This window comes from Ornithodoros turicata, chromosome 2, assembly GCF_037126465.1.
Source record: "Ornithodoros turicata isolate Travis chromosome 2, ASM3712646v1, whole genome shotgun sequence".
In the NCBI taxonomy this organism is placed as follows: Eukaryota; Metazoa; Arthropoda; class Arachnida; order Ixodida; family Argasidae; genus Ornithodoros; species Ornithodoros turicata.
This window is the reverse complement of record NC_088202.1, coordinates 1,128,686-1,272,864: the sequence shown is the minus strand read 5'-3', so window position 1 is coordinate 1,272,864 and position 144,179 is coordinate 1,128,686. Positions and strand designations below refer to the sequence as shown.

The window sequence follows — 144,179 nt, the reverse complement described above, 5'->3', positions numbered from 1 at the left end:
GTTTTTATTGCTTTTAAAGTATTAAATAACGAATAGCCCAATTTTTAACCATTTACAAGACTTGGAACGCCATACGGTACCACAGTTCGACGGAGAAACGCCACGACTACAATGACGGTAATAGTTGTTACAAATTTACTGTGCTATTTAAACGTGGAGACAGCTGCATACAGCACAATCACAATGCACAGATTGCTAAACTCGAGAGCAAGCCATAACACCTATTCTATGCAGCTATAACAAAGTTAATGTAATTTCTTAATGTAATTAATTAATGTAATTAATCTTAATTAATTAATTAATGAAATTTCACGTGTTCCTTGAGGGATTTGAATTGTAGGTAAGTGGCCACATGTTTATCGCTACAAACTATGCACGGCCGAATAGCAGACCTTGCTTGCAAACTTTGAAGCATGAGAGTGACTAGTAGTGTGATGTTGTTCAGTACCGCGCCTGTGGAAAACCTACTCTGATGGTGTTCCACCAGATCAGATTTCGAACGTCTTGTGCGAGTGCTAGCTACAGGTGGAGGCACAGGTACAGGTGGCCTGCTGTGTTGCGTTTCGCACAGCTCCAAAGTGCACGCAATCAACTTCTCGATGTAGCCTATACACATGAGAGAAATAAAACTGAATGAACAGTCATTATCGTTTAGACAATAGTGTTTCACAACATTCATTAGCTATGTCTGCAATTAGTTAATGCTCAGGAGTTTGCCATTTTTTTATGTTGTTGTGATGCCTTCTCATGCAATTAGATGGAAGTGGGAAAAGCTACTACTATCAGCTTACCAAACGTTGCAGCTCCTTTAAATGGGGTCACCACAACGTCACGTTTTTTTCCCTTCGGATACTTCAGTTTCCACATCAGGACACCGCTCTTTGTCTTTACTTGTACCCTTCCAGCGTTTCCATTAAAATGGAGAGCAGCAAGTGTAGATACGTAATTGAAGAGAAATAAAAAAATGTGGTAAATGGAAACCGGCAATGTTTTAACTGCTAGTGCGCTGAAATGTAATACTTATCTATCCCAGTGATGAGATGCACACTGAAACACAGTACGTCAGTGTAAGTGTATTAGTCATCAGTCAGTAAGTATGTCAGTCATCAGTAAGCTAACAATCAGACTACAAGTTGCAGCTGTCAGTCCTAAACTATGAGTTATGTCATGCAATACACAGGTCCAACATGAACCCCTTGACCAAACTGTTTTAAGCATGCATCGTGAGCATGAAAGCCACACGGCAAACCAATGAGGAGAAAACTGTGCCTCAGGAAGGATAACCATTGATCTCTGATGCGGTATCGCAAGCACAGCATGCACCTGTCTTTCCCGTGATGAGGTGAGATGAAGGACAGGGTAAGTATACAAGAGAAATGGAGGTTAACAAAATGAAGGCCTATGTGGTGCCACAGCAGAGGTAACAGCAGGACAATTATTTTCTTGTACAGCCTTAGATTTGGAGCCATATGTGGGGAGTAACGCGTTACATTTTTAATCGGTAACGTATTACATTCTCGATGAAGTAATTTAGTAATAAGTAGCAGTAAAGAATTACTTTTCGCGCTGTAGTAACAGTAATTGTAATCACTTTTTTCGAGTAACGTGTACAACTCTGAGGAGCACTCACTGGTCATTAGGCACCCTCTCAGCCCAATGGGCGAAGCTCACAGATGGAAATTTTGAACATCAACTACTTCTGCTTTGCAATAAATCGTCCATGTAAGTTGTATTCATGCGTGACCCTTGTTTGTGCCCAACATTGCTTATATTGATTTGCGGAATGCACTTATAGAACTCAGCCAAAAATGGTACATATTATAAGGACAACTGGTGAAGTAATGCAAAAGTAACAGCATTACTTACCAGAAGTAACAGCGTTAGTAACGAGTTACCTGCTACCGCAACAGTAACGAATAACGTAACGTGTTACTTTTTGAAAAGGTATAGTGAGTAACGGTAGTGGACTACAAAATAAAAGTAACTTCCTCGCCTATGTTTGGAACTCACTGCGAATGGCATTTGCAGCAAGAATCTCAAGGTTCAGGAAAGAAGTACGTGACAGCCAGGGGCAGATTTGGGGGATAGGAGGGGTCTGGATGTCATCAATTCATGAATAACATGGGGGGGGGGTATGTTTATTAAGAAAAAAGAACAGAAGAAAGAAAAATAACAATGGGTTGAATGGGGTACAGCATGCACCTGGCACTTCTCTGTAGTGCACCCCTCCTAGGAAAATCCTGGATCTGCTCCTGGTTACTATACATTGCTGTACGTTTAACAATCTGCTGCGACGTGCCTTCAATGTTTACCTGGCTTTCATCCCAAGGTAGGAGTAGTGCGTATTCTTTCTGCGTATTCTGCAAAGTGGATGATGCAGGAATGAAATGCCTCGACCATGTATGTCTGATCTTGCGGAGACACCTGCTGCAGGTCCTTCAGAAGCCGTTTTGATTTGATGGTACTACACAACTTCTGATGTGCGTGGGTATCTAGGCAGTTGTGGAGAAAAAAATACTGTATATGTACATCTGCATGTTTTACAGTGCATTGCTCTGCATAGAAAGAGGCACATAGCACAATATGACAAGATGTGACAACCTGTTATGCAAGACGTCAGATGCTATTACCTTCCTCGATCCACTTGCGTGGTGCAAGCTCGTCATGTTCACATGACGGGTACCTGTTATGATGGCCATGGTGTCTGTCAGCAATGTGATTCAGCATTGACGTCTACTTTATTGTGACAAGCTCACTGTCTCCACCGCATGTTGTAGCACTGAAGTACATGTGGTTGATAATGGACCTGATCCACGGTTCTATAGGCTTGTTGCCTTTTGTTTTAGCAACAGCCACAAGCTTCTTTTCTAGACCTGCAGTAGAAAAGATTCATATACCAGAATATAAGTTTTTTTTTCTTTTCACCACCACCAACAACAAAGGTTTGGGCAGAGGGCATCCCCCTGTAATTCTGGCCAGGGTGGGGTGCCTTCTAGGTTTGTTGCCAGATGAAGATATATAAATGGGGTAACCTATGTTGCATAACAAATCACAAAACAACTCTCTTTCTGCATGGAGTCAAGATACAAAGCTTATTTGCAATAATGTTACCAACCTTTAGGTATGTGCCAGCAGTCGAACAAGTGTTGCACGGTGGGGTAATGTTCGTTCAGGAACTTCCTGATTTGACTGTGCCTGTCTGATATTAATGTTGTGATGTTTAGGCCATCCAGCCGCTCCAGCCCCCTCTTCAAGGCTTCAAGCTCCATGTGGGTGCTGCCTTTGACCTCATTGCACTGAAAGCACAATGATAGGGTAGTGCTGTATATGGGTAGCCTATCCGACATTACATTTTTATTGCAAGGGCACAGTTATAAAACCGAACCGCATAATATATATATATATATATATATATATTATGCAGGAGAAAAAGCCATTAAAGGAACAAATAAATGATACTAGACGTGTTTGTAATTCAAACTTACAGATTAACAAATTAACAGTTTGAATTACAAACACGTCTAGTATCATTTATTTGTTCCTTTAATGGCTTTTTCTCCTGCATTATAATTCACTGGCTTGCACTGTGGCATTGAGGAGTGCTCAGTCACCCTCCCAGGTGTAGATCGCTCGTTGAGTGACCCCTGGTTTGGCAATTCGGAACGATGCGCAGCTACCCAGGGCCGACGAGCCGCAAACACGGCGAAACACGTGTCCTCTGGTGCTGCTGCATCGTTCCGTGAGTATATATATATATATGTTTGTAACTCAAACGTCGCCATGCCAGTCCTGGACAGCTGTTTCGGCCTTGTTGGGCCTCATCAACAGGACGCAGGCAGGCAACGTTTGAGTGGATGGCGTCAGAAGGTCACGTAACACGTGATTCCTCCCGTCAGGGTGAGATAACTCACTCACTGAAAGCCCAGTGCAAAGCCAGTGAAGTATAAAATGAAAAAAAAAAAAATAGCCGGATCCCTTTGGCTGCACATATAGCATATGTTTGTAACTCGAACGTCGCCATGCCAGTCCTGGACAGCTGTTTCGGCCTTGTTGCACACATATATATATATATATATGTGCAGCTTACATGCAAAAATACCTTTAGACATGCAAAACTAAAATTACATAGGGCCCAGGAATGTAGACAACTCGTTTCTCCCTTTCAACATGAGATTCAATGAACCAATCACGGGGTGCACCCGACACTTTGCCATAGGCCCCCGCTCCTGGACCAGCCCTGGATGCGCTTGGCATCCATTTGTATTGAAAGGCGCATACATTGTCATGTTATGCACATGAGGGGGAGCCCCACAGTATCATACGAAGTTCTAATTTCACTGCAGCTACATGAGGTGTGCTGACCTGGACAGTTTCAAGATGAATCACCAGTTTGATGTTGGTCTCGTAGAAGGTGTAGTTTCCCATATTTTGCACAGAACCCGGGGGAGTCTGCGCGTCCATCACCAGCCAAGCAAACCTCCTTTCCTCTGACTTCCTCTATGAGTAGGGACTGTTCTTCCTCCCACACCTGTGAAAAGCATTTGCATGTGAAATCATTTGCAAATAATGACAAGATACCTTCATGAGGCCACAAACGTTGGCTCACCTTGTCAATAGCTGGAATTAGGAATTTGGTTTCCATTCTGTGATATGACCGTGTGCTGAAGCAGCAAACTCCGACAGCCTGCATGAGCCGGATGACTTTGATGGGGCTGCTTCCGGTGTACAGGATCCCAGCAGCCAGAAGAATGTCACCTAATGCACGTTTGCCAATTCTGGGCTGGCTGTCCCAGACATAAACGTGGCCCGACTTGCACATTGTTGTCACCTTGACCCTGGTGCCAATTACATTCACAACAGGCTGTGTTTCACAAAGGCACTCCTGGCAGACCACGAAAAGCTGGAGTAAATTCTCCTCAAAAACTACAAACTTCCTTTGTTTCTCTGCCTGTGGAAGACTGAGGTTTAAGCTGAAAAGAAAAAAAAAAGAAGGAAAATGAATGACAAGGCTGTAATGCACGGACCACAATCCTGATATGTACAACACTACGTATTATTGTCATGGAGCGATTATTAATTTAGCTTGCAACATGCATTGTTATAGAAGCTTTCAGCGTAGCACTTCCATACACTATAATCTTTGTGGTTAGTTTTGCAGTCAGGAATTTTCCAGCCTCTGGCACGTGTTGACCCACATATATATGATTATGAGGTAAACATTTCAATTATAGGACATCTGCTTTTTGCACTTACTCGTCGTCATCAAGGGTAGGCTCATAAGTCTTGTCACCTGGGTCATCAACAAAAGGCAACGATATGTCACATGCAGATGACTCTGGCAAGGGGGTTGACTGCCGTGCATACAATGGGTCGAAGGGTATGGAAAGTGACTCATCATCAGTCTGTGTTCCTGAGGGCAAAAACAATATAGCTCACTACTTCAGCCTGTTTCGCTCTATGTCCTGTTTCGGCACTTGATGCAACGTAAAAACACTGTCAATAGTGAACAGAATGTTGAAGGGCTGTACAGGACCTTTTTTTTTTGTAAGTGGGCAGGTCTAACTCGTTATTCCAATGCACAAACGAAACACACAAACAAAACCATCCGGTCCGTTGCGGTATGTAAAACATTACCAAATTCTAACTCGGGATGCGGTAGTTCGAGGCTGCTGGATGTCAGCAAGGGCCTAAATGAATAAAAGTCAGCAAGACAAAAGAAGGCAGGTACACTTCTTGCCCTCACTGCACCTTCAGCGCAACTTTGTTCCAACAATAAGGTGGGCACGGCCAAAGCAGCAATTTTACCAATATCTGGTGAAACCACAAATACTGAGCTAAAAATGGTGTTTTGTTAGCAATGCATAACCTCAGCGTAACATTCAATTGCGTGCACCTATTTCATCGCTTGTGTTAGCCATAAGTGCCAACGCATCGATGAGCTTTGCCAGTAAATCTCGGTAAAGGGGGAGGGAGACGCCTCCTTGGCAGAGTTCATGAGGGCGGCTGTGCCCATCTTCCAACGCCCTAGCATATGTGCTTTTCCTCCTGTGCTAGATGTGCTTCTCACAGATTTGGGGGCATGAAAGGCTGCTATAGACTGCGAAGCATTTGCTGAGTTGCTGCAGTAGTGGAAAATTAACAAGTAGCAAAATTAGGTTGTGCTTAATTTGCACCCAGACTGCATAAAACTGTGCCAAATGTTGTTCTGCGCCTCTCCATTCAGTCATGCACACTTTTTTACGTAAACATACTTCAAAACTGCACGGCCATACCGATTGATCGCACGGTGACGACGGACGACCTGGTGATGGTTGTCCAGGGAGTTTCGTCGCTGCGTTCAATTTCAAGCATTTCATGAACCACTTCCATTTCTGCAACATCAAACTCTTCGACCATGCAGTCTTGCTCTAGGTCGAGCAGCAACATTTCTGGGGGTTGTGTCGTGGCCGGCACCATGTACTCTTCTAAATGCTCCACATCGCGCACTTGCAGTTCCGGGGGCTGTATCGTGGCCGGCGCTACGTTTGCTTCGTCCCTAGGGGTGGGCTGACTTGGTTCTCCGAAGGCCAGCGTCAGCACCTGTCACCAACGTGAAATAACACATAAGGGTGGGAACGGACACTCGAACATGGCAAAGGACAGTCGAAGAATATATACGTACCTCCTCCCGTGCCCGCTTGAAGAAATGTTCGTCAAGTTGCAACAAAGAAGACAACTCCATCGGAACCGCGTCGGGCTTCAGCCTTCGCCTTTGTCGAGGAAGGTCGCGTTGTGCTATGTCGTGAAAGCGGGTGTAGGCATCTCGTGGAAAGTGTAGGGAACAAACTAGAGAGCTGTTTGTAGGGACAAATCCTGGCTCGCAAACAGCGTCGATCCAAACCTTCCGCATTACGGGATCTTTTGGAAACTGGTGCATGGAGTGTCCAGTCCCGTCCATAGTACTGCATCCCTCGGCAACGCACTTCTTTCGAGGCATTGTCGGGGGTAAAATTCTCCAGTTTGGCAGTAACTGAATGAATGAACGTTGGCTATGCGGCAAACCAAAACCACGACGCGCCGAACTGCGTAGCTTAGAGCCGAGCGCTTTCGCGGCACAAGACATCACGTGCGAGTGGGAACCAATTAGGAACGTGCCTGGTGTGCCGTCACCGCTCCATTGTTTCCTGGTAAATTTTGAATGCTGGCGGGCAGGTTCAAAAGTTCAAAATTCAGTTTCTCGATAATTATGCAGAACTGAAGCGAAATATTTTGCGTGTGTTACTATGCCAACGTAAGCTGTCGATACACAATGCGTAACCACCGCCCCAGCGATGTGTCTCAACACCTCTAATAACTGTGGCGTGTTTTGTCGGGTAAATTAGCAGTATTCCATTTTCAACAAAGGGCAATCAAATGGTGCACTTCATGAAAGGGGCAGGGGGTACGAGACCGTCCCTTTAACCAAAGGTTAGGCCAGCATAAAAACAGCCTGGATTCAAATTTGTCGGATCATCTAAGAATCTGTAATAATTGTCAACTCCTATGGTCCTAGACGGCGGTGCTGGCGTGGGAACCAGACAGGCGAAAACGTCTTTTGAGAGAAGCGTTGGCCATACAGAGTGTAGGCAATCGTATTAGTGTGCCGTCTGTATGTATCCACCCGGCCTTCAAGCGCCTGCGTTGACCTCCTTCAACTCATTTTGTCCTCAATTCCCTATTCCCCTCTCTCTGTCTTCCCTCGCACCCAGGGATTTGCCTACACCCCCATCAGGGGTGGTGTACACCCTCTCTGCATTTTTGCAACCCCCCCCCCCCTGAAATTTCTCAGGTGACCCCAACCAATTCGGCCACCAGCACGTTCTAGCTGGTAGTGAGTCCGGCGCAGCGAATTACATCATGTACTGTCAAACTTGGGCTGTAGGACCACAGCCATGCAGATGATCGTAGCATGCATTTCTCTAGAAACATTTGAAAGTGACTGTTCAATATGCATATATTGCGCGCATATACGAGCAAAAATGCGTGCGGGCACGCAAACTCAATGTGGATCATTAAGAACCATTTGCGCCCAACTCAATCAAGCGAGGTATTCTGATTTTTTCGTCTAAGGTTTTCACCGTTGGTTGCTAGGTATTCATTGAGCTTCGTGAGTCAAGGTGCTAGTCTTTTTTCTTTGTCGGTCGTGTCATTATGCACCTTAATGTTGAAATGCCGTTCATAATGAATCTGTATTCTAGTGTGCCGTGTTCTAACATGTACAAATAAAACGGGAAAGCTGTGCAGATATGTCACCATTGTGCAACGATTCTTTCCGTGTCTAAGAAAAATTCCGTAAGCGGAACCTTCACCAAGCATACCCCCCCCCCCCTTGAAAGCTCCCCCCCCCCCCCCAGCAATGAATTTCTGGGGAAATCACTGCTCGCACCGTCTACATGTTCATGAAGTTTGTTGTTATCAATTAAACGTCTTGCTGGTTTTGAGCCTTCGTGTTTGTGTTTGTTTACGTGTTCTTGCCCATCCCTCAGGCTTGCCTATCATGGAATTTATCCACCAGCTAGCCTGCATTTACGCCATTCTGTCAATTACCTATATGCCTTTCTTGGCGTTGCAAGCGAATGTCTTCTGCTCTTGGCCTCGGCAGCTATGCAGCTGTGCGCATGTGCGGCAGCTTGCGCACCGTCAGGTGGCGATCAGGCGAGGGGGCCTGGAAAGCGAACATTATCTGGACGCCGCCTTCGCATGGCGAGGCAAGAGAGTGTCATCATCTCTTAACTTTATCTTACACCGTGATGACTTGACATGACAGTTTGATTAAAATGCATGAGAAGCCTTGTGAGTGCGAACGAGAGCACATTGTTAAGGATGAACAAATAAAATTTAAAAAGAGAAACAAGAATTCCGACCCCCAGTTGCTATTACCCTGCCTTGCTATTGTAACGATGGCGGTTAAAGATGCTCTGTCTGCTGTTGTTCTGCAATGTTAACACCTTGGCATTCTGCAAAGAGAGGGGGGATATAAGTTTATTTCGGAAAGGTCAGCCTGACCGAAGGTCAGCTTGCTATTCCTAAAACAAAAATATAGCACGAAGATGTTGCAAAACCGAACATAAGATAACGAGGGTGGGGTGAAGTGTAGATCACATGAAAGGTCAACTCATAATTTGTTCATGAGGGGACTTCCTATTACGATGCAGTAGGTTCGGATGCAATGAAAAGTGGTCTACCTTTCACATACAAGTCATGTTATATCATAGTGCCTAATAATAGGCCATCCAGGATGAAAATTGTGATGCTGGTGCCTTGCCGTAATCTTAAAGCTCTCTTCATAAAAAAGAAGAACGGCCATGACCCTCAGATCGAACCAGGGAACATGGAAGCTAGAATCGACATCAGCATCACTGAACCACCAGCCCAGAATGTTGCCATCGTGAGAGACCAAGACGCAACCGCTTTGGAACGCACACTCAGCAGCCGTTACTTCTTTCGTCGTGTAAAAAAAGCCCTCTGAAAAAAAATTCCTGAAAACAAGTTGAACGCGCAATTCCAGATCTGTAGAGCACAACCCTGAGAAGTCTAGTCAGCAAGAATCGAAACAGTAGTACTTTTCTGTGCCTTTAAAGAATATGCGAAAATGCCCTATCGTCGAGCGTGGGGCGAGTTCGGCGGCCGCTTTTTCCTGTCGTTCTCTCACTGTCAACCTTTGACAACACTGACATCACGCCGTTCCTCAAAACATGGGGCACCCTTCTTCCTAGCGTCCTGGTCGATATCGTCGTTTTTCTTTTCTGGTAGAACGTACACACTTATCGAGCAGCAGAATCGGTGATTTTATTTTTGTGATCTCCGAGGTAATACATTGGTAGTTTTATTGCGTGACAGTTGTCACATCAAATCGCGAACTGCCTTGGAAGGTATTGAGCAGATCAAACGAGATAATGACGGAAAGAAGATAAAAGAAGGCATGTTTTATGATAACGTTGACTGAGAAACGGCATCACTAATTCCCCTTGCTTACTTCTGGGGACAAAGCGGGCTGTTCCATGATTACAGGAACAACCTGGGGTGCTAGACTCGTCAAAGCAGAACTAAGTTCAAAAGATGACGTCGCGCGGGGAGGAGTTTCGAACTTCTGAACTTAAAGGAAAATGCTTCCCTTTCCTGGCAACTGAAGTTGGGTCTACGTCAGTGCCGATCAAAATCAGTGTGTGCGCGTCCCGCCCACTATGAGAAAGCGCACCGCTTCTGTCCGCTCCGGTGAAGAGTGAAATGCAGAGCAATAATACATCATTGAAGGACTCAAAGTCAAAGCGTAGATTGTCAAATATATTTGGGCTGCGCGAACATTAAAATATTTCAGATCTCGAGGCGCATAACTGTGTTCCAAATCGAATGCGGAACTATATGTTTGATTTTGAATCGAATCAATATTTCCTCCAAACTGAATACGTACAGAAACAGCATGGCTCGAGGCCTGATCCTATGGCATCACAAAACACCCGCGCTACTCGTAATGGTAAAAAGGAAACGGAAAACTGTTGTACGATTTACGGACATTGCCGGCCGTGCAGTCCTCCGTCAAGTTATGCAAACAAACAAACAAACAAAACATCATAAAAGGTCGAAAAGACGAAGCTACCCGGTGACACGGCTTTTCTTGTAACCTCCTCACAATTGCTCCAGATAGCTGCGTCGTTTCAACCTTGCTGCCGCTATCAGCAGAAGCATGGAAGAGGGAACTGAAGGGGAGACTCATCTTTTCTTTCCAGAGTATTCTACATTAAGTGACGGAGTAATTAACGCCGTTGAGCTTTTGCGCAAAGAAAATTCTCCCCAGCTATTTTTATTGCTGAAGGGTAATGTGTTTTGTGTTGAAATTGGTTGAGAAAACGAAATGCCCTTTCTGTTACGGACAAGGAAAAACACAAAGAAAGACAAAAAACAAACGACATTAAAAAGTTGCGCTGACTTGGCACATTTCAGAGATCTATTCAGAATATTTCTCGCGGCTGAAAATCGAAAAGTGCGCGCAAGTCACACCAAAAGTTAGTCGATGACAAGCACCAGTGACACACCGAACTAGAATTTTAAGCCTCTGTTTCGTGCCACATTATATGACACACCCGCTGTATCGTCATGTGTGCTATACGTGTATTTGGTATCAGTGAACACAACAACGCTTCGGTTGAAAACTATTTGTTTCCTATTTTCTTTCTCTATGTATCTGCTGGCTTCTTTTTCAGAATGACCCTGTGTAAATTTGAGCACATATAAACAGGCTAGTGCCCGCACTGCGACGACACAACCACTTCATCGTAAATGGGGCGGAAAAGTCGCGTGTCCGAAAAATGCTTGGTCCGTGCACTTGCAAGCGCTCATTTCGAGATGCTGCTCCGCTGCATAGAACAGCACCGACGCTTTCCAACGCCCTGCACATGCAGTGTTCATGTCTCTGTTATGTCCATTTTATATTTAGGATGCATCTGTTAATCAGAAGGAAAGCCGTTGTCCTCCTCCGCGTCTCAATGGAAAATCCCATTTTTGTGCAACAAGGAAACAACGTTAAAACAATGACATCATGGAACCTGCGGCCAAGGGAAGTACAATGTCATACGTGAAGAACACAACAATCTTGTGCGCAGTGATATCATTATCCATGACGACCCAAGCAGCACAATGTACTGAAAGTCGAGTGCAATAGGGGTGGACGGTATGTGTCTTATCGATGTTCCTTAGTTTCACGAGCCTGTTCAAGGCCTTCCACCTACCCGTCCACCCCTATTGCACCCGACTTTCAGTACATTTTGCTGCTTGGGGAGAAGCGCACCTTGCGTGGATCCTACAATCTCAGAACAGAACTTCACCGCAAAGCACGTCATCCATAAACCATAGAGACGAATTACCCCGACGATTACGACGGTGACGAGAATTACCCCTTCTGATTCAAAGAGCGAGGGAGCGTATAGCAATTTGGATATGCGATAACTGCTATAAAAATGCCAGTGTCCCCTCTCTCTTCAAATCGGAAGCGATAAGTATATCGTTCGTGTCTGTAGTCGGCGCACAACATGCTATGCAGTGAAGTTCTGTTATGAGAGTGTAGGCTCTGCGCAGATGGCCACACAGCGAACGAACAGCGTTCTTCGACAGTCGGTAAAACTGGCAAAAACCATCGTTTGGCATTTCAAACGATACTCATGATAAGTGTGGACTCAGAGGCGCAGTAGTAAGGCACGGCAATAAAAGCGGCCGCAACTCTTTCTAACAAACTTCGAAGTTCGCCACTATCTTTCCTTGAACTTTTCTCGGTAGAAAAAAATGTTGCGCAACGTCATTTTGACGTCACGGAACTTCTGCCAAAAGCTGCATTTTCCCTTTCCTTGTACTTTGGTTTGATTGACAACACGGGCCGTCACGTGGGCCAGAGAAACTGTCCAACGGCTGTCTTCCCTCATATCTCCCGAATTGTTTACATTGGTAAAATCTGCAAAGACACCATCCTCCCGGGCAGCCAAAACGTCATTTTGACGTCATGAAAATATTTCAAAGTGCGCGCGTCTCGGTAGCCTTGACCTGAGGTTTGATTGACAGTCAGGAGTGCTCACGTGAGCCACGGAAAGCATCCAATGGTTGCGCTCCCTCCCATTTCTTGAACTTTCTTCGTGTTTGAAGAAATGACGAGTCTAGCACCCCTGATGTCAGTTGAAAAGGGGTGACACCGGGACAGGGAGACGATTGGCCGCAAAACCCGTACAGTGCTCAATTATTTTGTATTTTCGCACATTTTTTAATGGAGCGCAAAAAGGCGCTGTCGTGTCGGTTCCCTGTGGGGTAGACCCTCCAGGGTTGTACTCTACATCTTTGCAATTACGCAGTCAATGTATTTTCATTAATTACAAAGATTAATTACGAAAGCTAATTAACGGCTGCGCTATTTACTGATACACCACCACCATTGAGTAGATCCCGTCGGGAATAGATATATTCACAACTTTGGCAAAAAAAAGAAAAAAAAAAAGTCAATCGCGGATTTAATAAAATTTAGTCGGTCTTACGACATGTACCCTGTATATATGACAATAACCACGCGTGTATTTTTAACATATTCATTATTTTGGTACCTAGAACGAGTTAACCCGTAAGGAATTTACGGCCTTGCACAATGCTGAGAACGAAAGTTTTGGCGAGTTGGGGAATAAAGCAAGTTTAAGCCACATGTCCGAAATTTATGCTAACTGATTGACATGTATTTACACTGCAAGAAACACGCCTTGTAGTTTGTTCATCTTAATTCTATTTACCATTAGAGCGCGTCAAAGTTGACCCGCATAATTGGTTCCGTCGTCACATCGATCTCGAATGAAACTTTGATGAGTTGCGCGTTCACAGAGAACGAAGGACGTTGAAGCCAGAAGTTCGAAATTCATGTTATAGGATTGACAATCATCTACATTATAACAAACACGCGCGGCACCGTGCAAAACGGAGAGTCCTGTAACTGTGAAGTAAGTCGGAGTGCAATGGAAAGTCATCTGCTATTCACATATTAACAGCATGCAGTATGACATAGAGCCAGTACGGCATTATTAAGCCAAAACTCTGACGCTCTCGCCCTGCCGTTACTCTCACAACTCCCTCTACAAAAAAATAAAAAATAGAAAATACATCAATATAATGATAATAATAATAAAAACACCAAGCAGGCCGCGGATCGAACCACGGCCCTCGAAAGCTATAACCAAAATCGTCACCAGTGGGCCAACACCGCCCGTTGCTGTCACCTTCAGGAATGAAATACAGACGCTTCGCAGACCACACTGAGCTTGTCAACACTTCTTTTGTCGTGGGAACAACATTGGAGCGGCCCACAATGGACCATTTCCGACAACGCGTATGCGCATGCCCAGCCCTTGAGTCCGCCATTTTTGAGCGGAAAACCGTGCCATCGCCATGAACCCACCTGCGTGCGACTGTCATGTTCATTGTGGGGAGATAATCGGTTTCAAGGTTACGCGGACGTTTGAGGTCTGGTAATGAGTACAATGCGCTTTCATTCTTTCCGCATTCTTCTTCCAATTTTCTCTTGCTACTTTCCCACGCAACGTACGTGCCTGTTTGTAAAGCGTCATCATTATTGGGGGGAAAGACACGACGTTCGACATTCCTCCGCCAGGGGCGACGCGAATATGGAAAAGGTCCATTGCGCACAAAGTTGCAAAGCGTAAGAGTCAACTTCATCTTTCATGTCTGACATGGGCATTTTCTGCAGAACCCATTGTTTGGCCAAGTACGAGAAAAATAGCACAACAATGCGTTCTGCCACGAAGCCAACACGGCGAAAATAAGTCCTCCAGGAACAAAACTGTGACGTTCTTGAGCTTCCATCCCACTTGTACGCCATCAAAGGGCCTCTCACAACAACACCCATGTGTGGGCATTTCTTTCTAAAGCTCAGGCTCAACAGATATTCTAACAAAACCAGATGGGATGCACTGCTTCAGTGGAGGGCAGCGAGTACGCCGGTCAAGCCAACTTTAAGAAGCTGTGTCCCGACCACTGATCTCTATGTATAAAGGCTGGATCGCGCATAGGAGAGGGGCTCGTTGGAGAGAGGTGCGGCAACCGGCCGCCATGTTGGAGGGCCCACTGGCGCCGGCTGCTCGCATAGGAAACAATGGGAAGCGATTTGATTTGGAGTACTGTATAAGTGGTTAAATTCGCGGGCTCAATAATTCGCGAATTTGTGAGGAGCCAGGATCAGGCAATTATTCGCGGAACCTTAAATTCGCGGTACCGCTGTGCGTCGACCGTGCATCAGGCGTCTTATAGGAGCCCTCCACCTTGAACTTCTAGGGAAAAGTCAAGAAAAGGTATCACAACTGTGGAATAACCCTTGCATGTGTCTTCCTTTTGAGCCCTTCTGACTGAGAGGGTGGCGATTAGGGGGCCCTTACTCGGTTGGTATCTGGGTCATTGCAGAATTGCACTGTCTGCCGTCATTCTTGTCATCGTATAGAGCAGGTACGACTTGTACTCGATAGTGACGGGGCAGCTTCTACAAAGGCCGACCCGCGTGGCAGCGTTCTAAAACCCATACACGCCATGCTGGATGATCGAGGCCTATACAAGGAACTGCAATCACGGGACGCCGACACCCGCGCGAGAGTCATGAAGGCTGGACTACTGTATCCACTTGCAACGGAGAACTGACCACTTTGTGAGGCAATACAGTGAAATAGCGTGAAAAACCGCGTACGTATGTTGCCTCAGCATCCTCCGTCAAATTTCTTACATACTGCGTTCGCGTATTTGCTGTCATTGGGTCAAATAATTCGCGGAACTTTAAATTCGCGAAAAAAAAAGAGCGCTCGCGAATTGCGCGAAAATTAGTTCCTCGCGAAAATTACTACTTACACAGTATTTATTGCGCTTTAAACGCTCCTCATTGCTGATTAGCACGCATCTTTCTTAGGAATCAGTGTGCTGATGAATTCCAAACGTGCTTCAGCCGTGTTCCTCTAGTTTTTAATGGTAATTGCCTTCTTTTGCTTCTCCGGTGCATGTATTCCGAATAGGGGGTCGTAACTGTCGTGCACAGGGCGCGTACGCATGAAGGTGAATTTGGTGAATGTCAACCTTTAAAGTTAATTACTCAGAAAGGTTTCACACTGTCTGTTACTGTAATGTACCTCCGTTTTTATATTTTTTGTTTGTTTTCGTTTGTTGTTCGGTTTTCGTGTGGTGTTCCGTGGTTCTTGTTCGTTATTATGTGATTTGGTATTGTACAGTTCTCGTTTGACTTTTTCCATTATCGTATTATGTTCTACGAGTAGTAGTGCTTGTTCCTAAGTAGTAGTGTAGTGTGGTAGTAGTGTAGTAGTGTAGTGTAGTGTGAACCTGTAGTAGTGCCTTTTGTAGTGCTTGTTATTAATTTTCGTAGTTTTATGTCTGTTCAAGACTCAGTTTATGAGGTAACAGAAATGTGTAATGCCAGCGTTATCCTAGGCACCGAAACATGGCTTACAAGTGATATAGATGATTGTCATCTTTCCATGTGTTCAACTTTTACTGTTCATAGGAAAGATAGACTGGGGAGACGGGGTGGTGGTGTAATGATCGCTGTTCACAAACGGCTAAATTCATATTCTATTGATATCGAGACTGACCTTGAAGTACTGTTTGTAAAAATTGACGGTGGTTCGTTCAGTGTTATTGCCGGAGTATGTTATCGGCCACCAGATGCTGCATCAGATTTTAATGACAAGCTCCATGCCTGTATTTCTACAATCTGTGCAAAATATCCAAATAAAATGTTGATGTTAGGCGGTGACTTCAATTACCCTGGTATAAACTGGAGTTTAGTTGAGGTAGCCCATGACAGTCGGAATAGAGCAGAGTTAGTCGGATTTCTTGATATTTGCAGCGAATTTCTGTTACAGCAGGTAGTCATTTGTCCCACGCGTGGAAGTGCTGTCTTAGATCTGTTGTTAAGAGGGGATATCACCCGCGGCGTTTCGTCGTTTCTGGGCACGAGATGGCGCCGGGATCTACCCAGCCACGAGGTGGCGCTAGGGGCGCCGAGTGCTGTAACTAGCGCCGTTGTTCAAGAAGCGCGCGATACAGCGCGGTGACATGTAGTCCCCACAGCATGCGTGACCCTGTTGTTTTTGTTCGCCCCGACTTCGCTCGGGATGCGCGGTTAATCTCCTAAGAAAGGAGGGGTTCTTGAGGAGAACGCAGCTTTGAGGAACAAACGCATCTATTCATGTGTCTGTCGGCTGCTTCCTTGGTTTGCACTCTGTTCGACTTGTGTATCGTTTTGCTGCTTCACCAAAATCTCCCGGCTGGAAGAGTAGAAAACGGTTCACGATGGCGAAATAATTTATTCTGTGTTGGCATCAGTGGGGCTGTACTTATGCTATGCAATGTTCGTTTGTAATACCCTCACCAATTAAACAAAAAATACTAACTTGTGAATTTCGCATGTGATGGTACCAACCGTCTACCCCATGAAGGTGCACCTTCAGCAACTTCATTTTTGCGACAATTCCCGAAATCGGCACCTAGTGGCTAGCACGTGGTCCGCCAATTTGACCGAATGCTGCTCAGTTGAATGCGGTTTTGTTCAAGACGTTTGACTGAACGCCACTTTTGACTGAACACCTCCTTTTGTGTACAAATTTTACACGAGAGTATGACTTATGTATTTATTCTCGCTCGGTACTGAATAAGAAAAAAAAAAGCACACACATACACATCGTATACATGTTTTCTTTCCCTTTTGTATCTTCGCGCAGAAAAAGTATCAGGTTGGAATGTCCGAATACGATCATTTGGGCTGGAGTTGAACATGTGACAGGGATGGGCAGTATTTAAATACATTGTATTTAAAATATAAATACATGTATTTAAAATACGTATTTAAATACAGGCAAGAAAAATGTATTTATATTTATATTTAAATACCGTTTTAGGCGTCTTTATATTTAAAATACACTTAAATACACATATCTCATCCTCCTGTATTTGTGGGCTTCTCTCGAGTTCCACATCGTTAGCCTCCAGCGATGAAGGATAGCTTGGTTAGAGGCTACAGGTCACTCATCCCGTGTGTTCGGGGATTTCCGTCCTTCTAGAAAACACCACAATGCGCGAATGAGGGCATCGCCGCCCCCGTTGCAGCGGGAGGAACTGGACAGGGCAGACAAACGGGACAAGAACTTACAACGACGACTCAAAACCGGCAAATAAACACAACATACATACACATGTCAACATACACAATTCAACATACAGAAAGTGGATGAAGCGATAACGGGTTCATTAGCTGGTTTTGAGTCGTCGTCGGTTCTTCTCCCGTTACCGTCCTAACACTCCCTTCGCTGCTCCTGAGACTCAAGGTGACGTTTCCGTTCAATGGAAAGTCGGTCCACGCAAGATGCTAAAATCATCACACTGCATCACGGAAAAATAAAGAAATATGTGGGCATTGTGTGCAGCAGAGATGCATCCATAGGTGGCTCCATTTATACACTAATTTAAAAGAATAATGTGCCTAGACGGCTCAAAGTATTTACGGAAGTAGTTACAGTATTTAAATACTGTCTTATTGTATTTATATTTTGTATTTAATTACTTTCAACATAAAGTATTTATAAGCAGTATTTAAATACATGAAAACATGTAGTATTTTGTATTTATATTTAAATACCCGAAAAGTGTATTTATGCCCATCCCTGACATGTGATATTACCATTATCTTATACGTTATGCACGGACGCAGGGATGCAACCGCCCCCTGTTGCGCGTGCACGTCTTGAAGTATAAATTAATGCCAGAACAAACGTTTAGCAAATAATCTGAATGCTAGCAAACAAAAATACGAAAATAATGGTAACTACTTGTAATAAATAAAGCTAAACAATTACGACCAGTAATGGCAGGAAAAGGGTGCTCGGTGTTGCTCGTGCATGCCCCGTAAGCGGCGGAAAGAAAGACTGTCTCATTGAGAACTCAGCCCTTAAACCGGTAAATGATACTTAATGAATTAATTAAGTAGTTTTGTCAGAATCCTTCAATGTCCATAAAAACATTTTGGGTGCTCAACAGAACCGCGCTGTACGTACACTTAAGTGCACTATAGCAAACGATTGAGTATCTGACATATGTGCTATTATATACTAAAACTCTGCCACAAAATTTTGTTTTCCTTTGTTTTCCTTGCTGAGATAAGATGACATTGTTGAAAACTAAGCAACATACTGCAAAGATACAGCAAAGACAGAGAGAGAGAGAGAGAGAGAGAGAAAAAAAGTCAACTGGATCATTTTTCTTTTCTCTCTCGCTGGCCGGTATCATTTTTTCCGGGGCCATTCCTACGGGACTATTCTTTCTGGGACCATTTCTTCCTACACCCGAGACCGACATCGCAAGAAACTGTTCACATGTGCGCACCTCAACGTGAGAAGAAAATCATTCAACGCAGCCGGCGCTGGGCTTGAACTCGTTAGCACGGGAAGCCAAGTACAACGACATGTCCATTCACCAAGTCGGATCAACTGGAAAATATGTAGTGCTTGACAGGCTCTTCGCAGAGCTCCCGCAATCATAGCCGCTCAACCTGCTTGTTTCCGTTCCTCACTCTTCTTTCCGTTTCTGTTTGCTTTTTCGTACTGCATGACGGCATGTAGCTGAGAGGTCCACTACCTACTACACTACCACTTCCACTACCACTTCATAACATATGAAGCTGACCTATCACACCCCCAGTGATAGCATTGAAAGTGGTATTTGCTTTAGAAATACCTGGAGAACTTCCACCTGCATATTATGGGAAAGAGAATGGATTGGGTTTCAGATAGCCAGATAACTGACTTTAATAAATAGGGCTATAACTATACTGTACATGGAGCACATTACAACAAAATTACACTAAGAACATAGAGCTTCGCTTGTCAATTGCAGACGCAGAACACAGAATACGCAACCATCGCAACTGGGCGATTCCACGCGAAATGATCCAGCGGACCTGCTCGGCCCCCACAAAACGATCCCAAATTTTTACGAAATTTTTTTAGCAGTCCCTAATAGTGCAAAACAACACACCACGAAACATTTCTTCCCAAATCTCATTGTGGCGGGTGCTACACACGAGCAAAGTTCGCAGCGCTGGCGAAAACCGTGCCTAGCGTGAACGGCTACTGCGGCTCATAGAAAGCACCTAGAACTGTGCGGTTTCTTTTGCGTATAGAGGAAACTATGCTCTACACAGCGTCCAAATCCCGGTTGTCGTGCTGCAATCGGTGCAGGTATACAAAGGCCGGAAGTTTAGCAATGTTCCTCCTACTTCGCGATTTTTTTGGGGAAAATCAAACCATTAAATTTTAATGAATATTTTTTCCTGCCAAGGCCCCAAGGAATACTTCAACAGGAAAAATCGCCAGACACGTAACTTTCATAGATATTGCAGAAAAAAAAAAGAGGAAGTATGCGATTTTTCCAAAATTCGCTACAATCGAGCGCAAAACACGCAATCAAGAGGTCGGAAGAGACGCCTGAAACCAACGCAGTTTTATAGAACGAGCCTTCCTCTACAACATATTAAAAAATCTCGAGGGTGTTTTTTCGTATACAGGAGAAAATATTTTGGCTGGTGCCGAATTTTCAGTTGCTCAGCTCATCATCGCCGCTCGTCCCTGCGCCAAACATATCTTTCGACGCTTCCAGATGTTCGGAACTAACACGCGCACAGGACCAAGCGAATCGACGGGACAGTCCGAACTGCAAGGACGAGCCCAAGGTTAGGCCTCATATCCTCCAAATGCCCATTTCCACCGACGTCCCAAATCAACCAAAAGCTCATTTCATCCGAAAAAATGTTCGGAGGTTCTGGGCTTTCGGTTGATCTGGGCACGCGGGTGGCAGTGACCCATATCCCCCAAAAGCTCTTTTCATCCGAGCGCCCAGAACCACCGAAAGCGTGATACTTGAAAGGGCACGATTCCTCTGTTTGTCAAGGAGAGGAGGAAGGCTGAGCTGTTTTTGGGTGTGCGGGAATCCAATCCTGCAACTGAGTCAGAAGTGAAGTTTGCAAAGGAAAGGTATTATTGATGTCGATCGCATTCAAAAAATGATCCGATCCGAACAGAGAGATATTTTCCATGTGAGTGACCGGGCTCCAGGCACTGTGTAGGTCATCATAGTGGAAAGCAAATATAGTAACAAAGCGCCCACTTCACAGGTCTCGAAGAAGGTTACAAAAAGGACCTCCTCCTTTACTTTTTTTTATGCGTTCTGTTAATACAGTCCAGACGTCCAGAAAACACTCTATTAACCGGCTGAAACAACCCCTAGAAAAAGCTTGCAAACAGTACGAATGCATGAAACCAACATATCGTCTGAACTGTCGATCTCCTCTGAAGGCGCTTGAGGTTTGTTTGTTTTCCGCCGTCCCGCTAAATGTTCCAGCCACAGAACATACCACTCCCACCATGTTCTTTTTGAATTCCTTGAATTTCCTTTTGAATCATGACGCGGACTTCCATGACCTTCCGAAGATAGTGCTTCTCCCGTCAGCAACGTGCATACCAATAAAATTCATTTTCGGGATACCTCTCTGTTCAGATCACTTCTTGAACGCGATCTCATTTGTACACACCGAGTGTCGTGTCATTTCTATCCAACTACGATCAAGCTTCTTTATTATAGATCTCGTGCATCAGCTCTCATATTTATATTATTCATATATGTTACATCTCTAAGGAGAATTATTAGTAAGCAGGGGAACAAAGGAAGCTGTGCAAATCAACGGACCGCATACCTCATGCTACAGAACATTTTGAGCACCGGATGAGCAGCAGTCAGGAACCCACGTGACCCTCTCTGGCGAGTTGAAGGAAGTACAGCTCGAAGCAGAGTTAACTGGAACGCCACTTCGATCGCTGAATCGGGAAGAGAATCACCCTAGCGGCGCTTAGGAGAAATAAAGGGAAATAATGTTTCCACTGTCCTACTTATGGCGAATTGTGGTGGTCATTTAATTACAACACTGCCTGGCGCTCAAAAATTGCTAGGTCGGCTCCGGAGCTGGATCATGTGACAGTAGCCACCCGCGAACATGAGTGGAAGGGATCTGGCGGTTTTAGGATCAGGCTCAGGCTCGCCTCATCCTTTTTGAATCAGGGCAGAATTCGTACACTTGGATCACGCTAGGGCCATCGCGGTCGCCTGTCTTCGGGTTCTGTCGTCTGCTAAATAACGTGAACTTCGACGTGCGGTCCAATGAGATCCACCGTTGCAGTGCGGATTTGACGACACCGGATATAGTTGGGCGACCTGCTGCTCGATCGTTTCGAGACCGGACGAAATAAGTAATAGCTGGGAAATTCCGGGCGCACGGAAAGTGCCACGCGAACATGCAATATTGCTTGACTGCTCGGGATCTGGAAAAAAAAAAAAAGTTGCCATCAAATGACCACCACTCGCCATGATGCTGCGAGGGTGTCCGCCTTGGCATGAGTTGTTGACTCGGCATTACTCTCAACGGTGGTTATCATCGCGATGTTTGTTTGGGTTTGAGACGATTATGTAAAGGTGTATGCTGGCCGATATCACGCTGATACGATGCTGTTATCTCATTAATACGCGCAAAGGTGGACAGCAACTCCAATAAATTTTCCACTAGACCCCGTGCATTATTTGTTTTATCACAAATCTGAAAATGCCCCACTGAGCGAACGCGACCACTTTCGCGTGTATCAATGAGATAAAGGCATCGTATCCGTGCGATATCAGCCGGCATACACCTTCACATAATCGCCGCAAACACAAACAAACATCGCGATGATAACCACAGCTAAGGCCAATGCCGAGTCAATAGCTCATGGCAAGGCTTACACCTCCACAGCAACACAGCAACAGTGGGACAGTCGGAACACTATTTGCCTTTATTTCTCGTAAGAGCCGCTAGGGTTGCTCTCTCCCCGAGTTTAGCTCCGACAGTCGAAGTGGCGTTCCAGTTAACTCTGTCTCGAGCTGTACATCGGATTCCCGCATACTTGGGAACCGCTCACCCTTCCTCCTCTCCCTATTAAACGGTGGACGCGTGTCCTTTGAAGTATCCCGCTTTCGGTGGTTCTGGGCGCTTGGATGACAAGATCATTTGGGGGATATGGGTCACTGCCACCCGCATGCTCAGATCAACCGAAAGCCCAGAACCTCCGAATATTTTTTTGGAGAAAATGAGCTTTTGATTGAATTGGGATGTCGGTGGAAATGGGCGTTTGGAGGATATGATGTGCTACCCGAGCCCAATACCGAGAATAGCAAGCTGAGTCATTACATGCCCACTTGTGCCCGCTTCTCAAAGGCCGGCAGGAAAAAGAATAGCCCCGCTGTAGTGGAGCTTAGCGCCCTTCCCCCTTTTTTCCTGGGAAAGGGAAGCTCAGATAGTATGCTGAAATAAGGGTCACACTTGGCGGATAAATACCTTCTGGACGTAAAGCCCGCGTCGTGGCAGCACCGGGCGGCAAAAAAAAGTTGTCCCGAGGAAGCGCTGTACCTACACTCAGATATTTTCATTTATCTCAAGAACGGTTGACTTTACACGCGAGATAGTGGTACCAAAACGTGCAGGACACATTTTAGAAGAAAATGGATTGAGCAAATGTCGCCTAGGGATTATTTCTTTTTCTGCTATTCGCTTCAGAAGTCCAAGGTCAATTTTTGGCTATTTTCCACACGTTCTACAACGTCTCAACGAAAAATCCAAGCGAAAATTGAAAATTTGATGAATCCATTTTCTCATAATTGTTAAAAGCTATCAAAAGAGACCGATATCGTGAAGATCGGACGGGTATTTATCGAGAAAAACAAAAAAGTTTGCCCCATAGAAAATACATGGGGCCGCGACGGGTGGTATCCCCTCTTAACTAATAGATCTGAACGTGTCCTGCAGGTTGATTATCTTGACGAGATCAGTGATCATAAGGCGGTTTCGATTTCAATGGACATTAATTATGTGCCACAGAGTAAAACGGCTAAACGTATTTTTGATTATAAAAATGCGGACTTGTCTGGCATTCAGTCGTTTATGCAAAACTATGCTTCAGAGTTTGCATCTTCATGGCGTATCCGATCTGTAAATTCAAATTGGTTGTCGTTTAAAAATGCGATCTTATGCTGCGCGGACATGTATGTCCCTTGTATCACAATCAATGATCGTTATAATTGTCCTTGGTACAGTTGCGAGCTGAGACGCTTGTCAAGAAAAAAGAAAAGACTTTACCGGCAGGCCCGAACGCACATGATGCGTGGGAACGTTATCATTTTCTTGCTTCAAAGTATAAACAGAAATTAAAAATTTCAAAAAAGAAATTCTACAGGGATGACCTGTCGGAAATGCTACGAAACAACCCTAAAAGATTTTGGAACACAGTTAGGTGCCAAGCTGGGCAAAATGCAAATAGACCCTTGCTTCACGATAATGGGGAAGTTATGTCCGACGAGGAGCGCTCTGTTGCCTTGAATAATTATTTTTCCTCTGTGTTTGTTCAAGAATCGGACATTCTCCCACGTGTACTGATGTTGAATGATGAAAATGTTACACATGTGAATGACTACGGACCAATTGTCTTTACAGCTGAGGGCATCTCTAAAGTAATAGATTCCTTGCCTCTATCTAGTTCTCCTGGTTGTGACCACATTTCTTCTAAACTATTAAAAATTACTAAAAACTCGTCGTCAAAGATACTCCAGATAATATTTCAACAATCACTGGACTATGTAGAATTGCCCTCAGACTGGAAAATTGCAATTGTTACTCCTATTCCGAAAACTGAGAAACCCACTGACATCTCTCAATATAGGCCCATTTCGTTAACGTGTATTTGTTGCAAAGTTATGGAGCATATTATATGCTCACATGTCAGAAAGTTCTTAGACATAAATGAAATTCTGTTTAGAAATCAACACGGGTTTAGAAAATATCGTTCATGTGAATCACAGTTGTTCGAGTTCGTCACTGATGTCTTTGAATGTATGAATAACGGGAAACAAGTTGACGCAGTTTTTATCGATTTTAAAAAAGCGTTTGACAGAGTCCCGCATAAACGACTTTTAAGTAAGATAAGACATCAGGGCATCGACAAAAATATCACAGAGTGGTTTTCATGTTTTCTAACTGATAGAGCACAATGTGTTAAATGGAATGGCACACTATCCCCCGTCTCGAAGGTTTTGTCAGGTGTCCCACAGGGATCTGTCGTGGGCCCTCTTTTGTTTCTCATTTATGTCAATGACATTCATTTAAACATTCATAGTACTGTGCGGCTTTATGCTGACGACATGGTATTGTATCGGCAAATCACTTGTTTAGACGATTCTGTTATTCTTCAAAATGACTTGCTTTCTTTGTGCGATTGGTGCAACAGATGGCAAATGGAGATAAATGTATCTAAAACTAAATGTATGAGCCTTACAAGGTCGAAAAGAATCATAGCAAGTGATTATACCGTTGACGGTATACAGCTAGATCGGGTTACTGTGTATAAATACTTAGGTGTGCATATATGTAATGATCTTTCTTGGAAATATCATATTGAACAGACTTGTTGTGCCGCCTTGAGGACGCTTGGTTTTTTGCGTTCCACACCATATCTTGCATCTTCCGAAGTCAAATTTTTGGCATATACCTCATTTGTACGATCAAAATTAGAGTATGCCTCGTCGATTTGGAGCCCATGGCAAAATTATCTTGTTCAAAAGTTGGAATCTGTGCATTCTAAGTCGGTCCGCTTTATATTTAATAAATACGATCGCGAATCCAGTATAACAGAGTTTAAACGACAAAAAGAAATTCCCTTGCTAGCAAATAGGAGAAAGATTCATCGTCTACAAATAATTTACAATCTTTACGATACAAATTCTGATTATCTTTCTGCGGCACCGCCCTATTCTGAACGTACACGCCATCCCCATACATTGTTTGTTCCCCTATCACTGACGGAGTATCACAAAAACTCGCCCCTGTTGTCAGGTGTACGGGATTGGAACATGCTTCCGTCAGACGTTTTCCAAGGCGGCGGACAAGCACGATTTGTTAACATGTGCGAGGAGCTGTATCTCTTTTAATGTATTTACGCATGTGCGTACAAATAATTAAGTATGCTGTGTTGTTTCTCGAAATAGGTTGTAAGTATGAAATAATGTTCGTTTTTTGTTCTCTTAGTGACCTTTGTTACTGTGCAATTGCCCTCTTTTGGTGTAACCCTCCCCCCTTATTTAATGCCTTACGGCCCTTAAGGTAATAAAACGAAACGAAACGAAAGAGTGTCTGTGTGTGTGTGCTACAATAGGACCTCGATCCTTATTCTGAAGGGGCTCGTTATTTTATTCACCACATCGCCACCAGCAATGAGGTGGAGTATAGACCCTGGCGATGGAACTCCCTATTCCTCATCTTAAAATAACGTTATTATCACGAGTGCTTTGCAGTTGTTCAGCTGTCAGCGTATTTCATAACAGAAGTTCGAAGCGCTGTGCACGAAGAGAATGCACATGCATGACTTATCACACACGCTGTAGGAGCGACTGCACATACGAGGTTAACACAGCTGTTTATTTGCTTCCACCGTACCTCACAGATTAAAAGAACAGTGGAGCAAATTGGCATATTGGCGTAGGTTCTGCATCCGATTCTTCGGCACAGCTGAGTGACTGTGAGGGGAACCTGCAAGCACAAGCGCATTGTGTATAGAAAATACATGGTCTTGAGATCTGTAGGAGCAGTACTTTCTTAGTACGCAATGGCACCAGCGAAGTGCAAACAAGTCCGAGTTGTCAGGTGCACGCGATACGAATAAACAGATTTTTCTTCAAGATAAAGAGCTTACCTGCGAAAAATTATCCCTCTTTCTCTGTCCGCGTGAAGTGTACTCAAAGCTGCAACAAACTGGCATAACATGCCCTTTAATTTAAAAGAAATTTTAAAAAATACGGTCAGCACCGCTTGAACTAAATGCAGACGACAGGATGCGATGGGCCCACCAATACTACCCTACGGATATCAAAACTGGCGTCCCCCAGGGTAGTATCCTTGGGCCACTGTTATTTAACTTGTATTTAAATGACATAGTTCATACTTGTAAATATGCTAAACTGGTTATTTATGCAGATGACACCACTCTGTTGTTCTCTGGCCAAAATGCTGACTCCCTTATAACTATGGCAAACGAGGATCTGCATAATCTTTACCAATGGACGACAAACAATTCACTTAAGATTAACGCAGGTAAAACCAAGGCAATTCTATTTAGGCCAAAAAATAAGCAGGTCTCCTTAACTATGTCGCTAAAAATTGGTGGTGATAAAATTGAATTTGTTAATAGTTAAAAGTTACTCGGTGTTTATTTTCAGAGCAACGTCACCTGGGACGATCACGTTGAGCACATAAAACGTAAAATATCTAAATCTGTAGGAGTCCTCTGCCGAAATCGCTACATATTACCTACTAGAATAAAGTTAATGATCTATAATGCTTTAATTCATTCGTACTTAAATTACTGCACTCTAATTTGGGGGACAACGACACATGGTAATTTACACTCTATATTAAGGTTACAGAAAAAGAGCCTGAGGAGTATAGCTCAATTATCGTCTCTAGACCCTGTAGACTGTCTCTTCACCAAGTTTGATATCATACCTGCTCCGAAGTTATACTATTATCGACTACTTACAATATATAAAAATGCTGTGAAAACTCATAATAGCACTTTTCTTAACTTATTAAAGCTCACAGCCCCCTCCTCCAGTGCTAACACACGTCACAAAGACACGTGGAAAATTCCGTTCTCAAGAACGAACTATGGTAATCAAAAATTATCCTTTCAAGCGCCTGTAATTTTAAATAAATTTCAAATCTATGCAAAAACTTCCAACAAACAGATTCGTCAAATGTTACTTGTCTAAGTGTGTCTGATTATGTTCCACTTGCCTTGGTCATTAGTATTGATAGAATGATTTGATATGTGACACAGTGAACATTGCCTTGTGTGTGTTTATCGTTGACAACTGTCACGGTCAGAGTGGGAACCCAGAGCCTTGTCAAGCTGCTTCTTGCAGCTTTTTGCACTGGGCCTCCCACATTGTACATGCTACAATGTAAAATAAAGTTTCAATTCAATTCAATTCAATTCAATATGGCGGCCGGTGACCACGCTGTGGAGCACCCAATGCACGATCCAGACTATACTACAGAGATCAGTGGTCCCGACTTTCGGGGAATGCTTTTGGAAGTTATTATCAGTGTGTGTAATGTAATTACGTGAACATTCACTGTTGTGTTGTCAGATATGCTTAAAACCGAACGGCAATTGGCGATAAACAAAAATTATACTGCTAAAATTTTCTCAAATACGTTAACACAAACGAATTCATCGAACAGCGACATCTTAATAATTTATATGACAAGAGATAACGCTTCAAAATTCGTGTTCCACCCGCGGGCGCATAATGTACCAACCATGCTCTCAAAATGTTATCAAACTCAAGAAATGAGGTCAAAAGCAGTTACTAAACCTAAATAAGCAGAGAAAAGTTCAACTGACCCGTAAAGGTAACTTCCCTGCTGCACACCGCTGCAACGCGGAGAAGTCACTTTGACTGTTTCCGAATTTTGGCATCTGTGCCAAGTTTGCCGTACAAGGGAACCGCAGACGATTGACTGACTCTGGCACTTCTTCTAAATGTTGAATCTAGAGGTACCCTACAACGCATATCCACGGGAATATTACAGTGCATCATACATTACCAGAGATATTAAGCGATGGAATCGTTTCGTGCGTGAAAATCCCCATACCTCCCATGTAGTATTCACGTTCCGAAAAGCGGGATGTCTGGGGAACCAAAGGTATTTCATGTATAACGATATTTTTCGTTTGTATAAGCTTAGAATAGATGTCTGAACGTGTATCCTCGGGAATATTGCGATACCTTGAATAGAACAGCTGCTACAGCACTTTTCTATTGTCTTGGCGGCAAGTTTCACTCAATAGTCGCGAGAGGGCGCAAGGCGTCGCTGCCCACGAAAGCTGGGAACGGGTGCTCTTCGACACTGGTAGCCATCGTTCCTATGTCCGTCAAGACGTCGCCACACAGCTCCAATGCCCAGTTCTTGGCACGGAGAGCATAACCGTATACACCTTTGGGCGTAGCTAGACTCCAACAACGTACCATTCTCGGAGGGTGGCAATAAATTCGCAGTGCAACGTTTTTCTAGTGAGCTTGAACAGTCATTAGTCATTTTAGCAATAAAATCGTGAATTCACCGTTCTTACTTGAGGGAATACGGCATTGAAACAAATAATATTTTACCATTCTTTCTTGAAGGAATACGTTTGCCTGGTGCAGATCGAACAGAAGGCTTCACAACAAGAGCGTCAAGTGAGGTTCAGTGTGACAAGGCCGCTCGAATTTCAACAACACAGCCACAACACGAACAGCGTTAGTTGCGTATATTGGACATCATAATGTAAGATTCGGCTAAGTCTCTTAGTCATTTTAGGAATAAAATTTAAGTTTATTAATCATTTTAGCAATAAAATCGTGAATACACCATTCATACTTGAGAGAATACGGCATTAAACAAAGTATTTATTACCCTTCCTTCTTGAAGGAATACGTTCGCCAGGTGCAGATCGAACAGAAGGCTTCACAACAAGTGCGTGAAGTGAGGTTTAGTGTGAAGATCCTGCTCGAATTTGAACACAGCCACAACATGAACAGCGTTAGTTGCCTATCTTGGACATCATAATGGGAAATTCGGCTAACTTTATTGGTAATTTTAGCAATAAAATCGTGAATTCGCCATTCTTACTCCTGGGAATACGTTCGCAGGTGCACATCGAACGCAAGTCTGCGCAAGAGCTGCGAACTCCGTAATTCAGTTCATAAACGACTCTGGTTTAGTGGAATGAGCCCGCTCGGGTCTCAACGATACAGCCAAAAGAAAAGCATTAATTCCGCATTTAAATACAATAAATCTTGGCATTCAAACAGATAATTTATTACTCCTCATTGTTTAAGGGATACGTGCACTAGGTGCGCATCGAACAGAAGGCTTCATAATAAGTGCGTCAAGTGAGGTTCAGTGTGACGAGCCCGCTCGAATTCCAACAGCACTGCCACAGCATGATCAGCGATAGTTGCGTATCTTGGACATCATAATGGAAAATTCGGCTAACTTTATTAGTGATTTTAGCAATAAAATTGAATTTTTTATTATAACTTGAGGGAGTACGTTCGCAGGGGCACATCGAACGCAAGTCTTCGCAAGGGGTGCGGACTCCGTGATTCAGTTCAGATGGTGCGGCCTGATCTCCAAAACGACGAACCAAACTACGCAGTCTCGCCTGAGCTACAAGTGCTGAATGCCCTGAGGTTCTTTGCAAAGGGACGATACCTCTGACATACACGGGTTCAGCGAGCCGACCCAGTCACGTATCGTCCGCAGAGTATCAGCGGCCCTAGCAAGTAGGCGAGATGACTTCATTAGGTTTCCTGAGACTTCTGCCGAGCAAGACATGGGAAAAGCAGACTTTAGAAGAAGATTCGGCTTTCCACTTGTCGCTGGAATCATAGACGGCACCCACATTCGCATCATAAGTCCTGGTGGCCCAGTTGCACAACTTTACATAAACAGAAAGGGATACTACTCCTTGAACGTGCTGGTATACGGGGTGTTTCACTTAAGAGAGACCCGTAATTATAAAAAAAAATATATGCATGAGACAAAAATTAGAAACCTTCTGCGTCATATTTGGGAAGGTTTTTGCCGCCCAAATAGGTGGTTTCCATCAGTGTACCTCATTAATTTGTCTAATTAGCTTAATTGAACTAAAATAATTCGCAAGGAAAGGCAACTTTTTTTCGCTAATTAGGAAGCCCTTGACCACAACACCCCATTTCAGTCACAATTACAGGATCTTTCACGATCTTTCCACAAAAATTAGAGACCCGAAAACTTCCCATCTCTGCAAGCATGTTCTTGGATTTCATCAGTGGCGGCGCTATCGGCAAGTCCCGAAGACACTCCCAGTGCGCATGGAAACGACATGAGAAAAACAGAAAAAAGGAGGACGGGAACCGATCCAATCACACATTTTGTCTTCGCAAGGTTATGTGTTTTCAGTCATCAGTTACCGATAATCACCGACATCAGATGTTCTGTCTCATTTCCTGTGTTGTCCTTTCCTCCTCTCAGTTGTCTCGCGACGTAACCCCCAATATTATTATTATTATTATTGTCCTTTCCTCCTCCCCATACTTTAGGCGGGGAAACTTGAACGAGGCGCCTTGATGAGTGACGGCTCTTCGGGTAGTTTTTACGTGTTTTCGGGTGTCAAATTTTTGTGGAAAGATCGTGAAAGATCCTGGAATTGTGACTGAAGTGGGGTGTTGTGGCCATGGGCTTTCTAATTAGCGCAAAAAGTTACCTTTCCTTGGGATTTTTTTGAGTTCAGTTAAGCTAATTAGACAAATTAATGAGGCACACTAATGGAAACTACCTGTTTGGGTGCAAAAACCTTCACATGTATGTGAGGATGCCCACCTCTGGCGTGGCATGTCAGTTGCTGTATTTGGCTAGACATATACAACATGTATAAGTGCACTGCATGTTAGGGAAAATGGCTGGAACCATGACTGTGAGCGGAAGCGTTAAAGGGCATTAAGCGACTGGTTTAGGAAGTCGCCGACGACTTGACTATAAGGTTTGTAAACAGGAAACCTCTGCCGGATCACGGACAATTGCTCAATGGATAACTGCTCTTCGGACATTTGCTTATTCCCCAAAGGATAATGGCGGACAAATGCTCACCAACCGTACTATTCAGCTGTTATTTCGTTACTTTATTTGTCATGTTTCGTGGCACATACAACAACACTGTTATTTTCATAAATTCGCAGTTGCTTCGCGGCGCCAACACGGAATTAATAATAATTATTTTCATAAATAAAGGAATGAATGACACAAATTGCATAACATAACTGCACAAGTGAATCTGACGAGGAGCTTGCTGCTTGAAGCTCGTTTCCATTCGTTTCTGTATCGCTCTCGTTCCAGCCAGCTGCACAATCACGTTACTCACCGCCGTTGCGGAGCCGGCTGGCATTCTAGGAACTGTATTATAGTTCACACGCCGCAAATTGGGTTTAGATGTCAGCAACAATGCTATCTGTAACAGTCAGTTCATTTGTGCACTTGTTCCTTTTTAAAATAGTGGTTTTCGCTTCAACTTCAAAAAGGTTAAACCCAAGAGCGCAGGTGTTCAGTCGACATGCATTTGGTTGTTGCACGTACAGTGTATTCGAAGAAACACGCAGCTCTGTGCCGAAAGTGATGATGACTGCTGTTCCGGGATTGCTGCTTTTTTGCCTTTTTGGATATTGTAAGTCATTTTACAATCTTCAAAACAGCATTGCTGCGGATTATTATGGGTATAAATGCGACTTGTTAGGAAGCGACATATCTGCGGTCTTCCTTTTCCTTAGAGCAGTATAGGGCAGAGTATAAACGTTTTTGATTTCATTAGGTATGCTTCTGAGCCACTTTCCTTGCGCACGGTTTTGTGACGGTATAATGTTGACAAACGAACCAACTAATGCACACTTGTCTGTATTAACATTCGCCAGGACGATTGAGAGTACTATGGTATGGCAATGCATACGCACACTTGATACAATGAATACTGCACATTAGGTACGTCCTTTGCTATTTGGGGCGCTTTCCAGAGGAGGTGGTGAGCAATTGTCCGGCTTCAGCGGTTCTGTGGTGAGCAGTTGTCCCGGATCCAAATTTCATATCTCATTTTGATTGATTGATTTTTAAAAGAAAAAAATGGAGATGTTATATCTCATTTTCTTTACCTCAGCCGGCTTGCTTCTTCGCCTACCTTATCCAAGATACTCTATGTTCTCAATGGGGCAGTTCCACTTGAAAGCGGAGTCCGTTATCATTTCTTCTTTAATGCGTTTTTTTCTTCTTTGTTTCATCTTAGTACTCCACCGCGTACAATATTCATTATCAATAGAGAGCTAACGAAATGACTGCCTTTTGCAGTCGTCATGCCTCGTCATGTTGCACCCATGTTTATTTGCCATGTCAACGTATATAATTTCATGTAACATAGGTTTCATACATAACACCGGGCAGATGGTCACGAAGGGATTCCAGTGGCCTTTGCAGAAAATTGGCCGCCTGACCTGGAACACAGTTTCACTTGGCGTGCACGCTGATTCCCGCTCACAGGAAGGAACAAAGGGATTACGGGGAGGCCAAAACAAAAAGCTGCTCTTAGAAGATGTAGCAGCTCCTATCCTCCAAACGCCCATTTCCACCGACGTCCCAAATCAACCAAAAGCTCATTTCCTCCGAAAAAATATTCGCAGCTTCTGGGCTTTCGGTTGATCTGGGCACGCGGGTGGCAGTGACCCATATCCCCCAAATGCTCGTTTCATCCTAGCGCCCAGAACCACCGAAAGCGGGATACTCAGAAAGGACACGCTTCCCCCGTTTAACAGGGAAAGGAGGAAGGGTGAGCGGATACTAACTGTGCGGGTATCCAATGTACAGCTCGAAACAGAGTTACTCGCCACTTCGACTGGCGGAGCTAATGCCGTGGGGAGAGCAACCCTAGCGGCTCTTACGAGAAATAAAGGCAAACAGTGTTTCGATTGTCCCACTGTTGCTGCTGGAGCGTCCGCCTTGCCATGAGCTGTAGACTCAGCATTACCCTCAGCTGTGGTTATCAGCGCGACGTTTGTTTGTGTTTGTGGCGATTATGTAAAGATGTATGTCGGCTGATATCGCGCGGATGCGATGACTTTGTCTCATTGATACACGCGAAGGTAGTCGTGTTCGCTCAGTTGGGCATTTTCAGATTTGTGATGAAACAAATGAGGATGCACGGAGTCTAGTGGCAAATTTATTGGATTTGGTGTCCACATTTGTGTGTTAATGAGATAACAGCATTGCATCCGCGTGATATCGGTCAGTATGCACCTTTATATAATCGCCTCAAACCCAAACAAACGTCGCGATGATAACCACAGTTGAGGGTAATGCCGAGCCCACATCTCATGCCAAGGCGGACACCCTCGCAGCATAATGGCGAGTTGGGGTGATCATTTCGTGGCAACGTTTTTTCCAGATCGCATGTTCGCGTGGCGCTTTCCGAACGCCCAGAATTTGCCAGCTAGCACTTTTTTCGCGCGGTCTCGAAACTATCGAGCAGCGGGTTGCCCAACTACGAGAGGTGTTCAAGTCAAACCGGGACTTCCTGTCTTCTGAGTATACAAATGCTGGACAAGATGGCCGACAAAGAGGTGAGCGAGCACATCGAACAGCGAATTGTCATTAAGTTTCTCGTGAATGAAAGTGTAAAGTCATCTGAAATTCACAGAAGGCTTCAGGCTCAGTATGGCCACGATACACTTAGCCGCAGCAAAGCGTTTGAGTGGTGCAAACAGTTCCGAGACGCCGTACATCAGTGCCTAAGCGCCGCTAGGGTGGCTTCCCGATTTGGCGGTCGAAGTCGCGTTCCAGTTAACTCTGCCTCGAGCTGTGCTTCCTGCAGCTCACCAGAGAGGGTGATGTGACCCTAGCCATCACGTGAGTCCCTGGGTGCTGCTCATCCGGTGCTCGAAATGTTCTGTAACGTGGTGTACGCAGTCCGCTGACTTCTACAGCTTCTTTTGTTTCCGTGCTTAATAATTCTCCTTAGAGATCTAGCATCTGGATCTCCGCGAGATGTAACAGATATGACTGATATAAAAATGAGAGCTGATGCACGGAATCTATATTAAAGAAGCCTCAGCTTGGGTGGGTAGAAATGACACGACCCTCTCGGTGTGTACAAATGAGATCGCGTTCAAGAAGTCATCTGAACATAGAGATATTTCGAAAATGAATTTTATACGTATGCACGTTGCTCACGGGAGAATCACTATTTTCGGAAGCTCATGGAGGTCCGCGTCATGAGGCACGGAAAAAGAACATGATGGGAATGGTATGTCTTGTGTCTGGAACATATAGCGGGACGGCGGAAAACACACAAACCTCAAGCGCCTTTTGAGGAGATTGACAGTTCAGACGATATGTTGGCTTCATTGCATTCATACTGCTTACAAGGTTTTACTAGGGGGTTGTTTCAGCCGGGTAATAGAGTGTTTTCTGAACGTCGAAACCAGTGATGGCCACTAACTACTTCTACAGTAGTTTAACTATAACTACTAACTATTTCGCGATGGAGTAGTTCAACTAGTAGTTCAACTACTGTTCAGGGGACGTAGTTAAAACTACTTCTTTAACTACTGCAATGTATTTTAACTACATTTATAACTACTTAACGTTGTCCATCAACACCAATCCCATTCTATAGTGTTCTTGGACACCTAAATATGAATCATAAGCAGTGATAAAAGTGAAGGTTTAGTACACATGCACGGCACAATTGCTCTGCACCTCCGTTCTCATCAAACAAGTAGCCCAAGGTAAAAGTCGGTAGCGCAATCGTGCCGTAAAGCTTGCGGCAAAATCGGAAGTAGTTGGCGCCTGCAGTAACCTAACTACTGCAGTTAACTACTCGAAATAGTAGTTTAAGTAGTAGTTGCCACTACATTTCTGCAAGTAGTTTATAAATACTTTTTAACTACAATGAGGTAGTTTAACTAGTAGTTTAACTACTGGCCATCACTGGTCTAAACTGTATTAACAGAACGCATTAAAGAACACAAAGGAGGAGGCCCTTTTTGTAACCTTTTTCGGGACCTGTGCCGTGGGCGCTTTGTTACTATTCGTTTTCCATTTTCATGACCTACACAGTGCCTGGACTTCAGTCACTTATATGGAAAATATCTCTCTATTCGGATCGGATCACTTCTTGAACGCGTTCAATAATACCTTTCCTTGGCAAACTTCACTTGTGAGTCAGTTGCAGGAAGTACATTGAATTCCCGCACACCCAAGAACCGCTCACCCTTCCTCCTCTCCCTGACAAACGGGGAAGCGTGCTCTTTCAAGTATCCCGCTTTCGGTGGTTCTGGGCGCTCGGATGAAAAGAGCATTTGCGGGATATGCGTCACTGCCACCCCCGTGCCCTGATCAACCGAAAGCCCGGAACCTCCAAACATTTCTTCGGATGAAATGAGCTTTTTGTTGATTTGGGACGTCGGTGGAAATGGACATTTGGATGATATGGGGCCTAACCCTTAGAAAAAGGCATGTCGTCAAACCTCTTCGCCCCGAGGGAGGTCATTTACGAGAAGCGGGACGTCCCGCAACGACGTTGAGCAGCGACGTATTCTGTGAAGCACAGTATTAGCGTACAGCTTGGTTCCATAGTTATTCGATGTCCGTCCATTACATCGGCGCCGTTTTATCGAACAGCGTTTCGTTGAACGACATTGCATCAACGCCAATTCATTAAACCGCATTTCATCGAATGACTCATGATCTCTTTCATGATGAATCTGTTTCATGATCATTAGAAATTACATTTTTTTAAAAAATCGAAGTATCATATTTATCGTTAGGGAACGAAAAATGTTCATGTTTTGGCATGATAACTTCGATTTTGCTGGTGATGCTGATGATGATGGTAAAAGAAGAAATATGTCGTTTGTCGACTTATTGGAACGGTGTCATAGTGGCGTTCCCTACGATTGCTAGGATCAACTGTGGGGTAGTCGACAAAGTAGCGACTGTGTATTTGCTTCCATACGAATCGGTTTCTAACAAAAATGAAAAATGAAATAAAATAGAAGTAGGCTCTATAGTATAACCAGGTTGTGCCTAGAATCACTAATTAGACCTGACAAAACTATATTTGCGTCGGGTGTGTTCGACACTTCTGGCAAAATGATAGGGTGTGAAATCATCGAAGTATAACATTCAATCGTAATCACACCAGGCAAATGCGGTAGGGGTAGTGTACGATGTACTAGAACTATCTATTTGCGGCAAAAAAGGAGGCACACAGAATAGAACGAAATGTTTTTTTGTTTAGAATCCGTCTGCGTTTCTCTCATTTCTATTTGCTTTTATTCTTTTTTTTTGGGTGGGGGTGTATAGACTGTACAGATTAAAAGGAACTGACAGCAATATCATGCAAAAATGGGAGGCGAGAGATTATTGACCGTGTGTCACAAACGCTAGGATACACTGCCCTCTGTGTGGTGCGGTTGTAAGATAAACTCCCTGAGGTAAGCCTGAGCGATGGACCCCAGTAAACCACCGATGTCACCGATAATGTTGCACTCAGGACGACGAAAAAATCTTGACGACATCCTGGAACATATTTTTGACATACTTGGGATGTAATCAGAAATGCCAAAATAACATCCACGCACGTCCCAAAGGAGTCCGTCGTACGTCAGAGACGACCTTTGACGGACGTCAAGTGGACCTTTAACCCGTGGCTTAGTCAGTCTTACTGGCTTTCTCTAAACGTTACATCAACGCTGCACAACAGTGCATGAGTGGGACGAACAAGCAACGTGAGATCAAACACTGTATCTCCTATGAAACTGAGCTTCATAGCATCGTATCACCTCATCAGGTATTATATCACAGCGTAACATGACAGTCATTTTTCCGCAACTGGTTATTGAGCACTGGTCTTTGAAAGCATGAAGTACACAAACACACACAGCACCGGTACACAAGGCATGTACCCGCAATGTCCGGAATGCGACGACGAAAATATGTTGAAGCACTGAGATAATCGACGATCATGCTGCACTGCGTTTCGTATACCTGGTGATTTGCGATGTCCCGTCCGGCTTGCCTTTCGTGCGCAAAGATTCACGCCATCCAACTTCGGCGAGATTCTGTTTTCACCATAGCATCACAAATACGGACTCCCCTGCCTGCCGCCTCATGTGAGCTTAGCCTGCAAGAAATGTACTTTTAAAAACACTGCTACAGCACCATGTCACCGTGAAGTACGCATCGATGTGTATGCATACCCTTACATAGAACGCCGATGGTAGCGGTCTGACTGCGTTCTCCCTCCAGCAATCCCATTGCCTGCGAATACGGGTAAGAGCATGGATACCCGTGTAGTAACGTGGATGTCTCCAACACTGACTACATACCTTGAAAACGGGTAAAATCTTGAAAATGACGCCCGGATAACGCCACTTGTTGGGGATCTACAATTCACATGCACCCGCTACGACGTTTCGACACACATCTAGAAGAGACTGTAAGCTGCGACACATTCTACTTCCCTGCAAATTATTTATTAAAATCATTCGGCAGTTTTTACATTCAAGAGCATAGCTGTAAAGGCTTGTACTGCGGTGGAGCAGATGACGAAGTTGCATGGGTGAAGCATATGCCCACATGCTTCGCAGTACTCATAAAAGCTCTGCAACGGACTTTAGCGTAACTTAGCTGATGTCTTTCAACTAGGGATGTGCCAACCGAATCCACGAATCTTCGAATCCTAGGCAGAGATTCCAGATTCGCGAATCCTAATCCTAGTGCCCGAAACGGCGAATCGAATCTCCCCGAACCACGTTTTTTTTTTGTTTGTTTTTCAAAATGGCGGCTCCGGAGCCCGTCGAAAGCCTCATTGACCGACAGGTGTTTTCTTGTTTGTTTGTTTACATTGCTCTAGACTGAAAGAGTTTAGGCAGGAACTGTTACATTACAAGTTTAAAAGTAACTTTTTTTGCTTGAGACGCGAGGATTTATGCATTTCTTGTTGTCGATGAACAACGTGTTGAATAATTACGTAAAACAAGAACTATATATGGGTATATTTTCTCCTGAAACTGAAGCATTATTTAATTTGTTTTTCTTGGAACAAAGGCATCATACTCTGCTTCAAAACACTTTCCACTAGAAGCGTCTTTTTCCTGGCTTTTGAAACTCTTTTTTAAAGAAAAGATTGAAAAGATTCGAGATTCGTAATATTCGTGTGTTCGTATAGCCTTACTTGTATTCGGAGTCGGGTTCGACAAATTTTGGATTCGTCACATCTTTACAGTTACAACATTTCTGTGCTGTATCTTCCCACGTCGTGTGTGTGCTGTTCCAACTGCGTTGTTCACAGAAATGAATATGTCGAAAGCATCTGAAATTCACAGATTCAACATTAGTAACAGGGCCACTGAAGCATCAAATGTGACATCTTCACCCTGATAAGTGCTAGTAGGGTAACGAGCACTAAAAACTATATATAAACAGCACTATAAACTAATAGAAACGCACAAGCTAGGAAGGATGCCAAACAAAAGTTGCACGAAACATGGCATACAGACACAGAACTAACCCCTAATTCACGAAATCGCAGGGCCTCTGGACGCATCTTCCAAGGTACACACATAAAAGCACTTCCAAGCAACACTGGTACGGCGTAAAACACATTGACAACAGTCCGGGGCACGAGAGCGACGACGAAACGCGCGACAACGGGAGCAAAAGCAAACGCATGCGAGCGGAACGAAGTTTACAAGCGAAATGGACGCCGGAGCTCAGAAACGGCAGAAACGCTCCCGGAGGCCACCTGTCCAGGCACTCTTCGCAATATGGCAAGGGAACGGAGGGTCGCTCGAACACGGGACCAACGCTATCGGAAAGAGGACGTTTTCCTCGTCAAAAAGAGACCTCAATCACCTTCCTACGCCAGTAAAAACACGTTGTCGAAAAAAATGCACCGGCCCCATGTGACACGGGTGACACGGGTTCGAATCCTGTCATCGGCTGTGCTGTCTGAGGTTTACCCTGGGTTTTCCGAAGCCTTTCCAGACGAATGTCGGCACAGTTCCACCGTTAAGGCTAGAGAGATGTGGTAAACTTTACCACGTGCTCTGCGTCGGGAGCAGTACGATCTGCAAATATGAACGGGCTTCTTTCAAAAAATAGCCCTGAAGTTTGAAAAAAACGAATTTTACTAACGCGTCTCCGCCTACAACTTCCAAACCGCTAGAGATCAGCTCCTGTGTGATTTGAGTGATCGTGGAGCTATTCCAGACCCGTTTGCACCTAAAATTTGGTCTCGATCCGACAAACGGGGCGGGAGTTGCAGGACTTCCAAGTTGAGAAGGGCCGACTGAAGCCTAGAATTTCCAAATATCTCGACAGCCGTCACGATTTCTCACAAGCCGCGAGGTCTACGCTGAGCGGAAAGAAAGGGGGTTCGTCACAACAAACCGCGTCCCGATATGACTGCTGCAGGCCAAGATATTAGACACGGAAACGCATCGAGCGAGATAGCGGCGATGTCGCTCGATGGGGCTAAACCATGACAGGATGGTCAAAAAACGCCTGTATCAACCGCCACCTCAAGTGGCATGTGCACTACTCACTTGAAGTCTCCATGCATATCTCATATAAATAGTATCCACGTACCGTCATATGCCAAATATGTGCTTGTATGTTTGATGTTTGGTCGAGCGGATGAGCGGTAGTCATCCCCATATCATCGTCATCATGTATCTCTCTCTCTCTTGGTCGACTAATAATGGACTCGTATGCATGTTCCACAACCGAATAGGACATCCCTTTTTAAGCACTAAAAATTTTAAATTGATTTCCAGAGGACTAATATGTACTGCTGCACGTTCTTTCATGTTTCGGGTTTTCAGGGACCCACAACTGGTCGACATCTGTGACGAAGGTTGATAAGTGAGGGGTCGAATCAAGAATGAGTATGGGGCCTCCTCGTTCGGAGATGTAATAAATGATGTGGAATCGGAATAAGATTCATTTTGGTTGGTGGTTATGTACTTTACATGTTGATGCATGTTCCAACCCGAGAAGGAAGGGCATGTGTACGCGACGCGCGGCCGCGAAACGCATGAGCGGTCTTGACGCTCAGTATCTTGCTCTAGATATCTCCCTAATCAGACGAGACCTATGGTCACCAGTATCTCTAGTTCTGCAAATCTTCCTATTTCTACTACTAGTGTCGAATCCATAATAGTGTGAACCAGGCTTAGCACCGCGTTTCACGTAACATGATCGCGTCAGAACACACAGTGGTAGGCCGACAGTGGTAGGTCAGGTAAACAGTGGTAGGTCAGTGTTTTTACCGAGGACTTTTCACTTAGCATGTTATGATGTGAACGCGAAGCACACGACATCGGGGACAATCGTCTGCGCTGCGTTTCCATGCGTGTGCTCGGCTGACGTCATCATGGTATTACGATCACTGGAGCTTCCTTAGGTGCAGAGGGAGTGCGAAGCTGTAAAGCTCCTTTTTAATGTTTTAGCATTCGAATCCTCGCTACGAAAGAAGCGCGGACGGAAGTCAGTAGTCGGAAGTCGGTAGCGCAGCCATGCTTCAACAGCTCCCCATAGAGCTCAGTGTTTAAGAAAATTCACACAACACCGGGCCATAGGAGCCTATGACCGGGCACACGACCAAGGAAATTGCAACACTGTACACATATGCATAACCAGTCGCCCAATCAGGAGCCTCAATCTTTAGATGGCCTTTTTGACAGTCTTGGCTACCATCGACTTCTAGTGGATTTCACTCTGCAGCCGTGATTCAGTATTCAAAATAACTAAAGCCACTTTTGGCTAAAAGAAACATGTATTTGGCACATAGCGCTGATTCAGAGATCTGATACATGGGTGCACTGTGTGTACAAGGCCCGCTGTGTGGCTGACACACTGAAACAAAGGTACAACTTGAAGCAGAACGAACACACTGTTCAATTCGTAATATGGAACCAGTCTCATGCGTGCGTATCATTTCGTGATGAGCATCTGTTTGTTTTTGCTGGTTGCTGTGCGCCATATATTACAGCGAAGCGGAAAGCGCATGTGTGGCACGTAATCCTGTCTTTGTTGTCACTCCTCAAAGTCCGACGGCGCCCGAACATACTCTTCACGCTCCAACCGCTCCAACTCATGAAACATTCCAGTTCCGCAGTTCATGGAGTGTTCGTGAGATAATAGTTGTGGGGGGGGGGGGAATATAGGTTTATTGCAAAACAAAACACGTAGTTGTGTACAAAAACAGCACATGTGTAGAATCACACTGACGCACGGATGAGCCCGGAAACATATTCCTACAAATTGTTCGGTCGACTGACACCACCAGAACACGGAACATAGGATGACGCCGTGCCTGCCGTGCTATTTGGAAACTATGCTGAAACGGCCGAGGAGCTGCACGCAGTTACACGCGTATCAAATAGGATTGCAGGCCAATGAGCTTGGAAAAAGGTGTGTCGGCGAAGTGGTACATATTATACAGCCGCATCCGCGGGTATCTGAGGAAGACTGGTGCATCTGTGGTGGTCGACATATTCAGACGTGTCTGTGTGGGCGCGCCATGGGTTATCAAAGCTGTGCAGAGGAGCGGCAGCGAAAGAAGGCTGATGCTGCGGGACGGCGTCGCCAAGCTGAATCGGAGGAAGCCCGAAAGTATTATTTGGCTGTGCATGCTGTCTTGCGTCAGTGTTGTGTCGGGTTGTGTGTAGGGCTCTGCACCGTTTCTGAAGTGTCGTTAAAGGGTTGTGTAGCGTTGTGAAGCAGAGTTCCCAAAGAGTTTTCAAGTTTTAATGGTAATCCATTTTCACCAGATGCACCAATGGATCGGCTATGTTTTTAAGATGCAAGCTGTTTTCGGAAGGGAAACTTGGCGAAGTTGACTGTGAAGCGGTGTCGAACACTACCGTACCGGTCTTTTACACTCATTGCCGGATGCGATAGTTCATTTAAGGCAGCTATAAGTAGATAGGAGCAGGAACACTGCAAACACTGTTAAGGCAAATGCTGTTGCCATAAAATGCGTAGGTATAAGAAATAATTAAAGAATAAAAATAAAAATTTGGTAAATAAAATAAATAAATAATTAGGTCTGTGACGCGCGCTGCGATTACTTTCCTGCTTCGTCAGTGGTACTAGAGTATCATGTGAAGATCAGGCTTGAATATTAGAAGTGCAATGTGCTCCCCAAAGTCAATAATTAATAGGTTGATGGAAATGTCCCTCTTAATTTGTCCCCTAACTGAGAATACGTACGGCTTCCTAGTAGCAGCCCCGTCGAGTAATCCAATGACGAAAGTGAAAGCTGAGGCAACTCCACTTTTTATGAAAATTTGTTGCAGCTAAAAAGAAGCACCCTGTATATCTGTGCGCGCCACACGTTTTATGCTAGCTGAAATAACATTTTCGTCCTTCGGAAGACAAACTCACGATGTGTATCTTCTCTTCGTACCTGTTGCAGCTTTAGTGACATCCGATTTTGTGTGCCCAAGGAGGACAGCGTGTGACCCGTTGAGCTTCAAAAGTGTGAGTACTTATCTTTCTGCGTATCTTGGTGATAACCTTGTTGTGTTCCTTTTTGTACTCTGAAAGGGTGCTTCTAACGCAGTGACGTCCAGCACTCCTTCCGGCTAAAACCGTTTGCGCGTCAGTCTGTCGCTAATGTGCAACGCGTGAATTCCGAAGAATATGTTCAGGGAAACTCGCCTTCCGCCATGACATTAAAATGACACGAAAAGCACAAGGTTTTCCCGAGTAGTTTTTAGATTCCATTCCTTCTTGGTGGATGAAGGCTGATGTGCTTATCTCATGTCAGATGGAGCTCGCTTCAGTAAGCCAAGTTGGGCTTCGGTTGTTGTGTACAAGTTGTGCTTGTGCAAGCTTCGTCGACGTTGTCGTTTATGTTTTCTAGTTTCGCGTTTGTTTGTTACGGGCTCGGCAAATTGTTTTTGTGTCAGAGGTATTGTATATATCGCTGTAGTTTGGTTTTGGGATAACGAGTAGTGATTCGTCTAGACGTGTCATGAGTTCCGTGCGATGTGGGAGGATGGAGACCAATAAGACGTCGAGTGACGTCATGAAACTGCATTAAAGTCGGAGGCCCTCCGACGCGTGGAGGGTTAAGTTTTCATAAATTGGGGACTAAGAAAGTTTTGTATGCAGAAAAATTTCATAATAAAACGCTTATGTAATGTAACAGTTTTTCCCTGCCCGAAGGAAAAGTTACTTTCAGAAAGCAAAATTTATTTGACATGGAAATCCTGCAAAAATACAGATTTCTGGCGGGATACTATACACGCTGCGTGATCTCCGTGAATTAAAAGGGGGCAAGGCATATATCAGGGGGGGGGGGGGCGGCCGCTCCTCTTTCTCCCAACTTCTCACTTCCCTGAATTGAAGTTAAGAGCTGAATCCAAGGAGAACTGACGAATCAGCAGACGACTCAATGGAATGAGAGAGGGACGGGATGGGGGGTGACTGACAACGGCGGTAACTCAACGCGTGGTTTCGAGGATCAACCGATTGGCACAAACCGAAGGGTTAGCAACAGAAGACGCAGATACCGTCACTGCCTTATTCGGGGGAAACCTGAGGCAATGTGGGACGACAAAGTGCATCGAGCGGATTAATTCCTGGTACTGAGTTTCCAATTGGAGCTGTTCATCGCCGTTGTTAGACATTGCTCGAATGGATTGAGGGAGCGAAGATCGTTGCGACGGAACGTCCACGGGAGCAAAAACCCAGAGCCAGGGCGCAGAGAGTGGGTATGAACATCATCGCTTCGAAGCCCTTCCACACCTTCATCGGCAGCTTGACGGAGGGCATCGGTGTCCTCAGTGTCGGGCTTGACTTAATGTATAAAATCAGGTTATGTTTGCCATTTTGTGTCCATGAGCACTTGTAGCGGTTGACAGGTCAAACGCAACCAGGATGCCTAGGGTATTGGTTGGCAGTAGCAACATTATGTTGGGCGTGAGGCCGGATGAGAAACTCAGACATTGCCACTAGGGCAGCGACACCGTCGCCTCTGGTTCGTTCGCGTATTTTTCCCCATGCGGCGCGTGTGCGGAGGGCTGTCCGCGCGCTTATAACATGCATAGACATGCCAAGAAGGGTCATACACAAGTACAAGTGAAAATATATTTATTAGAGTCATTAGTGTCAGGAATTACGTTATGACTCTGCGTGAAGGGGAAAAACCCAGCATGAAAGCATGAAGCAGAATAAACACAATACACGTAATAAAGAATATACTTATTACAGGTATGATGCTATAGCATTGAAGGGGTATCACAATTTTTTTATTTGTGGTAATCACACAAGTTTTTAATTAACCAGAAGGAGTAGCACATTTAATCAAAGAAGATATTTTTAATCAATATGATTACAATCAAAATTACAAGTTTTATTATAAAAAGTCTCACATTATTATATGTGAGAACCATAGTGGAGTTTTAATTACAGAGTTCTGATAGATGTATGTAACTTCAAGAACAATAGCCGGGCCGACTTCTCTAGCATTTTCTTTTATTATTTTTTCCAGCGCGCGGTGGCTGGCGCGCAGGTGAGGGGCTGTCCGGCTGCTTACCAGCGGGCCGACGGGCTCGGCGCGCCCTTATCGTAGTGCATTTTTTTCACTCTGGGCCGACTTCTCTAGCGATTTTTTTTAGCGCGCGGTGGATGGTGCGCAGGTGTGGGGGCTGTTCGGGTGCTTACCAGTGGGCGGACGGGCTCGGTGCGCCCTTATCGTTGTGCATTTTTCATCTTGGGACGACTTCTTTGGCGATTTTTCCACCTGGGTCGACTTCTTTCGCGATTTTTTTTTCAGCCGGCGCTGTGAGTGGCGCGCAGGTGAGGGGCTGTCCGAGTGCTTACCAGTGGGCCGAAAGGCTGAGCGTACACTTATCGTTCTGTATTTTTCCACCTGGGCCGACTTTGGCAATTTTTCACCCGGGCCGACTTCGTTCGCAATTTTTTTTCAGGCGCCGCGTGAGTGGTTTACATGTAAGTAGGGACATGCACACTCTCATCCCATCCAGGCGACGATACCGTCACACCCGGGCCGACTTCTATCGTCATTTTTCAATATGGGCCGACTTGAATCGCTAATTTTTTCCCGCTACAACAGGTGTGCAGTAGCGGTTTACATGCAAATGATAGTAAAGCCAAATAGTGGCAGGAATTATGTTGTAACTCTGCGTGAAGGTGAAAAACCCAGCAGAGAAAAAAAAGAAAGCAGAAGGAATGCAATACACAAAATAAAAAATATGGGAAGCTAAGTTGAATATTCCAACACGACACAATTAATCAATTTCTTATGATGTGAATAGCACACATGCAAGGAAATAACGAGAAATACGATCAACAGCTAATAGAGAACCAAAACCCATCACGTAAACAAGAGGTACACAAAGGATAAATAATTGAAAAAGAATCTATCAAACCGAGAAACATGACGAATTTAATACAGCACAGAGCTAACGCTGAATAGCAGACAAACAATTTGAACGGTTCATCGTCCACACGTAAACAATAGACAGGAAAATAATATCGAAACAAGATCAACAGATAATAGAGAGTCAAAACAATGCACAATCCAACACGTAAACAAGAGGTACACAAAGGATAAATAGTTGAAGAACAATCTATCAAAACGAGAAACATGCACGCACTTAACACTGAATAGCAGAGAAATACTCTGAACGACGCATCTGCCTACGTGTAAACAACAGACACATGCAGGAAAATAATTGAAAAAGAATCTATCGAAACGATAAATATGCACGGATAAATAGCAGAGAAACACTCTAAACGGCGCATCTGCCAACGTGTAAACAACAGACACATAAAGGAAAATAATTGAAAAAGAATCAATCAAAACGAGAAACATGCACGGAGCTAGCACTGAATAGCAGAGAAACACTTTGAACGGCACACTATCCACACGTAAACAATAGGTACATGCAATGAAATAATGAGAAATACAATCAGCAGCTAATACAGAACCAAACATATGCACCAAAGCAAACAAGAGGTACGCAAAAGAAAATAATTGAAAAACAATCTATCAAAACGATAAACATGCAAGGATGAATAGCAGAGAAACGCTTTGAACGATGCGTGTGCCAACATGTAAACAACACACAGGAAAATAATAGCGAAACAAACTATCAGACCATTAAAACTTTAATAAATTGAAATGGAAATAATATATCTTTTGAACTATCATAAAATCAACCTTGCGACCTAACAATATACAATTTTCGTCCTACAGAGTACAGACTAGTACTAGTACAGAGTACTAGAGCAGTCAGAGGCGTATCTAGAGTGTGGCAGGTGTGGACAGGTGCCATGGGCCCCAGATGAACAGGGGCGCCATTATGTGGTCGGGTGTGAATCTGCCAGGTCGGGCACTCAACCTGGCACATTCGTACATGGTCTAAAGAAAAACCGCCATTAGAGAGGTTGTAGTGTGAAACCTAGTGCGGACCACACGAAAACCCATCCCCGAGGACATCATGTTAACCATGTTGCCATGGGCGCAGGTAGCTCTAGATACGCCACTGAGAGCAGTACAGATAAGCTTTACACAGTACAACCAGACTTGAGTCCGGTAGGGTCACTCTCTCCCTCTATACAGCCCAAAGCAAAGAATCCGCACATCTGTTGTCAATCTACGGGGTGGGGAAACCCTCTCTCTTTTTCACATTCTTTCCTCCAAAAGGAAATATCCTTAGGACCGGTGCACAGAGACGAAATTTTTTATCGGTCGCAAATAGACATTGGAATTATTCGATTCTCAAGAACACAATAAGAATTCTATCAACAAACAATAGCACGCAAAAAGAAAAACAAATCTAAGAATATACTTTTATGTCAGTGCAAACGGGTTTTAGAGAAACATTATGTAAGCAAATGAGAAATATTATCGGCACAAACAATAATCAACGAAAACGAGAAACGCTGCATTTTAATGTATTTCAGATCTGACACAACTATTATGCATACATTATTCTCAACTCACAAAATATCAATCGAGTGAATATCTGAAGCAGGGAGAGAAAGTGAAATTTATTCAATGATAGAAACGGTACTCATTCGAAAACGAGAATCAAATTTAATTACATCGTTTTATGACAACTTTGCAATAGTAATTTCTACATGCAGAAGCCGCAAACAAACAACTCGTCTGAAATGCAAATTAATGTAAAAGTTTGCTACAGTGAAAATCATCGCACACAACTTAAAAATACTTTCCCAACTAGTAGAATATTTTTATTAATATCAATCGAGCGATCATCTGAAGCAAACTCAAGCCAGTAATTTATTTAGGGAAACACTTTCTGACCAAGCAGGGCGATACATCACAGGAACACATCTTTTTCATTCAGAGCCCACTAACAACAACAACAAAAAGAACGAGTGAGAGGGAAGCTGAGCTCCCATGCACTTTCGGCAAGGTTACGCCCCACAGGGAGTAGGGGGATCCCAAAATGGTCGTGGTCAAAGTCATAAACTAACTACAACTCAAGCCGGGAATTCAGGATTCTAGTGCGTTTAAAGCTCGCGTTTTTCTCGCTCATGACATCTTTTTTGTAAATTGACTTTCATAATTCTCACGACAGGTGGATATTAATAACATTCTAAACACGATAACATAATAAATTTTTAATAAATAAAATTAGCACCGATATGATTTTATTAAGTGTCGAGGCACACTACAAAACAGAACAGACAATTGCTATACATAGAATAGATGGACGGATTTTGTACTCGTTACCATAGGTCATGGGAGGACCTGATGAAAAGCTGTGCTTGAAAAGGAGGAGCCTCGAAACGATTCAATTATCGCTGCATTTCAATACGTCCTAGACATGGTCGTATTCGGAAATATGGTGCAAATTATGGAATTCAAGATGCGAGAACTTGTATGCCGAATCTACAATAGTTATAAAAATATTTGCACGTCAACATCGGAAGGACCACTGGGATTGGTGGTGGAGTTTTTGAGGTTTGCTAACGAAGAATTGAAATACACTAGACCAAACGTAATTGTAATCATTGCAATGGGCATTGCATTAATCAAGAAAGCAATCAGATCGAATTATCATGTACAAGCACTCTATATCGAACGATTCATTACGGATTTGTTAAAATTACACCTAACGGTTGAAATGGAAAGTACAATCTTATCACGTGATATATTCCACCCGAGAACCTCTACACATTTATTTTATTCTACCAGTCAATGATGTCGAATGAACAGAAGTTCAATATTGTCGTGCAAGGTCTGATGTATCATCACTTATTGAAACTCAACAAACATATCAATTGTGGTGGACCACGGGACGATTTTCGTCTAATACTCTCTTGTACGCCATTCAAGAATCTTCATACAAAGAAAGGAAACATCAATAAGAGACTGTGCAAGTTCAACGCAACAAAGTGCAAGTTGTTGAAGTAATACAAACAAAATTGTTGAAGAATCGCTAATTGAAATTCCATGCGAAGATCCTTGTACATAGTGTGGAATAAACGTCTCCTTAGCAATCTTCAATCTAATCATAAGCTGTTTTCGTTGCGATGTGTAGAATACATTACAATGATGACAAAGAATGCATTTAACATTTCAGTTATACACTTGTTTATTTCGATAAATTACAGTTCTATTCCAAACTCTGAAGTTTTTCCGTTTGTTGTCTTGATTTATGAATTCCGAAGACATCAAGTAGTTTATTCTGATTATTGGGCGCTTGAATCCATCGTTGATTAACGCAGGTGATATGTTGTCGCCGTGTTTGTATTGCTTCAACAACTTGCACTTTGTTGCGATGAACTTGCACAGTCTCTTATTGATGTTTCCTTTCTTTGTATGAAGATTCTTGAATGGCGTACAAGAGAGTATTAGATGAAAATCGTCCGGTGGTCCACCACAATTGATATGTTTGTTGAGTTTCAATAAGTGATGATACATCAGACTTTGCACGACAATATTGAACTTCTGTTTTGTTCGACATCATTGACTGGTAGAATAAAATAAATGTGTAGAGGCTCTAGGGTGGAATATATCATGTGATAAGATTTTTTATGTACTTTCCATTTCAACCATTAGGTGTAATTTCAACAAATCCGTAATGAATCGTTCGATATAGACTGCTTGTATATGATAATTTGATCTGATTGCTTTCTTGATTAATGCAATGCCCATTGCAATGCTTACAATTACGTTTGGTCTAGTGTATTTCAATTCTTCGTTAGCAAACCTCAAAAACTCCACCATCAATCCCAGTGGTCCTTCCGATGTTGACGTGCAAATATTTTTATAACTATTGTAGATTCGGCATACAATTTCTCGCATCTTGAATTCCATAATTTGCACCATATCTCCGAATATGACCATGTCTAGGACGTATTGAACTGCAGCGATAATTGAATCGTTTCTAGGCTCCTCCTTTTCGAAGCAGTTTTTGATAAGGTCCTCCTATGACCTATGGTAACGAGTACAAAATCCGTCCATCTCTTCAATGTATAGCAATTGTCTGTTCTGTTTTGTAGCGTGCCTCGACACTTAATTAAATCATATCGGCGCTAATTTTATTTATTAAAAATTTATTATGTTATCATGTTCAGAATGTTATTAATACCCACCTGTTGTGAGAATTATGAAAGTCAATTTACAAAAAAGATGTCATGAGCGAGAAAAACGCGAGATTTAAACGCACTAGAATCCTCAATTCCCGGCTTGAGTTGTTGGAGTTAGTTTAGGACTTTGACCACGACCATTGTGGGATCCCCCTACTCTCTGTGGGGCGTAACCTTGGCGAAAGTGCATGGGAGCTCAGCTTCCCTCTCTCACTCGTTCTTTTTTTTTGTTGTTGTTAGTGGGCTCTGAATGTGTTCCTGTGATGTATCGCCCTGCTTGGTCAGAAAGTGTTTTCCTAAATTAATTACTGGTTTGAGTTTGCTTCATATGATCGCTCGATTGATATTAATAATAATATTCTACTAGTTGGGAAAGTATTTTTAAGTTGAGTGCGTTGATTTTCACTGTAGCAAACTTTTACATTAATTTGCATTTCAGAAGCAGTGCTTCTGCGTGTAGAAATTACTATTGAAAAGTTGTCATAAAACGATGTAATTAAATTTGATTCTCGTTTTCGAATGAGTATTGTTTCTATCATTGAATAAATTTGACTTTCTCTTTTTACTTGAGATATTCACTCGATTGATATTTTGTGAGTTGGGAATAATGTATGCATAATAGTTGTGTCAGATCTGAAATACATTAAAATGCAGCGTTTCTGGTTTTGGTTGAGTATTGTTTGCGCCGATAATATTTCTTATTTGCTTAGATATTGTTTCTCTAAAACCAGTTTGCACTGACATAAAAGTCTATTGTTAGATTTTTTTTTTCTTTTTGCGTGCTATTGTTTGTTGATAGAATTCTTATTGTGTTCTTGAGAATCGAATAATTCCAATGTCTATTTGCGATCAATAAAAAATTTCGTCTCTGTACACCGGTCCTAAGAATATTTCCTTTTGAAGGAAAGAATGTGAAAAAGAGAGAGGGTTTCCCCACCCCGTAGATTGACAGCAGATGTGCAGATTCTTCGCTTCAGGCTGTATAGAGGGAGAGAGTGACCCCACCGGACTCAAGTCTGGTTGTACCGTGTGAAGCTTGTCTGTACTGCATGTGTTGGATATCTCCGTCAAGGTAATGTTTATAGTGTCCGAGTAGGACGAAAATTGTATATTGTTAGGTCGCAAGGTTGATTTTATGATAGTTCAAAAGATATATTATTTCCTTTTCAGTTTAATAAATTTGTAATGTTTGATAGTTTGTTTCGCTATTATTTTCCTGTGCGTTGTTTACATGTTGGCAGATGCATCGTTCAAAGCGTTTCTCTGCTATTCATCCGTGCATGTTTATCGTTTTGATAGAATGTTTTTCAATTATTTTCTGTTGCGTACCTCTTGTTTGCTTTGGTGCATATGTTTGGTTCTGTATTAGCTGCTGATTGTATTTCTCATTATTTCATTGCATGTACCTATTGTTTACGTGTGGATGGTGTGCCGTTCAAAGTGTTTCTCTGCTATTCAGTGCTAGCTCCGTGCATGTTTCTCGTTTTGATAGATTCTTTTTCAGTTATTTTCCTGCATGTGCCTGTTGTTTACACGTTGGCAGATGCGCCGTTTAGAGTGTTTCTCTGCTATTCATCCGTGCATGTTTCTCGTTTCGATAGATTCTTTTTCAATTATTTTCCTGCATGTGTCTGTTGTTTACACGTTGGCACATGCGCCGTTTAGAGTATTTCCCTGCTATTCAGTGTTAAGTGCGTGCATGTTTATCGTTTTGATAGATTGTTCTTCAACTATTTATCCTTTGTGTACCTCTTGTTTACGTGTTGGATTGTGCATTGTTTTGACCCACTATTATATGTTGATCTTGTTTCGATATTATTTTCCTGTCTATTGTTTACGTGCGGACGATGCACCGTTCAAATTGTTTGTCTGCTATTCAGCGTTAGCTCTGTGCTGTATTAAATTCGTCATGTTTCTCGTTTTGATAGATTCTTTTTCAATTTCAATTATTTATTTCAATGAATTATTTAATTCAATTATTTATCCTTTGTGTACCTCTTGTTTACGTGATGGGTTTTGGTTCTCTATTAGCTGTTGATCGTATTTCTCGTTATTTCCTTGCATGTGTGCTATTCACATCATAAGAAATTGATTAATTGTGTCGTGCTGGAATATTCAACTTAGCTTCCCATATTTTTATTATGTGTATTGCATTCCTTCTGCTTTCTTTTTTTTGGCTGGGTTTTTCGCCTTCACACAGAGTTACAACATAATTCCTGCCGCTATTAGGCTTTACTATCCTTTGCATGTAAACCGCCTACTGCACACGGGAAAAAATACGGGTTGTAGCGGGAAAAAATTTGCGATTCATGTCGGCCCAGATTGAAAAATGACGATAGAAGTCGGCCCGGGTGTGACGGTATCGTCGCCTGGATGGGATGAGAGTGTGCATGTCCCTACTTACATGTAAACCACTCACGCGCCGCCTGAAAAAAAATTGCGAATGAAGTCGGCCTGGGTGAAAAATCGACAAAGAAGTCGGCCCAGGTGGAAAAACACAGAACGATAAGTGTACGCTCAGGCTTTCGGCCCGCTGGTAAGCACTCGGACGGCCCCCTCACCTGCGCGCCACTCACCGCGCCGGCTGAAAAAAAATCGCGAGAGAAGTCGGCGCAGGATGAAAAATGCAGAATGATAAGGGCACACCGAGCCCGTCGGCCCGCTGGTAAGCACCCGGACAGCCCCCTCACCTGCGCGCCACCCACCGCGCGCTGGAAAAAAATAATACAAAATTGCTAGAGAAGTCGGCCCGGCTATTGTTCTTGGAGTTACATACATCTATCAGAACTTTGTAATGCTGCCACTGTGGTGCTCTTGAGGATCTGGAGCATATTCTTCTTCATTGCCCTCACTACCAACCTTCCCGAACCACACTCTCCGAGCCTCTTCGTCGACTGCCATTTCGCCCTTTCTCCCTATCGAAATTGCTTGGTCCCTGGCCCAGTCCAGCACAGCAACGCTCTGCGCTCAAAGCTCTTCTGACATTTCTGGACACCATCGGACTTCGATCGTTATTGTAAAGGGGCTCGTTATTTTATTCCCTCCATTCCCACCAGCAATGGGGTAGAGTATCACCTGTGACGATGAAACTCCCCACTCTCCCAGGTCAAAAATAAAGTTGTTGTTGTTTGTAATTAAAACTCCACTATGGTGCTCACATATAATAATGTCAGACTTTTTGAAATAAAACTTGTAATTTTGATTGTAATCATATTGATTAAATATCTTCTTTGATTAAATGTGCTACTCCTTTTGGTTAATTGAAAACTTGTGTGATTACCACTAATAAAAAAATTGTGATACCCCTTCAATGCTACAGAATCATACCTGTAATAAGTATATTCATTATTACGTGTATTGTGTTTCTTCTGCTTCGTGCTTTTGGCTGGGTTTTTCCCCTTCACGCAGAGTCATAACATAATTCCTGACACTAATGACTTTAATAAATATATTTTCACTTGTACTTTTTGTGTATGACCCTTCTTTGTATGTCTATGCATGTTATAAGCGCGCGGACAACCCTCCGCATACGCGCAGCGCGGGGAAAAATACGCGAACGAACCAGACGCGACGGTGTCGCTGCCCTGGTGGCAATGTCTGAGTTTCTGATCTGGCCTCACGCCCACCATAATATTACTACTGTTGGCCGTCGGCAACAATGGTCCAAGTGGCCACGGAGTGCCGCTGAGGGGAGGCAGGACTAACGACACAGGCTGAACTGATTGTATCTCATTACGACCTAAGTCTCATTACGGCCGATGTCTCAATACGGCCGAAAGTCTCAATACGGCCTATAATCCTTTAATCCCCAAGTGTCTCATTACGGCCAAAGTCTCAATACGGCCGAAGGAAATCTCATTACGGCCGAAGATGTCTCATAACGGCCAGAAGCCAAAATGTGTATTGTAACGTGCATTTATATGCAACGTTGCAGCCAGGTATGGATATACATTCCGGAGGGTATAAGCCATGCAGTGTGCCCTTAGGGCCCTTATCATATATATACGCATATTGTGAGGCAATCAGTACGCTATAACACAGGACAATGCAGCATATTGTATAATACACCCCCAATAATAATTGTACACCCCCAAGGTAGCGTTGATGTTGCTGTGAAGCAGCAGGCTGCTATGTGGAGTTAGCTACTTGTGGAGAGCTAGATGAACATTGGCTTTGTTGTGACATTTTTTGGAGTCATCCTACAGTCATTGGTCAAGAAGGAACACCTATCTCAGACGACGTCAGTTTATTTCCATTGGCTTTACAATGGTACAATTCTTGCTTCTGGAATGAGTAAACCTGCAAGAAGCAAAGAGCAACCGTGAATAGCCTAGAGTATATAAAAAAGACAGGCATTTCACTCTGCATGGCTGGTTTTAATGTGCACAAGATGCATACATGTTGATATGTGTCCGTTATTTCATACAAGGCTAACGTAAATCTTCATCTAGACAAAAAATTACAAGCCTTAAAACTGTGACTTCCAGGTAAACACAAAGCATGACCATGAGATGAATTTAGTTGCATTAGTTCATTCACTTAATGGAAACATGTGAATATGAAACAGTGGTACATTCAACTCATGAAATAATGCATGCATGGCTTTGCTTTTCTTGTTTGTTTTTTCTTAGAAAAGTAGTGCACGAATTCACATTCGTGCACTACTGCACAATTTTTCACTTCACAACAGAACCGTAGGGTACATTTGTAATCTTAACAGCTCACCTCTTCAGCAAAGACTCCCTGGGCAGCAACATCCTGCTAGCCATGCTGTTGTTTTTTCTTTTTCGGAATCTTTCGCGTAGCCACATATCATCACTGGAATGGAAAATAGCTATAAATAACAATATATTTATATGACTTCCTCTTGAAATATTTATTCTAATCAGATATGCTTTTGCGCTTAGTATGGTGCAAAACCCTGCGCAACATTTGCAGATGTTCGCCGTAAGCAATTCAAGGAGATCAATTCAAGTACGCCGGCTTGTGCTTTTATTTTTGAACAAATATGACGACGAATTTTAACAAATGAAATATGGCTCACAATGATAAATGCTGCTGTACGGTGCGGCATCATCGGTGTCTTAACTTCGAATAAATTTGGTGTTCCTGAACGCGCAACGAACTACAAACGGTGCAAATCTACTAAACATACCGAGCTACAGCTATTACAGGCACTTCGGCTGTTTTTATTCAGTCAAATTACTCGTATGAGAATGCAACTATGTGTGGATAGCACACTGCTAAGCCAGACAGTCTACAAAAGCATAACAGACCAGAATTCTTGGTTCTTTGCCTTGGTCAACACTGCGCGATATACGTTGGGACTGTGATGATTCATTCAACTCAATTTTCACCGGAACAACACGCGCTGTTCGAAAGACAACGACGGAAAATAAAGAGCCGCTTAAGTCCGCTAATTTGCCCGTTACAGCACAACAAATCGATAGATAAACACGTCGTAAACTGCAACTGCTCGCTGACACAAGAAATCACCCAGGCAGCACAGCGCGACGACCCAACGTCGGTGTGCCAGCGGCGACCGAGCCGACCGGGTCGGCTCCCGACCATGGTCCGGCGTACGGTTTGCAACACGGGGATGTTAATGGTCCGTTATCGGCAGCCTGTATCGTACCCCAACGATTTCCCGAGGTGCAGCCAATGCACACTTACGGGTACCTCCTATCCCCCAAACAAGAGTTAATTTGCGCGATTTTTAAAAACAAAATCAATATGTCATTGAAGAAAACTCTTTATTGCATCATAGTCACAAGATAAATGGGTTCTTTAATGCATCACTTCGCCAGCAATGAAAAAGAAAAAAGAGTGTTACATTGAAAGTATATAACCACCAGTCCCGCATATGTACTACTTACTTCACAGATATTCACTTAACACAGGTTATATGGAACAGAGATAGAAGTTGGAATTCGTTGCCAGTTAAGTTATACTGTTGAAAGATGGAAGTCACTGAAAAGGTTAGCCAGAACATAATAGTAGGCCGGTTCCACGTTAGCTCAGACAGGGAGGTCCCATGGACCTCCTGAATTTTCATGATTTTTTATATATATTTAGACGCTCATCGCAGGATGATGATCAACATTGGTAAAATTAACCATTCGAATACTTTCCGTGCAAGAAATAGAGAAATCCGGCCCTGAATTCGATTGTTGCAATTTTGCCGTGTTTGCACGTGTTTGCATCCTGAGTTTTAAAAGATATCGTAGTGCAGTTTTTTTGTGCTTTAGTATACCTGCCTGCCAGCACCCCGAGAGCAAATTTAGGCGCACAGGTGCAACACTGTATCGTATAAAAAGCGGCGAACATGCTCTGTTGCGCAGTTTTGTTCAAACTTCGACGCTTCTTGCTCTGAAGATAGATATCCGACACGTTCGTACGCCGTAGGGCCGCGTTTTAACGCGCTAATCAGCAGTATACGCCTTTGGAGAAGAAGTCTTTGCGTTAGATGAAAGGACTAGTATAGCGCCATATCCTGGCAAAATATATACGAAATCAAGTGGGTCCTTTTTGGGAAATACACGCCCAAAATACATGTTTATTTTGAAATATGCCTAAACATTTGCCTATTTCAGCACATGTCGCTAGGAAGTATATGCAGGATAGATATATCAGATGAAAGAGCATTAAAAGCTGAGTGAGCTGATGCCAAGTATTGCGATCGGGGACATCTATAGCCAGATATATCAGCCGTCTAAATTAGGACAAAAGTGCGCGAGAGGGCATGTTCGCCATTTTTTATAGCACACAGCGTTGCACCTGCGCGCTAAAATTTGCTCTCTGACAGCTGGCCTGTAGGCATAATAAAGCAGCATCAAAAAATTTCACAACAATATCTCTTAACACTCGGGAGGTATACGCGTGCAAACACGGCAAAACTGAAACATCCGAATTGAGGGCCGGATTTTCTCGATTTTTTTGCACGAAAGCTATTCGGCAAAAATGTTGATCATAATATACGATGAGCTTATAAATATCAAAAATACTGAAGACCTAGGAGGTCGATGGTACCAACCTGCCTGAACTGACGTGAAATCGGCCCGTAACTAAATTTCAAACGCAGTTTCACGTAATAAAACGTGATGAAAATTGACGTGAAGTTCCTAAGCTACTTTAGAAATGTAACAGGTTACCTTCAAGTTATTTTCTACTCAATATATATACTTTTCAGCTCTTGACCTGTCTATATGGTTAATTCAGACCTTGCTGTCACAATGGGCGATTCAAGACGTTTCAAAATAGTCTTGATATACAAAAATATCAATATCTGCTACGACAAAAGAAGCCTACATTTATAGGCTTCTTTAGGGAGGGATTTGATTATTTTGATCTCGTAATACGGCACATGAAAAAGGAGCACAAAGCAAGTTTATGCTCTACGAGTTGTCTCCTACATACATATCGTAGAACCGTGCCAAGTTTTAATCCTGCTACTCAATGCCCTCTATCATTATCAATACACTGCTTATCGTTAAGATGCCCGATACCTGAGCTTCCTAATGCTCGGCTAAAACATAATTTGTAACATTCACAGTGTAACAACGGGAGTTAGTCGCGCCGTGCACGTTCCATCTTTCATCTCAAGTCATGGGGGGAGGACTGAGCCTGCGATGTTTGTACACCAGAATCGAACAATAGGAACTTTGAACTTTCTTCAAGTTACTTTGACGAACTTAACCCCCCACCTCCGAATCAAAAGAAAAAGGGAAAGGAACGAGCTCCTCAAGAAGTTACTGAAAATAGCTAAGCCGAGTAGCCTAGTTACAGTATCGAGTTACTGGTAACGAGTTACGCCCAACAACATGGAACACGTGAACAACTTGAGAATCCGTACTACATGTGTCATGATCGTTCTAGACCTTCTTTAAGAAAATAGAAGAAATATTTGAGCACCTTTGCTAATACGAGGGCAACATACACACAATTTGGGAACCACAATCTAAGAAAAAAGGTGTGAGAAGGTGGTAACTTCCTTAGTTACCTCCTAAGCCAATATAGCGTCTGATAAAGGGTGTAAAAAGGTGGTAAAAGAAATTATCATCCAGTCAAATTACAGCAAAAGGTGTACGCCCCCCTCGCTCACCGAATCAGAAGCGGTAACCCTATTATTCGTGGCAGAAAGTGAGGTAGCAGGTAGAACTTTGCAACCTTTTACGCACAACATATGCGACAGCTATTACCCCCTAAAAGGTCTAATTGCTCCCCCCTTTTCTCTGAGAGTGCAGTATGGCACATGTAGTGTAGCTCGTACCCTTGTCTTGAGGAGAAATATTAATGTATCAGGAAAATGTCTTTTCTTATGGCTTTCTTGCTACGAAGGCCTCTTATTACGGATACCTAAAGTCCTTTTAAAAGAAAAACAACACAGCATACCAGATTGTATTACTTTCAAGCAAGCATCACAGCGCGATGGGTTCGTAGTGTTGTAACCGAAGTGCGGGGTGGATTCTGAAAGTGAAAGATAGCTTGAGGTCAGGGTTACACTGAGAAAAGCACACCACACCACAAGATGCACCCGTCATTGAATATAGACCAAATAGCTAAACTTACAGTTTTCAGCATGACATGACAAGATCCGCTAGAAAAATCTTGAACATCATCACTGGCTCTGAGGCAGAGATCTGGTGGTGGCACTTCGGTGATACCTTCATCAAGGCATTGATTTCTTTAAGCACGCTCTGGTAGTGGTCCAACATGACATTCTGAATGAAAGATCAGGATAGCTTTCATTCACTCACAGTTTCAAACAAATTGACATATCATGCGTCGATCACATTACGCAAACGGATTAAAGCGGAATAATTTATTCACTTCAGATGTTTCTTTTTTTTTTCTTTTCTTTTTACGATGTTTACGTTTACATGACCCAAAGGAGACCAGAGCGGGAAATGATCAGGGCACCGTCGGGGGACTACCTTATCTTCTCTTATGTTCTACCTCCTCAGTTCCCACATCGCTGGGAACCAGTCACCACTATCGCCCCTTCAGGAACCGAAGCCCCCATTGCGTTCCCATTCTTTTCCGAGGGTTTGTGCTGCCTAAGCAGATACCCAACGTTGCTAGACACCATTCGAAGTGAGAGTAGCAAAACAACAAGATATCAAAACACAAAAGGAAGAGTATTGATCCCCCCCCCTCCTTCTATAGCATGCAAAACGTGATTAGCGCTGAAATGACCATACATGTCCATGAGGCGAGTTATTTTCACTGATCAAATAGAGGTCACGTGGCAGTGCGTGACGCTTGCGAAATGTGCAGCAATGTACAATGAGAATGGCGAAACGAAACTTGTGAATCTAGCATTGGACTTCATGGTAGCTGCCAGAAAATCGAAGCAAACTTATAAGACACTGGATTACAGGTATGTTGGTATATTTTTCATTCCTGCACATAATTTCACATTGGATACATGGGTATCGTGTCATACGATGCTGGGGAAGTAGTTGCATGAGGAAGTGTGCATGGTTCTAGACTTTTAATTTTTGATCGCGTAATCTGAATATCCGCACCTCTCGCGTTGTGGCTTGCATGTGGCCAACCAAGAGCTGTTCCCCTACTAGCGCTTACAAACGACAAAACGAAACATGTGAGAAGGTATATTTTCGATTACTCATATATAACGAGAAAATGTATCGTTTTCAGGTTGCTGCCACTACTCCATGTGCCCGCAATTGTCTTGCGCGTATGATTACACTAACGACGTCGCCCACCACGGCTGACACATCTGCTAACATCCGCTCTTACCCTTCTGATATACTGATTGTGAATTTACATATTGTAGCTTAGAGGTCCGAATGCCCAGAGTGACACACGCTTATAACGTTGTGACATCAGTGCAGTGGCATAAGCACTAATGTAGGGCCCCCGAATATGAACGACGGGCAGTGGTTTATCCAGAATCCCAAGCACGGAGGGGTGTTGGAAAAAATTGTGGGGAGGGGTGTCATTACAGCTTAACATATCATTACAGACATGTCTGAAGCTGAAATCGCAAGGGCACCGCCTGTAGGGGTACACAGGCAAAAAAGTTAGGGGGTGTCACTGAATATTTGGGGGGTGTAGGGGGGGCCTGGATAAATCACTGACAAGGGAGACTTCTCCACCCGATGTAAAGCCTCATAAACACCTCCTGAAATATTTTTCTGGCTATGCAGCTCCATCATTACGACGTAATTGCCATTGGTGTTCATAATTTCTTGAAAATGTATTGAATATACGAAAAAAAAAAGATAGCCTGGTTGACAGCATATGTCGTATGGTTATCATCAAACAAGAGCATATGTCGTTTTGTTCAGCACCTTATGTACTTTTTTTTAAATTTCAGGTGGACGTAAATTGTAGAAGGCAGCTAGTGGGGGCAAAGATCATGATCATAGATCATGTGGTTCCCGGAGCTCCCAGTGGGCTCCCTTGTGGAGTAACTTTTCAGAACACACACAAGCAGTTTGCTCACAGAACCAATGAGTAGGGCGTTGCTCGATTACTGAGAGAAAATGGCGTGACACATACAAATATCGTATAACAGAGTATGAGAATAGAAACATTTTCACGAGGGATGCATGAAACACTGTCACAGTATTGTGTACATGAACCATTGTGTGGGACACAAGCCGTGGGGGCCACACCGCCTCGGGCACACTTTAGGAAGCATAAGACAAAGCGATTGCTAATATGGTGGATGCTTCTTTGTTTTCTTTTTGGCCTTGATGAAACATCTTCGGCCGAAATGAGACTACCTTCGGCCGTAATGAGATCTTGACCGTAACGAGACACTTGGGGACTAAAGGATTTTCGGTCGTAATGAGACTTCGGCCGTAATGACATGTTACCGGCTGAACCTCTCTGTGAATGGGTACGGGGAGCAGACCGGAGGGACGAAGCGGAGGATTCTGCGCTCTTAAGGCCTGACGGGGCCGGAAACATCGACGCATCTGCGAGGAGGCAAACATAAATACGATAAAAGCTGTACGGTACGGCGCCCCAAGCCGCGAGCGCCTGAAGAGCCATTCCCTTATACAGACACAATGGAAAAGTGCGAAACAGATATCACAGTAAACCGCCGACACAAAGCCCTAGTGTCGGAAATAGTGGCGGCTACGTGCATCGCCTGCAAGGGCGCAAGTTATAGAGGCTGGACGCAGGTCCAGAAATGGGATCCGGGTTCGGATCTTTGATGGAGGTTGAATGCAGATCGGGCTTCTCTCCGTTGGTGTCTCGGAGGTTGTAGGACTTCAAGTTCGAGACGTGTACTGGCACAGTTTCTTCACCCGTGTCACAGGGAGGCCGGAAAAACACGCACTTACCTGGAAAGGACCTCCCCACCTGTCTGCGAGCGAAGGCTCGCGACGCATCGCTAAGCGGGTGAATCTGTCGAAGGACAAGGTCACAAACGCTGTAGGTCAGAGGGTCCACGAGAGGCGACGTCCGCGGTTGTACTGGCGAGCGTGGTCCAACGTTCCGGCGTCCAGATTCTATTGAGCCGTCCGAGATGCAACGTCTAGTCGACTCCGGAGGTCCTCAGAAAAGATTGAATAACGAGACCCGGAACTGCCGGCCCGGAGGCCCAGAGCATTGTCCGCTGGAACAGGAGCCTCTCGTCCCAATAGGAACGCCGGGGTGAAGCCTGTTGACCTCTTTACTCTCATCTATCGGCGTCCGTTTAGTGAACCTCAGCTCAGCCAAGCGAAGGTCCCAATCATGCACTCTAAATCCTGTGACGGACATGTGCCAGTTAAAAAAGTTCCCTCAGAAAGTGCAGCCGGTACACAGCCGTAACCGTCTGGAAGCAGCCGTAACGGTTATCAAATAGCAAGCACAGCGATCCTCATCGCCAAATTTCAGCAGGTACAAAGCCGTCACGTTGGTATGAAACGGCTTTGTGCTCGCTGAATAATATGTTTGGCTCCTAAACCTTGTACTCGTGTGCTTGTTGAAGAATGCGTGTGCCGGCTGAATATGCGTGCCTTCGTTGGAGCGTACTACGTTGTTCCGCGCTCCGCCGGTGAGGAGTGACACGGCATAACGTATTCTCCCGCCTTACGTTCCTTTCCGCTTCCCGCTTTCTTGACGCTGTCTGCGTTGCAACCTCGCCTTTGAGAAGGATGACACCTTGCTTTTTAAGTACAGGTCTCACGTTTGCTTAAGGTAAGCTAACCTAGCTGTGATGCATCGTACGATGCCTGCGTTTTACTCGTGTTTAACAATCGAAGTACATTCTGTTGCAGACGGTGGACGCATTGCAAATGGCGGCAGGAGAGGATCGGCTGCATCGGTGAAGCGACGATGTACATTACAAGCGAGGTTAATTGTATTCTTTCGTTATAGGTGACCATGGGACTGTATCGAGTGCGAGGAGGTGAGTTACAAAATGGAGTACTATTCCAGCATTAACGTTGGAACAATACCAGCGTGATATTCACTTCGGTTTCTTTACAGGTTGTTTCTTGTCTCAACGGTCACACATACGCGTGAAAGATTGCAACTGCTTCTCACATGGAATTGGTGTCTGTTGCCACTTGTTGGACAATTGTTCCTCGGCCATTTCGTTTGAGGAACCGTCGTGTTCGTCACTAAGGATCTTCATTGAGCTTTCAGTGCCAGCCTGTTTGAAGTTTCGAGTATTGTGTGTTCGGTGTTTGGAGGACTGCCTGGTGCATCGGATCATCGGATGGGTTGTGTGTCCGAGCAACGTGTGCTCCATATGTGTGTGTTGGGATTAGTGAACCGTGTATGCTTTCCATTCGGCAAACGATTATGTACTGGATGCAATTTAAAGATGTGTGCAAGCTAATAAAATTTGGTGTTTCATGTTCGATGTGCTTGGAGCATTTCCTTCCTTGCGTTTTCTTTTTTCACGAAGCGTGGAGGTAATTTTTCTGTTAGGGAACTCGAGAGGCGCAATGTGTTTCGCGTATTAGTGGGTATAAGTAGCCCTTCGATACGTCCGGTACACTGTGGCTCCTGGCGTCAGCAGGGATGTCGTACCAGTTGCTTCAGGGGGCACATAGCACCTGCAGCTTTCGCAGGCACCGCGTGCCCCTTGAAGTCATGTGATCAGACGGCACCTATCCGTCACTGGGTTTAGAGTGTGGTGGTGCCGCCAGGCTCCAACAGCTCCCCATAGAGCCCATAGTTTGAGATAATTCACACAACACTGGGCACACGACCAATGAAATTGCGACGTGGTGGATATTATGCACAACCAGTCGGCCAATCAGGAGCCTCCATGTCTGGCTGGCTTTTCGGTCGGTCCTGGCTACCATCGACTTCTACTGGATTTCAGGATTGCCGCCGTTACTCGGTATTCAAAATAACTAAAGCGATTTTGGGGTAAAATAAAGATTTATTTGATACAAAGCACTAATTCAAAGATCTGATACATGGGTGCACTGTGCGTACAAAGCCCACTGCGTTGCTGACACACTGGGACAAAGTTCGAAGCAGAACGAACACACCGTTCAACTCCTAATACCGAGCCAGTCTCACGAGTGCGTACCATTTCATGATGAGCATCTTCTTTCGCTGCCTGCGGTGCATCCATTATAGCGAAGCGAAAAGCGCTTGTGTGGCACGTAATCCTCCCTTTGTTGACAGTCCTCGAAGTCCAACGGCGCTCGAACTTGTTCTTCACGCTCCAACTCATGAAGCATTCCGGTACCGCAGTTGACAAATTGTTCGTGGGATAACAGTTGTGTCCAGAAACAGCACAACACAACACGCGTAGACTCACAAGGACGAAGTAATAAACCCGCGAACATATTTCTGCAAACTGTTCTGTCGATTGAGACCACCGAACACAGGAGGACGACATGCCGCCCATGCTATTTCGAAACTATGCTGAAACGGCCGAGACGCTGTACGCACATGCGCGCTACAAAATGCGAGTTCAAAACGTTCTCGACCAATCGGAGCGCGCGCACAGTCTAGGCCAATGGGCTTGCAACATGGTGTATGGGCGCAGTGGTACATACTCTACAGCCGCGTCTGGGGGTACCTGAGGAGGACTGGTGCCGCCGGCTAGTCAAAGCAACCAACGTCATTATCAGGTTACGATTAAATGTTAGGTAATGTAAGCTTCAGGATGATATGGAGAAGGCTTTCGCAGCTGAATGCCTAAGATAGCGGAAGGATAAGAAAACATCTTAGTTGTAAAGAAGGTCGCGCTCTCAGTGATGACATGAGCGGGAAGCCCGAACCGGCAAAAGGTCGAGTAGTTTTTTTCCCACACTCTCAGGGAAGTCAGCGTCGTGACAGGAAACAGCTCAACCTACTTCGTGAAATGATCAGTAACCACAAACAAATACTGGTTACCTCTAGGACTACGGGGAGAAGGCCCCATCACACCACAAGCCTAAACCACCAGGAGGTTTTGCTCTCTGGCACATCGGACAAAAACGAACGTACTTTGTTGTATCCTGCATCATTCCTGGCCATATCGCAACACTCCACAACCTTTTATAAGCTTTCCTGCCGCTGCTGTGACCTCCCAAGGCAGAGCCATCAAAGTGAAGTATGAACCGGTATCAAAGGCATCGCCCTCATCCGCCGAGGGTGGGTATCTGAACAGGATACCATACTCGCCCAGCAGATAGGCGTCGTCGCGTTCTTCTGTCGTTCCGGTGCCCTCCGAGACCTGCTCAGCTATCCGTTGACACCCGCTGACAAACGTGTCCGCTCTCCGAGCGTCTAGGAGCTACTCTGTGACATCTTGTGCGTCACGTACTCAATCCAGGAGAGATTTATTAGAATGTCCTTCTATATCAATACACAAAAGGAACAAAGTAACAGTTCTGTAGCGTGAGATAGCACCACGACTGCTGGGATACGCTTCGGGTCCTGGTCGAAATTGCGCACTTAGACGTGTTAATTCTCAGTGAAGTGCTTATGTCTCAGTTTTTTTTAATATATTTTGGCGACTCTTACGTGACTTGCGGGATCATACGGTCAAGATCGCCCGAGCATTAACTGTGCAAGAGTCTGGTCTGTTACGGCAAGTCGAATGTTGCATTTAAAGGGAGTTCGATATCCGACAGAAGATCGACCAGCTCGCAGTTTTAGCGATGTCTTCTTTGTTTCCGCTACCATCAGGCGTCTACCGTTCAAGTTGACTATTCGATGTTTGATGATACGGCGCCGACGTAAAGTGAGTGACTCTGTTTTTCCTGCAAATTGTGTCCATTTCCTGCGAGACGAAATTCAGTGCGTTGTCAATGACAACGAGACGTGGTACGCCAAACGTAGCGAACAATGAGCGCAAAATATCCAGTGCCGCTCCAGTCGTTGTTGTCCGCATTGGCTTCACTTCGACCCATTTGGAATAAGCGTCAACGACGACAAAGTAGTACACACCTTCAACGCGTGCGGCAAAATCGATGTGTATCACTTGTCAAGGGAATGCCCGACGTTTCCACAGGCGCAGCCGCAGCACGAGGCGATAGCGCATGTCACTGACAAGTGTCGCACTTGCGAGCAGCTGTTCGATGTCCTGATCCAAATGTGGCCATCAAAAATGGCTTCTTGCGCAGGTTTTCGCGACAGTTATACCGGGGTGATTGCCGTGAAGGAGCTTGGGTGCAGCTGCACGAAGTTTTTGTGGGAGCACAACCGGTGAGCCCCATAAAGGCAACCACGGTGTGCCGATAGCTCCGCTCTGTGATTCCCGAACGGCTTGAAATGTTCTTCATGCCAGAGATTCGTTTCTACTCCCTGTATATATTTGTAAACTATTGCCAGGACAGGGTCTTTTCCAGTGAGGTCTCCAATCGGCTCAGCTCTGAGGGGTTCGATGCTCACCACTTCGAGAAGAAAAACGTCGCCAGGGGTTGTGCCTCCTCTTCCTGGGCTGGAAGTGGCAGGCGATAGCAGAAATTCGCGTTCTGATGTGTCGAGCCAGAACGGTAGTGAAGCTCACAATCATACGCGCTGAGCTTAAAAGAACTGTAAAGTGAAATGGCAAACCTGTAGAAACCGTGTGGTTTTCTGAAAGCTTTTAACTTGGCTGGACTTCAGAAGCGCCCCAACCCTGAGGGATTCACGCACCATCTATTGAGAACGCAAACAATCAGACGATACATCAGACGAGGAAGTGCGTTTCTTGCGAATGTAGTGATCATTACGTTGGGAAAGTACACGGATTGTGTTGTGTATTCCGGAGCAGAAGAACGCAAACCACACGTCCGTTTGAATCACTTGCATGCGAGGTTTTGCAAGGCGGGCTGCTGTCTGGGTGACTAAGAGATGCTCTCTGCTCACGACCGTGCCCCAAGACGAAGATGGGTAATGTGCCAATTGTGCTGCAGAAGGCTCTTCGGTGCCTTCCTCTTTCCCCTCCGGAAGAAGCGCGCGGGATAGCGCGTCTGCCACCACGTTCGTTCAGCCCTGCCCTTACTCCACGTCGAAGCAGTAGCTTTGTAGCGTTAGTGCGCACCTGGCAAGACATCCAAATAGGTTGTGGAGCCGCTGCAGCCAAGAAAGTGCCTGGTGGTCAGTTTGGGCAGTGGGCTTGCTGCCATCCGGGTAGATATTGAACTTCCTGAAAGCGAATATGATTGGAGCTTACCGTGACGGAGTAATTCCGATCTACCTGATTCAGCGTGCGACTTGCAAAAGCCACTGGATAAAGTGTAGCGTCAGGCTCCCGCAAGAGAACTGCGCCAGCACCATAATCGCTAGCATCTGTTGGCACAAGAAACAGTTTCTTCAAGTCGGGCTGATAAAGCCTTACTGAATCAGCGGTTGCTTATGATAGCGCTCGAAAAGATCATTCGTGGGGCCCTATCCTCGTCAAAATAATCGATGCCGATTACTTTAGATTTCTTCTGCAATTGGTGCACAATCGAAAAAGACATGGATATTCAAAGTGGTTCACACCTTTTATCAACCAATGGCCCAACTTGTTATCTTGGGATGCGACCAGCCTTATCGGTGTTTTCTCCTGAGAACCTGAAGGCCAAACATATGATCTTCCCGCCCTGCCTTGTTGCTTCGGTTCTCTGACGTCGCAAACGGAAAACTCTTCCGGCGGAAAACTGAATTTTGTTGAAAATTTGCGAAAAAGCATGCTCGTAACTTGCTCTTTTGTTATATGTCATTTTTCATGACGTACAGATGTGCAAGACGGCAATGTTTGTGTGACACAGTGATTGTAATTGGCATTTATAATTGCGGTATGTGGCCATGAGATGACGCCGATGGCACGCGGCAGACGACAAAACGACAAAACCCGCAAACATGCCCACAAAGGATCATACAAAGGATCGAACTGACAGTGTGGCGCGAGCCGTAAACGCCTATATAAGAAATCGGCTCGTGCTTTAAATCATGAGCTGGAGCTTATTTTTTTTCTGTGTGTTCGTGTGCTCGATATGCGAAATGATGTTATGGAAGTCGCATTTCAATATGCTTCTTTTGCTCGTGGGGTGTGAGGGTGGTAATGGTACCGCAAACGAGCGTTGATATTTTACTCAACAAATAGTGAACTTTGATAGATGAGTTTTTTGTGTGCACACCTCTATATTGCAGGAAAATTGATTGTACGACGCTTCGAAAAGCGCGCCACTTTCACACATACGAGGCGGCGATCCGAGCAGAGAAACTGTGTTACGCGGTGAAGTGCGTTGTGCAGCGATGCTTTCTATCATTATTAAACAAAAACGAAGAAATATATGATTTTTTTTTTGTTGTGACGAGCACTTGCAGACTTTATGCGACACAATAAATGAAAATGCACATGTGGACTCATCACGAAACCTGTCGCCGCTCAAAGTAATCGACCCTCCTAAGCTACATTAGTTTTAAGCTTTGAAAGCAATCTTTTACGTCATGGTTACGTCAAAATTACGTAGGGTCACGTTCTGAGATTAGAGCCGAGAGGCTGCGAAGGAAATATAGGAATAAATTTCAATTGAAATGGACGGGATCTAAGGGCGGAGTATTTCGTGGCAGCCCCACCCTACAGCTGGTAACGTAAAGTAATCAGGTGGATTAGTTTTGACGAGGATATGGCCCCTGCTGTCCTTCCCAATTCCAGGGCGCGTCGTTGCGCAACAACCGATTAAGCGGCTGCGCTAGCTCGGCACATTTAGGAATTAATTGTCTGTTGAAGTCGACAACATCTATAAAGCGCTACAAGGCTTCTACGTTGCCAGGAGCCGGAAACTCGGTGATCGCCTTTAACTTCTTGTCGTTAGGACTGGTGGTATCCGTGCATCACAAACCGAGAAGGCGGATTCTAGATGATGCCAGCTTGCCTGGGTGATTAAAGAGTCAATTAATTATTAATTTGTAGGCGATTAGTCAACCCATAAATACATGCTCTCTTCGATAGAATATCCGCTCCGCCGTATAACCCACTTGCAAAAAAGGTGTCATACTGCTCGCGTAGCTTTTTCTAAAAAGTACGTAAAGAATAAAGAAGACGCCCTGTATAATCATTACGCCGCGTATATGGATGTTGTCCATTGTTGCACTATATAGCGAAGCATGCATTTTACATTAGTAGAACACTGTTTCACCCATTCGATGTATTGAACAATAAATGTATCTACATTCTACCATGGGCGCAGTGATGGGTAAAGTACCTCAAAATTATAGAGGTAAAATTATAAAGTAAAGTACCAAGTACCTGGCATCATTGCTACTTCAAGTACAGTACAAAGTAGTACAAGGCAAAGTACTTCAAGTACTCATCAAGTACGTTGCCAATTTAATCTGTATGACTCTGCATTTCACTGTTTAGTGTCTGTGTGTTGCTTTTTTGGCAAAATTTTAGCGAGTATTCTTGACAAATGTTTTGAAGCCATAAAGTCCTAGGTTAAGTGTTAACCCGTGAACATCAACTTAATCATATATCATAGTTTGCAGTTACACGTAGAAAGGTAATCAGTGAGTTGTGCTGTGATTATGCAAAATAGTATTATACCGGGACTGATCCAAGATCACCTGCCTAGTGTGGTGTTCCGGTACTATTCTTCTTCTATAACAGACTTGGAAATTTCAAAGGAAAAAAAAGTACAAGCCAACAGAGATTATATATTTCTGTGCATTCCTTGCTGTTTTTTGAAATACAACATGTTTAGAAAAAGAATACGAAGAAAGTAAAAAGGCACGAAGCACAATGTAAGCCTTCATTTTTTACACGACTGCGATCTGCAGCAATGTAGTTGATGTGACCAATTAGAAAAACGTAAAATGTGGAAATGAAATCATGTGTGTCTTTCATAGCGTTCATCATGTAATGCAATCACACGTGTAATGTGGTATAAAATGAATATTAATTGCCAATGAAGGAAAAAACATAAAAATAGCATAGAACCCTGCATTGAGAGACTGAAAGGACATTGGACCAAGCCATTCTGCTGCCGGTTGCTGTGTCATAATGTGTGCGTTTCTTTGCATTCCATTCGTTTTACATAATCATTAAAGCGTCGATACTTTTTCGACATTTCAAGCCTCTCAACAATAGATTGCTTCAGCAAATATGTTCTTTAAAAGCACAAATATCGCGCTTTGTTTAAATTTCAGACTGGGGGAAAATAACCATTGTCAAGTGGAGGGGCCCTTAGGCTTTTTCGGAGCTTTTTGAAAGGAGCGATCTAATGTTTCACGGACCTTCCTTCCCGAACCGCACTCTCCGAGTTTCTTAGTCAGCTGGACTCTCGCCCCTTCTCCCTCTCGAAATTGCTTGGACTCTGGCCCAATCCAGCCCAGCAACGATCTGCGCTCAAAGCTCTTTTGACATTTCTGGACACCATCGGACTTCGATCGTTATCATGAAGGGGCTCATTATTTCATTCCCCACATCCCCACCAGCAATGGGGTAGAGTATCGCCTATGGCGATGAACCTCCCCACTCTCCATCTCAAAATAAAGTTGTTGTTGTTTGTTCAGACTGGTGGGAGGTGGGATTTATTGTCAGAAAAAAAGGAAAAGGGAAAGGTCAGCCATGCAGCACGCCAGCTTGCTATTCCCTAAACAAGAAAAGAGAAAAGAAAAATATAACTCTGGGATTGGGACTCTTGGTACTGCTTTCCACTAAAAGCGCTAAAATGACGTCAAGAAGACGAAAACTCAGAGGTAGCCCTATCTGTGTGTTTTCGTCTTCTTGCCGTCACTTTTGCGCTTTTAGTAGGGTGCATTTTTTATATTCTTTTGTGATTTTTTGTCTGGAGTCTAAGTTTTGGTACTTGAGTACTTGATGGGAAAGTACTCGGAAAAAGTGCATGAAGTACGGTACAAAATACACGATTTAAAATGCACTTAAAGTAAAATACAAGTGCACAGAAATGTACTTAAAGTACTACTTGAGTACTTGGTACTTCAAGTACTGCCCATCACTGCATGGAGGCACCAGAAGCTAAATACACAAGCGGGAATGTCTAATATTTTTATCACATATTAACAAAATTTCACTTCAAATGTGTGAGGCGGGCTACGGAAAAATTACGAGGAATCGACACAATATTTTAAACTGGCACAGTTGTTGTTTGTTTCTCTCAAAAGAAACCGAGCTAAAGATCAAGTTTGCCAATGAGATTGTGTAAACTTGAGTATATGACTCATAGCATTTAGATATTACTGAGTTAAGAAGTGAAATAAGCACGTACCTGTAAGTTAACCATGCTTTATTTATATATAATATATTCTCAGACAAGATGGCAAACGAGGGTATAACATTTAACAAGTTCAATGCCTAACGTGGCCGAAGTTTCCAACTTTTGACAATAAGTATGTATGCATGCTTCCAGTGTTGTACATATCGCCGTTACAAGTAACGCCGTTACTGTAATCGATACTTTTTCGGTATCGGAGTGCGTATCGCGATACTTTTTAAAATTGGTATCGGAAGAGTATTTCCGTTACAAATTTATGGTAACGCGATCTCCGTATCGTTACCGATACCGATACTTTTTAGTGCCCCACCCTTTCTTCACCGACGACATTTCTCACTCTTGTTCATTGTCAATGGTTCACCTAGCCCTCGACAAGAAGCCTGTGGACATGTCCAAGTGCTCCGTAACCGGAATTATAGAATTACTATACCAAACACATGTTCACTGCTTTTCTTAGAAACTGGACAAAATAACCACAACAAAAGAGTTGAGGTCAACGAACAGAGGTCAAGTCATTGACAGTACGCTCTGGATTCCACTGCTTAGCTGCCGTGTCGCACTGAGTCACTCTCACATATACTGTGGTATTGTTAACTGCGGATCGGATTCCTTGGTAATCGGACTCCAGGGTGTGTGGGCCTGACACTAACGTAATTGTCATACTGGTCTCTGCCAACTGCCGGAGAGACCACGGCCTGAAAGGATGGCAGAAGACGAGTTCCAGAACGAGCTATTGATAAAAGTCTGCTGTCTTTTTACTGCAAAACTCTTTACGTAAGCGATACAGTATTTCTATGTTGCATCATCTTCGTGTTTCAAACAAAGTATCGGGCAAAGTATCGCGTTACTTTTTTTTAGTAACGGTAGCGGTATTCGTTACCTTAAAAAAAGAAGTATCGTTATCGGTATTTCGATACTTTTTACTCAAGTAACGAGTATCGGTATCGCGATACCATATTTCGGTAACGCGTACAACACTGCATGCTTCTAACGTACGCCACCTTTCATTTCTGCAGCATCGCATGTATCTTAGCTGCATAGCACCGTGCCCGAATGCTACAGGGTTCGGATACCTTGAAGATGGCGCCTGGTGTTTCGTAAGTATGGTCATATTTAACGAGTGTAGACGGAAATACATAACTGGCGCCATCTAGAATAGCAAGCCACCTGCACCAGCATTTCTAAATGCATCAGCGAGAAGCCGTTGTAATGGCAACCGTACCTGCCTTTTCCAGTCGCGTGGTCACCCATCCACACACCCTTGCGGTCAGAAATGCTCGCGATTACCAGAAGCAAGAGTCATACAACAGAAGGCCACATTCGTTGGCTAAAATATTTAGGAAGAAAACAAGAAACAGGTGATCACTTATGAACAGGAAAAAGGCTACTGGCATTGTTAAGGGCGACGTGGGGTCTCGGGCCTCATTATGGTGCACGGTATCAGGGCTGAGTATCATTCTTAAAGGAGCCATCTAAATATATTTTCCGTTCGGAACGCGTTGTGGAAGCAGGTAACTTCACTTGATTAACACAAAAAATTTCTTTGTACGCGAAAGACCTTAGAAAAATAGATTTTTCAACGTCACCGCGCGCGTTCTCGCTGGACTCGCTCTTAAGGGTTAAACGAGGAGGAGAAGGAAAAATTCGTCATTGGTCATGTCATAAAAATGGAAAGCGGTGACCGCGCTGCTATCTGGGTTAGTTGCTGTGCGGTTTTCTTTTCTTTCTTTCTTTTTACCCCTGCTCTCTCCCTGTCAAGTGATGAATAAGGGAGGACCTCGTTATTCCTGGTCGCGAAACCCCCGTTCTGGAAATTCATGTTCCCGTATTCCCAACTTTAGGATGGGATGGACTCATGTTCTGGAAACAAGGAAAACCAGGGAAAATGCTGCTCCATAAGATGATATGCCGTGCTGAAGAACATAACATCAATATTCAACCACTCAAATGCGCGCGTTTTCGATATGTGTCGAAGTCGTGTGAGCAAACAAAAGCCACATTTTAGCAGCCATTTGGCTTAGCAGGGCGGCATGTTGGTTAGTTTATTATTAGGCTCGTTAGTTGGATGTTTGCAGTGTTATGTCTGGGTTAGTCAGAGCTCGCCGCTGGCAGTTTCCCAAGCGCGACTGTGCATTTTATAGTCAGATAACGCCACGTCAGTTTACGCTAGCCACGTGTTGTCTCAGTGCACGCTGATATGTCGCGGGCGCAAACTTAACTGTCGTTGTCAGTCACTATGTTGTGACAAAGGAAAAGGCGCTGGGCAGGGACGAAATCAAACTTGCGCGTTTGTGTCGTCCACGTTTTTGGCCTGCATCGGCTAATTCTCGGTTAGCCAAATGACTGGTAAGTTGACCATAAATTGTGGTGGTTTTATGACACTGCTTGGCTATGTTGGTGTGTAACCACAGCCAATGAATGTTTAACACCTGATGCCGCGACGTGCTGGCGACGGGGTATTGCGATAGATTTCACTGGATTATATCTGGCAACGTATCGGCAAGAACACTCCTCCGGCGGAATGAGACATCAACTGAATGTCTAGCAAAGTTGCCAGTCGAAGTGACGGGCAAATTAGTGATCATAGCGATGCAGCGATCATTTTGAAGCGTGAACTGAGGCAGCGCTTAGTCCTGCACTGTGTTTATACTGATTCCCGCCAACAACAGAACAACAAACTGCCACGACGAAAACGAACACAATACAAAACAGAGACATGGACAGAACAGCGTTCAACTGACACCTGAAGCTTGTTTTCATGATCCACCTACTCTGGAAGGTCGCGGCAGGGAAAAGCGAGGTCGAGCGGGAACAGGTTGACCGATTTTTGGTTAAGGGGGTTCAACACCCTCCGCGTTTCGTCAATTCCGCTCAATAGATGGAGCACAGGACGATCTAATTGATTACCTAGCGCTCAGAGCGGACGCTCCTGGTACTACAGCGGCAGATGGTTACATGTTACACTAGGCGACTGATCCACCATATCAGCGGAAAGGATTACAAGGTACTCTTTTCTTTTTGCTTCGTTCTTTTACGTTCGACCTCTAGCTTGCCTTTATCACCTTGAGAACAACGTCCGCGTGTTATCTGTTATTTGTGCGTGTGATAGCAGACGGATCGACAATTTCATTCGGCAGAACCTCGCGAACACAATAAATGTTACCAACACTCGTTGTGGAACCGCGAAGAAACAAGAAAGAACAGTAGCTGATTGCGCCGACCTTTACATGAATTTGAAAAACAGTCGCTGGCCTATTGAGAAAGCAGCGGAGTGGTATGGCTTGCGGATGCCCCAATGAATTCATGAATAAATTCATGGCAAGCTCACATGTGCATCTGTGTATTCGGAATCGTCGGATCATTTCGTGAGCAGGAAAATTACTGCACCATCGTCAGCCCCAGATTATCAGTGCACTGTCCTGTAAAATTATTGTGGACTGTTCTGCGATATCGCGGTGCTTTGACACTGGCACATATAATGCTGTATTTTTGGTTTAGTGTGATCGGTAAAGACGAGCCAAATGTGTAGTCAGCAGTGTGGTCTTACATGGCGTTCATTCTCAGTTTTGACAGTATCTGATCACCTGAACAGTGATGGGTGTCTCAGTATAGCTGACAGTGCTGTTGTCGACTCATTTACGCCGGCGGCACAAGTTCGACACGCATATTTGTACACAAAGTCTAAAAAGAAGAGAATGAAGCTGCATATGACAGCGGCGGCAGTTATCTTCACGAGCACAGTGCCAGCGGTATAGCGCTTGTGGTGGATTGTACAGCGTGCGGTGGCGTCGGGCAGGTTGCTGGTCGCCATTGGTGGGCATCAAGGGTAGGCTGTAACAACCGGATGACTTGATAGCCAGATGCTTTTGTAACGAGGTGGCATGCATCAACAGTTGTGCACTGGAATTTCTAAGGTGAGCTAAGTGCACAAATTGTGACCAACGAGACGCGGACGCTGACCATCGGCCATCGTGCTTGCAACAAGGCCCTCCGTTCCCTCACCTGGAGAAGGGCGATCTGGCGTACGCGAAGTTCTATAGCAAGTTCTAGGCCACGTTCTACACCAGTGTTTTAACTGTCAGCCAAACTGTTCGCTGCCAGATGTTTTAGTACACAGTATGCAGAACATCGAAATTGTAGAACTGTCACCCGTGGCACATTAGTGTTACCGTTCGCGGTAGCACTACCCCATTACCCCATGAAAAGAAAACAAAGCAGGCATGCGAACGCTGTGTTATTTCACTGAATCTGACGCATTCCTCATACAACACGTCCTAATCCACAAGGACAGTTCAAGACGACGTAACGTTTGAGTGTTGTCTATAACAGGATGCGACTGCCGCACACAAATGGGATTGGGCAATAAGTTGACCAACTACAGCGTTGTGCAGGATGCGCATTTTCAGTTAAGTGGCATACCGACTAGGAAGAGCTCAAATATGTGTAGATAAAAAACGAACACCTGATTATCAGAATCGGAGAATGAGACAGCTGTGGCTGAACTGAGTTTGTTCGCACAAGGGTTCTGAGGGCAGTCTAGAAGATGAATACAAGAGATAAGCTTCCACAATAAACAGCACCCAATGGACACCAGGAGCACTACGGACGCACAGACATACATGAATGACATGAATTAAGCTTTCTGTGATAATGATAAGTCAGCTAGGGTACAGTATCCCTCTGTGTGACGCTGTCCACGCTCCACGGGAATGTGCTCATGTTCGTCATGACACCGCAGGCGGAGCAGAGGCTTCGGCAACTGGGTTCGATAACTTGGATTAGGTGATGAAGGCCACATCGGGGAACTGCAAGCGCAGCAATGCAGAGCTGTGTGACGGAAAGGGAATTGTAGTGCATATACTATGCACAACAGTATGAATATACACAGTCTGACGACATGGTTGCACTAGGAAGACCTCTTCTGCGTGTTGTATTTCTTCTTGTAGTCAGGGTCCCTGATCGGCATACTGCGTGATATGCGTGCGTCAACAAGCTCTGGATGGACCTAATGATTATAGAACCGCTCGAAGTGTACCCAGCCCCAGTGGATAGCGCATTGGATACAGCTACTCTGTTCACGTTCATACGATCTGACATGCTATCTGGTTGGCCCTCAGTAGCTGTAACGGCCTTCAGCAAGCACATTTTGCAATGCAGCGTAATTTTGCTCCCCATTTCTCCTCTCTGACGTCATCTTCATGACAGCAAGTGTGCAGTTGAATGGTCTGTGGATTCTCAGAGCTTGAAATTAGTTGAACAAGTGCATATTGTCCACAATGCTTCGTCCTTCAACAACACAGGGTCCGCTTCCGGACGTTCCTGCAGACACGTCTTGCGTACTGTCGCTTCTGCAAGCTCTCGATGAAAGATTACTTGATTCGTGCGAGTCTGGTACTACTTAAAGATTATCCAGATGCCTTCTCTTGTAGAATTTCAGGGTCCTGTTCTTTGCGTCTCTTCCGTTTTCCGCAGACAGGGTTCCTGCAATGCGAAAAACCGTGACTGGCAGGCACAGCACAACCACGGAACGAAGGGTTCCGAGATAACGAGTGACAGCTGCGCGTCCACACTCCATTGATTATCACAAGCGAAAAGACTGTGACAATTCATCCGGTTTTTCCCACTTGTGCAGATTTCTGTGGCATGCAGACAGATGGCACCACTGCGCACAGCCAAAATCCCAGCGGGTCAGCATGCGCTAACCACTGCTCGCAAAAATCCGTGTAGCAACTCTATGCTTTGACATAAACAAATTCTTTCGGGACATATTGATTTTAGACATATTTTTCTAGTACTTAATGGGATTAAAATTCTCACCCTATGTCTATTTATTTTGTGACCAGCCAACACATTTGAAGGAAGCGCGAAACGCAATTTCTGACGTCTGCGAAAAAATCTCCAACATAAAAGATGAATTTCTGGCACCATTAAGTACTAGAACACATTGAGATCTTCAATTCAAGACCTATTTTATGCAAGTTGAGCAATTCGTTGCGGAGTTATGCGGTTTGAAAAATGCATGAGGAATGCCATTGGGCCAGGAGGGTGTTGCACCCCCTTAACTTTGCTCGGGGAGTGAAGTTTTTTCCTTAATTTTTCTGCAACAGGTGTCCCTTGGTGAAACAGGCCGCGGCGGCAACCTTGGTGGATGCAAACGTGGCGTCTGCGTACCCAATCCCGATGGACCATTCATATGATGTAGTCCCAGGATCATACTGAATAAAACTTTCGCCGTAGAAAAGCACTTGTCATACTTTACCGTGAAGGGTTTGAAGTGTCTACGCAGAATTGACATGTCCGCCTAAAGGCGGACCCCGGCAGGGGCTAAAAGTAGAAGCGAGACGCCTTCGACAGTCCTTTTTCTTCTTGGTATCGTCGGGAACCGAGGTATTGGCTGATCGGACGGAGACCGCCCCTCTCCTCTTCTTTTTTCTTCTTTTTTGTAATATTGAATCTCACTCACGAACCATTGCCGTTATGTTTGATTTGTTACTCTGATATCTTACTTATGCGGCGGAACGGAGTGGGACTGCAGCCCTAGGACGAATTCGTCCTAAACGTCATTAGTGATGCGATTAGGCTTCAAAGGGGCGACCGCGCTTCCATCGAGGTCTGCGGTGACCGGTTTTCTTTTGGGCAACTGAAGCTCATTTTTACAATCCACCTACTCCGGAAGGTCGAGCGAGGCAAAAGCGAGCTCGAGTGGGGACAGGTGGACTGATTTTTGGATAACATCGTTTGGGGACTTCTCAATGAGGGTAGCCTCCACGATCTCCCGGCGTAACCTTGAACCATGCCTTGAGCGGTGTCTGTGGACTTCTTCTTCCGAGTTCCTTCCTTACGTCTCTCTAAACCAACCAGGGGGAGTACCCTCGAGAAGTCAAAATGGCGTGACCCGCTGGTCGGCTCGTTCAGGGCATTGCCACCGTTGCCCATTATCGTGATTTTTAACATCAAATTATTATGTTATATTTATGCATCTGTTGAATGAAACACTTCGCGTGATGCATTGAAAAAACGGTCGTAATTTAAGTGCTATCTGAGCTCCTTTAATATTCATAAGATTCCATATAGTAGTCTACTCTTTCCTCAGGTATAAAACGTGCAACTCGTACAGAGGTTTTGCACCCGAAGAAATGCAGGCTACTACGTAAAAGCTTGTGAACGCTAAAGAAGGCTCTACTGTTGGATTTCCTGCATATCACTACCGTTCTGGACGCTGGCTGTTATCTTTACTTCCCTCAACACAAGTGCAACACGGAATTTAAAAAAAAGTTTCCTTTTCTGTTCATTTGCTTTATTTGCTATGCAGCCCTCATCGCGGTTGCGAAGAGTACTTGAAGGTAGACCACGGAAGGCCACCGAAGGTAGGCCACAAGCCGTAGCGTAAAAATTACGATGGCGAAGGCCCCACTACGTAAACATTACGGATTCTACTTTCACGCACATACAAGGTGCGCACAGTTCAGAAGGGGAAAAAACTGACAGAGTAGTCGAACATTCCCTGTTTACAAAATAAAGGCCCGAGTACTAACACATGCCGTAGATATCTTCACGAGCTGACGCGGATTTCGTCGGATGCAGTATTCACGTTTTGCGTGAGCTGTAGGTGGCGCATCTAAACTCCAACATGGCGGACGTATCCAGGTTGTCGCTTAGTTTCGATTTTGAGATTTGTGAACTGCAACGTTGATTCTCGATGTGTTGAAGGCGAACGAGTATTAAACGATGTTCATATGCTTCTGGCAGCCGTAACTGAGTTGGCCAAAGAGAAGGCTGTCGTTGTCGAGTATTATTTGAAAAGTTGCCTTGTGTTTCATCAAACACACTTTGTGAAGGTGAATTTCACGTTTACCGGTTGCGATGACATAATAACAAGCAGCGAGTGTCCTGCGCCGCGGGACTATCAGAGACGTGCAAGCACACGACATCTGTTGTAATGCTCTCTTACAGATATGATCTTCTAAGTGTGTAGCGCCTGTGCTAGTTTAGAATTTACTGGGTAATGTTGCGACACCCGTGTGCCAATGGCAGGCATGTTTTTGGGAAACCTTAACGAAATGTCGGATTCTTTCTGTAGTTTATCCCAAGTGATTTAACGCGCTGATTCAAATGCACAGTTTCAAATTGACTTGGCACACATTTTCTCGCTATCCCTTGCGCTTTCTTACACATAATGGCTACTCAATTTCGAAACAAACTTGTTCTGTTTTGCTTAGGAAAGGTTTTGCTTTCCTTCTTAAGAGCTACACAGAAGCGTGCTTCAGAAAAAAGCAAAGAAAAAAGAAACGACGTTCATCAGATATGTAGCAGCGCCGCTCCAAGAGCTCTGCCAAACACGCTCACACCCAAGCATTGCTGATGAAACAGGTTCGATAATTTTGAACCGCTCAATCCATCTCTTCGGAGGCTGCGTCAAACTAGGCGGTATCCCATGTGTGGAACGAAGAAGACGTGAGAAAACAAACTGCTGTCCCCTCGGCGTGCAGAGTCGCATTACGGCACAGAACAAATGTCGTTTGGTTTAGTTTGCTGGTCGTTGCCTGCACTGTTTCCTTCACCCATGATTTTAACAACAAAACACAGGTGCAGCGCAGCGACCCATGGGAAAAGCGGCGACTTCTCCGCAAGTGAATGCGGGGTCGGCCCTGTGATATTCTCGATATTCGCGTTTTTCGCCAAAGCTCCGGTTTCGCCAAAGCGTTTTTCGCCAGCTCCGGTGGCGCAAAGGTAACGCGTGCGCTTGGAGACTGGGAGGTCCGCGGTTCGAATCCGCGGGCCGGCTGTGCCGTCTGGGGTTTTTCCTGGGTTTCCTTCAGATGTGTAATAGGCGTATGCCGGCACAGTTCCCCTGAAGTCGGCCCATGGAGCCCGCAGCTATCCTCCCCCCGAGCGGATTCCGCTCGGTCTTCCACTTCACCCTTTCCTCCTCTCCACCATCTTTCCCTTCCCGAGAAACATGCCGCCTAATCAGGCAGGCAGACCTCTCGGGTTCCTCCCAACGACACTCCTCCTCCTCCTCCTCCTCGTCTCCCTATCTCGCATATGATGGGTATAGAAGCTATCCCCGACCGGCCAATTGTACATTGTATATACGGAAGGAGTGTGTGGAGGCGGGGTAGTTGGTGTACATTCATCGTGATTAAGCAGCACAAAGACGCGGGCAAAGAAGGAAGACAGGACGACTGCTAGCAGTCGTCCTGTCTTCCTTCTTTGTCCGCGTCTTTGTGCTGCTTAGTCACGATGATTGTATATACGTACAGGAGCCACCCATGAAGCGGTCATTATATCGCTTTAGGAAATTGTTTCCTTTCATTAAATGTTCTTTCTGACTTAAATTGACAGTCGCATCCAGAGACGGGTCCATCAAATTGATACCATAACGTTTGGCATCGCTCCTTGTCCTGCTCGGCCAATGTTCATGACTGTAAACTGCTCAGATACTTAATAAAAGAATTTTAAAGATCAGAGCCTACTCCGGAGCTGCGGAGGCTCGAGCAGGACCGACATCAATGTGACGTATTTATCTAAGCGAACCAGAGGGCTGCGCTGGCTGCGAGCCGTGGACCGTGTTGTTATTGTCTCTAGCTCGTCTATTCTCCTTTCGACGCTTATGAATAATGGGAAACTCGCTGACATTTCTTTCACTTCTGGAGGCTCCGAAGTGAACATGTCAGGCGGTGCACGTTGCTCTGTTTCTCTTTGCATGAAGACGTCCACAGCTAACTCAGAGGTGCTTCACGAGCCGAGGGACCGCGATACCAGGCAAAAGCGGAAAGATGGAATTTCCTGTGCAAACAACCGCTGACCTACGACAAAACTACGCGTCTGTTTTTCGCATTTTTCGGACGACGACATTAAGCGAATGCGTGCAGGGATTCGAGTAAAAAGAAATCGTTTCAGTTGACGCAATGCTGCAAATATTCACTGAACAAAGGCAACTACTCATCATTCCATTGCCCGAGGTAAGTGACATTGGTTCGCAGCCTCAATGCTCTAATGATTTGAAGATATGCTGCTACGACCACGTTTTCGCGGAATTCGGAAACAATAGTTGTAGAACAATACAAGTTGTAGAACAATAAAATGAGCAGGGGCTCAGCCACACACCATACGAGAAAGGTAGATAGCTCTTCCAAACTGCGTACTCAGCAGTATTGCATGGCACTATGCCTTTTGCAGTGAAGATTTGCGTGAAATATAAAATCGGTGCACAATAAGTTCCATAATTTCAGCTGGGGGCATTTCAGTTTCAGTTTCAGTTTACTTATGACATTTCATGCAATGCTTGTAACACTGGGACTGCAAGGCAACCCCGTGATGCAGTCCCTATAATCAACCACTTTGACGTATTCTTATAAGGTCTTGTGGAGAAAGCAAAGGAGTACACAGGAGAAACACCAGTACGTATACTACTTGTCAAGTGATATGAATACATTGATATTGCAACTAAAATAGATACAGTGTATAGACTACTGGGGGCGTAAATATTGCAAAACCTTTGATTAGAAACTCCGAACTGATGGAGACTGACGTATGCGTAAGGGCAGATTATTCCACACCTTCCCTCCTGTAAATGATACGGTAAATTGACCACTGTTGGTCCTAGGTGCCGGGAGTGTAAGTGAAAGACCATCAGTTCGGAGTTCATACCTTGAGGGAAAAAGTGTCAGTATTATAAATGGATGACACAAATTGTTTAGAAGTTCATAACCTAAGAGCGCTGGATTTAACTGTAGCACGTCAAAAACATTTAATACATGTAATAAAGGGAACAAAAAGACACTGATGACTGTATATCTAATTACAATATTGTTCTAAGTGCCCGCTTTTGACAAATATACAATGCATTTATATTAGACGAATAAGTAAGTCCATATATCTCAAGACCATAGTTAATATGGCTTTGTACTAGGGCATAATATAATAGTAAAGTAAGTCTTATAGGAAGAATATGTCTGACCTTGGCGAGCGCAAACAGACCAGGGCCAATCTTAGCCCGCACATTTGAAAAATGAGGCTTCCAGCTAACGTTTTCTTGAATTGTGAGACTTATGAAATTAGCAGACGTTGTTCTGTGTATGACCTTACCCGCAAGGTAAAGTTCATACGAAGATGTCAGAATGTGCATCTGATACGGGTGAAATATAACATAATTCGACTTATTAATATTCGGAGCGAGCTTATTAGCAGCTAGCCAGTCGCTGTATCTAGTAAGAACACTATTTGCTTCGGAGAACAGGGAACCCAGGTCATTGGCTTTACTTAAAATGTCTGTGTCGTCCGCAACGTCGTTGGAGGATAGTGAACCAAGTCGTTGATGTATACTAGGAATAAAAACGAACCCAGAATTGATCCTTGTGGGACCCCGGTGTCAGTTGGCAGGATTTGTGACTGCGACGATCCTATCTGTACATATTGAAATCTACCTGAAAGATAACTGCACAGTAACTTCAAAGGATGACCCCTTACTCCATACATAGAAAGCTTATGTCATGATTTACAAGGTCAAATATTGTTTTCAGATCTATGAAGATACCCATAGTCAATAGCTTTTTGTCCATATTTTGTTTAATTTTCTCCGTTATGTTTACTAGTGCCAGTTCCGTACACTTTCCTTTACAGAAGCCAAGGTGTGACGATGTCAGTATTTTCTTTGAGCTAAAATAATGTTGCAAACGCTTCAATAACAAAGTTTTGACAACCTTTCCAAACACAGGCAATATAGCGATAGGCCAGTAATTCTCAGCTAACAGACGGTTGCCCTTCTTAGACACTGGCGCAACCTTCGCAACCTTTAAAGGTACTGTAAAGCAGTAGACAAGCATGATATGCCGGTGATGTGACTAGAGACTTTGTTGCTTCTAAATACCATATGCGGAACCGTACGACCGACAACGCGCTATAAATATTTTTAATTTGCCATGAAAGATGCGACGTAGTGGAGCGGTGCGACGCCTGGTGTCAAACAACCCCCTGTATAGCGGGCAACACTGAAAATTGGTATTACACACTATTACATCGGGACTTCGTTATTTTAGTAACCATATTATTAGTTTTCCTGTTTACCTATGCATTCTGAAACCCCTGTTAACAGTGTTTTTTGCGAAGTATCCCAGCGCTGGCCGCTGTTCGATGGAGGCTCTCCCTACTCTCTGCTGCGCCTGCGCGCTCCTTCTGTTCGCGGCCCCTTTCGAACGAACAAAATCTCTCTGTGAACCTCAGTGAACAAACAAGTGCCGAAGCTGTCTGGCTTCTTGAACGTCTGACACATTTTTTTCAACGGCTCAGCATTTCATTTCAGTTCGCTTATCCGTTTATCCTCCGATGTGGATCGTTGTGTGGATTGCAGGACCGGATTTTATGGTGGATTGTGGTGGATTGTTATGTCGGGCCCAGTGTTATACGCATGCAAGGTGGTTGCCGCCGTATGTGTCAGGAGTACGGATTCATTTCGAATACCTAGTACAGTGTTGCCCGTAATCTTAAATTGCAATTTTCTAATTAATTGCGCCGTCGATTGGAATGAAACTTGCGCAGTTTTGGTCCTGGTGGCTTGGACTATCGAATAGCCACACCAAATGACGTTTGATCGGTGCTGGTTTACACTACCTTTAATGCAGAGGGATAAACCCCAGTTTGAAACATTTTATTTGAAAGGTCGGCGAGATATGGTGACAACTGACCAGAAAAGCGCTTAACGAATTCAGTCGAGATACCATCCGGACCTGTCGATCGTGTTGTTTTCAGACCGTTTATCGTTTGCTGGATTTCGAAAACATCAGTCAGTGCCAGCAAAAAGGATTCGTGTGCGTTTGACAGGTCGCACATGCTAGTCACATTACATGGGGCACCTACAGCAGTACAAGGCACCGGGCACAGTTCAACCTGCAAACTTTTGCTACTGAAAAACTTATTAAGTGCAGCCACGATATCTGCAGGGTTAGGAACAACGTTTCCCTGATCATTCATAATTGACGTTATAACACTAGGCTGCTTCTGCTTATTCATTGCAAGATTTGATCTTAATCATCGAATAAAATTGGTTGATCACGTCAGAGGGAACTTTTTTTCCATATAAAAAGTGCTCTAAATTCAGTGGGGTTCCATATATGGCACAGAGCATAAATAGTACCTCATTAACATAAAATATTTCTTGTTGAGAGCAATATTGGATTATCGCTGCCTTAACTAAGACAGTAGACTGCATAAGGCAGCATCTTCAGTGTAGAATGTGACTCATCCAAATAGTATTATACTGTAATTTTACCATGAATTGATCGGACATTACGATACCGGGAGGCTAAGTTGGTTCAATGTAAAGATAACTTGATGCGTCCAGAACAATAATCGGAACGGTTCTACTGTGCAGCAGGGAGCACCGTGCGCAATTCTGCGCAATAGGCGCGCTCCGATTACTTATCTCGACGCATCAAGTATCTCCACAATCAGCGAACATAACCTCCCAATGAAAAAAAAAAAAAAAAAAATGGCAAGGGAGCAAGCGAGCTGGTGACGATGATGCATGATGTAAAACCCGAACTCCGAAACCGAAACCCTTTCTCCAGAACTGACCCCTTTTTGTCTTCATCTGGTTGTTTCTCTTCTCCCTGCTGTGTATGTATATACAGGGTGTCCCAGCTAACTGCAAACATATTTTTTAAAAATATATATAACACTGTTTCCAAGATGAAATCAATTGCAATATAGCATATGCTGAAGGGCACTCCCTAGGAGGGCATTAGCAAGTCCAAAGGCAATGTCTTAATTAACTTTCGTTAATTAACTTTTCAATTATAAAAGCTACAAAGTTGTCCCAATGAGAACATCTGTTCCTTTCGGTCAGATGATATCGTAACCGTTTTCAGAACAAAAATCCGATCGATAGATCGCCCGCAAAAAATTCGTGAAGGAACGCCATTTTTTTCTTTATTTCGTTCATTGCGCTTCTTAGAAGACGCGTCTTTCCTCCACCCCCAATGTGAGAGGGAGAAAGAGCACACTATCGCCTCTCGCGTCCTGGAAAAAAGATTAAAAGGAAACAGAAAATGCAACCCAAGATAATGTCAGTTCCGAGTCACCCGATACATTTGTTTTCGTTTTGTTTCCGCAAGTTAAAGCTCATCTTCGACGCATGAGGCGGCACTGTACTCCTTTCCCCTCTCACGTTGGGGATGAAGGAAATACGCGTCTGCGAAGATGCGCAATGAACAAAATAAATAAAAAAAATGGCGTTCCTTCACTAATTTTTTTGCGGGCGATTTAACGAACGGATTTTTGTTCTGAAAACGGCTACGATATCAGGTGACCGAAAGGAACAGATGTTCTCATTGGGACAACTTTGTAGCTTTTATAATTAAAAAGTTAATTAAGACATTGCCTTTGGACTTTGCTAATGCCCTCCTAGGGAGTGCCCTTCATCATATGCTATATTGCAATTGATTTTATCTTGGAAAAAGTGTTATATATATTTTTAAAAATATGTTTGCTGTTGGCTGGGACACCCTGTATTTCTTGTATGTGAAGTAAAATTTTCAGCTGGGTTGGAGACTTCGTGTTTGTGTCTGTCCCTTCGTGTTCCCTCCCCTCGGGGTTTTACATCGTGCATAACCCCCCAGTTATACTTTTCAGAAGCCCCCAACTATTGGCAACCTTTCCTGGCAGGTACTCTGACCCACTTACTTATGCCAAGTAGGGCAACCCTCCCACCTCCTAGCACCCTCCCTCTAACATAGAGTCAGTCGTTCGTGGGGTGTGCAGAGACGAGCACAGCTGAAAGTGTGCAACTGGCGTCCATTGGCGATATCAGCTGTTCTACAACAGCACCTTGATATCCTGATATAGCAGCTGCGTCAACGTGGTATGTTTAAGCATATGTTCGCAATGGTTCGCTGGATTTCTACCATTCTAGGTAACTGCTGATGTTGTGCTACATGCCACAGCGATGTGACATGTATAGCACGACAAAAGCAAATTAATCTCCCCCGGTGCAACCCGAATGACCCTCAGGATCTGAGCTTCCCCTTTTCCAAAATAACAGAGAGCTCAGATTCTGAAAAGCAAGTTCGAGCACTGCGCCGGCAGATCTCATATCTGAACACACCAGTCCGTATTCTTTGGCCACCCTACTGGGCCCTGTAGTGCAGAAGCAATGGGCTGTTACCAGAGCGCTAATATGCTTCCTGGGTGACTCTGGGTTCCTGGACTGCCTCTGAGCGATCGTGCACTCATGCCCCCTGCTGCCCATGTGCCGCTTGCGTCTTTCTTCTTTTCTGTTTTATTTTGTTTTTTTACAAGGAATAGCAAGTCGGCTTCTGCCTGGCTGACCTTTCCTTTTGCCTGCCCTTTTTGTTTTCGTAATAAACATATACCCCCCTCCCCACCCCCCGTATTCACCAGCCGACTTAAACCATTGGTTTAGTGAAGGCGGGTTTAAATCGATCACGTGATTTCTCCCGCTATGAGGAGCGGTTGAACCAAAGATTGACCACAACGCATGCGCACTATTGGCATTGGCACGAGATGGAGGAAGGGAGTGTGGAAGTAGCAGACGACAGGACTGCGAAGGGGAAGGCTCCCGTTTGTTTTTTGATTATTAGATTGTAAGCGGATTGTTCATGCGGCGCAGGCGCTGTTCCAGGTGGTTACGGGTCAGGGTGACGATAAACGGCGGTTATGCGTACCTCTGTGTTTGTTAATGACAAGCTCTTCGATATATGGTTGATATGGTCGCTAAAAAGTGTACATAGGGAGCGCTTGCCATGTTATTTGAAAGGCAGCAGCACGTATCCTCGCGCAGGTGAACGTTGTGCTTTTGTCGGTGTTCGGTCGTCGATAATGGCTGCGTTTATAATAACTTCATCCGCATCGATCATCGCTTTTTTATCGTCTGTTGCGCAATCTGTGTGGTGAACTACAACGATCAAGCTAGCCTCTCGATTGATGGGGCATTCCAGCAGCGTCTTTTATACGCTTTCGAGACTGATGTCATGTTCGCAACGTGCGTGGAAGTGCTTGATCACTGTAGGCTATGTAAACAGAAAGAACATTTACGCGAAGGTGGCCTTATCCTGCACGTGACTTCCACACGCATAACTTTTACGGTATTATAGTTTTAAGAAGTCGGCGTGGTACTTTCAGCGTGTCACAAATCTGCAACGCGTTGAGCATCTCTTTGCTGGCTGTGTTTCTTTAGAGTGCGACTCATACGGAAAAGCTTGGGTGCAGCTTGCTCAGGGTGCTGCCTTGTTTACGTCTTCGTACTGTGTGTGTGTGTTTTTCTCTGTTTGTTTAGCGCTGTTTTTGTCATGTTACCTAGGACGTCCCTGCTTCTGAGCGTGGAGGTTGCCAATGTCGTGACCCCGTGTCAGTGCGGTGCTGTGCTTACCTCTGCTGACCTCTTTTTATTTCTGCATTTCAGCATATAAAATTATTGTACAAATCATTAAATTGTTTGTTCTGTTCAGCCAGTTCGTCATTAGGTTGTGACTGTCTCTCGCTCTGCTGAAATTTCACAAAATGGGAACATGCCTAATGTATACAGGGTGTCCCAGCTAACTGTGAACATATTTTTAAAATATATATATAACACTTTTTCCAAGATGTAATCAATTGCAATATAGCATATGCTGAAGGGCATTCCCTAGGAGGGCATTAGCAAAGTCCAAAGGCAATGTCTTAATTAACTTTCATTAATTAACTTTTTAATTATAAAAGCTACAAAGTTGTCCCAATGAGAACATCTGTTCCTTTCGGTCACCTGATATCATAGCCGTTTTCAGAACAAAAATACGTTCGCCCGCAAAAAAGATCGCCCGCAAAAAAATTCGTGAAGGAACGCCATTTTTTCTTTATTTTCTTCATTGCGCATCGTCGCAGACGCGTATTTCCTTCATCCCCAATGTGCGAGGGGAAAGCAGTACAGTACCGCCTCATGCGTCGAAGATGAGCTTTAGCTTGCGGAAACAAAACAAAAACAAATGTATCGGGTGACTCTATAGGAACTGGCCTTATCTTGGGTTGCATTTTCTGTTTCCTTTTAACCTTTTTCCAGGACGCGAGTGGCGATAGTGTGCTCTTTCTCCCTCTGACATTGGGGGTGAAGGAAAGACGCGTCTTCTAAGAAGCGCAATGAACAAAATAAAGAAAAAATGGCGTTCCTTCACTATTTTTTTGCGGGCGATCTATCGAACGGATTTTTGTTCTGAAAACGGCTACGATATCAGGTGACCGAAAGGAACAGACGTTCTCATTGGGACAACTTTGTAGCTTTTATAATTAAAAAGTTAATTAATGAAAGTTAATTAAGACGTTGCCATTGGACTTTGCTAATGCCCTCCTAAGGAATGCCCTTCATCATATGCTATATTGCAATTGATTTCATCTTGGAAAAAGTGTTAGTTATATTTTTAAAAAATATGTTCACAGTTAGCTTGGACACCCTGTATATTTGTCCTTACGTGTCATCTGCCATGATGCACTTTACGTCACAGACGTAATAATTGCTAAAATAAACGGCCACAATTTAATAGCTTCCTACGATGCTCGGCGTGCTGTAAGCGGTAGACATTGTTGGGCAACTTCTTGAGAATGGTGTACGGCCCTTGCCATGGTAACCGAAGCTTGGCAGACTGTCCCCGCGGCACAGCTGGGCTGTGGAGCAAAACAGTGTCTCCTTCGGAGTACTTCACCTCGGCCGTCGTGCGGTCATAGTTTGTCTTCTGCCGGGATTTGCTCCGGACATCATTGGATATTGCTGCTTGACGTGCTGCTTGCAGGGATCGTCGAATAGCCTCCACGTCGGCGGGTGCTGCAGGGTGAGCGTGGTGGAACGCGTCGACAATGCCATCCACCGGTAGCACGGGCTCGCGGCCGAACAAAAGGTAGTAGGGAGAGTATCCCGTGGAGTCGTGCACGCTAGAACGGTATGCCATCATTATCATCGGTAGGTAGGTGTCCCAATCTCGTTGGTTCTCGTCCACGTAAGCACTCAGCATAGCCAAGAGGGTGCGGTTAAAACGTTCGACGAGGCCATCTGACTGAGGGTGGTAGGCGGTCGTTCTAGTCTTCGTAATACCCAGAATTGAGCACATGTCGCGGAAGACGGCGCTCTCGAACGATCGTCCCTGGTCAGAATGGATTGAACCCGGGAGCCCGAAGCGGGAGAAGAAGTGGTCGATGAGGCAAGTGGCAATGGCGTCGCTGCGTTGTGACGACATGGGAAAGGCCTCCACCCAGCGAGTACAGTAGTCGGAGACAACAAGGATATACCTGTGGCCACGGTCCGTTTGCGGTAGTGGGCCTAGGAAATCAAGGGCAATTCGCTGGAACGGAGAAGTTGAAGAATTTCCGGGACCAGGGAAGCTGGCGCTACTGGGACCGGTGACGAGCCGGAATTTTGTGTCCATGCTAAACACCCGTCCACCAGGCGTAGGTGTCGTCTGCAGCGTAGGTACTGGCGAGCCTGTGGGTGGAGAGGCGGTGCCGCGGATGGAGAGGAGAGTGCCCCGATGACGTCGGACAGGACGGGGTCAGCCAGCTGACGGCCCCGAAGATCGGTACAGGAGAGCGCGGGTAACGCAGTGGAGAGAAATGTGGTGTGCATTCGAGACAAGGCGTCTGCGTTGCCGTGTTGTTTGCCGGGCCGATGTACCACGTCGAAGTCGAACTCGCTCAACTGCTCGAGCCAGCGTGCAACTTGGCCTTCGGGTTCCCTGAAATTACGCAGCCACTGTAACGCGCTATGGTCCGTTCTGCACAAGAACTTGTTCCCATGGAGGTAGTGACGAAAGAAGCGTGTAAAGTACACGAGTGCGAGGAGCTCCTTCCGAGTTACGCTGTACTTGCGCTCCGTCTTGGTTAACACCCGGCTCCCGAAAGCTATGGCTCGTTCCTGACCACCCTGTTTTTGAGAGAGGACAGCGCCGATGCCCTTGTCGCTGGCATCGGTGTCGAGTATGAAAGGCAGCGAGAAATCGGGGAACGCCAGTACAGGTGCAGAGGTGAGGAGCTCCTTTATACGAGTGAAGGCGCCATCACAGTCCGCGGACCAAGTGAACGTAACTCCCTTCTCAAGAAGGCGGTGAAGAGGAGCAGCTAAGGTCGCGAAGTCTCGGATGAACTTGCGATAATACGAGGCGAGCCCAAGAAATGATCGCAGGTCATCAGCAGTGGACGGTGGAGGCCAGTTTAGAACCTTGGCGGTCTTGGCCTTGTCGGTGTGAACGCCATCGGGACCAACTTCATGTCCGAGATAGAGAACCTTCTGACAGAAGAAGTTGCATTTCTGTAGCTTAATTTTGAGGTTGGCGCCACGGAGGCGGTCAAAAACTATACTGAGATGTTGAAGGTGTTCCTCGGGTGTCTTGCTGAATATGATTATGTCATCGAGGTAACACAGAGAGAATGGAAGGTCCCCATAACGTGCTGCATAAGGCGCTGGAATGTTGAAGGCGCGTTGCAAAGTCCGAAAGGAAGGACATTGAATTCGAAGAGACCCGCGTGGGTGGTGAACGCGGTCTTCTGGCGTGACTCCGCGTCCATTTCTACTTGCCAGTATCCCGAAGCAAGGTCGAGAGTGCTGAAATACGTGGCGCCGTTGAGGAGATCTATGGTATCGTCGATTCGCGGAAGGGGAAACGCGTCTTTGCGGGTGACAGCGTTGAGCCGACGGTAATCCACGCAGAAACGAAGCGTACCATCTTTTTTGCGGACTAGGACAATTGGGGATGCCCAAGGACTGTCGGAAGGTTGGGTGACGTCCATGTCCATCATGGCTGATATTTTCTCGTCCACGGTGTCCCGTCCATTCGGCGGCATCCGGCGAGGCCGCTGTTTAATGGGAGGGGCATCTTGGGTGTCGATAGTATGACGGGTTAAAGACGTCCGTCCGAGATCCCAGTCACCCTGAGATACGATATCTTCGAATGCGTAAATAAGGTCAAGTAGAGAGTTGCGATGGCGCGGCACTAAGTCTTGGGTGCATTGGACAGAGAGCGTCAAGTCTTCCCGACGCCAAGGGCGACGGGAGTTAGCAGCGGCTGCGGTGAGCGGGGAGGAAGGGGTAGGTTTGGAGGTGTGATCTGCGAGGACGTACTCGGGGAAGTGCTGATGGAGTAGATGAAGGCTGGCCAGGGTCGTACCCTTGTAAAGGGTGACGGCTTCGGAGGAGGGATTGCTGACAAGCACGGAAACACTGTGGTGGGCATCAGACAGGGAGAAAGTAGCCAAGATTGTTTCTTCTGGAACAGGTCTGGTCTGGGTTCAACGACGGCGGGACCAGAGAGCGGGATGGTCGAGGTATGCTGGGTACGTGCGTCCAAGAAGCGCTGGGAATGGGGGCGAAGAACAGAAGTCGCTGCAAGGGTGAGGGTAATGGGCTGGGGGCTGATGAGCCGAGGCAAGTCTTGAGGGTACGGGAGGCAAAGTCGATGGCGCAGCGGTGTTGAACCAGAAAGTCGCAGCCGAGGATATACTCATGCAAGATGCCACGGACGACATAGACGGGATGAATTGTAGTGGTTCCGGGCACAGATATCTTCATATAGAAGACTCCTGTGATGTCAAGCGGGTTGGTGTTAAGGTCGACAACGGGCTGGGGGCTTCCGCAAGACGGGATTGAGTGTTTGGACGGCATCATGCCCCAAACGGCGGAATTCACTATGGTGACGCTAGACCCAGAGTCCAGTAGCATACGCACAGGCACGCCTTCAACGCTTCCGGAAACGGTGACCAAAACGTGATGCGCATATGGGGCCTGCTGCGGCGGCGTCCCGAGCGAGGCCGTGCTGGGGACGCCATTTAGTTTTCCGACGAGGGCCGTGGGAAGCGATCGCCGCCACGTCGCTGTGCAGGCTGTCGCCGTGAGCGGCGTGGGCATGACCGGGCGAAGTGGCCGTAATCGCCACAGTCGTAACAGCTGGGTGTGGCGTCCCGCCCGCGGGACAGAGGCTGACGTGAGGTGCACAAGGCGTCGACCCTCTGGCTCAACGCCGCGACTACGCTTGCGAGAGCTTCCATGGTGTCGGCGTCGCGCTGGACCGGCTGTCGAGATGCGGAAGAACTCGTGGGTGGCAGGCTTGTGGTTGCAGCAGTTGACAGCGGACCAGGAAGCTGGCGGAGGGCAAGGACGCGGGCGGCGGCTTGGAGGGCGTCAGAAAACGTGGCGGGATTGGCGGACGTGACTTTATCACGCGTCCCACGTTCGAGTCCGAGAACGAACTGATCCCTGACCATGGTGTCTCGCATTGCCGCCGCCGAGTCTGGGTACGCCTTGTCGTAGAGGTCGAAAAGATCGTACCCGAAGGTGTCGAGGGCCTCTTCACCACGATGAACGCGGGCGCGAAAATTGGCTGCCGCCAATATGCGCAGAGCAGAAGGAGAACACTTAGCGGACAAAGCCGCACGCAGATTCGAGTACGTTTCTTTTTCAGTCGTCGTGAGATGATCGTAAATCCTTTGAGCGCGACCACGTAGCCGCGCTGGCAAAACCAGCAACTTCCTTTCATCAGACCACGAATTAGCTACAGCGCAAGCGGAGAAGTGCTTCTCCCAAGAGTCGAAATCTCCGTCCCCCGAGTACGTGTCGGGCAGGAGAAATTGTCGAGGGCAGGCTGCATCCGGGGCCGTCATCCCACCGCTGCCACCAAGTGTAACGTCCGAGCAAAAACCAAGCGTTTAATGAATAGCAAAGTGGGCCCGCATACGGTGGGTCCATATTCCAAGACCGAACTCAGAGCTCCCTGCGCGAGCTCAAGGTCATCAGCGTCTCGCCCAAGCTCTTGGCGATGGTGATGACACCCCTAAAGCAGCCAGCGGCCGCTACAATGCCATTATACTGCATCCGAGCCATTCAGGATATTTAGTTTATTGAGACCATGTACAGAAAATATAGATGTTAAAATGAACCAAATATCCCATAAAAAAGGATGTTTTATACCTGTTTAAATAGTGGTGTTTCAAGGATAGAGGAAACAGGAATGGACCACAGAAAACACACAGAACAATAGCTGTAATGTCAGCTACAAACAAGCCTGTGCTGATATTGTGTTCAATAATTGCATTGTGCTTATTTGTTCAAAGCCATATATTCTTACCGAAAGACGTTTACATACCTGGTTGGGGACTTATCTATTTTTCCTATCTATCTATCCTCTATTTCCTATCTAAACGTTCTTTCTCGACTCCATACTGGCATTGCCAGCAGTTTCACTAGCATTATCATCGCACCATTACATGCCAAACCACCACCACCAATGCCTAAAAACTCCTCACAGCTCATGCCATGCTATACGGCTGCCAACAGCATATCATGCACTAAACAAGCGTATGAAGGCGGGGTAGTTGTTACAAATTCATGGTTCATGATGACAACGAAAGGACGCGGACAGAAGAACGACAACACGGACGACCGCATCATGCACTGCGATCTTTAAAATCACTCCTTATACAGTTTTTTTTTAAAGTTATGCTTCTTGTTCAGAAAGAATTTCCATAGTGATGCAGTTACAGTTATCACTTCAGTCTTCACACAGATCATTCAACTTTGACTGTGAAAGGACATAAGAGGCCGGTGTGATGCCATGACAAAGATAATTGCCACTGTACGATTGTGTAAACTTATTTAGTGTATTTTTACTTAAGCAGCTCTTCATCACTTTGCCATTTTTTAGTTTTCCAGTCATGCAATAGTTCTCAGACTATTCCCAGTATTCCATGCTTTACTAGATTGCAGACATCCTGAAATACAGACGATAATTTAAGTAATTCAACTGGACGTTTGAGGCTTACATGTTTTGTATCGTCCGTTTATGTGGCCTGCTTCGACTAATTTTCGTTGTTTGCGCAGATGATAAAGCTATGAAAAATTATTGCACAGGCTGCCTGCACTGTATGGTTATGCAGTTTGACTGTACACATTTGTACTGAGAAATTGCGCTATTTCTTGAGAAACAACACAGTGCAATATCACAGCGAGGCACACCTAGAGGCGCTCGTTCTAGCATGAAATCGCAGTGCCACAGCAAGCAGCAGCACTGATCATTGTCTGCTCGCTTTCTGTATTGATCTATATCATACCGTAAGAGGAAGTCTGCAGTGGAAAAATGGACACAATGCATATAAGCTCATACAAAGAAAAGGATGTAACTTGAAATCAGGTTCATCGTAGCTACAATGTGCTGTATTGCTTTTATTGAAATTTACATGATTGTATATCTTTCTTCCACAATTTCAGTTATTTTTTTAGCCACATTGGTAGTTGTAACTTTGCAGAACCCGACATATTCATCCAGTTGTGTCAGCACAGATCTATGCAACTAGACAGTTTAATGTAGTGAGCATGGTGTACTGCATCATCAAGGACAAGGTCTGGAGCAGATGTGTGGGACACAATGCTGAATTCGTAGTAAAATAATATAGATGCCTCTGCATGACTAACCACCTAACTTCAGTAATGAGTGATGAACATGCACTGCCTTCAGGCAACCTCTGGAAATTAATACATGACATATGGGAGATGGTTTGCAAGATACCAGCACCCAAAGCAACAGTTTCACAGATTTTGGCTTCGTCTCAACGTAGCCTTCTCCCCAATTCAAGTGCCGAATCGGATACTGTGACAGCAGCTTATGCTACAAATGAGGCGTCGTAGCGAACATTGAGCACGTCCTAATAGAATGTAAGCTCTACGAAACGGAGAGGGGGCAACTCTGTGCTCAGCTTAGTGGTGCTAGCCGACAGACGTTCAAACTGGCTGCAATTCTTGGCCCATGTCAGAGCCATGTGCAACACCGTCGACGTCTTCTGATGTCCTTGGAGTTCCTCTTGGCTACCGGCTTGCTCTAGACGCTGTAGGGTCCTCCCCTGCATCTCAAGGACCATTGGCGCTTCTTTCATGTGTTTCTGTCTTCCTTTTGTGTGACGTAGCGTTGCGCAACCAGAGGAGGGGAGTTCAAGAGTTGTACTTGCACATAACTCAGACATTCAAACGCTCTTACGTCAGCTCCTTCTAACTTCATTTTCATATTTCACATCTCATGTTCCTCGTGTAATGGGGTAGTGTACTGCTCTCAAGCGGTGAATCACCCCAGGCCATAGTCATGATTTATTTGTTGTTGCTGTTGTTGTTCACACATTTTGGGCATATGCATTACGTTGGCACACAAGAAGAGCATGTAATTATTTCGGTCCACTTTACTGAACTTAGCAACCCTTAAAAGTGCCAGAGAAAATGTAGCGGGAGATGGGGGTTCTAAAACGAAACAGATGTAGTGTGAATTTCCCATTAAAAAGAAATGAAAAATTTCACACACACAACCACAATATTTCTGAACCTATGGTAGAGCTAGCTCTTACACAGACATGATTTTTGTAGGGGATGGCATGGTATGCCATAAGCCTAAGCTAATGCAAGCCACATTTTGTATACACATGGAACACGACATCGAGCTTTCGGCAGAGTCTGTCGTCCAAGCAAAGCCTTACCGGCTTTCTCCCAAAGAGAAGGACATCATCGGACAAAGAGGTTAAGAAAATGCATGATCTCAATATTATCGAACCGGGAGATAGCGACTTCACGTCTCCAATCTTCTTAGTAGAGGCACCTGGGAAAGATCCTAGGCCCTGTATAGACTATCGCAAACTTAACGCGATTACTAGAGACCAGCCTTATCCTATCCCTAACATCGAAGAAAGAGTGGAGCAGATTAGCAATGCACGCTACATATCCAGCTTAGATCTCATTCGTGGGTATTGGCAGGTCCCACTAACTGAGAGAGCGAGCAGATATGCTGCCTTCATCTGTCACTTAGGTACATTTCGCCCCCTAATGTTGCCTTTCGGCTTAAAGAACGCTCCGTTCTGCTTTTCAAGACTAATGGACAAAGTTTTAAGAGGAACCGAAAATTTTGCCTTGCCTTATTTGGACGACATAGCCATTTTTTCTAATTCTTGAGAGGATCATTTAAGACATCTAAGAGCTGTGTTTAATCGTCTGCGTTCAGCAGGACTTACAGATAAAGCTGGAAAATGTCAGCTAGGCTGTGCTGAGACACAGTACCTGGGTCACATTATAGGGCAAGGTAAACGACGGCCCATGGACGTTAAAATAGCCGCAGTGAAGGAGTTCAAAAGACCACAAACAAAGTCAGAATTGCGGACATTCTTGGTGCTTGCTGGTTACTACCAGCATTACATCGAGAATTACTCTGGTATCGCCAGTCCTCTTACTGATGCTTTGCGAAAAGGGGAGCCGAATGACATCAGATGGAACGAAGAAAGAGAAAAAGCTTTTCAGGAACTGAAAATGGCACTAGTTAGTAAGCCAATACTAAGAGCTCCAGACTATGACAAACCTTTTTTTGTCCAGTGTGACGCTAGTGACCGTGGATTAGGGGCAATTTTGTGCCAAAAGGAAGCAAGGCTATGATAAGCAATGCTATTTGCGAGGCTATGTGTTGCGGCGGGATACTCCCAGGCCTCTGAGCCTTGGATACTCCTACGTCACGAACGCTTGGTTGCTCCCAAGCCTCGGTTCATGACTGGCCAAGGGTCGTCGAAAGCGTTGTTTGCTGACGGAATCTGCGCAGGGGCTTACGGCGACTTTGTTCTGTTCCTCGGATGTCGGCTGGGTGAGCAGCATAGTTTCCTTTGAGCCACGCCAAGTTAGAAATTTGCTAGAGATTCGAATTCGCACGTGCTGACTTAGGCCTAATTGAATAACAGATCTGGAACGTCCATCATGGATTTAAAATGTCTGCTAAAAGCGGATCTTTTGTTAATTTGCGAGGAACTGGGGCTAGAGGCTCAGAAATCCATGAGGAAACCTCAGATTATAGCCACCATTCAGGCTTCAGGGGTAGAGCAGGACGAGCTTAGCGAAGCTTGGGATGTTATTCAGGAACAAAAGAGGCCGAGGCTGTCGAGGGAAGGAGAGAGGCCAAGGCTCTCGAGGAAATGAGAGAGGCCGAAGCTCTCGAAAAAAAAAAAAAAAAAGAGAAGCCGAGGCTGCAGAACAGAAAGCAGCAGAACATAGGCAGATGGAGTTTCAGCTTGAACTCAAACGGTTAGAGCTCGAAAGGAAGCGCTTAGAAACGTCACGTAGTTCGGCTACTGCTGTCGATTATGGCAAAGTCAAGATATCTAAGCTTTTGCAACCTTACAAAGTGGGGGATGATATTGGCCTATTCCTCGTAAACTTTGAAGGGACATGCGAAAAGGTCGATATTCCTGAAAGCTTGTGGACTCATCGTATCTTGTCAGTTCTGCCTTGCGAGGCAGCAGGGGTGATTGCCCGCCTCAGTGGGGAGGACGCGAACGACTACGCAAAAGTAAAGGCAGCCCTTTTGCGAAAGTACAGGTTATCCGCCGAAGCTTTCCGGCAAAAGGTTAGGTGTTTAGAAATTAAATCTGGTGAAAGTTATTCCGAGTACACGTACAACGTTAAATCCACAATGGTAGAGTGGCTAAAGAGCGCGGATGCTTTCAAGGATAAGGACAAAGTTCTGGAGTGTTTCTGTCTAGAGCAGTTCTATCGAGGAATCCCCGACAAAGTGAGGTTCTGGGTTCAGGATAGAACGGATGTGGAGACAGTTGAAAGAGCTGCGGAGCTCGCTCAGGACTTCGTCATGCGCAGAGAAGCGCGTTGCCAAGATCGTCAAGTTAGGACGTACGGCGAGAATGACAAGAAACCAGCTCCGTTTTCTAAAGAAAAATATAGGAAAGAGACAGTTCCTAAAGTTGTAGAAACTGATAGCCGCAGGGAAAACTCTAAAAGCAGAGCTTACGAAGCAAAACGGAAAATGGTTTGCTACAACTGCAATCAAGCAGGGCATACTGCAGCGAGATGTCCTAAACCGAAAGTGGTTTTCTCATATGTTAGCGAAGACGCTGACAACATGGCGCTGTTGAGTCCCTACATGCGGGAGTTGGAAGTCAATGGCAAGACTTGCAGGGTCTTGCGTGATTCTGCTTCAACCATGGATATTGTACACCCGTCATACGTACAGAGTGGGGATTTTACCGGTGAAAGTGTCTGGATTAAGCAAGTGGTAGAGCAGAGTGTGTGCTCGCCCTTGGCAAAAGTTCACATTAAGGGACCGTTCGGGGAGCTGCACACCGAAGCAGCTGTTTCGCAAAAGCTTTGAACATCGTATCGTTATCTTTTCTCTAATCGATCAGATGAGCTCCTGAAGGCGAAGGGGTTGTGCTATGGTGGAGGTATAGTTCACGCTCTGACGCGATCAAAGACTAGGGAACTAGCTTCCAACCCAGACAACACGATCGGATCCGAGGGATGCTCATGGGATGCTTTTTGCGGGATGTGGTGCATGTCCCTGGGATGCACGCAACTCCTCCCATGCAGCTCCCCACAAGGTCCAAGTGGAACGCCGAAGTATGTCACCGTTCGTGTCCCGTGGATGTCCGCTGGGAACCTCAAGGGACTTCATAGGGACCTTGTTAGTACACACTGTGTGCACTGGAAGCAGGCTGCCCTGTATGGCACAAGTGCTATCCTGAGAAGCTAGCCTCCTGGCTGCAGATTTCGTGACGTTCCTACACGAATCCACTGCTAGTACCTTGCTGGTACACTGCTGTTACACGTATAGAAGAGCACATTTGAGTCAGAACTCACAAAATTTTATTAAATTGCCATTGTTTCTCTCGAAAATAGAAGTACAAAGGTATATCATGTAGAACTCCTACTGTGTAAAGTATCACAATAAAATATCACAGGCCGTGTCAACTACGGGTACATGTGCACTGTACCACAGGAAAATATATTGCAAATCGCCAGGAACATACTAGACATGTGGAAGATGCATGTCAATTGAAGCGCTATAACGTGAAAAAGGTTATACAATAATAAATAGTGCAAAGATCTGCACTAACTTCAGGACAAGCTTTATAGTCTAACACCAGGCCTATTCCAACTCTTAACTGGAGTCTTAAATAGTTCAACAAAACAGGCAAATGCTTTTGCCTTGACAGCGAAGGACATGTTCACCTGACACATAGGCTTTGGAAAGTCCTTGGCAAAGGTAAAAACGTATGATGCACCAGTGTAGAGCGACAGAACCAAGCTCGCCGTTGCTGTTCAATGCATACCGATGTAACTTACACTTACTAATACACTTATGTAACTCAAAAAGGAAACGAACAAAATCCACTTTACAACAATGCCAAATAGAACATATGGCTGATGTGGTAGTGCAAGTGACCAGAACGAAGGCGCAGGCTTTGAAAAGCTCCTCGCAACAGTGAAAAGGAATGGCGCATCATGACGGGATACCACCAGGCTCGCCGTTGCTGTTCAGTGTGACCAGGTAAACACTTATGTAACTCAAAAAGGAAACAAACAAAATTCACTTTACAAAAATGCCAAATAGAACATATAACTGATGTGATAGTGCAAGTGACCAGAACTAAGGTGCAGGCTTTGAAAAGCTCCTGGCAACAGTGAAAGGAATGGCACACCAATATGACGGGATACAACCAAGCTCGCCGTTGCTGTTCAGTGTGAACAGATAAACACTTATGTAACTTAAAAAGGAAACAAAATCCACTTTACAACAATGCCAAATAGAACAAGTTACTGATGTGACAGTATTAATGACTACAGCTAAAGCTCAAACAAACACATTGTACGTCGCAACCATAGCTCAACATTTTGGGCCACAAAACTCAGGGTCACAATCGTCTGATAGGGTGTGATCTCAGTCATAGGGTACGAACTGATGTGGAAGTCGACATGGCATATCTGTGAGTTCGATCATGCCGCGTATAAGTGCACTCACTGAATGGCATCTCACATCTGTCCAGAGATTGGCAGAATAACCCATGCTCTGGCCAGAAGTGTGAGCCTTTCAGGTGAGCGCACAAATATGCGGCATGATCGAGCTCAACAACATGTCATGTCAACCTCAGCGTGAGTTTCTAGCCCGCTGCTGAGCTCATGCCTTACCGGATGGTTTTGACCGCGAGTTCCATGGCCAAAATGCCGAGCTATGGTGAGAACTGAAGGATCAGGGCTGCACATAACGTACAATCAGCAGTGGTTCTTGAATCATGAGAATGATGATGCATAACTGAGCTTTAAGTTCTGCTTCTGACAAGTGCAGATAAAAATGGTGTCTGCTACAGAATACTAAGCTAATGAAAACACTTAGTGCAACTAAAGGTAAATGGCGTGGCCAGCGACCAAAAATGCACACACAGGTGAAAAGGACTACCAACTAACATAGGAAAACGAATGCCCGCTAGTTAAACGCCTAAAATGCAGAAAAAAAAACAGTTCCAATCATTTTGTACTAAACGACACTTGGAGGCAGTCGTTACTTATGGTTCTTGTCTGCTGCACTCCTGACGTTCCTTTTGCTTCTGACGATCATGGGCTTGTGGTGCATGGCGCAGCCATGACATGGTAGCTTGTTCCACCTCCTTCAGTGTGGCAGGGCCGGGGGTACCATGAGACTCTGTCAAGTGGTCTGCGAATAATGAAAACAGGCAAGTTGCTAGCAACCTAGTACTCACACAGAGAATGAACAAAATTAAAAAAACCAAGCTGCAAGAAAGCTGCAAGAGCCTTGTTTCCCTATGGCCATAACGCCCTTCAGTGCCTCATCATTGCATGCTCTTGTACAATTTGTAGTGTTGGAAACGACGCAGATCAAGTGATGCAGATGCTCAACAGTGTGATACATACTCTGCATGATCTTCCAAGTCGTGAGGTCACTGAACCTCCGTTTCCCCTCGCTTCCGTATAAACTGTACTCTCGCCCGACCTTGTAATGCAAGAGACGTGACAGGATCCTGAAGACAGATTCTCGGGTCGTGCTGCCCCCCATGGACTTGAAGTACCTTTTCTAAGTCAGAAGTAAACAGAAGAAATGTTTGCACAAGACATATATTAAGATAGATTATTCAAGCATTCACAAGTTTGTGTCAGCTGTGTCAATGACATACACAATAAGATAGGGGAACAAAATAATATCTGAGAAGAAATTGCAATTTGTTCAGAAAACAATTGGAAAATGCAAAGGAAGCAAAATTATTGGTTTTGTGTTCTTGATCTGCTGAGAACAAAATTATGCATTTCCATTGCCACAATCTTACCTGAATGTGAGGAATAACAAGCAGTTACAATGCAGTGCTCATCACATATGCAAAAATCTGGTTAGATACACATGGCCAGTCCAGTCATGGTTAAATTCATGCTGGCAAAACATTCGCTTAGATCACGCCTTCTCACTTTGCCATACCATACCAAACAAAAATGCCATAGCTTACATTAACACATGTTTTACCTTCCCTATTCCAACCTATCTGCATTTAAATCAACAGGACTGAACAATACCAGAAGCATTGAATGCCCATTGTCCTTTATAGGGACTGATTATAATCCACGATATGCAATATAAGATCATAAGTCTTCGTAGCAAACTTACCAGTTGAGCTCGTTTAGCAGGATTTTCAGCAAGGTCGTCTTCAAATTCCAAAAAGTCTGCAAGTGTCTGGAATGGTCTATCTAGGCAGATCTGTTGCTCTGATGCATCGTCCATTGTGCTAAAACGCTGTAGTATCGTAGACAGCTTCTCACTTTGTGACTGCTGGGTCACTTTAAGAATGTGTAAGATCTTCAAAACCTCCTTTTCAAATGCTACAAATTACAAAAACAAATTAAGGACAGCCAACGAAAAAAAAAAACATGCATTTCATACCATGGCCAGGACTGTTGGATGGATAATCACAACGATTATTTCCTTCGTGGTCAGATCCTCTGCGCGGAGCTAGAATTCATTCACCGGACATTTGTATATCTCAGGCCTGCTCAATTGCTCATAAGTCTAATCAATGCCCATTACGTACCGTGACACGACTGATTCTGTGCTGTTTCTCTCCGGTAATCGACATTCAGGTCATGCCGTAGAGATGTGGTCGGGGCAGAAATGCTTCGCACAAAGTCGGCACCAATGCCTGCAACCACAAGAAAGCTATAATGTGTTTAGTCTCCCAATTCAGATTACTTTGAAGAGGCGAAGTACACTGCAGCTGTGGGTGAGTTACCCCTGGAAAACGGGATAACTGCTGTGGCCTGCAGTCCGTAGACATGAGCTGGGAACCTACAATAGAAAAGTGTACTTTCCTCAACACACATATTAGCTAATGAGGACTCCACATGGCAGGTACCTGAAGTAAAAAAGAAAGTTTTGTGTGCGCGGAAAACTTATGCCCTGTTATCGTTGACGGTATACTATGTCTTCTTGGTCGCCTGGTAATGAACACATGGAAGCAATGGATATCCTCAGCTACTTTGCAAATCTAGTTTTTCTTAGCCCTTAGTTCTAGATGTGGGAAAGAATTCCATCTCACTTTGGCAACGAGAGTCTTGTACGAGCCCTGGTGGCGAGGGGTCGGCAGACTGCGGTAAGTACTGCACTGGCTGCACCCCTGAAATTAAGTGTAGCACTTAGTGTCAGAAAACATGCTTAATTGGTCCAACATTTAATTATTGGCATACTCCACTAGAATTAAAACCATAAAACGTGAGAACTGTACTGCTTAGTGAGTGCATACAAGATGTTTATTTTCAGCTTTTAAAGAATGTTTATTAAAATGCTGAAAGCGGCATAAATGTTTTTGGAGTTGAGTTCTTCGGAAAGGCGAACATCCTTTGGAGTAGATTATCTAACTACCAGAAAACTAATTACCTTAAGTTCATTAATTACCTCTTAATTATTAATTTCAACTATTATTTTAATCAATTATTTTTTATCTTTTAATCCCTGAATTTGGTATGCAAACGAGCCAGAACCAAGGCGACTGGGGACGCAGGGATTACGTTCATTTGACATCAGAGGGCCACGTGCTCTGGAGGAATGGAGATAATTGGAGTGTGCCACTATAAACCACTTTCACGCCCAGATAAGCCTCCGTTGGCGAGGGTGATGCCCTCCACAGCCATGCGTTTTGGGTTTAGTCTCACCTGCATATCAAAATTTGCGTATGGATATTTTGACGGACGTACAGGTTGCATGATTTTTCAAAATGTGGAATGCCGTTCGAAGATAGCATCTCAATCTATTATCTCGCTTTTGTCCAACATTTCCTAATTACAAAGTCAACTAATGTTCTTTAAGTCATTAGTCACCTGGCGGTTATATACTTTCTTCCACAGGATGCCCGCCTGGCCATAGAACAGAACTGCAAGAACATGTATACTGCTCTTGTAGCTTTTTTTAATTAAGAATTCGGTGACACCCTGTATTTGAGGTGATTCCACCATGTATAGAAATTACATGCCACAGGGATATTACTGTAAAGATTGAAATACATGTGTGTGGCGTAGTTGATGCTGATGGCACTTCAATAGGAGGAGGTTCTCTTCCTTGCGCTTCTGTCCACCGCGGAAATGGGTAAGTACGCCCGAGAGCGACTGAAAGAAATAGCATAAAACGTGACAGAAATAAAAGAAGCAATTGAATCCTATTAACATAACAAATAATAGCTCCACTGTCATAACCACACCACCATCAAAGCAGTGGCACGTGCACGAATTCACACAGACTGCTGTTCAATGCGATATAGGGTTCCTCCTCAGTGCTTGCTATGCGCAGTTACTTTACTGTGATAACTTTAGTAACACCGACAAGGAGTAAATACTTCAGCTTGTTGTTAGTACTTGTCATTGTCCCACGCTCCCGCTTTCACTGTACGTCTACTTTGTTACTGATTTAGTAAGTACATCTAATGGAGGTATTATGCATCGCAGCTATCACAGCGGAAGCTGAAGGTCTTGCTCTTACCATGCTCATGATTTCCTTGTGTCTCAGGCACTGACTGCACTTCCGTGGACTGCCCTATATAAAAAAAGAAAGAACCTGGATCCATAGCTTCAAACATAAGCACAAACACAGATATCACAAACATTTTCTGGCGACAGTCTGCACCAGATGTTTTGAGACTCACTCCTGTTCACTTGGTGCGACAAGTCAAAATACGTTGGTGGAGTTGGTGGCCTTGGCGGTGCGTAACCACACTCTTCAGAATCAGTTGTCCAACTGTCGTGGAATTGCACTTCGTCGTGGTCATGTGGACTGCCCCGATTTGTCCTTCTCTTTTTCCGTTTTCCCCTGCCTAGTTCTGTGTCACTTGCAAGATCGGAGGTTATTTCAGCCTTTTTGAGTTTTGCATGTGCCTCCTCGTACGTGTCTGGTATGAACATAAAGAGCACAACACAGATAGTCACATATGACACATCCCATTACTATTTTGCATTGTGCCATCAATTACGTGCAAAAGTTGCTATTACATACCAAATGATGATAGCACGACACATCTATGCTTGGACCAGTGATGCTGCGGTACAGTTCCCCTCATAATAGAATGCCTGAGCTTGCCAGTGTCCTTTTCATTTGGCCACATACACCTCCCTCCGTCGACCATCCAGCTGCCATGTATCATGGCGACAGAATCTTCTTCATCTGGGAACTTAACCACGACATAGGTCTTCACCCCTAACGGTTAGAAGTGATGTGAGATGTACTTGGTTTCACACACAATAAAGAGTGCAAGATGATAGTCTTGATAACAGATGAGACATTACTGCATATGCACCAGAGGGAAAACAGCAAATCTATCTCTGAAGGGGAGCCTCAGAGCTTTCTGTTGGATCTCGGATAGGGACCACACATTCAAAGGTGAAAGGCTGGGCACTACTTTTATCCCAAAAATCGATGACTTGCAGGGATGAGTATATAAGTCTCCGGTGCTTAGGAATTTTCTGCCAATCACAACAGGTTCCTTCATGGAGGACCTGAACGCAATGTTATCTATGCGCACAACTGAACCATCAGCGACGATGCAGGTATTGTCACGCCTCGTTGTACGCAGAGTGAATTTCCCAGGAATAGTTACTTTCTTGTACTCCGGGCCTACGCAGCTCACTGGGAGTGGTCCTGAATTATGGCTGATTGCAAAATGAGGTGTGTCTTGCGTAGCATTGATATTGGTGCATGGGAGGTTACGTTTTTCCATGATTCGGTTGTAGAGCTGCTCCTGGGGACGTTTTGGCTTCCTCAGGGTTGATTTGATGGTCTGCATAAAATTTTCGAATGGGAAGGCACTCCACGTGTCCAAAGCACCATGTTCTCGAACATCGTCTGCTAAGTATATCAAGTTGTGTACATTGTGACACATCCCAACAAACCATCTACATTATAGGGATGTCCTATGGACATACCGACCTGGATATTGCGACGTCTACAGGACGTCCATAAAGGTCTTGCAGACGTGTTGCGGATGTCTCTGGGACCGTCAAAGTTGCATCCATGGATCTCCGTGATAGGTCCACAGGACGTCTTTGTTGACGTCTTTGGGACAGTGCTAGGAGTTTTTTTAAGTAGTGCAGTTTTGTGTATTGCACTGCTGCTACTTGCACCAGAACGTTGTCACCAGTTGTCTTGCACCAGTTGTCTGTTATTTCCTCCCTGTCTCGGGTCTTCACGTCACCAGTATGAACCAGCTAGTATGCGCACTTTCACTATTATCGATTGCTAAATGCAGCCTTTTTATGCCCATTTTCAGAGTCAGGTAGGGAGCAATTGCTAGCAATTATTATTTATTGTGTACATTTAATAGAAAATATCACTTTCGAATATATTGTATCACAGCTTGCTTGCTTGCATATACATTTTATATTTGTAACTGTACATACAGGGTGGGCGCTATAAAAGGTCAGTCCATTTTTGCGCGTGGAGAGATACATACTTGACGGACAGACTTCCGCTACTATAGAGTGCATAATTTGTGCCAGAAAAGCCTCCGAAAAAATTGTGGTTACCAGGCACTGCATATCAAAGTAAATACGACCACGCAAACTTTCGTCATCATGCATATCCTATGCGCTATACCGATGTGAACACGGCGGTCTCAAATTGTTGTGTATAGCATCCGCCTAGGGGCGCCAGCTGACACGAATTTGTTTTCGGTTTTGACGCCGCTAGCGCCCCTGGGCGGAAGCTGCACTCGACTAGTGGCAGACTGCTGTGTTTACATTGGTATAGCGCATAAGAACTGCATGAAGACAAAAGTTTGCGTAGTCGTATTTACTTTGTTATGCAGTGCCTGGTAACCACGATTTTTTAGGCTTTTCTAGCACAAATTATGCACTCTGTGGTACCGGAAGTCTGTCCGTCAAGTAGGTGTCGCGCCACGTGCGAAAATGTGACTTACCTTTTATAGCACCCACCCTGTATATAAAAGTAGACCTAAGTACTCGTGCCATAAGATATCACAGATTAGGTCAACCCGACGTAAGTAGGAATACAGCATAAAGTCGAGATACAGTACTGTGCTGGACAAGACTTTACGGAACACGTTCCGCTGCATTCTTTCCTCAGAGTAACACGCTAGGAGCGAATGGTACCATACAGACAAAAACAGGCGACTGGGTTACCTAAGCATATGTCTAAGTCCTTATCGTTCCATTCGATGCTACTGTGTCACTCTAAAGAAGGAATGCGCCACAGCGTGTACCGTAAACTTTTGTCCAGCACTGTACAAGTAAAATTAATGAATAAAACATGTTGCTGCAAAGAATGCCCGACTCAAAAACGCATGGGGAGAATGCACGTAAATAGGAATACAGCATGAAGTTAAAATAGAGTACCAGTAAAATGACTAAAACAAGTAGCTGCAAAAAAAGGAAAAGAACAGTCTACTGAAAAACTATGCAAATGCACATGGTACAAAAATAGGAATACAACATGAGGTAGAAATATTGTAAAAGTCAATTGACTAAAACACGTTGGTGCAATGAAAGTCCACTGAAAAACTAGACTTGTCATGTCAAATGAATTAAATGAATGACAAAAATAAAAAGTCACGTTGTAGCAAGTCGTCACTTTTTTCGATGCAGAGGCAAATTTACTGGGAGGGAGTTCCATCACTCCTTTGAACAGCGGCGCTCCTTCGCGTGTCTGAGCCAGGACTTTATAGAACATTCCACTTCCGTTCGTGTAGCTCCTGAGAACTTCCTGTTCATTCTGATTGCTTCTGAAATGAAATGAAGACAGGTGGTATTAACAGCTACGTACTGTATGGAGGTGGCTTGGGCAGTTTGAAAATGCTATATGGTATGGAAGTAGGTCAGCTGTTCGTGCAACCTATCAGTGTTTTGCCTTTCCCTTCGTGCACGCAGAACAGTCTCATTGGGTCGCTATCAAATAACGTAAAAGCAACGGGGTGATTCCATCTCAACTCAGGCGGGGTGGTCCGGACACCATCACCGATTTCATTTGAAAAATATATGCTGTACCACAACACGAATGCACACAGGAGCAATAAATATTTTGGCTCTATGTGTTGTGGTCCACCAGAAAAAAAATCTGAACGAAATTGACCCTGCGGCGGAGCTTTCTCACAGAGCGACTGACATTTTATTCCACGCCAGCGGAGGGTCCCAGAATAATTTTTTTTTGCGCAATATATCAGGCACAATGGTTTTCAGCCTTTCTAAACGGCACGGGTCAATTATGTTTTGAACTTCAATTAAGAATTGCCAAAGTTGCCCCAAAGTTCCGGTTTTGGTCATATTTGTCTCTGCGCTGTACTCGTCCTATGCATGCCATCGAGATATATGAAGTACGGGCGTGTAGGTCGAAGCGTGCTCTGTAAATTGATATCAAATTTGCATGTCTGTACCTTGTCCCCTTTTGGCAAGTCTGTGTAGAGTACAGCTATGCTCTCAAAAATTGGGTTTTTTGGACTGCAGTTTCTCAAAAGATTTCCTTCATATTTTGTAGTTATATAGCCCTGGCTATGGTCTACATGTTTCCGCAAAATGAAAGGTTCCCTCTCAACACAACTCGGAAAAGCGCTCAACAAATGTGGTGTGCAGAGCACACGATATACGTCTCGTTCGGGAGAACCACGCCAGACACTTAACAGGATTATTGGCACCTCCTATTGCCGACATCTCTGACCTTGAATGACAGAGCTCAGGATGCAGATCTACCGCAAATCGCATGCTAGCAATAACTTTGAGTCTTTCTGACTCGTTTTTCCCACTGTCTGATCTCCACTTGTGTTAGCTCCTTTACTGGAGCTAACACAAGTGGTCGGTTACTCGTGGAGTTTGTTTGTTTAGGCACAGGTGATGAGATATGAGAGCAAGCACGAAAATGTTTACATAGTACATGTTATGTAAACAGCATCTGTAGTCATCTTTTTCTTAACTTGAACACAACTACAGCTGTTATTCATTGTTTTCCTACAGCATATTTATTTGACCTCTTGAATTTAGAAAAGAAATCTCTTTAAGGGCGTTTCACACTGCAAAACAAAACACCAAACAGCGACCAGACTCAGAACGCTGTCGCCGTCTGCGTTCCGTGTTTCGTCGATATCAATGTCACACTCTCAAGACAGTGCCACCAACGCTACAACGAGACACATGTTGTTGCGGTAAATATTTTGCATGCAGTTGGTTTTTGCACCTTCGCAAATTGTATGGGAAATACGATGGGTAGAAAATCCAGCGAACCAGTAAGGAAGTATGAAGGGAAGTGTCCCAGGACCACAGCCGCCATAGAAAAAAAAATAAAAAAAAATAAAAAAATAAAAAGTAGGTTGTCACGTAACATTTACACAGAATGGTTCATTGCTTATACATACCAAAAATAACCAAGGGTGCATGAAGAGTGCAAAACTTTTTCTTCCCTTTCTGGCCAAACCAGCTATATTCTTCGGCAACACGATTTGTTAGCATGTAAGCTAAGATGTTCCTGGTAGCATGGCCCACGTCGTTTCCTCCAATGCACACAAGTTCCTGCGCCTACATCAGACAGAACATATAAACATGCATGCATGTAATAAGCTGCAATGCGAGAGCATTTGCAGCTGCATAACCTGTGATTACCGTATGCAAACTCATCATATTTATATTATACAGAGTGCCCAAGCTAAGTGTGAACACCTTTCCCCCACTCACATTGGGGATGAAGGAAATAAGCATCTCCGAAGATGCACAATGAACAAAAGAAAAAAAGACGGTGTTCTTTCACGAATGTTTAGCGAACGATCTACCAAACGGATTTTTGTTCTGAAATCTGCTACAATATCAGGTGACCGAAAAAACAAAACAAAAAAAAATAGCAAGATGTTCTCACTAGGACAACTTTGTAGGTTTTATAATTAAAATTTTAATTACTATTGAAAGTGAAGACATTGTCTTAGGAGTCTGGTGATGCCCTCCTAAGGAGTGCCATTCAGCATATGCTATGTTGCAATGATTTCATCTTGGAAAAAATGATATACAGGGAGTGTGCAGGAAAACGTGACCTGCATTTAGGAACTGGGCTTGTTGTCTACCCAACTAACGAACTTCCGTTGACGCACGATGACACACATTTATGCGTGCGAAATCTGCAGCAAAATCAATGAAGCCATACTGAGCAACGAAAACGTCAGCCTCCGTGCATCAGAATTGAGCAACATGGCTGTCGTAGGAGAGTTGTGTTTAGGCACCGATAGGGGAGTTACCGGTGCAGAAATCGAAACGATGTCCCACATGGATGCTAATTGGTAGTGCCCCTAGCAGTGCCTGCAGATAACTCTCCTGAGACCACCATGCACTACCATGTACTGTCATCACCGCCCTATTCTAATGCACGGAAGCTGACTAGGATTTTCGATTTATGAATCCCTCGATATATGAACAATTTTTCGGGGAACCGAGGATGTTCATAAATCGAGGGTTCACTGTATATACTTTATATTTAAGAGTATGTTCACACTTAGCTTGGACACCCTGTATAAAATCAATTGCAAAGATTGTGAGTTCAAAGTCTAAAGAGGACGTGCAAATTTGGTGGCTGAGCACAAATTGCTCAGCACTCCGTTTTCTGCGACAGTTTAAATATTTGTCAGAGATATGGGAAGATGACGCTCTCATTAAAACATTATTAGCTTATTAGCCAAGTGTAAATTGTAAAGTGTGCGTCCAACGCTGGGATTGTCTCATGCAACTTACACCTCAGTAAGCTTACCCATGGCATCGTTAACAGCTGCAAATAATTTCTAGTACTTGTATGTTTTAGTGTCAGAGTCAATAGTGTCAATATCCGTTTCGTGTTATCATATCAGTATATGTTGTTCTTGGCAGAAGACACTGTCTTTTTTCCTAAAAGAAAAAAAAAAAAAAAGACCAGCCACAGCAGTAACTTATATTTATACTTGAGTTCATATTTGAGATCCACACATATTATGCGGAGCAAGAACCTCCATTTCCGGAAAACAGGAGTCTGTATCTGGTCTTGCATTGCGCCCATCCTTGGTTATATCTTTCTGACTAAGTCAAACGGATCTCACGCTCTGAATGTCCACAGTACAAGAGGTATATTTTTAGTCTAGGGTCTATTCAGTCTATTTTTAGATGTACAGATGAGTGAATGTTCTTATTTGAGGGGTCATGTGGTTTGAGTGAGAAATAGGCACTCCATCCTGAAAGGAAGATTAAACAGGTGTGCTGGGCATATAAACCATGTGGCAATATGTTGCTTTCTCTTAAGAAGTCATGGCCACATCAAATGCCTTAGTCTTTGCGATCTGGTATCAGGGTTGAATGATGCTGGGTATCCTGTGTTCCTCTTGAACTCGGTGGCTCAGTCCCTTATCTGCGCTGTACTCTCTTTCATAGGCTGTAATCACAACTACACCCACGAACGACGCAATATCTGTGCCACATCTTATGTTCATAAGTGATCGCACAATCTGAAGAAAATAGGACAAAGGGCCAACGTTAACAGTCTTCACTGCCCCTTGTAAAGTGGCTTCTCTAACAGGGTCCAGCAACCTGGTACGCACAAATGCCAGCAATGGGTGCATGAACAACCAGTGCACAGAACATGGGAACAATGTCCGAAGACAAAGAGTCACCTGGCAGTCAGCATCCCACTTTAGCATTCTAAATGTATAAATATGTACATAGACTGAAAAGTGTTATGTTCCAAAATCATTACAACTACTCGTGAATTGAGACGACTAAGTACACACGGGACAAGACAACAATGAACCAAAACACTTACGAGCAACAATTTCCTTTCTTCACTTAGAGATGAATCAAACTGCTCGAAGTCTTCGGAAGATGCAAATGGCTGTTTTATTAGTGCTCCTAGTGGTTTCGCAGCCGTACTAGTGACCCTCTGTGCGCAAAGTTCATGGAGTACAGCACTGTCCCTTTGTTGTGTCAGTCACACCAGGTGTAAAAGTTGCAGGACCTGCTTCTGAAACTCTGGAAACAGCATACAGATCAGTCACAGAATGCAGTAAACTTGATGGGAACATCATTGACCACAGTCATGCATGCGCTTGGCGAAAATACAATAACTAAGATGAGACGAAGCACACAAAGCTCTACTTTCAACAGTGAGCTCCACTGACAATCACATCCAGTTTTCACAGTGGGGGAAAAGGTTATCTCTGTTTGTCAATGGTAATGATGGTATGCCAACATATGAGTGTGACGGTTTATTGGTCAATACATTTATAAAAGGAATACCTGTTGTGGAGGCAACATTTTCGTGCTGACGTGGATGACTAGTTGCTTCACCACCTGTTGATGTAATCTCGGATTGTAATAACAGCGCACATCGACCAAAGAATCAAACCAGTGCTGCTCCTATACACAGTTGCCGACCAATTTTTCATAATTGAAAGGACCACATAATCAGTCCAATTTATTGAGCAGTCCAAATTTTTAAACATTCCATGCACTGTTTCAACAAAATTTTATTTCAGCACTTCCACAGCCTTCAAATAACAGTTGACGTGCACACATGGCATAATGCTGGCATAATGGCACACAGGGTCAGTGCGCTTTGTTTCCTGGAGTGGTCAGAATTGTGGAGTCCCAAAATGCACTGTAGTGAGTACATTTTGGCACTTGGAAGAAAAAAACATTCTAATCAATGAACGTGCTCAAACCGAAAGGAGTAAGAGGAACCGGACGATTTATCCGAAACACAGTCCAAAATGTTGGAAGTGGAAATTGTTCAGCTCTATGTGGTTTTTGACGCTACCAAGATTTGTCTGAAAAATTTGAAACTCTAGTCTGAAATATTGATTGGCGACTGTGTCAACGATTGCTATTAAGCTTGCATCATTTCCACATTAATATAATTTTAGTTTTGTTTAAACAGTTTGTTTCCTTACTCATTCCAGCAAATGATGTACCACACATTTCATCTAATGTGCCAGAGATGGTGTCATGGATTGAATCATCATTGCTGCCTGCAAAGGGTGAACCACATTAGAACAAGAGATAGTACAGACCACCTGCTATATCAAATCCTACCTTGGGAGCTGCAAGGTCGAGCAATGGTCTTCTTGCCTGCAGGTTATTCCAGAAAGATATTAGTTATTTCCGGACAGAATACTATAGCCTATGACCTGTATCCTGTATGAGACATACCTAAAAATAAATATGACTTACCTGCTGCGTGGCATTCTGGAAAATTGTGAGGGATTGGAGGCACATCAGGAAGTGTGTTGTCGACGTCTTCAGAGTCGGAAGACTCAGGAAGGGGAAACACGCGTGGACGCTTCGTCCTTCCTGTGAAGAAAGTAGAAGTTAAGTTTTGTGGAAACACAAAGCATACAAACATATTTTTATTTTATTATTTTAAGGATCCATCAACAGTCTACACCTCTGTGGCGCTATACAACAATGGAGAAAGAATGGGAAAAGCAACAGAATAACACGACATACAAGGTAATATCTTCAAATCAAATCAATTTTATACAATTCGCAATGTGACTGAGAGTAAAGACAAAAAAAATAACGCAGTGTGACTTGACGTGACACAAACTTAACAACCTAAAAGAGCCATATAGCTACGCTAGTTGCTTGACACCTGTCTATGTCTGTTGTATCTTGGCAGCAGCAAGCAAATGAAAACAGCCACTGGTTGTCAACAGAAAAGAAAATGTTGACATTTGAATTAGAAGTATCAATAGCTATAAAATGTTTCACATAGAGGAGAAGCGTTTGCAATAGTGGGCAAAAGAACGGACACTGACGTTTAACGCTTCATGGCACGAAACATGCTTCAAACCAATACGAAGCAGAATAGATAATAAGAATGAACAGGGATTACCAATTGTGGGCTCCTCCGATTCCTGGATGAGACGGCATGGAGGAAGTCGCTTTCGTCTGCCATCGTCGCTCATGTCTGAATTTAAGTCCGAAATATACTGAGCACGGTCAAGCTTGGCATGAGCTTCAGCATACGTTGCTGCAAATTTACAAAAAAATTGTCACTGGGATTACGCAGTAGTAACATGATGCATTTTTAAATGCAGATTTGTCCCCACAATTTGTAATTCAGATAGGATGCCGCAGTTAAAAGATCAGCAGCCAAAGCTCCACATGCACGCTTTAAGGAAAGGTGGACAATGATATACCCTTTAGAGTGATAATGGCTTGTCATAAATGTGTCCAGTCTGTGTGGTACTCCTAAATCCTTACATGCTAACTTTGCCGCCCTGGGTGGCGAACTGGTACCATTCACGTGCACAAATGAATTGTCCAAATGAATTGTCCTAGAATCATGCGGTCAACGACATTTGTTCTTACTATGTTTTTTGCCACCTTCTGACGTGCGTGTAATGTAACCTAAGTTTGATTATGTAAATTTTTGCGAAGTGAACTCAGAAATTTGCCAAGTAAAGGTCACTTTTTTACCTCACCAACATGAAGATCATGCCGAATTTACTCTAATTCATGATAATTAACAGAGATACTCAGAATCTATCCTATCTGAAAAAATAGGCGAACATCACGCTTCTCAAGGCACTTCAGTATAACGCACGAGGACTTTTCGAGCGCAATCGCTGTTAGTCCGACGAAAGGAGGTTTGAAACACAGCCCACAGAGTGATAGCATACCTGCCAACTTGGGAACTTCCAAATTAGGGAGATTTCAGAAGCGGGTGGGTGGTGTGGGGGAATTGCGAAAGGGAAAGTATGGTCCCAGCCGAGGCCAGACGCGATAAGCTATGTGTGTATTGTCTCTCTCTGCTGTGCCGGTGTGGGCTGGGTTTCCAACCTCCTTTCGTCGAGCTGACGATGATTTCACTGAAAAATTTGTCGCACGCTATCCTGTGCGAGCTCCGTAGAGCATGATTTTCAGCTATTTTTTTCCAGTACGATAGCTCCTCAATATTCCTATCAAGTATCATGAACTTGAGTAAACTCGGCACGCACTTCACATTGCTGGGGTAAAAAAGTGACCTTTAGTTGGAAAATTTCAGAGTTCAGTTCGCAAAAATTTACATAACATGCATGTTACATAACATGAACATCAGGAGGTAGCAAAAACATAGTAAGAACAAATGCAGTTGATCGCATGATTCTAAGTGGCGTAGTTGTTTTATTAAAATTCAATGACGTTTTCTGGGACACCCTGTATAATGTACTAACTGCCATTGCAAATTAGCCCAAATGCGAGAAAGTATTCGACAACATAGCACAGGTCATGCACTGAATTATGAAAGAAGCATTACCTTCGTGTGAAACCAATTTCCAATGGGAAAGTGTGCAAGGCATAGTGTGAACATACAACCTATATTTTATTATTGATATGCTCAACTGAATTTTATTGAACATTTCAACAAAACTGCTCAAAATATATAGCTCACTTAACTTCATACTGAGAAGCAAAAAATAAAGGGAAGGGTACAAATTCAGTATGGTGCTGCCACTGCCAGCAGTAGAAAGGGCATTTTGTGGCGGGGCAAAGTAGATCTTTGTTGGGCACATACTTCAGGTCACTAAATTTTGCGTAATTGAAATTTGATTGCAACAATGTATACAATGTAAGATGTAATAATAATAAATGTAAGATACAATAAGATACAATGTATGGGTCTACTCTTGGTTTGAGAACACATATTTTGGATTATGTGTGAAGGATAACTGTTCAATGCCATTCCAGCAATGATGACAATTCGATAACAAATATTGAAATGTGATTTCTTGGTAAGTCCGTTACATTGTATGTGAAGTAGAATTTTTGCCAAAGATTATTCAATTATTTTATTAGTTAATAATTAACTATTTGAACTGGCCAAAGAAATATTTTAGTGGTTCCGCTCCAAGGTAGTGCCTAATGCTCCGGTTTGGCTAAAGTAAACTATTAATAATTGTTCCTGTTGCGGAACACACAATGGGAAAAAATAAATATAGTTCAGGGATTCTAAGCTATTATAATAGGTGGAGGCATAAATGAAACATATTGAATAAACCAGCTCTGTAACCAGTACCAGTGACACACAGCAATTGATTTTCCATTCTGTACCCAATGAGCAGAGGATGTGCAACACATGTACTCACAGAATACTCCCATGACTTGGATGTCATATCTGTCCCAAGACTCTTGTGGTGGGGCACTTTTCAGGATCAGCTTTTTTGCCTTGTCTGAGGGCAACTTAGGCCATTTGCATATTGTTCCTTGAACCCATGACCCGGGTACCACTTCCACTTGTTTTTGGTTAACGAAGTTCACAAGAATGTACATACCTAGGAGAACGTCAGAACTTAAGCACTGCACACTGATAGAGTTTGGTTCCATTGTACACAAGCTACATAAAACAAAATGGTCTTCTCGTTGACGTAGTCGATTCAAAAGTGTCAAGGTACAACAAACCGAAGCGTACAACGATCTTTCACACCTGGAGACCACTTAGTGGAGCAGTGGCACAACCACATGTTTGTCCTTATGAGGCATCATTACCATCTTCTTAGCTCCCGCTAATGGCCAGCACTTCAGATGAGACAACTGTGACACAAGGTGTACACCAACACGCGAGGATTCGAAGGGCTGATTATAGAGGTCTGTCCTGGTACGAAATTCCTGACCTATGATGCAAGGCTCTTGCGTAGAACGTAACATGGCGATATTGCAAATCAGCACAATCTCTCCAGAGGCAGTTTTACAACAGTTGTCCCCTTCTGCAGCCCCAAAGGTGTAATCAGAAACTTTTGCGAGACGATATTCTGGGCCCCTGCATTCAGGTAGTAGTGGTCCACTATTGTGCTGTTGAGAGAATGTAGCTTTGCTGGTTGCCAGAGAGTGTTTAGGAATCAATGCACTCTGTCTCTCAGAAAGCCTGTTGAAAAGCTGCTCCAAAGGGCCATTATTTTTACGCAGCAAACGCTTCAGACACTGCATGTAGTTCTCAAACGGGAACGCACTAAAGTTGTCTAGGCAGCCGTGAGCTTTTACATCTTGTGAAATGTGTATAAGACAATGGACATTGAATGAGACGTGGTGATCTCCATACAAGGATCTGAACCCAGTTACAAAGTGACGCAGTAGAGCATCAGCATATTCTGCATGATGCTGACACATTTCTTGATTTGCCAAAATGAAGATGGCGCAATGGAGGGTGATGAAATTATTGTATGCAGCTTGAGGCAGCACACATTTCAGAACAGCTGGCCCTATGTAAAGAAGCATGGTGCGGAACTCGGTGGCCTTCCACCTATCTAGTTCGGCGACCGACCTGGGTTTTCTTGCAAACTCACGAGGCATGTGGGGTTGTAGTGCCACGCACTGATCTGATAAGAGGTGTCTATCAGTGGGGCTCAATAGTGGTCTCGGGCCCGTAACCCACATGTTCAGCAGTTTTCGCATCACGCCCAGGCACACCAGATGCATATAATCCAAGGGGGCACACATCATACAGTCAATTTCAAGCTTTGTCAGAATACTTTCTCCTTTGTGATGTTCAAGATCATCTTGGTTACTAAAGCTGTGATTTGTTCTCAGCGGAGCTGCCATTTCGAGGTAACACATTCGGTTTGTTAAGTATTCGCCTTCCACAGTACACTTTGGGCAACCAGCCCGGGCATTGTGGCCTTTTGTGCAAAAAATGAATGCTCGTGCAGGAGCATCACACACAATACTCTGCAGAACTACAGTATAGTGCTTATTATTAATAATGAGTCCTGACTGGAGGAGCTCTTTCATGTCCTCAACAAGCTGGGTGAGGAACTCATTTGGACATGCTGGCTTTTCGGTCCCTGCGTAGACACCAACAAGAAATGGGCTATCTGCACCGGGTACATTGGCTAAGCACTGTATAGGCCATAGCTGTTGCCTCGAGCTCTTACTAATTGGTAAGCCATCAACGTTAAGGCGCAGCGGTATACAGGCTGGTAGATTGCTCACATGGGATAAGGTGGTGGTTAGCCCGCTAGCAAGGCCAAAATGGCAGTAGGTTCCAGTGCCCATTCGCGAAGTTCTCGATGCTGTATTACGAGGTGTACACAACAGGGCACGTGAATCACTAGGAAACTCTGCGTGGCACGGGTGACTTTTCAGAATCTTTAAAAGAGCGCTGACAGCTGCGTGCGTTATATTATGCTCAATTGCCCAACGCCTTAGAGGGCTCAGAGAGCTCAATAAATCTGAGCGGTCTTCAGATCGTTGTTCGGTATCCAGTTCTGTTATACCCCATCCGGGTGTCACGTTTGCGTTCTCATTTAGCAACGTTTCCGTTTCCAAATGTGCTACACTCGCCGACGCAGTCAAAACCGCTTCTTCAATATTCGGTCTTACGGCACATTCAACCGAAGAACCGCTATCACTAGACGTTCCTTCTGCGCCAATATCGCTTTCCAAATGTTCGTATTGAACAGTTCCTTCGTTAATCGAGCAGCAAGCGTGACGGTCGTTGTCTTCGTATGAGGTGTCTGCAGAAATCGCTGTGAGAGACTCTCTCACTTCCCGCCGCGCCTTCATATACACATAGCGCTTACCACGCACCTTTGGCATCGTTACCACTTCGCGTATCTTTTCACATAGAACTGCAAAAGCTCACCTTTGAAGCTCAACAAGTACAACAGACCGCAACTGACGCAACAAAGGCAGGAAAAGGCGCGCAGATGCATAGCCTCCTCTATACTGATAATGCCTGCCCAAAGAATCCGCGCGCCGTTGTTTGGCGGCGTCGTGGCTGTTTCGTGGGAGTGCCGCGGCGCGGCGCTTTTACCTAGAATTGAGCAGACGACGTTGCGCATTGACCTACACTAAGAAGCGCCGCAAAGTAACCACAAAAGCATGGAATATTCTTTAAAAAACATTTCATTTTCGCATACGACTGTGTTATTCGGTCCAGATACACTTTAATTGCCCGTTTCGGCTACCTTTTTATCCACTCTAGGCGCTATTAGCCAGAAATGCTTCCGAAAAGGTTGAAAAAGGTCGCAGTACGTGGCTGGCTGTCCGCGTTAAACTCATAGGCGATTTTAATATCACCAGTAAAATGACAGAATTTTTCAAGAACGTTTATTCGAGCTTCCTCTAGAGTTTCAGACACTTCGGAGAGAGTGGCATTGAGATAAGCGCTTTAGAGAAATCATTCCTATCTGTAACAGAAAGCGCATAATTAGTAAGTACAGGCCTCACGAACTTGGTGCACGCTTGGTTTCCCTTTTTGCTGTGGATTGCTCATCACTGTCCTGACGCATAAACAAATAAGGATCGCTGCCAGAGTCCCTAGCTACAAAGGCAGCCACGACTCAAAGTACGCTCCACGTAATATTAGCAATCCTGGAGGGTTCAGTAGCACATCAACGCACACCAATCACCGAAGAAATAACAAATTGCACAAGCGACCCGGACAAGAACACATAATGCATGCTTTCTCTCTTTCTCTTTGTTGAATTGCTGTTGTGGTTACCTTCCTTTCATTATTCACGATTATTGAGTCGCCGCCTTTCCATCCCCAAGTGGCACGGCGAATACAAAAAGCAAAGGGAATAGCGGTGTAGATAGTAGAAAATTATGAAAGGAAAAAAAAAAAAGAAAAGAAAGAAGAAGATGAGGGAACAACCGGGCTCTGCAACAACTAGCTAACTTCGGGGACTGTGCAAATGCGAATCGTGTCCTGCTCACTGTATATTATCCAAAATTTGCGCCAAAATACGCGTTGTTATTCCTTTCTTTTTAAACATTTTACTGAGATTCCAAGCCAGGTTATGCAGCACAGGCCCGTACACTAAGCATTAGTTCGGCGACTTTCGTCCGTTCCTTCCCAGTTGGAAAAACAAAGTGGAATCTGAAGTGGTTTAAACAGGATCCACTTAAAGGCTAAAGTGGTTTAAACAGGATCCACTTGAAGGCCAAAGTGGTTTAAGCAGGATCCACTTGGAGGCCAAAGTGGCCAAGCAGAGATCCACTTTGGGGCTAAAGTGGCCAAGGAGGGATCCACTTAAGGCCAAAGTGGTCAAGCAGAGATCCACTTTGGGGCTAAAGTGGCCAAGGAAGGATCCACTTAAGGCCAAAGTGGTGAAGAATTGATCCACTTAGAAGCCAAGGAGGTCAAGAACGGATCCACTTAGGGGCCAAAGTGGTCAGAAATGTACCCACTTTGAGGCCAGAGTGGTTCAGGATGGAAGATCGAGAGGTCGAGTACAACGGTACATCATCACTCTCAAATTAAGTAATAATATATGATTGGGGAATTTATTGGCAGGAAAAAGAAAAAAATGATTAGGACAATATATAATTAAGAAGAACGCTTCGTGTTCGTGTTGAGGAAGAACTAATTCAAAGCAATTCAAACAAGTGAAATTCTATCACACGAACCGTATCGAAATTATTGCAAGTGAAATTTAAATGAAAACTTGAAATTAAAATTTATTCCGAACAAATCGACCGAGGAGGAACGTCGGCCGCGACATCGCCAAGAGGGCGCGTCGTAATACGTCTCCGTGGCGCACCACATCGTGGCTCGTGCGAGTTGAAAATAGTTCGCGTCATTTCAAATGTTTGTGAACGTATTATCCTCAAAAGTACATGTGCCATGCTACCTTGCTATTTCACCTCTTACTGTAAGCCATTTTTAATGCATTCCGTACAACAATCAGTGGATGTATGTCGACTCGTCCTCCAGAAGCGAGGGGGGACGCCGGCCGCCGGGACCGCCAACGGTCTCCACTCTCCAGTCTCTCACGAAATGTTGGAGCATCGGGTTGTGCGCGGTCGCTCTTAAGTACTCGGCGTCATTCGTGCTTGATTTCGAGGATTTTATCCGTCTCTAAGGTCAGTAGTCGATTTCTCAAGCATTCCCGTTTTTTCAACACCGCTGTGCATGTTTTTACCCTTGCACTCGCAGGCACCGCGGCCGTTGACGGGAGGATCGTGCTCTCAGTGTGTTGCCACACGCGCTGTGTCCAACGGTATGTAATATATTTTGCTGCTCAAATACGTTGACATGCGGCTGTTCCAGCAGCTTTTGCATTATCTTTCGAAATGTTATTACTTGAAGGTTACCCTCGTTCGACGCGACTGGCATAGGGGCGTCGGCATTTGGCAGGTGGACAAAACGGATTCTCAACGAAGCTGGACAAGAAAGGCAAGCTGGACGGGCATTAGAAATCTCCTACGAAAAAAAGCTTCATGCCATTTTTTTCGTCGTCACTGTTCGGACATCGGGAGACATCTCTGTGAACTTTCTCATTGTGGATTTATGGTGTGTGTTGATGATTGACAGAATACCTTCACAACATGTAAGTGCTTATTACGGATTCTGTTCTTGGCATTTCTATGTCCTGCTAGCGATTTTCAACCGCTTGGTGAATACTCGCTCTTATAAAAACTCGCTCTTATAAAAACATCACAAATAACTTTCACAGTTGTATTTGCCACTTTAAATATTTTCACATCTACTGTATTTTTATGTGTGTAAGAATAAATGTTCACGCAGGAACGGTATTTTGTGTAACTCATTTTTACAGCGAAAACATGCTTTCTGATGCAACAGAATAATCACTGCGCATTCAAAAAGTGCATCGGAAATTAGAATTTCAGTGTGACTTTAATGGGAAAATCCTTGATGCTGTTGGCCAATGGGAAACTATAGGCAGACCTCCAATTGTGCGACTGGTTCCACTTCACATTCACATTTAAAAAATTCGTCGATTCGGAATGATAAATTTTGGTCACTTTCAATGAAAATTGTGTATGTGATCTCCGCTTAAACCGAATAAGATTTCTGGTCTGGGAGTGTGAGTTTGTAGAGTTAACTTGGACAGTTAAATACATATGTTGTGTTCTGCACTGAAGTAAGCACTGTTGTACTTACGCCTTCAGGTTCACGTTAATGTTGTGTGATTATGTACTGAACAAAATACTGCAAATGCTGTTATAACGTTCCCTGCTTTACCACGTGCAGTGTCATTTCTTCCTCCATGTACACACTATGCAGCAAGGAATGTTTTCTTTCACCATCTACAAGTTGTTTGGTTTATGCAGTGATCCCTACCTCAGAAACCAGTTGGAGCTGGACCCACCTAGAAAGCCACTTGCAGCCCTTTCCACTCTGGAAACCACATGTAAGGACATCCAGTCTGGAAACCACATCGTGGTTTCCAGAGTGGATCTGCTTGCAAGTGGGTTTCAAAGTGGACTTGGTTACAAGTGGTTTTCAAGGTGGATCCAACTGCAAGTGGTTTCTGAAGTGGGAATTGTTTCATAAACCACTTACAAGTGGTTTCCAAAGTGGACATGGTTGTAAGTGGTTTTCAAAGTGGATCTCAAAGGGGTCTAGCTGAAGTGGTTTCTCAAGTGGGAATTGTTTCATAAACCACTTGCAAGTGGTTTTAAAGAGGATCCACTTGCAACAGATTTCCAACTGGGTTTGTTTCAGTCGTTGTACTTCAAGACTTTCTTGGGAATAAATGTGCACAGGAATCCCCGTTCTGAGCTATATTCAACATTACGAATGAAAAAAGCGGCTTGTGTCAAGTTGCACAACTGAAATAAGCCAAAACCTGCACGCTTCCAATGCATTTTCTACGGCGCGTAATTCTAGGTAAAAGCGCCCCCTTGCGGAGAGAGCAGACGACGGAGCGAACGGCCTCTCCGTCGCCTTTGGGCAGGCATTATCAGTATAGAGGAGGCTATGGCAGATGATGATGGTGATCACGATGTTGATGGTGCTCCCTCCTCAAAGCAGAACCGCTTGAGAGTCTCCGTGGAGCAGACGACGCGCGTATCTGTGAGAGAGTCGTTGCCGATCATCTAGAAATACTTTTATAGTTCATCATAGGAGAGTTTATTCCGCGCATTCTAGTTTATTAATATTCTACAAATAATATTGTATAGATTCCATCAAGATAACATAATTAATGCATATCTGTCAGTGTGACGTCGTGTCCATGTAGTGCAAATGTTACATATATGACAGCGTAGTTGTGATATTACCAATGTGCTGTGATCTGATACGATGATACCCCTTCGCAAGTTTGTGCTACATTACAAAAAGAAGAACCCGACGATATCCTGTGGATGTCTAAAGGATGATGGGTTCCGGATCGTTCTGGGACTTTTATGGATATTTCAGCTACGTCCAGAGGACGTCCACGGGAAATCCAGCATGGATCAGGACGTCTGGAGCAGTTGTGGATGTCCTGGGGACGTTGATGGTTTACTGGGATTGTACGCTCCATAAAGAGAAGTGTAGACCTCGACAAAGTGCCTTAGCAGCTTTTCAGCATAATCAACATAGTCTTTAGATAAGACAGGGCTGCATAGGATGGTTATGGCTGTGTGCAATACCATGTAATTTGAAAAAAAAAAAGGTCCAGGAACTAGCGAAAGCAAAACTATGGGTCCAGTGTAGAGCAGCAGCGTCCTAAACTCTGTAGCCTTCCATCTCTCGAGCTCCGTGAGCGTACGAGGTCGCCTGCTAAAATCTGAACACATATGGGGCTCAACTTTAAGGCACTGAACAGATATTTGGTCTCTTACGCTGCTTCCAAGGCGGTACGCCTTGTCCCCTTTGAACCACAGCATCAGAAGTTTGTGCATTACCCCAAGACACACCAGATGCATGTAGTCCAGTGGGACTGCTTTAACCAAATCAATCGGCAAGTTCTTTAATATGGTGTCAGTTATGTGGTGGTCCTCATTCACACGACGACGAAATGCATCATCGGTCATTGGTTGTGCATCCAGTTCAGGGAAACAAACTCGACCGTTCTGGTAGCTCCCCTCCGTAGTACATTTCGTACAACTGAAATATGCGTTGTGACCCTTAACTCCCAACACATAAGCTTTTGCTGGTGCATCGCAAATAATGCCGACTAGAACCACTCTGACAACATTCTCTTCTATGAGCACTCCGTTGGTCAGAACATCACACAGCTCAGTTACAAATGGCTCAAGAAAGGTGTTGGCAGAAATGCTTTTCGACTTGCCATAATAAACACCAATTGGAAATGGGGAGCAGTTACTGTTTTTGATTTTGCACAATATTGGCCAGAATTGATCTTTTGTGCTCTTTGTCAACGGTAAGCCATCAATGTTCACGTTGATAAGAATTCCCTCGCTTGAAAAACGCTGCCCTTTCAGTGTATGCTGCAGGCCAACAGCCAGTCCAAAGTGACAGTATCTGCCTTCTGCCATCTCGATAATGCAACTCGCTTCTCGTGGTGTTATCAGCAAGGTTCTAGCACACGACGGTAGAGTTATGAACGATGGCTGGGACCGCAGAAGAACAAGAAGTGTTGTTAGATGAGTGTGCGGCACTGCAGACTCAACTGCCCATTGTCTCAGCCGGTGCTCGAATGAGACTTGGGGAGCAATTAGTGGGTGGTCTGAGGGGTCGGGACTTGAATTCTGTTCGACTTCACACTGTTGGTGTCGTTGCTCTCTCTGCACAGTAGTTAGGTTGAGATCCAGTGGTAAGATTTGTGGCACCGTGTTAGGAGTCCCTGCTGTTTCCTGTGACTCTGCGGTTGTTGAAGCGGGAATTCCACTACTGGCTTCTCTGCTTATTGTACTACCAATTGCGCACAAACTCTGTTCAATTCCGCGCCTTACGCGACGGTGAAATGTCGTTTTAGACGGCAGCATTTCTGCAAAGGCACAGCGTCTCACACAGCGAGCCTCTCAAATTCATGTGCGAGGATTGCACGTCAATTTCTTTTTTCCAATCAGAGCTGGGAACACGTTGCAAGGGGCTTGCGCTTTTACAGAAACAATATAAACATACCTTCTTCCTTGTCCATCACTGAAGCTCGCCGCTCACCGCCGACGCTCATTCGCTTGATACATGCCAATCCAATATGGCGGCTACAGTGACAAAGAAACGTACGCTTTCGCGCCACATATTTGGATGCAGTTTCAGCCAGCCGCATCTGCGTACTAGTTTAACTTCACGGCTTCGCGTTACGAGGTTCTCTAGATATTTCCATTTCGCTCCCGCCAAGGTACAAGATGACATGGTTGCGATTATGAATACTTTTTTAATGGTTTTTGGTGCTTTCAGTAATGCTTCAAAAGATGCAGGGCGCTTTTCTTGAAAGTGCCATCTGCCGCGAACGCACACAGTTATTCGTCCCGCGCTCTGAACGCCCCTATAAGATGCTCACATGGGACGCCTAGGGGATATTGTATAGCATATAACAAAAAGCAAAGTAATTGCCTGCCAAGCGCGTTCCAGGGACGTTCCGGGGACTACAATCGCGGGACGTCGGACGTTGGGACTTTTTTCGGACGTCCCAAGAAAGTTTCGTGTTGTCTGGGAAGTTAAAGATGAATGACGAAAACGCAGCGCCGCAGCAGCCGGCAGGAACACAGCAACCTGCTGTGGAAACCACGGATGTGAAAGAACGACGTGAAATATGCGCTCATGACGAAGGTCCTGCAAGGCACAAGACAAGTAGTATTCTGTCTCCCATAACCAGTAGTTTCACAAATCTCCTGAAAGTCGACAGGCAAACGTTAATTGACCACCAAATGTTTGATCCTACCTTGGAAGAGCCCCATTTCAGGGCAAAAGAAGGAACAGAGAAAAGGAACGTAAGGTTCTTTTTGAAGGAAGGAGTTCTGTACCGTTGCTTTTACGGGAAGAGAAGCGTCTTTAATCAGCTGGTAGTACCGCAACAACATCGCGAAAAGCTCCTTCAGCTTTGCCATACAAATGCGTGGTCGGGGCACCTAGGGTTCATGAAGACTAAGAAGAGACTCTTACAAGAATTCTATTGGCCTTGTTGCTTCAAGGCAGTCGACGAGTATGTCAGATCATGCGATATGTGCCAAAGGGTTGGTAAGCCTAATGAAAAGGGTAAAGCTTCGCTAACGCTAGTGCCGATAATAACTGAACGCTTTCGTCGTCTTGTGATTGATGTGGTAGGACCGCTGCCGGTTACTGAGCCGGGGAATAAGTACATTTTGACAATGATTTGCCCCGCAACAAAGTTTCCTGAGGCAGTCCCCATGAAACAAGTAACTTCACCAGAAGAAACTAAATTTCAGAATTATTTCACAGCAAATGAGGCTTCACTAGACAAGCATTAAAAGTGAAGATTTAGTACACATGCACGACACAATTGCTCTGCACCTCCGTTCTCATCAAACAAGTAGCTCAAGGTAAAAGTCAGAAGCACAATCGTGCCGTAAAGCTTGCGGCACAATCGGAAGTAGTTGGCGCCTTCAGTAACCTAACTACTGTAGTTAACTACTTAAAATAGTAGTTTAACTAGTAGTTGCCACTACATTTCTGCAAGTAGTTGATAACTACTTTTTAACTACAATCAGGTAGTTTAACTAGTAGTTTAACTACATGTTGTTAACTACTGGCCATCACTGCCCAGGTGAAAAAATTTCCTAAGTGGATCCGCTTGCAAGTCGGTTATGGAACCAGGAATTGATTGCTAGCTTGGAATGTATTTCCAGCTAGGAATGAATTCCAGCTAGGAATTGCTTTCCAGCTGGAAACACGTTTCCATTTTCAAATGGATCCACTTGCAAGGCGGTTATGGAACCAGGAATCGATTCCGAGCTAGGAATCGATTCCGAGGTTCCTTCGGAACCCACTTGCAAGTGGTTTATTGAAGCCGAGCCAGGTTTCAGCATCAGTTTCTATTCCGAACTGCTGTTGCGGCTCTGCCTTCTTTATTTCAGCAGCTGACACAATACATTCAGAGTCCGAAACGTCTGACTCGGAGAAGTCTTCGCTGTCGTGGTGTCTTTTTCTTCCCACCTAGATGCAAAATGAACAAACGTAAATATACCGTGATCACATAAAATATGGACGAATTTACATCAGTTGTTGGTGCCCCATGGGCTTTGGCGGCGTTCTTTTTTGCAGCTAAAAAAAATACATGTCACGAATTGGTACTAATAGACATCAATGCTACTTCACCTGAAGATGACTTAGACTCACCAACTGTCAGCAATCCTGTCCATCCCAAAGCTGCAACACAAGACAGAAACAATGAGTGAATAGGACTGCTGCTTTTTCACTTGCCGTCCGTGTCCTCTGTTACTGCTTCGAGATGAATAGTCAACTCCAAGTTCCCCACATTCTTACTTTAGTATCTACAATCCTATTTTGTGCACTTCACAACACCTGATAGCCAGTAAAAAGTGCTTCTGTCCATACCCAATTGTGAGTGCACTGGGAATTCTGTGGGAACTGTGTAGCAGCTTTGCTGATTTTTGCCAGGCCCCCAGTATTCATGTATTTCTGCATGAGTAAATAAAGACAACAACAATAATAATAATAACAATTCAGTTTCATTGAAAAAACCCGTAGAAAAACATGTTGCAAAAGTACACCTAATGCCATGCATAAAATTGTAAATGTTTTGCTGCAACACTCACACAGCATTTCTCACTTCAATCGCGCTGGCCCTTATTCCGCACGATTCATAGTATCTTGCAAGCGTCCTCCATTTTTATGACGAACTGCCAGCTAAAAGACAAGACACATAACAAAGTCAGTTACAAGCATGCGCAGGGGCTCTTGGAGTTCCCCCACTAGCTAGCGTGCACTTACGCTATTTTAAATAACAGTATATATATAACAGTGAGTAGATCTACACATTCAGATAAACGTGCATAAATATCAAATCATAATTTACTCACCATCGTAATTGCAGTCACATGCGTCGCTCGTAGTTTTTCGTGATTTAGCTGGTGCAGAATTTGTAGAGACAAAGAAACTATGCAAAATGCAGCACTTGACAGTAGAGATTCAAAGACATTCACGTTTTTTGCCCGTCTTGAAGAGTTGAAAGACGGGAAGTGCTACCAGCCACCTACCGCTCGCGACATTTCAAAACACGTACTGATGCAGATAGCGCTCAGTCTGCTCCACTTGTCGACAACGAGGCCGTTAAAGTTTCGGTTTGAAACTAAAGTGAAAATTACGCAAAAGTTCGATTTCGGTACTCTGTGAGAATGTTTCTGGTATATTTACCGACAAAAAGTGACTCGGGCGAATTGCGGTAGGGCCATAAACAACTGATATATTATAGAATGTAAATGGAGATTATCATTTATGTTGCAAAAACGCCCAATGGACCCGGTGCACGTCTGCTGTATGCACCTGAAAGGAATGCAGAGCGTTTTCAATTCACCCCAATGAAGGTTTTCAAATATTTCTAGGGCAGGTGTCAAAATTAGTGGACCAGCAGGGATAAGTTCACTTGCCAGCGAAGTGGAATACAACATCCACTTCGCACTCTAGAACTAGATGGTAGGCACACCCAGTTAAACTGGAGCATGGGTTAAACCAGTTGGAAACCACTTGGCAGTCAAGTGGAACCAGATGGAAGCACATCCAGTTCAACTGGAGCCTGAATGATACCAGTTGGAAACCATTTGGCAGTCAAGTGGAACCAGATGGCAGGCAGATCCAGTTCAACTGGAGACTGGGTAAAGCCAGTTGGAAACCACTTGGAAAATCAAGTGGAACCACTTCACTCTAAACCGGAAACAATTTGTTCCACTTTAAACCACTTTGGCATGCAAATGGATCCACTTCAGATTCCAGTTCAGATTTTCACCTGGGTGGGTTTAAGTAAGTTGGTGAATACGGACTACCTTGTCTAGTGAGGGGTACAAAAAAGTTACATTCACAGCCTCGCGAAATCTGATGCGCATGAGACGTAGGTCATACTTTCCACAGTATGCCCATAAGCTATACAGATATTCGTCTACATTTTAGATTAAATCCAGAAGAACGCTTGTATCTCATGGCTGAATTGAGACATATGCCGTTAGAGATAAGGAGGTGCAATAGTAAAATTTGGAGTTTTCTCACATAAGAATAAGATGCAGTAGTGCGATATTGAAATTGATACAATCACATTATCTAGCGCAGCGACTGAGCGTATCCTCTTTGCGTTCAAGCATCCTATATGTCATGTGGTAATATTCTGAGAGCTGACGAACTAGATTTCTTTTCCATCTTAAGTCGAATAAGAATACAGAATCCTTCTCGAAGGGCCTATCCTGCGCCAACAGCAATGCACTCGTCATAATAACAACAAGAGGCACATGGCTGAAAGCAACAACTGCCTGCAGTTCCGGCATCCAGAGCACATGGTCACGCCAGCCATGGGTAGAAAATAGGTCACTGGGAAGCATCCTCCTGTGCTCAGCCATTCTCTTTTAGGGCGTGAATGTTGCAAAGGCGCTTCTCATATCTCATATCATGAAAGAATCTACCCTGACGAAATCACAGTATTTAAGGGCGCAAAAGCATCATTTCTTGCTGTGAATGACAGTAGTATAGAGCCGTTACGCACAACAGCCACTTTTTTCTAATCCAGTTGTAGAAATTTCTAATCCACCACCCATTTCTAATCCAGGTCAAGCCAGGTCTAATCCAGGCTCTACCCCAGGCTCTACCCCTTCATGGTGATCCATCCAATTTCTATGTGATTGGCTACCCTTCATTGCCACATCTGCTCACTCGCTCATAAACACCAAAATTATCTATTCTATTCAATTCTAAGTCAGCTCATAGGCTTCCAAATCGCTCTGTTTTCTAATCCAGTTCTAGTCCACCACCCATTTCTAATCCAGGTCAGGCCACTTCTAAACCCTCTAGTTGGTTGGTCACAGCTCCACCCCTTCACGGTGATCCATTCAATTTCTGCATGATTGGCTACCATTCATTGCCACAACATCTGCTCACTCCTCGTAGACACCAAAATGATCTATTCTATTCAATTCTAAGTTGGCTCATAGGTTTCCAAATCGCTCACCTGTCTATTGGTCTGGGGGTGGTCACTTTCATTCATTTCTAAAACCTAGTGATTGGCTCAGGATCCTATTGGCTGCCTCCCATACATGTTCGGTAGACTCATTGGTCCTTCCTACTCATAGGTTACTCGATCACACGCTTTCAACTGCATATTGCTTCATAATTCCAGCTGCATAATAGACAACCACTCATTGATCAATCCCTTTCATTTCTAGGCCAGCTCACAGTTCCCCCAAATTGCTTATTGATCCGGGAGGCCTTCTTTTTTAGCCTCAGCGACTCTCGGCAGTGGTTGGGACACAAAAACATGGTAAATAGTTTTCAATGTTTATTGACTACATCATGGCAGTCTCGGAGATATTGTAGTTCTCCCTGGGGACACATCCATGCACGCCGTACATCTCCGCTCGCATCCATGGCGTTTTTCGCATAAGAACCATGTGGATCACCCAGGCACTCGTCCTTCTCTGTCCATGACCCAGAGGCAAACCGCAGGAGAGAACAGTATGTGACAGAAGCATTAATTCTCTTCCTGCACATCTTCTGAAGAGATGAAAGAACATTATGAGCTTCACTACTTATATCACCCACTTAAACTTACCATATTCGTAGCTTCCATATGGATAGGAGTCGACGTCATTGCACAGGTATCTCTAGTCGTCGTATGCCATCAGACTTCTTTTGACATTTCTGATGGTGTACATACACTGCTTCTTTCCAACGATTGATATTTGTTCGTTCGATACACTCGTGTGATTGAACAACGTATTGTAGTATGTCTCATGGAGGAGGTGCTTGCGTACAATATTCTTTTTGACCCCTTTAGCTCTTGCAATTTGCTTTCCTCCAGCTAATTTGACGGAATACATTTTAGCTTTCAAACATACTACTTCCTCAATAGGTACACTACCAGTTTCACTTTTGAATGCCCCAAGTCTTCCACGATTCTTTTCACTGTTCAGTGGATGATCCCGATCGAAGGAAGACAGATCTAAGTGGTCGTCGGCGATCGCTCGTAACTGATCTTCGTGGTCCTTGCAGAATAGGCCGAGGATCAAAGAATCCGTGTCAAAGTAGCAGGTAATCACCGGACAAGTGAGCTTGCTCAAGAGGGTTTCGTAGTAGAATGAGTACATGGTTAATTTACTGAGTTCTAAAATCGTAAACCCAATCTGGAGTGGGAAATCGCATTACACTTTTCTTTTGCGCATTTCGTACATGACACAATCTGGGGACAAAGTTTCCATCCGCACACATTCTGCCCGACTCAGGAGGTGACTCGCCGTCTCCTCATCGAAGGCTACTCGAATATCATGCATGTTAAATTTATTTAAAAGTGTTCTTCCAAAGACTGCATTATTTGAGAGTTTGTAGAAGTTTTTTTCGAAAGTCGTACACGAGGCAACGCGTCTGGCAACATTGTCCTCGATGTAGGGACGCAGGAATGGTGCTTGACGAAATTTTAGAATTCGGTGAATTTTCGTCACCCTCATGCCCAATCTACAATAGAGTGCGAGCAACGCGTAACGTACGACGTACTCGACCTTGTCCTTGCACGTGGGCAACAGCTTTTTGCTGTAAGCAGGCTGATACATTAATTCTTCGAGAAGCCCTCGCTGGAATGGCGAGAGCCATTCCTTTGGGACAACTGCCTTCTCGGGAGCCAGGGGGAAGTACCTCGTTAGAGCGTGGATAGATTTTGGATACTCCAAGTCACATACGTACACATACCCCACCTCCGAATCCGTGGGGTGACGCATAAAATCCATGGAGCTAAAATCCTTGACCCATTCGAAATCACCGACAGGGAGGTGCTTTATCATACTAAATCCGTAAAGATTGTTGCAATCTATGTATGATATGTCCACCTCCGCTTTATCAGGATCATAGCCGCTACACAGAGGGTTATTGGGACGCAAATGACGCCTGCTCGCCCGACAGAGCCCGCCTCTAACGTCCGATTCGATGGTTCTGTACATTTCCTCATCGGTAATCAATTCCAATTTTGCATTTGTATAATTTAACGCGCATTGCCACGAATAGGATGCCAGAGAAACGCAATGAAGCAATTTTAATCCGCGTGCGCTGTAGCACAGGCGTCGGAAGTGCTGCATTATGTCTGCATGTAAGAGGGCATCCGTTTTCAGGTACAATGTGTTATAATCCCGTAAACTCGAGCACCCAAAATGTTCAAATACATGCACAGCATACTGGTAGTCCTCGTCGCTTACATCTTCCCCAGTTAGATCATTTCGAAAAGCGGATTTTTCTGGGAGACTCAACTCGTCGTACACTGCAAAAGAACTCAGGTAACTGTAAGGGAACACACCTTTACGAAGCAAAATTTTGTAGTCGTCTCCAAATACCTGCTTCAAGCATTGGAACGCCTCTGCACCCCCCATGGATTTGACGGTTTCCACAAGCTCCCCAAGTGATGAATTTAGGTACTGCATGGTATCTCTGAAGAGGAAGGTACCAATTTCGAATGAACGAATTTTTTCCATGGAGCTGGCCACAATGAAGGGAGGTCGCTTCCACCCGAGAACGTGAAATTCCCGTAACTGTCCAGCCAAATCATAAGACAAATTGTGGACCATGATCGGCAATTTTTTTCTGGTAGTGCACGCGACGTTACAGGGGTTGCACAGTGTCGCGATATAATTTGTCTCACCCGCAGTACAATGCTTCAAATGATCATGATGCCGGACACGAGGTAGGTCTTTCGCGAATTCCCGTTTACAGTATGCACAGTGGGTGGCACCTCTGTGCTTGGCTTGTTGTTCATCGCTCAGCACCATTGCAGCGGGGCAGGCGTTCAAGGCAATAATTTCGTCACACATTTTCATGAGCGCCTTCACACACTGCTTTGCCGCATCTTCCCCATGGTGTGTTCTAATGCGCATCACCTTTGAGTCGTGGGTACGCACGAGCACAGCACACAAGCTAGAGATAATGTGACGTTGCATGCCAACACCACTGGGTGCGAGTACGCTCTCAGTGTCCAACGCAACGACGTAGTTGTACTGCTGCATGTACTGTATTTTAGTAAACTCTACAAAATTTTTTCCCGGCTCGCAAAATTCCAACAGGATTTCGTTGACGTCCATGCAAAGGCGTCGATGTTTCGCCATGCTCTCGTCCTTCACGAAAGAGCGTGTACAGCATTCGCATATGAAATGGTTACTTCTTGTTGTCAACAAGTGTTCGAGGGACTTAATTCCAAAAAAATGCTCATCTACTTCCAACAAGTGAATTTTCTTTTCCCATTCTAGTTTTGGGGGTCGCGACACATGTACTCCCTGATCGACGTACGCGTACACGTAGACGGAAATCTTGTTTTGGTTTTCGAATTCGTCAAGATCACAGAAGGATACAGGGAAGTGACTAGGCCACTATTACTCTGTTGCATAATTTTCATATTTTTTCCATCGGCTCCTTTCCTGCGGGTGCAAGAGGGCGAGCAACTTGTATTTAAAGCACTCGCCCTCCTTACGCTCTGGTAAAGGGACATTCGTTAACACGTTTCTGCGTTTAGCCAAATTAGTGGGAAGTACCCCATTGGATCCGAATTTTTTAGTTTTCACAGTGGAAATACACATTTGAACTTTTTGGACGTCAGTGGATACAAACCCACTACCCTCGCGCTGGTAATTTTCAACGCGCCCAGTGGACTCCTGAATCACATTCATCAAAGTATTTACGATACCTCCATCACTGTGGACTTCGCGAGCAAGCGCCATAAAATGAGCTATGTGTGCGGTTACATCCCCTCGATTTTCTTTCACCATTAGAATGTCAGAACAAATGCAAAACCTAAAGGGTATTCTTTCGCTCGCAAAATAGCAATTATATTGTGGAGGTGGTTCATTAAATATTGTCGCAAGTCCTCTACTCCCTGATCGTGAACAGATGCCAATAGCACAAACGCTTTGATGATACCTCGAAATGCGCTATCAGTTTGAAAGAAAGGCAGGAAGGAAATGTCCACATAGGGATGTGATCGCTCGACGTGAGCATGCAATGTGCCAGGTGAAATGTCTGGAGAAGATGGTGAATTCTCTTCCAATGGCTCATCATCGCCAATATCATGAGGATCAAAAAAGCAGAACACGCATTTAGGCACTGAAAAAAAAAGAAGAAACACTAAGAAAACGTGCACCACAGAGCGTGGATGAAAAATACTTACTTTTGAAGAGAGCTCCGCACACTCCCGAAGCGATGTGAAGACTGCTGCCTCTTTACAGATCCTCCCCACTTATATAGCGGCGACCTCGCTGCATGCCCCAACATGCACGGGTGCGAGGAGTCGTCATAGCCTAAAAATAAACTTGCTCTGCATGTTCAAGGTTGCAGCTTGCCCTTGGCTTCACGTAATGCTCCTTCCGCCTACACCATTGCCGCACCTGAGCGCAAAGTTCGCTCTCATCACATGTCATTCCGATATGCAAGTTGCTTCCATGAGCAGGCACACAACCATCCCTTTTTATTCACAGTGGCTGTGGAATTTCAGTAATATTACTTAAATGAAACAAATTGTAGTGAAATGCGGATTCATCTCAGACAGGAATTTCTACCCGCAGCGTTAAACCACCATTTCTGCTCGAATAGCAAACTAGCTATGACTTCAAAAATTAAACACGTGCTAACAACCCCGACAACACAAGCAGGTCCGAGAAACATCTCTAAGACGTCACTTGGGGAAGACGACGATATCCCTATAACATCCGAAATACAGCCCAAAATTATCCCTGTCACGTAACAATGGCACACCCGGATATGCCTCTGGGACGTATCTGGCAGGTCCCATGGGGCTTTCTTTGGGATTAGCATGGTACACAAATGGGATGTGCCCGAAGGGCGCTCCTCCTCTCCTACCCCCTCCATTTTTCTGCGTTGCTTGGCCCCGTTACAAAAAAAAAAATGCGCACTCAATACTAAATGCGCTTACACAACGACGATTGAAAATTTGAAGCAGGGAGTTCAGAAAAGAACTAGTTTATTCTTACTATTGAGACTCGCAAGTGTAATTCTACATCCATCATTTGCATGCGGAATTGAAGCACTTGGCATAACAGTAAATCACAATATCACAGCATCAAGAGCAATCCACAGTAATAAACTGTATATCACAGATCAGCTTTGTTGTGGCCTTCCAGTTGTTGTACCTTTGTCTTGTCTTGTTGTACAAGTACTTTCTCAGTCAAGTCTCAACTTACCTTACTCAACTCAGCCTTACAATAACAGATTGCACACTGGAAGGGAGATGCTCCAAAATGTTTATCAAACATGCAGCACAGTAAAAAGAGAAAGCTTAAAACATAACCTAATTACCTAAAAATTAATCGCTGGGCATATCACCTTATGAAAGAACTGGCTAGAGAGTGTTCCTTTCTCTATGTCACATGAACTTTGTGATATCCTTGTTGAATAAAAATGAAAAAATGACCATAAAAATATCATGGCACCAAAGACTGCAACACACTACAAGGTACCCACAAAACAATCTGTAAAAACAAACAGAAAATACGACCTTTCATAATACCCTGGCATTCAAACACTAAGACAAACTCCAATGAAAAAGACTCTGACTTCGCCTGAGCATGTTGATGAGATGCGGCGACCAGGTATCGTTCTTCTCGCAAGAGTGTGTGAGTGTGAATGAATGATGGTACTTAGGCAATGGCAGGTTCCAATAAGACAATGAGATAATCTCAAATGTATCAAATTTCCAAGCACTGTGCACTTACCTGCATGTACAACACATGAAAGGTGAAAAAAAAAAGGTGAAAGGTGAAAAAATACTGACTTGTAAAACGTAAAAAGTGTAGGTAGCCTCATATTGAAGCACACATGATGCTTCAGGTACGAAAAGTGCAGTCAGTTTTGGAAGTGCTTCCTCCGGCTGGGAAGGCCGCGATTCAGTCAAGTTCGCACCGTCAATGTCACGAACCTCATCCACATCACTGCTTCCGTGGTCGCTAAGACTTTGATCTACCAACACGGGACGTGGCTCATGATCACTAGGAGTGTTCACCAACATCGAAAGCGGTTCGCTTGACTGGCCCACAAACATCGAACGCGTTTCACTGCCGGCGTCACCATCGTTGCGACAGTCATATGATGCTCCTTCAGTTTATCACGCAAAAGCAAAAGCTTCCCGCTACAGCTTGGCTCACATGACGATGAAGTGTTCGCCTTGATGTTCGTTTGCTGCGTCTCATGATGAACACACTTTGATCGAGGAGTAGCTCACGATGTTCCTAAACCGAAGTTAAACGAAGAAAAACGCGTTTGAGCATTACAACGCTTTGCATGCTTTCAAACTAACAGCAAGCTTCACTCTCGATTCCGAATAACACATCAAAAGTATGCTTACAATTCATTGACATAACGCCGTTGGCAGCAACATTGACAAGGCCTCGCTGGAGCACATGCGATCGCAAGAAGACCGTTGAAAATTGAACCGCGCAGTCAGCAGGGTCAGCAGTCTCGCCCTCCTCCTCTCATTGCAGTGAATCGGTTCCCCCTCCACTCGTACAGAGGTCTCTGACATGCTCCCATGGGGACGTTTTTCGGACCTCGTTGCTCGACGTAGCAAGTATAAGTTCTGAAGGCATCCCCACGGATCCCTCAATCGAGCCAGCGACGTTGGGATCTGTTTGGGACGTCCCCAAAACGATACGTGTTGTCGGGGAAACTACCTTGAACTGACAAAACACCCATTTCTGCTATCAGATAATTCTTGCATAATGCTACATACAGTTGCATTGTCCCTGTATAAAGAAAGCACAAGACAAGGTACACAAATTCACTTAAGCGATGAGGGAAAAGGCTTAAGACCTCAGGAATAATCGCAAAGTCACCACACATCGCTACGCGGCTAGCACAAGATAACAACAAGATACCAGCGGGGGGGGGGGGGGTAAAATCGTAACACTGCTAAATAAGTCCCAACATCCCATGATGACATCACAAACCAAGAAAAAAGCACACACGCGCGCGCACACAGCAGCTCAGGAATGCACAAGGAGAGGTGCCTTATTGGAATTTCTACTCCTGGCTCAGACACCAACATTTCTGCTCAAATACCCATAACCGCAAGATTAAGTACTGCTTACTTCATCGAGCACCCAACAAAATCAAACAAAAACAAACAAACCCACTTTCCGTGATAGAACACTATTCAGCTTTACCAAGTGATTTTCTTTTGCTTTAGCAGTGAAAGAAAAAAAAGCCATGAAAAATTACACGTACTTTTGCTTGAATAGCTATAACTGCAAAAAAAAACAAAAAAACGAAGCACGTGCTAATAAAGGGAGAAAAAGGCACCCATTTCTGCTATCAGATAAGTATTGCATAATGCTACATACACAGTCGCGTTGTCCCTGTGTAAAGAAAGCACAGGACAAGGAGGGTACACAAATCGAATTGGGAAAATCACTTCTACTTGCGCAGCATAATACGATATACGCTGATTTTTTTTTACGGGCGAAAATTGCAATAAGAAGCCACTGCTATGCAAATGCAACAACCCTTATTTTTAAACCAACATTTCATGCAATAACACATAAATTTATCACTCGAGTCACACGAAAAGGCATACACAATGTACTTACTGGTTAAGTGGGGTCACAGTTGCACACACAACACAGACACAACGAGTGACAGTGAAAAATAAGATATTACACGCACTTCTGCTCGAATAGCAAAGTGTCAAGCATGACAAAACACATTTTCTACCACCAGAAAATTATTAAACAGAATAATACAATATTCGCAAAAATTAAGCTTGTGTGGCAAACACACCAACCTGAGGAACACACCCATTCACATCTGCTTTCTGAATTTGTTATACAGGCGTGAGCGATTCGATAGGAATATAAAGCACGCTGCTTGGAGAAAGCATATATCATGTGTAGCGCGGTGTACTCTATTGAAAATGCGATAAACCTTGTTTTTTCAACAAAAAAGAATCACAGTCGGCATAATATACGGCAATATCGGCAATATCACTGAAGTCAAACACATTGAACTTACTTGTCAAGTGGGGTCCCAGCTGCACAAACGTGCATGCACACTCACACATTTTTAGTGCCTCACAATGAGCAAAAACCCAAGGTCTATTCACAGCCACATAAATTCATATTATTCCTCACGTCAATAATTATCCAACCATCGTCAAAACGGGGAACACGCATATGCCAATGCGAAACAATAGGCCTTGCGCCGGATGTAATACGATATCGCCAGTCGACCGTCCCAAAGCAAAAAAAGAAACACAGCATCTCAGGAATGCATGTTGCCTATACATCCAAGAACAGCGTGCAGCAATTATAACACAGAATGAGATTCATTTCTTTGTAGTTTTGTTTGCTTGCATATAAATATTTCACAAGAAATATTACAGAGTGTAAAAGGAGAACAGCATTCGCTACACCCTGTAGCTCTTATCATTTTTAAACAAACCAGATTTCATAACCACACTACCATTCACTAAATAGGGGAGTCACTAATGATTCAAATAAGATAAAATATCATTCCATCATCACTGATTGCGAACTTCACGCAAGAATAAGCAACTGCTGCGCGTCGTATTTTTCTTATAAGAAACACCAAATCTCGCCGTGTTAAACACCAACAGCAACGATTTTTTGTATTTTGTATTTATTTTTGCCATTTCCAGCAGCTCATTACTTTGTGTGAGTCATCAAAAATTAAAAATTTCTGTTCTGGTGCTGTTAAAGTGATAAAACAGTGTGCCCCCCCCCGTGAGCCGCATCCCGGCCCGTTCACGCAGTTAGGACACGCTTGACGCAATGACGAGCGCTCCGTTATCGTTTCCCAGTGCAGGCACACTGTTTTATCACTTTAACAGCACCAGAACAGAAATTTTTAAATTTTTAAAATCGTTGCTGTTGGTGTTTAACACGGCGAGATTTGGTGTTTCTTAAAAGAAAAATACGACGCGCAGCAGTTGCTTATTCTTGCGTGAAGTTTGCAATCAATGATGATGGAATGATATTTTATCTTATTTGAATCATTAGTGACACCCCTATTTAGTGAATGGTAGTGTGGTTATGAAAACTGGTTTGTTTAAAAATGATAAGAGCTACAGGGTGTAGCGAATGCTGTTCTCCTTTTACACTCCGTAATATTTCTTGTGAAATATTTATATGCAAGCAAACAAAAGTACAAACAAATGAATCTCATTCTGTGTTATAATTGCTGCACGCTGTTCTTGGATGTATAGGCAACATGCATTCCTGAGATGCTGTGTTTCTTTTTTGCTTTGGGACGGTCGACTGGCGATATCGTATTACATCCGGCGCGAAGGCCTATTGTTTCGCATTGGCATATGCGTGTTCCCCGTTTTGACGATGGTTGGATAATTATTGACGTGAGGAATAATATGAATTTATGTGGCTGAGAATAGACCTTGGGTTTTTGCTCGTTGTGAGGCACTAAAAATGTGTGAGTGTGCGTGCGCGTTTGTGCAGCTGGGACCCCACTTGACAAGTAAGTTCAATGTGTCTGACTTCAGTGATATTGCCGATATTGCCGTATATTATGCCGACTGTGATTTTTTTTTGAAAAAACAAGGTTTATCGCATTTTCAATAGAGTACACCACGCTACACATGATATATGCTTTCTCCAAGCAGCGTGCTTTATATTCTTATCGAATCGCTCACGCCTGTATAACAAATTCAAAAAGCAGATGTGAATGGGTGTGTTCCTCAGGTTGGTGTGTTTGCCACACAAGCTTAATTTTTGCGAATATTGTATTATTCTGTTTAAGAATTTTCTGGTGGTAGAAAATGTGTTTTGTCATGCTTGACACTTTGCTATTCGAGCAGAAGTGCGTGTAATTTCTTATTTTTCACTGTCGCTCGTTGTGTCTGTGTTGTGTGTGCAACTGTGACCCCACTTAACCAGTAAGTACATTGTGTATGCCTTTTCGTGTGACTCGAGTGACCCACAGCGTAAGGAGGGCGAGTGCTTTAAATACAATACGCTCGCCCTCTTGCACCCGCAGGAAAGGAACCGATGGAAAAAATATGAAAATTATGCAGCAGAGTATGGGTGGCCTAGTCACTTCCCTGTATCCTTCTCTGATCTTGACGAATTCGAAAACCAAAACAAGATTTCCGTCTACGTGTACGCGTACGTCGATCAGGGAGTACATGTGTCGCGACCCCCAAAACTAGAATGGGAAAAGAAAATTCACTTGTTGGAAGTAGATGAGCATTTTTTTGGAATTAAGTCCCTCGAACGCTTGTTGACAACAAGAAGTAACCATTTCGTATGCGAACGCTGTACACGCTCTTTCGTGAAGGAAGAGAGCATGGCGAAACATCGACGCCTTTGCATGGACGTCAACGAAATCCTGTTGGAATTTTGCGAGCCGGGAAAATTTTTTGTAGAGTTTACTAAAATACAGTACATGCAGCAGTACAACTACGTTGTTGCGTTGGACACTGAGAGCGTACTCGCACCCAGTGGTGTTGGCATGCAACGTCACATTACCTCTAGCTTCTGTGCTGTGCTCGTGCGTACCCACGACTCAAAGGTGATGCGCATTAGAACACACCATGGGGAAGATGCGGCAAAGCAGTGTGTGAAGGTGCTCATGGAAATGCGTGATGAAATGATTGCCTTGAACGCCTGCCCCGCTGCAATGGTGCTGAGCGATGAACAACAAGCCAAGCACAGAGCTGCCACACACTGTGCATACTGTAAACGGGAATTCGCGAAAGACCTACCTCGTGTCCGGCATCATGATCATTCGAAGCATTGTACTGCGGGTGAGACAAATTATATCGCGACACTGTGCAACCCCTGTAACGTCGCATGCACTACCAGAGAAAAATTGCTGATCATGGTCCACAATTTGTCTTATGATTTGGCTGGACTGTTACGGGAATTTCACGTTCTCGGGTGGAAGCGACCTCCCTTCATTGTGGCCAGCTCCATGGAAAAAATTCGTTCGTTCGAAATTGGTACCTTCCTCTTCAGAGATACCATGCAGTACCTAAATTCATCACTTGGGGAGCTTGTGGAAACCGTCAAATCCATGGGGGGTGCAGAGGCGTTCCAATGCTTGAAGCAGGTATTTGGAGATGACTACAAAATTTTGCTTCGTAAAGGTGTGTTCCCTTACAGTTACCTTAGTTCTCTTGCAGTGTACGACGAGTTGAGTCTCCCAGAAAAATCCGCTTTTCGAAATGATCTAACTGGGGAAGATGTAAGCGACGAGGACTACCAGTACGCTGTGCATGTATTTGAACATTTTGGGTGCTCGAGTTTATGGGATTATAACACATTGTACCTGAAAACGGATGCCCTCTTACATGCAGACATAATGCAGCACTTCCGACGCCTGTGCTACAGCGCACGCGAATTAGAATTGCTTCATTGCGTTTCTCTGGCATCCTATTCGTGGCAATGCGCGTTAAATTATACGAATGCAAAATTGGAATTGATTACCAATGAGGAAATGTACAGAACCATTGAATCGGGCGTTAGAGGCGGGCTCTGTCAGGCGAGCAGGCGTCATTTGTGTGCCAATAACCCTCTGTGTAGCGGGTATGATCCTGATAAAGAGGAGGTGTACATATCATACATAGATTGCAACAATCTTTACGGATTTAGTATGATAAAGCACCTCCCTGTCGGTGATTTCGAATGGGTCGAGGATTTTAGCTCCGTGGATTTTATGCGTCACCCCACGGATTCGGAGGTGGGGTATGTGTACGTATGTGACTTGGAGTATCCAAAATCTATCCACGCTGTAACGAGATACTTCCCCCTGGCTCCAGAGAAGGCAGTCGTCCCAAAGGAATGGCTCTCGCCATTCCAGCGAGGGCTTCTCGAAGAATTAATGTATTAGCCTGCTAACAGCAAAAAGCTGTTGCTCACGTGCAAGGACAAGGTCGAGCACGTCGTTCATTACGCGTTGCTCGCACTCTATTGTAGATTGGGCATGAGGGTGACGAAAATTCACCGAATTCTAAAATTTCGTCAAGCACCATTCCTGCGTCCCTACATCGAGGACAATGTTGCCAGACGCGTTGCCTCGTGTACGACTTTCGAAAAAAACTTCTACAAACTCTCAAATAATGCAGTCTTTGGGAGAACACTTTTAAATATATTTAACATATTCGAGTAGCCTTCGATGAGGAGACGGCGAGTCACCTCGGGAGTCGGGCAGAATGTGTGCGGATGGAAATTTTGTCCCCAGATTGTGTCATGTACGAAATGCGCAAAAGAAAAGTGCGATGCGATTTCCCGCTCCAGATTGGGTTTACGATTTTAGAACTCAGTAAATTAACCATGTACTCATTCTACTACGAAACCCTCTTGAGCAAGCTCACTTGTCCGGTGATTACCTGCTACTTTGACACGGATTCTTTGATCCTCGGCCTATTCTGCAAGGACCACGAAGATCAGTTACGAGCGATCGCCGACGACCACTTAGATCTGTCTTCCTTCGATCGGGATCATCCACTGAACAGTGAAAAGAATCGTGGAAGACTTGGGGCATTCAAAAGTGAAACTGGTAGTGTACCTATTGAGGAAGTAGTATGTTTGAAAGCTAAAATGTATTCCATCAAATTAGCTGGAGGAAAGCAAATTGCAAGAGCTAAAGGGGTCAAAAAGAATATTGTACGCAAGCACCTCCTCCATGAGACATACTACAATACCTTGTTCAATCACACGAGCGTATCGAACGAACAAATATCAATCGTTGGAAAGAAGCAGTGTATGTACACCATCAGAAATGTCAAAAGAAGTCTGATGGCATACGACGACAAGAGATACCTGTGCAATGACGTCGACTCCTATCCTTATGGAAGCTACGAATATGGTAAGTTTAAGTGGGTGATATAAGTAGTGAAGCTCATAATGTTCTTTCATCTCATCAGAAGATGTGCAGGAAGAGAATTAATGCTTCTGTCACATACTGTTCTCTCCTGCGGTTTGCCTCTAGGTCATGGACAGAGAAGGACGAGTGCCTGGGTGATCCACATGGTTCTTATGTGAAAAACGCCATGGATGCGAGCGGAGATGTACGGCGTGCATGGATGTGTCCCCAGGGAGAACTACAATATCTTCGAGACTGCCATGATGTACTCAATAAACATTGAAAACTATTTACCATTTTTTTGTGTCCCAACCACTGCCGAGAGTCGCTCAGGCTAAAAAAGAAGGCCTCCGGGATCAATAAGCAATTTGGGGGAACTGTGAGCTGGCCTAGAAATGAATGGGATTGATCAATGAGTGGTTGTCTATTATGCAGCTGGAATTATGAAGCAATATGCAGTTGAAAGCATGTGACCGAGTAACCTGTGAGTAGGAAGGACCAATGAGTCTATCGAACATGTATGGGAGGCAGCCAATAGGATCCTGAGCAAATCACTAGGTTTTAGAAATGAATGAAAGTGACCACCCCCAGACCAATAGACAGGTGAGCGATTTGGAAACCTATGAGCCGACTTAGAATTGAATAGAATAGATCATTTTGGTGTCTACGAGCGAGTGAGCAGATGTTGTGGCAATGAATGGTAGCCAATCATGCAGAAACTGAATGGATCACCGTGAAGGGGTGGAGCTGTGACCAACCAACTAGAGGGTTTAGAAGTGGCTTGACCTGGATTAGAAATGGGTGGTGGACTAGAAATTCCTAGAACTGGATTAGAAAACAGCGATTTGGAAGCCTATGAGCCGACTTAGAATTGAATAGAATAGATAATTTTGGTGTTTATGAGCGAGTGAGCAGATGTGGCAATGAAGGGTAGCCAATCACATAGAAATTAGATGGATCACCATGAAGGGGTAGAGCCTGGATTAGACCTGGCTTGACCTGGATTAGAAATGGGTGGTGGATTAGAAATTTCTACAACTGGATTAGAAAAAAGTGGCTGTTGTGCGTAACGGCTCTATACTACTAATGACATGAGTACATCAATGTGGAACAACTTTGGACAGTATAAGTCTCATGCTTGTAACTGTTTCTATCTCCGATATGCAATTAAGACTTCAGCACACTGAGAGGCGTAACTTTGACGCTGTGTTATGTGTATTTTGTTGAGATGTCTTCATATTCTGCACAGGGCTTGTAATTCTAATTATCCCATCATATTTGTTCTCGAGTCCTTCCATGCCCTTTAAATGCAGTGGCAGTGATGAGAACAATGCACAGAAGAACAACAGTCAAAATATTGGTAGCTGTTCTCCAGTGGCACTTTCCTTCACATGTCCTAACCAATTCCCAGGATATTTTACCAATTTACATTTATGGACAAAGATGTCCGAAGTGGTATCATGGAGAAATTGTTTCATAAACTACTTGTTATTGCAGACATATTTTGTGTGGGTTAGTTAGCTGTTTCATTTGCCTCTCACTGGAACTGCTGTTGCATTTCAGGGATGCATTATGTTGACCCTCTCCTGTGCACAAATGTTGCCCACCTTGGATATACTGGCTAGGCTGCTAACCCTTGATACATTAACGCATCCCACAAATATTTACCTGGCAGCTTGTGAGTTTACAACACAGGATTGCTGTGGAGCAAAAGGATGCAAAGGGCAGTAATTCATATAAAAGAAACCTGCATGAAATGGAATAAGTGTGGGAACACAACACATGCACTGTACATGATAGGAACACATGTACTCTCACATAATTTCCATGTCCTACGAATACAGGCAATCATCTTCAAGAGGGAGACAGCGACACAAACATGCACAAAAAGGTGATCTGCTTTACTATAGCAGCTGTGTGACAGAATACAACGAATGCATTTGTTTTTACTTGAAGAACAATTTAAGAATACATGTGCAAGATCAGCAAACACTTCTAGAAAAACTGGGAGTAACTTCTTCTAGTAATATTTTACTTAAGAGTCGTTCCATCAGTTTCCGGCCCGAGGTAGAAAATGCGGGCGAATTTGAAAATGCGATTAAGGACTTGTGTCGCCATCTGTTGGAGGGCCGGAGCACCACCCTCAACCCTCTCCATACTTTTGTCGGTTGGAGAGCGGCATTTCAAACAGCCAGGGTGCACTCTTCAGTTAAAATTGGAAAAAATCGAGTACTGCGCTGTGATAAAATTCTTGACAAAAGAGGGATTTTCGCCTAAAGATATTGAAGTGCGACTAGAGAACGTGTACAGGGAAGCCTCTCCGTCGTACACAACGGTAAAAGACTGGACTAAGCAGTTTCGACTGGGGCGAGAGTCCATTGAAGATGATCCACGCGATGGTCGTCCAGTGGAAGTGGTGACAAAAGAAAATTTGTCTCTTGTCGAGGAGGAAGTGCTGAGCGACAGGCGTCTGAAGGTGAAGGAAATCTCAGAAGGGCTGGGGCTTTCCAAAACAACCGTTTTTCGCATCATCGGCGAGGGCCTTCACATGAAAAAGGTCAGTGCGAGATGGGTGCCACGACTTCTCTCGTCAGTTCAAAAGCAACAGCGCGTCGTCTGTGCCAAAGAGTTTTTGGAGCTCTGTCAAGAGAACGAAGAAGAAATATTGAAGTCAATTGTCACAGGGGATGAGACTATAGTGCTCTACTATGATCCCCT

At 44.4% G+C, this 144,179-nt stretch overlaps 2 protein-coding genes and 3 long non-coding RNA genes across 5 annotated transcripts; 1 reads left to right on the top strand and 4 right to left on the bottom strand.

Moving 5' to 3' along the window:
• The first annotated feature begins 31,640 nt into the window (after positions 1-31,640).
• LOC135382990 (uncharacterized) lies at positions 31,641-76,765 on the top strand. Its single transcript, XR_010419590.1, has 4 exons — positions 31,641-31,919; positions 42,723-42,787; positions 71,547-71,627; positions 76,638-76,765. It is a non-coding gene; the product is annotated as an uncharacterized LOC135382990 (long non-coding RNA).
• Positions 76,766-99,864: 23,099 nt separating this feature from the next.
• LOC135382959 (uncharacterized) lies at positions 99,865-101,473 on the bottom strand (the record flags this gene model as incomplete). Its single annotated transcript, XM_064612627.1, has 5 exons — positions 99,865-100,013; positions 100,232-100,391; positions 100,974-101,185; positions 101,247-101,315; positions 101,395-101,473. Coding segments are annotated over 5 exons (669 nt in total), but the record flags the coding sequence as incomplete, so codon positions are not given.
• Positions 101,474-101,477: 4 nt separating this feature from the next.
• LOC135382989 (uncharacterized) lies at positions 101,478-102,943 on the bottom strand. The gene is made up of 3 exons (XR_010419589.1): positions 102,860-102,943; positions 101,899-101,976; positions 101,478-101,648 (listed from the first exon to the last, which is right to left on the bottom strand). It is a non-coding gene; the product is annotated as an uncharacterized LOC135382989 (long non-coding RNA).
• A 3,321-nt stretch (positions 102,944-106,264) lies between these two features.
• Positions 106,265-119,934, bottom strand: LOC135382988 (uncharacterized). The gene is made up of 10 exons (XM_064612646.1): positions 117,411-119,934; positions 114,919-115,002; positions 112,683-112,820; positions 112,019-112,138; positions 111,881-111,916; positions 111,739-111,816; positions 111,086-111,139; positions 110,613-110,818; positions 108,202-108,361; positions 106,265-106,581 (listed from the first exon to the last, which is right to left on the bottom strand). Exons 1-8 carry the CDS (start codon positions 117,607-117,609, stop codon positions 110,778-110,780), a joined length of 750 nt encoding a protein of 249 aa, XP_064468716.1. The 5' UTR covers positions 117,610-119,934; the 3' UTR covers positions 106,265-106,581; positions 108,202-108,361; positions 110,613-110,777.
• Positions 119,935-125,978: 6,044 nt separating this feature from the next.
• Positions 125,979-126,646, bottom strand: LOC135382987 (uncharacterized). Its single transcript, XR_010419588.1, has 3 exons — positions 126,470-126,646; positions 126,206-126,296; positions 125,979-126,068 (listed from the first exon to the last, which is right to left on the bottom strand). It is a non-coding gene; the product is annotated as an uncharacterized LOC135382987 (long non-coding RNA).
• Between the last annotated feature and the right edge of the window lie 17,533 nt (positions 126,647-144,179).

Coding starts and splice junctions, on each gene's coding strand:
- LOC135382988 (XM_064612646.1), bottom strand. CDS start 117,609: ATGCGCAACGTCGTCTGCTCAATTCTAGGTAAAAGCGCCGCGCCGCGG. Junction 112,821..114,918: donor CCAAGTCATGGGAGTATTCT/GTGAGTACATGT, acceptor GTAAATTTGCAG/CAACGTATGCTGAAGCTCAT. Junction 111,817..111,880: donor TCGACCTTGCAGCTCCCAAG/GTAGGATTTGAT, acceptor CACCCTTTGCAG/GCAGCAATGATGATTCAATC.